Source organism: Dipteris shenzhenensis, chromosome 27, assembly GCF_047967505.1.
Source record: "Dipteris shenzhenensis isolate YYH24624 ecotype China chromosome 27, Dip_SZ_1.0, whole genome shotgun sequence".
NCBI lineage: Eukaryota > Viridiplantae > Streptophyta > Polypodiopsida > Gleicheniales > Dipteridaceae > Dipteris > Dipteris shenzhenensis.
In genome coordinates this window covers 47,314,053-47,439,520 of record NC_141622.1, presented here as the reverse complement: position 1 = coordinate 47,439,520, position 125,468 = coordinate 47,314,053, and the positions used below count along the sequence as shown (strand labels likewise).

The 125,468-nt window shown below is 42.2% G+C and overlaps 2 protein-coding genes across 2 annotated transcripts; one reads left to right on the top strand and one right to left on the bottom strand.

Moving 5' to 3' along the window:
• The first annotated feature begins 25,878 nt into the window (after window positions 1-25,878).
• Window positions 25,879-30,277, top strand: LOC147884402 (pentatricopeptide repeat-containing protein At2g33680-like). Its single transcript, XM_087398059.1, has 2 exons — window positions 25,879-26,459; window positions 26,541-30,277. The coding sequence occupies exon 2, from the start codon at window positions 26,795-26,797 to the stop codon at window positions 30,041-30,043; it is 3,249 nt and encodes a 1,082-aa protein (XP_087254185.1). The 5' UTR covers window positions 25,879-26,459; window positions 26,541-26,794; the 3' UTR covers window positions 30,044-30,277.
• Window positions 30,278-41,296: 11,019 nt separating this feature from the next.
• LOC147884401 (uncharacterized) lies at window positions 41,297-42,946 on the bottom strand. Its single transcript, XM_087398192.1, has one exon. It carries the CDS (start codon window positions 42,944-42,946, stop codon window positions 41,297-41,299), a length of 1,650 nt encoding a protein of 549 aa, XP_087254318.1.
• Window positions 42,947-125,468: the final 82,522 nt, after the last annotated feature.

Below are 125,468 nucleotides of genomic sequence, written 5' to 3'. Positions count from 1 at the left end.
TCGCGCTTCACCACATCATCCAGTCTTGATGGCATGTCACCACATCTTCCAAGCTTGATGCGGCCTCAGCCTCGTGCCACCTTTGAAGCTGCTCCAAGCCTCCACATTACTCTGAACCTCCACATACCTCCTTCCAAACCTCCACTTGAGTGCCACGATGGATTGGTTGCCACATGTCAGCCTCGCGTGAAGTTCTCCCTCCTTAATATATAGTATAGAAGCATATTTTGGGCACAACTCATAGCCAATATTTTATGCAATCCTACTAGGGAAGGGGTTTTGACATTTTGTGATAATTTTTTTGCGAGTTTGTGAGTTTTTCAAGTACTTTTGTGTGAATTTTATAGCTAGTGGCTAGTTATAATTCTTGCATATCACCATGCAAGTATAAATCATAGTAAAACTAGGCAATATAGTTCTTAAACATAGGAAACACTCAATGGAAACCACAGAGCTAGTTCTATTAGAGGACAAGATCTCATAAAAAATATCTTGAATCAATATCTCACCATTAAACTACAAAGCCAAGCAAGCAAGCATTAGCCAAGCATCATTGCATTAGTGCATTCATTGAGCCAAGCATAAATAGCTTGAAACAATAGCTCGCCAACAAGCTACAAAGACAAGGTGCCAAAAACCATTTTCCCAGATGGCATTTTGGGGTTTCATGTAAAGGTACCCATGTTTGCAGTTGTTTTCAAAGTTTTTGGGTCTTCTAAGCTCAATTCTGGTGTTAAAGAGGTCAAATTGTACATGTATCAAAAAGTTTTGTTTTGTTTTGTTCTAAGGAATTTATACCCCTCTGGCAACATAGTTCAAGTTTCGTTTTGTTCCAAGGAATTTGTACCAATGGAGCAGAGTAACGATGGTCATCCGTAGGTCAAATATTTGAATATCAGTTTTTTCTAGTTTTGTGGGAGGTGTCTGTTTGTATTGGGTCTTCTGTATGTAAGAATACAAGTTGTGCATATAACATTATTTTAAATTTATCCCATGCTAAATGCATAGTTATGCTTAAATTTTTCCATTTAAAAGAAAAACAATGGTTGAGTTAAATCAATCCTTGTAGCTAGAGATCAAGGTGGTTGTAAGAGTTCTACACCATACAATCTTTAATGGCATGCCATGAGCTATAGGAAAAATTCAATAAAACCTCGCAAAACTCACGAAATGCCAAGCCTCCCCCAGTAAGCATCACATAGTCAGACCCTGGAACAAATCTCTTAGGTGATTTAGACACTCTAGCTGATCTTCTCATGGGCATTTTAGCTTGTTGTCCCGCCTGCATATCAGCCACATTTGGTTCAACATTTCCAGCAATAGATGATCCATCATCTGCCCTTGATTATGTACCTATGGGAGTACCTGATGGTACCATTTCTTACATATGCAATGCATGGACAGCTTGTTGTCTATTAGCATATGCGGGTGCATTCACATCCTAGAAAGTGATTCTTCTCATTTCCACATCCCTCATGGATGTCTTATGCATCTTCTTCTCATTGAAGACCAGATCATGGCCTTGTATGATCTTCTTTGCTTCTGGATCCCATAGACAATAGCCCATCTCTCCTCTTTCACCATAACCTAGAAAGATGCATTTTGTAGACTTAAGACCTAGCTTCTTTTGAAGCTCTTTTGGCACATGTGCATATGCCTCACACCCAAATATACGCAAATGAGAGTAAGAGGGCTTCTTGCCACTCCATGCCTCTTCCTGAATACCACCATCCAAAATTTTACTAAGTGATATGTTGATCACATGCACTCCAGTCTCCATTGCCTCAGCCCAAAAACCACCAAAAAGACTTGCATTGGAAAGCATACATTGCAACATTTCTTGAATGGTGCAGTTCATCTGTTCTACAATTGGATTTTGCTCTGGAGTACGAGGAGATGTGCACTCCCTCTTGATCCCATGTGTATCGCATAAATGTTGAAAGTCATGAGAGATATACTCTCCACCATTGTTAGTCCATAGGCATTTAAGCATTCTACCTAACTGATTTTCAACCAAAGCCAGCCATTTCTGACATACTTGGAACACATTCTCTTTCAAGTTATATATAGCATAAGCCCACACTTTCCTAGTTGCATCGTCAATGAATGTCACGTAGTATTTAGCCTTGCCTAATGACCATGTAGGCATGGGACCACATACGTTTGAATGCACTAAATCAAGCTTTTCAAGCTCTTTCTTTCCCCTTTTTTTATGGGCTGATTTAGTCTGCTTCCCATAGAGACAGTGCTCATAGAATTCAAAATAAAAAAAACTCAATTGTGATACATCACCCAAATGGCATAAGAGTTTCATTCCATTCTGGCTGATGTGCCCCATCGGCAATGCCACAGAAGTACTTGGCTGCTCAGTTATTGCAACAACATGATCAGATACCCCTGATACATGTAAGGGATACAGAGTCCCACACTTGGCACCTCTCGCCAAAACCATAGAACCCTTCTGAATTTTCCAACTCTGAAAGCCAAAGGTGGTCTGAAAACCAACATCATGTAGTTGACCCGCTAAAATGAGACTCTTGGTCAGCTTAGGCACATGTCTCAAAAAATTTTCAAAACAAAAGCATACCCATTTGCAAAAGAAAACTTTATGTCACCTACCCCCACTATGTCACATGCATAGTTATTTCCAAGATGCACACAACATGTCTTTCCATTGTCATAAGTGGAGAACCATTCCCTATGGGGAGTAACATGGAATGAAGCACCAAAATCCAAAATCCAATCCTGGGAATACGTATCATTTGAAGTGGCAAGCAACTGTGCAGGTAGACTAGACATGAAGAGAATGTCATTGTCACTATCATCAATGACTGCATTGATCTCGTTGATCTTCACTTTTCCGTTGTCCTCCCTTGGACTCTCTTCCTTCTTATTTGCACCCCAATTTGCATTCTTTTTCTTATACTTTTGCTCTCTTTTCATCTTGTAGCAAACTTTTTTCATGTGGCCCTTCTCACCATAATGATAACACTCAATGTTCTATGCCATGGATTTGCTACGAGACTTTCCCATGAATTGTGATCTGCCCCTTTGCACATTTAAGGCTGCATCCTGCTTGTTGCCTTCCATAGACTTCTGTTGAATCTCCTCAGCCAACAAGCTACCCACAACATAATTAAACTTCACTACTCCACCAGGTGTAGAGTTACTCAGAGTTGTATGGAAGGTATCCCACGAGGATGACAATGAGCACAAGAGAAATATTGCCTTAGTCTCCGCATCAAAATTCAGCTTCTGAGCCTAAAGCTGGCTGAAAATAATATTGAATTCATTCAAGTGAGAAGCAATGGAAACCCCTTTCTTCATCTACAGCTCAAACGACCTCTTCACGAGGTAACTTTATTAGAGGTAGCTTCTTTCTCATAAGTGGCACATAATTTCTTCCACAATCTACTCATTTACTACTATAAAATAAGTTGACTCTACAAGATGAAGTCTAACAGTAGACGTTGCTATTGCATCCAACTCATTCCAATAATCCTCAGACATAGCTGCAATCCCTTCCAAGGGTTTAATCTGCTTATTTTGAATAAGCACATCCTTATCTATTCTTTCCATAGAGAAATGTTTGTCCCATCAAACTTTTTAATGCTGAAAAACTCCTTTTCAGACATGGAAGAGGATGCCATGATGCAAATAAAGCAAAATCCCAAAACTAGTGCCTTCAAGAAAATCACACCACCAAATACCAAGTGCACCCAAATATGTATGCCACAATGGAAGGTAATATCACCAAACCTCAGAGCTCAAAGCATCAAAAAATGCATTTGACTTGTGTGCATATACTATGCATCCATATGAGCAAATCTGGCCCAAAAGAAAATGCCAACTTGCAATCATGAAACAATGGCAAACTCAATGCCAATAAGAGCCAAATGCCTCAAGCATAAACACCATCCATGGGCATAAGCATCAACAATGTCACATCCAAGAGAGCATAGCACTATTAGTGTATTAACTGCAATGTGTCAAAGCTATCCCTCAGCATAAAATAGCATATGTGTGCTAAACGTCCATCAATAAAGCATTCCACAAGGCAATCTAGGCCTATCAGTGCATCCAACAAGGATTGCAATGCATCCAAATGGCAACTCACGAATGGTCTACTCATTTACTACTATAAAATAAATTGACTCTACAAGATGAAGTCTAATAGTAGACATTGCTATTGCATCCAACTCACTCCTTTTCAGACATGGAAGAGGATGCCATGATGCAAATAAAGAAAAATCCCAAAACTAGTGCCTTCAAGAAAGAATCACACCACCAAATACCAAGTGCACCCAAATATGTATGCCACAATGGAAGGTAATATCACCAAACCTCAAAGCTCAAAGCATCAAAAAATGCATCTGACTCGTGTGCATATACTATGCATCCATACGAGTAAATCTAGCCCAAAAGAAAATGCCAACTTGCAATGATGAAACAATGGCAAACTCATTGCCAAATAAGAGCCAAATGCCTCAAGCATAAACACCATCCATGGGCATAAGCATCAACAATGTCCCATCCAAGAGAGCATAGCACTATTAGTGTATTAACTGCAATGTGTCAAAGCTATCCCTCAGCATAAAATAGCATATGTGTGCTAAACATCCATCAATAAAGCATTCCACAAGGCAATCTAGGCCTATCAGCGCATCCAACAAGGATTGCAATGCATCTAAATGGCAACTCACAAATGGTCTACTCATTTAATACTATAAAATAAATTGACTCTACAAGATGAAGCCTAACAGTAGATGTTGCTATTGCATCCAACTCATTCCAATAATCCTCAAACATAGCTGCAGGCTTAGGTGCAATCCCTTCCAAGGGTTTAATTTGCTTATTTTGAATAAGCACATCCTTATTTGTTCTTTCCATAGAGAATTGTTTGTCCCATCAAACTTTTTACTGCTGAAAAACTCCTTTTCAGACATGGAAGAGGATGCCATAATGCAAATAAAGAAAAATCCCAAAACTGGTGCCTTCAAGAAAGAATCACACCACCAAATACCAAGTGCACCCAAATATGTATGCCACAATAGAAGGTAATATCACTAAACCTCAAAGCTCAAAGCCTTAAAAAATGCATCTAACTCGTGTGCATATACTATGCATCCATATGAGCAAATCTGGCCCAAAAGAAAATGCCAACTTGCAATCATGAAACAATGGCAAACTCAATGCCAAATAAGAGCCAAATGCCTCAAGCATAAACACCATCCATGGGCATAAGCATCAACAATGTCTCATCCAAGAGAGCATAGCACTATTAGTGTATTAATTGCAATGTGTCAAAGCTGTCCCTCAGCATAAGATAGCATATATGTGCTAAACATCCATCAATAAAGCATTCCACAAGGCAATCTGGGCCTATCAACGCATCCAACAAGGATTGCAATGCATCCAAATGGCAACTCACAAATGGTCTACTCATTTACTACTATAAAATAAATTGACTCTACAAGATGAAGTCTAACAGTAGACGTTGCTATTGCATCCAAATCATTCCAATAATCCTCAAACATAGCTGCAGGCTTAGGTACAATCCCTTCCAAGGGTTTAATTTGCTTATTTTGAATAAGCACATCTTTATCTATTCTTTCCATAGAGAATTGTTTGTCCCATCAAACTTTTTACTGCTGAAAAACTCCTTTTCAGACATGGAAGAGGATGCCATAATGCAAATAAAGCAAAATCCCAAAACTAGTGCCTTCAAGAAAGAATCACACCACCAAATACCAAGTGCACCCAAATATGTATGCCACAATGGAAGGTAATATCACCAAACCTCAAAGCTCAAAGCATCAAAAAATGCATCTGACTCGTGTGCATATACTATGCATCCATATGAGCAAACCTGGCCCAAAAGAAAATGCCAACTTGCAATGATGAAACAATGGCAAACTCAATGCCAATAAGAGCCAAATGCCTCAAGCATAAACACCATCCATGGGCATAAGCATCAACAATGTCTCATCCAAGAGAGCATAGCACTATTAGTGTATTAACTGCAATGTGTCAAAGCTGTCCCTCAGCATAAAATAGCATACGTGTGCTAAACGTCCATCAATAAAGCATTCCACAAGGCAATTTGGGCCTATCAGTGCATCCAACAAGGATTGCAATGCATCCAAATGGCAACTCACGAATGCAATCCAATACAACTCAATGCACACACAAATGAGTGCACATGGCTCAAATTGCAACTAGAGTAATCTGCATAAGGTATCTCCCAAAAGATCATGAACCCACGATAATGACCGCAACTGAAAATAGGACCTGAGATGCCTCAAAACATGGGTATCACTGCATAATTAGACTTAGCAAGACAATTTGTAAATATCTCTCTTCCATTGGAACTCCAAAATCCTAAACAATGAATGGAAACAAGGAGTCAACTCTTGCAATTGACTTATACATGAAACCTTAGAAGCCTAAGTTTGAATAAAAATGCCACATGTCAAAAAATCAAAGGTTTGAATCTTTGAATGGATTTTTGAAAAAGAAACAGACGATTCGACATCTCAGAGAGACGGAACTTCTCTAAATCTCCACGGAATCATGCAAAAGTTGACAATTAGGGTTTTTCAGGCCAATAGAGCAGATAGTTTTGGAAACCATGGTCCTAATTACCGGGTCCAACACATGGATTGAAAAACATTTTAGCAAACCGATATGTTTGCAAACACATCAGAGTGCAAATGATGAGCAACACAGAAGTTTTAGGACCTACTGAGTCCACCAAAACTGATAGATCTGCGAATGGTAGCTTCAAACTTGAGTTCTAACACATTGGTAGAAAAACGTTGAAGCAAGGACAATGAGATAGAAATCCAACAAAATGATCCCAAATTCAAGAATGAAGGGGTTTTTGAACTCCCAAAGTGTAATGGACACCTAAAGCAGGCAATGGTTGCCTTTGCAAGTCATTCTGGACTCTTAGTCTCATCGAAAGGAATAGTGGAATCGTCAAAAAATGTCTTTTTGCTCCAAAACCACTTGCAAGCATGCAAAAACCACTCAGGAAAACCAAAACAACTTTTTCAAAAGGTTCCTTCTAGGTCTTTGCACACTAGGATCTAGGTGAAGTCACCCACAGAGCTTCCCATAGAGCTGCGACAACAACAACAAACTTTGGGCTTGAGGCATGCACACGATCTCAGCTAGACCACCCACAAGCATCAAATAGACCACCCGAGCTCTGATACCAGTTGAGAGTGCTCTCAATGGAAGTGGAACGGAAGAGAGAGAGAGAGAGAGAGAGAGAGAGAGAGAGGTTTTAGTGGGTGCAAAACACCTTAATCTTCTATGTCATCCATATATTTGTATATATGTATGTGAGAGTATTGTATGTAATCGGAGTTAAGGCACATTGGCCTTTAACCCCCACAATTAGAAGAGCCTATGTACAACTTTGCATCCCAAATGAGGGTTCTCACCAATCAACTAACCACCCTGCATATAAAATGACACTTCAATTGTGGTTGTTGAGAGGCCTTGCTAACAATGGAGGAGAGTTTACAAATATTAAAACCCCTAATGCAATAAGAATATACAATGAACTATTGCAAAAAGCAATTGCAATTGAGAAGGGGATCATCAGTGGGTCCATAAGGAAGTACAGTCGATTCTAAAAAAAGAGCAAGAAGATGTAGAACTGACTATTAAAAAGAGTCAGCAAAGATGGATAGGGAGGAGGTGAATAAACTTCTCAAAGAGATTGGAATAGGAGGAGCTCCAAGAAAAGGAGAAGTATGGTGCAAATACTTCAAAGTGCAAAGTTGATGGCCTTTCATTTCATTGTCACTATCTTGCCCTTCTCATATTTGTTTCCTTGTTCAACTACATTTTGGCTCTTCTATGCTTTGATTTATTGCTTGACTACATTTTAACTCTTCACTTAGTTCCACTAATGGCTCTTTTTGCTCTAATGCCTTGGTTATTTCAGTGGCCAATTCTTTTCTTATTTCCAATGAATCCTTGGCTCTTTGTTCAAGATCTTTCATGTCAAACTTTGCAAATAAGTCTTGCTTTAACTTCTTGATGAAGCGATCATTGCTTTCAGTCATAAAATTAGATCATCTACGTAAAAAGTGCAATAGTGATGTCTTCCCCTTGAACTTTGTAGTAGAGAGTATGATCTGCATTGGATTTCATGTATCCCAGATTAGCAAAATACTTGTCAATTATGTTGTACCAACTTTTGAGTGCTTGCTTAAGCCGCCATAGAGACTTTTCTTGAGATGGCAAACCTGATTCTCTTTTCATAAACTGCTAGTTGTTTCATGTAGACTTCCTCATCTAGATAATCATTGAGAAAGGCATTCTTGACATTGAGTTGGTACACATTCCATCTGCTAAGTGTCGCTAGTGATTTCAAGAACCATATGGAATCCTTCTTTGCTATTGGAGCATAAGTCTCATCATAATCTTGACCATATTGCTATGCAAATCCTTTTGCAACTAGTCTGTCTTTGCATCTTTCAATGCTTCCATCTAGATTGTACTTCACTTTGTATAACCATTTGTTTGCTATGGCATTCTTTCCTAGTGGAAGGTCGCATAATTCCCAAGTATTATTCTTGTACAAAAATTCCATTTCTTCATTCATAGTAGTTTGCCATTTTGGCTTGTCAATTGCATCTTCAAAGTACACTGGCTCTTCTATAGCCATGATGGTAGTCATAAGAGCATAGTTGGTGGTTTCAACTTGAATTGCTTTGCCTTTTTGAGCATATGTCCATCTAGCTGGTGGTTTGCTTCCCTAGTAGACCATTGGATAGACAAAAGCAGTAGAGCCTAATCTGCCTTCACACCCACCCTCATCCACGTTTAAAGCAAGTGAACAACACAATCACAAGGTAAAAAATTTCATTGAAACTCCTTGACTCTACACACCTCTAGATACAGACTCATACTTTGGCCACATTTTCTCCGGAAGCCTAGTAACCTTAGAAAGAACCCAAAGAACTACACTGCCCAAGACAAGTGGTCTTTAGTGTTGAACTCTCCTCAATAACCCACAAAGCATTCAGATTCATAAAGCATTCAATCCCACAACTCACCGGACAACCACCCGCAAAGTGACCACGGTCATAAATCTTTTTATATCTTTCTCAAAGTCATCAATCAAGCACTAAAAATGATGCAGCCCATCTCCTTCACATGATCATCTAAGCACTGCAATTTCCCTTCTAGTCACACACCACTGCCCATAAGGACTCACATACCTTCTCTTAACATCCCACTGCCTTAGAGAATTATCTCTTCTTAGACCACCTTGGTCGCATTTTGTATCCCTTTCTCTTATTCTTGCCGTCATCTACAATGGAACCATGACTGTGTATACAAGACACAAGTGCTTGTTGCAACTCACAAGCTTACTATTTTCGTGTAGAACCACATCTGGTTCATTTGCAACGAAAATACCCCCTTAGCTTGCTACAGCCAGCTGACCTCCTTCTCCCTGTATATTCTTGGTCTCTCGCTAGAGCCATGCATCCCCTCTCCTTTCCGTGATGATCTCCTTTCTCCTCTCAAAAGTTCACCATACCTGTTACCTTTTTCCTAGGCATGTTGCCCTTCTTGCTGTCAATTCACATATCTGCCAACTCATGCTTTTGCTTCACCACCTTTATCGCCCGACTTAGGCCCTCCCATTGCATTAGCCTCCTGTTAACCGAATTCTCGTCCCTATCTCCGATCTCCACCCTTTCCTCACGTACTGAGACGTCCAGCCCCATAGCTCACATTCATAGCCTCGAGATCATCGCCACGTCCTCCTTTACAAGTTCTTTGACCTTCACCTTCTCCAGCAAGCTCACGGCTCTCTTTCGTCACCCTGCTCCTTTCAGAAATCTACAGCTAGCTCGTGATCGATTTCCTTCATCTTCCTGCAAGCCCACGCTCCCTATGCATTCGTGATCCCTTCCTGTCTTGTGCTGTCACTATGCGCCTCTCTTGTCGATGATAAGCTTCGAAATAATGCCCTCTTCTTTCCCAATCCTTCTCTCCTCTGCCACTCCCACCTAGCTTCTCTACTGCTCATGGTTGTGCCCACTGTCTCCCAGCTCCTCTACAACTTCGTCCAGTAGCCGTGTACTCTCTTGAGATCTCCACTCTTTAGAAACCTCCCCTCTGCTTCTTTTTTTGAGCTCATAAATGGTTTAGCCACTCCATCAACCGCGCAACTCTCTAAGCTCACCTCTCTCCCCCATTCAGAACTTTCAGATCACCACGCCTCCTTCTGCAACTCCTTCCTCATGCTTTCCACTGACCTTATCGTCTTCTTTTAGCATCCGTCCACGAGTCGCATCTCCACGTTCTCCCTCCTTCATCTAGAAGCTCCTCTGTCCTTCTCACGTAGCCACCACTCATGCATGCTTTTTATTATAGCCACGTCATCATGTGAAATTCACCACTCTCCATAAAAAAAGTGCAAATACCCCCCAAGGCACATTTTGGACTTTTTGGTCACTCAATTCTCACACACATTAGCATGCATATTAAGACTTGTATGCACGCTCGTACATGCTCATGAAAAGCCCCTTGGCATGGACATCAGAACATATCAAATTCCTGAAACATGCAAGACCACATTGACTCAGGAAAATGTAAAAAAACTCTCATGACTTGACTTTATATGACCCCAAAAACATTTCATTTGACCACACACTGGACACTCTTGCTTTGGAAGTCTAGTACAACCACATTGCTTTTCATCATCTCCCAAAAGTCCTTGTAGAAGTTTTTGCCATCTATACATCAGTGTAGACTTTTTATGGGAGTGTCCAAAACTCAAAACCACCTCCAACTAGCTATATACATAGCTATGTACCTACCCATCAGCATGCACCAAATAAAAAACATATTTTCATTTTTGTCCACACACCGTCTTCTTAGGGTGTCTTTGGCAATTATTCCTTTTCTTCATCAATCTTTTCTATAGTTGACTGAGTAATTGGTATGTCTATCTCCTATGTATTTGAGGTTCTCCATTCCGATTCCTTATCAAAGATTACATCTATGGAGATAATGACCTTTCGGTTGATGGGATCATACAACTTATATGCTTTGCTTTCTTCACTATAGCCAACCATGATGCATTTGTGTGACTTTGCATCCAATTTTCTACAATGATCATCATGTATGTGGCATATGCTATGCAACCAAATATGCAAAGATGCCCAATGTGTGGCTTGTGTCCTATGAATGCTTCATAAGGTGTCATACCCTTCTCGCGGAGCATTGATTGTTTGCTAAAGTGCCATTCTTTCTTTCAGCTCTTGCTTTCTGCTGAGGAGTATTTGCACAAGTGAATTGTCTTCGAATGCCATTATTTTTGCAAAAGTTCATGAATGTTGAAGACGTGTATTCACCTCCTCTGTCTGATCTCATGACTTTGATCTTTCTGCCTGTTTGATTTTCTACCATGGCTTTGAATTCGTCAAATTTGGAAAAGACTTCAGAATTCTCTTTTAGAAAGTAGATCGAAAATATCTGCTGTAGCCAACGATGAAAGTCAAGTAGTAAAGTGAACCATTGATGCTGCAGGTTTAGGCGCATAACCCCATACATCTTTGTGTATCAAATCAAGAATATCTCTTGCCCGAGAGGTGCTTCTACCAAAATTGGTTCGCTTTTGTTTGCCAAAGCAGCATGCTTCGCAAAATTTTCCAAGAAATTGTAGCTTAGGAATTCCAATTGCCATATTCTGAGTTTTGATCTCTATCAAGCTTTTGAAATTGACATGTCCATATCTCTTGTGCCATTTTGCAGAAAGTGGCATCTGTTGTGGTTGAGCTGACATGGCATGCAAATCTGGTACTGAAACTAGCATTTTGAACAAGCATCCTTCCTTGACTACTTTTCCTACTAGGCTGATATCCTCTAGATTTTTCTCTGATCCTGCATTCATCTCCATCAAAGATGACTCGGTGGTTGTGTTCCATCATTTGATCAACTATCTAACAAGAGGTACTTGCTGAGTTTCGGAACGTAGAGTCCATCTTTCACCAATCCTTTTGTACCAGTGAAATTGTTCATAGGGACAATGCCTCTCCCTTGAACTGGATTTGGTGTATTATCTGCAGTGTAGATAACGTTCTTGTGAGATCACTATCTGAATCAACTGCAATACACTGACTATATCAAGTGAAATCTGAATTGTCGATGAAGGTAGAACTTCAATATATAATCAAATTTGTTACAAGACTTGTGGCAAATGATGCCGAGAATAGCCAAGAGGATTTACAAGGCTTGAATAAAGTACACAATGCCGGAATATAGCCAAATAGGCTTTACAATGATGGCATGTGTGTGAAAAATCAAATCATGTGCTATCTGCCCCCACTGATCAGTCATTCAATGTCTCTAAACACTCTGAAGTCTGCTCACTGAATTGTAAAATGTCAGGTTTCACGTAATGTGATGATGTGAAACCGCATGTGAGCGAAGGGCTTGACTTTGAGAAGGAACTATTTATGAATTTTTTGGCATGGATTTGACTGATTGCTTTGGAGTTCTCTTTGCTATGGATGATCTAATCTAGTCTGAACTAGATCTAGACCAACCATTGAGTGATGAAAAAGCAACAAATAATTCCTTTTCTTTGTTCATTTTAAGCGCTGGGTCAGATGCATCGATGTAGAGGCTAATGTGTGTGCAAGAAGTGGATTTGTCACCGAGGCTCAAAAGTGTGTGATACTTGTGCAAAATGTACACATGATGTGACAAATGCATAGAGCACAAAAGATCGAGCGTTTTTCCTTTTTGGAGTGCCCTCAAATTCTTCCTGGATCAAGAGATACGGCTTAATCTAGGTGGAGGGGCAAAAAGGGTACAAAATGATGATGTTGCCACTGTGAAGCCCTGTGCTGAGGTGGCAGGAGTGGTCACATACAAGAAGCACAAGGTGCTAGTGAAGGTGCAACTGTGCCTGAGTGCCACATGGTAGATGAGGTGGTACTTTGACTTTGACTTGATGATGTGTCACTGTGGATAGGGCTATTGATGTGGTAGCTGATGTGCACAGCTGACTGGGCATGCCTATGTGGCATGATGATGTGGCATTTGGGTTGCTGACTTGGTAGATAATAATGACATGGACCTATAGATAAGGGTGCCATGTATGCAGTCGGGCCAGATGATGTGGCAGTTGACAGGCTGATGATGTGGTAGTTTCTATTCGGGGTGCTACAAGGAGGTAGGATTTGTAGCGGTATGGATGAGCCGTTAGCCGAGAGTTGCACGTAGGAGGTGGCTAGACGTGTTGGAGTCATTTCTACTATGAGTTACCCATTTGCTGGAGGTGCTCTGCATGTGCTTGTTATAGAAAGGCTGTTCGGTGTAGCGCATGGCATTCTGTGATGGAGGCAATTGATGGAGCAATTGCCTGGAGAGGTCTAGTGAGGCACGTTTGATGCAGGTCGTTGGACGCAGGTAAGGCTAAGCCGATGAGCCGTTGAGGCTAGGCTGCAACTACTAGCTTGGCAAAAGGTCTGCTAGTTAGCTCTAGATAGAGAGGCCTGGAAGGTAGCTAATGCGTAGGTGATGAAGAGCTCGAGGGCTGTCATTGGAGGCACTGGTTGTAGGAGTTGCTTGAAGTCATTTGTGGAGAGTTGCAAGTCGTGTAGTCCTACTGGAAGCTTAGTTTCATCCACCTCCAAGGGTGGCTTTCCCTCAAGTACCTCTGTCTCTTTAATCTCACTCACAATAGATCAATGGATTTCTTTCACAATAGATCTCTCAATGAACCTAATCTCTCTCACCCCTCAAGAAGGTCTCTCTCGTTCTTTCTCACACAAGAACAATCAAAATGAACGGAAACCTATGAACAAAAATTCTCTCAAATGAATTGACGAAAATGCTCTTTCAAGAAAGCGGAAGTTCTCTCATCAAAAGAGAACACTCAAGAATCTCTCAATCTCTTACACTATCGCAATGATCGCGATGCCTCAACAGAAGGCAAGGGAGCTCTGGTACCATGACAAAATATGAAGAGGGGAGAGGAGAAGAGTGGAGATGAGGAGAGAGGGCATAGCTAGAGAGCACATCACAAATGACTAATTGTACACTAGATTTAGTTGAAATTGTAGAATATATACAAACCCTTTTAGGGTTAGGCTTAGGGCATCTAACCCTTTCCTTTACAGCACTCTATTGGGTTAGTGCTATGACATATGATCACATGATGTTGAGCTTGGTTTCTTAAGAACGGAGAGGAGGGCTTCTTTTATAGAGATTTTGTCACCCTCCTTCACCCATTTACAATTGCCGCCTTTGTAGATTCCTTTCTCCATCAATCACATAAGCCCATATGTCACCATCCATGTCCTTTTTGGCTACTCTTGACATGTGTCCCATCAAAAGATGTTAAAGACTCTTAAAATATTGAGATAGTGAAGAGTCTCCCTATATGGAGCCCATAGGGACCCTCTCTTTTCCAAATGTCCACATCCTCCTTATTCCACATAGGAATTCTAGAAGGATTCCTCTTGACTACAGACTCTTCCACACTCCTCCACATGCCTTCCACATGCTTGGCATGTGATCTCTCTTACATTATTGGAACACATGGACATGAAACTCACTCTTTATATAACTCACTCTTCCTATTTTCTAAAAACCCCATAATATTCCCACACAAATAACTCTCACCCCATACCAAGGTATTTATCATTCATACACATGGTATTTACAATGGTCCATTCCACTCAGCCTCTCAATCCCATACAATATCTTAGAAAATGGAAATAAGTGAGAGCCACTAGGCTATCACTTAATACTCACACTCTTATAAAACATAGAGAAAAGCAACACCAATGACAAATGAAAGATATCAATTTTATGGCGTCACACTAGTATGCAAATGAAGGCATTTGATTGCCTCACTATTCTTGCAAAGGATAACTAGTATTTTGAATTTGAAGTAGTGAATCAAATGATGACTTCACGATCAAATGATGACTTCACAAGGGGGTGAAAATCCGTAAATTGAAGGAGTATTAGAAGTTGCTTTTTGCACTAATATATTTTGTGAAAACTCCACACATGAGACTCAGGGCGGTCAACTTCTGAGCATTGAAATACATATCTTGTGGGGGCTAAAGAATATCTATGACTACATCCCCAATTGCATCCATGGGGCATAATTGCATGACCATTAAGTGGGCATATCTATAACACTAGCACCAGTAGGAAGTATAGTATATGGAGGAGCAATAACATGTGAATGAGGACCTGTATCTATGCTTATAACCTCTGCATTGCAAGTGTCATCCTTAAACATCTCATGTGGTAGATGCACAATAAGAAAATCCACAGTAGGAAAAAGCACTCTTGGCTACACAGAGGGGGATCCCTGATCTACCATATCATAAGCTCAGTACTTGAAAAGATTGGCTAGGAGGGACTTTTGAGTGGAGATAGGCCTCCTCTCAACTTTCTTCCATTGCTTCTTCGTAACCTAAAATGGTGATTTCTCTACCAAACCTATGGTAGGTAATGTAGTTTGCTATGGAGGAGGAGGAGGAGCTCAATTTCCTTGTTAATAGCGCTATAGAGTAATAGAGGAATACCATATGGAAAAGGCATGTCTAGACAAGCAAGGGTGGGCACCTACATATTCCAAATAATACACACCCTAACATAACATCTCTGCCTTGGGGGACGAGAAAAGTTGGTTGGGCAACATGAAGAACCCGCCAAGGCAAAGCTACAAGAGAGTGAATATGGGGAAAGAAATGGAAAAGAAGAGACTTCAACATAACCATATCGGGCCATAAGACACATATTCTTTATCTCGGGTCCCATGGCATAACATGAGCCAGAAGCCCCCAGATTTCGCCTTCACTAGCTAAATAATAGAGGATATTTGGCAAAGCATACTGAGCATAATACATGAAATAGGAAAGAGAGCCAACACCAATAACTTCTTTAACGAAAGCCTCAAGTTGGGATTCGGTGAGAATTCTGACCATGACATATATGCATAAGCCCAACTGCTATTGGGATTCTTGCTAATTGAAGAACATAATCCTTACATAGATCACAGTGGAGAGTGGAGGAAGAGGTAAATTTCTACAACAATGATTCATTGCATAAAGCACAAAGGGTGTCCAACTACAAGGATGAATAAGGGAAGCTAAAACAAACATGTTTTAGAGTCTTCTCGTGGTTGAGCCAGTCATTGCATTTTGTTTAAGAATATACAACCTAGGAAGTAAATGGAAAAAATGTTCTCTCATGGAGAATAACCTTAGGAAAACCTTCAATTGCATAGGACTAAAGACCTCAGAAAGGTCATAAGTCAAGACAGAAGTGTAAACAATGTGTGAAGCATCAGTTTTGACCTAGCATTAGATTCAACTAGGTTGCTTGCTTGAGTACAGTGTGGTTTGACTTGGGAAGACCCACTATATATTTATCTTGGCTATGTTCCTTTCATTGACTATCCATCATATCCAATAATGACTCCTTATTTTATTTGTATTGCCAAATTTTGAGAATCTCGATCATGGCAAATCACCAATTTGTCTTGAATAGCTATGTCGTCTGCACAAACACAAGAAGCAAGTACTTATGCTACTCAACTCGCACATCCATGAGAATAGTGTGTGAATACAAGTTCTATCCAACCCGAACAACCAGGAGTGTTTCATGCACTGATAGCTGCTTCCACAAAAAAAATAAACCTTGCTCGTACTAGATATGGAGCAGCAACTTGTAAACAAATTGCCACATCAGATAGTAAATGATGCACCCTGATTCACTAACATGGTTGCCTCATCTCTAACATCAACAATTGTCCAAAAGATTCTCTCTCCTATGAGCCACATTGGAATTGTGTTAGAAGGGCTTCGTTGTCTTTGAAATTGCATGTAGTAGTAGTGCCCTTGCTAGTTGATTGCTCCTCTCTCTCTCTCTCACACACACACACACACACACACACACACACACACACACACACACACACACACACACACACACTTACTATCCCTTCCTCCATTGGTTTGGTCACTTGCTCATTATTTCCCCCCTGACAAACCCCCCTTTCAATTTCTCTCCCTAATATTTCCCTCTTTTCACCCACTCTCCATTCATTTCCCCCGCATTTCCCACACACTTCCTACACTTTCCTCTCTTTTGGTTAGACCTTGGCCCCCTTGTCTCTCTCTCTCTCTCTCTCTCTCTCTCTCTCTCTCTCTCTCTCTCTCTCTCTTTCATGTTTTTTCTTATATCTTCCTTAATTTCTCTTTAATTTTTTAGTTTCCTTTATTTTCCCTACTTCGCTTTGGTTTCCCTAATTTTCCTTATGTATTCTCCCTTCTTCTAACATTTTTAATCCAATTTTTTCTATTTTTTCAAATTTTTTTACTAGCCTCAATTTTTAAAAATTTTGTTATTTTTTTGCTTTCTCCCCTCACTTTCCTTGTTTACTAACTTTTTCCTAAACCCTTATTTCCTTTTTTGTTTACTGTTCAAATTTATTTTTTATTTTTTATTATTACCTTCCTATTTAATTCCCTCCTTTCCAAATTTCCCATTCCTCCTATTTTTCCTATTGTTTTTCTAATTTTGTTTATTTTTCTTCCTAAATTCCTTAGATTTTTTTTTTCTAAATATTTCCTTTTCCTTTGATTTTATTTTAGTCTAAATTCTTGTTTCTCATTTAATTTCTTTACTAATTTCCTCTACTTTTTTCTAAGACTTTGCCAATTTTTCGTAAAGTTTTTCCTTTTAGTTCCTATTTCTCCCTAATTATTTGCAATTTTTTAATAATTTCTTTCCTAAATGATTCCCCTAATTTTTTCCTAATCTTTTCCTTTTTCTCCCTAATTTTTTCTAATGTTTTCTTTAATCTACTCCTAACGCCTTTAACTAAAACTACGCCTAAACCCCCTTTTTTCTTTACCCAAAACCCCTTTAATAAAAACCCATAATCCTATCTACTACCAAAACTACCCGCTAACCTGTAATCTAAGTCCTACAACTTCACGCCACGGCTTTTTATAAAAACTGACCTAACAAAAACCACACCTCCCCAAGTGTCACGTCCTCGAACTCCGGACTCTTCATTTCATCATTTGACCTTTGATCTCCTCGACGTACCTGAAGCTATTTAAACCCTTTACCATTTATGAACCCCTCAATGCCCTCACAATCCTCTCAAGCTTCCTAATACCGACTGCCCTTCTCTCTGCACTGCGACTGCTGCCCCCTCTATTGCTGTGCCATGCACTCACTGTCCCTCGCACACCTCTGACTCTATCATCGCCTCCCGTGCATCGCCACGTAGTCCACTACCTTCCTTAATTGCCTCGGACTTGTTTTCGATGCGCTGCCTCATGTTACTTACTACACACTGTCATGACGGTATTTTTAGCATGGACTCTCAGGTCTTCTTTGCCCCCTCTTCTCTAATTATTTAAGTTAAACCCCCCAGCTCCCCCACCCCCCCTTGGGTCCCCTGTCTAAAGTCTCTTAGTTTAAAGTTAAACCCCCTCCCCTCCTAATCTCTCCCTCCTTTGTATTCATACATTCTCTCCCCTCAAATTCTCTTCCTAGTTTTTATTGCCCCCCTTTCTTTTTCCCTCCCTCTTCTCTACCTATACCTATATCATGTACCCTTTATAGTCCTTTCCAATTAAATTTACCCTTATATTTTCCCCCCGTCTAAACTGCCCTTATAATCCTTTTTTTCCTCCTATTTTTTCCCTTGCCACCCAATTTCGTTATTACCCTTCCTTTGTCTCAACATTCCCCCTTATGTATAGCTACAACAAGTCCCCTCTTTTCAATAATTATAATCTTAAGTTCCCCCTTATTTCCCTCCTTTCTTAACCCCTGTCAAACCACCTGTATTTCATTAAATTTATTTTAATTAAACCCCTTCTCTCTCACACTTATCTCAATTTGTATTAGCCCCCCTTTTTTAATACAAAGGTGCATTATTCTTACTTCTTAAACTTTAGACCGAAAGTGCTAAACATTGCTCTGTATTAAACCAAAACTTTTCTTACAAAGGTTCATTATCTTCGCTACTTGAGCTTGATGAGTGTGTGGCTTAAGCATCTATTCTTTATTGTGACTCCAATAACAAGGGAGGGGTGTTGATGACACCTGCCTTCCCAACCAAAGTTAAAACTGGTTCTCACTATTTTGCTTGTTGGATGGTGGCAGGTAGGTAGACTCCCCTCTTCAATAAAAATGATGCTTGCCAGGACTTATCCAAGCAACTTCCATACAGTTTCCACAAAGTCTTTTCTACAAAAGTGCCCATTGCTAGTTCCTTTATAAATCAGGGTTTCACCGACTTGTACAAACTTTTCCATTAATTAGTCCTATTTCATTGTCTAGCTTCGCTCTTTTGTCTTTTCACTATACAAATGGGTGTTGTAAAGTCTTCCACACACACACACACACACACACACACACACACACACACACACACACACACACACACATGCATGCATGCGTGCGTTCGCACACACTTATTACTCTTCCTCTCCCTCTTCACAATGGCCTTTTCCACTATGTATTACATGTACCACTCTATTTCTTCCTTGTCACACTTACCTTGCTTCATGTGGCTAACACTCTTCTCCTTTCCTCCATCCTTTTCACTAATTTGTCCTTTCCACCTCCATTCTTTCTCGCATTATCCATATGAACCTCTCCTAAAACATTCATCGAGACCCTTAATGACCTTTCAACCTTAACCTCTTATATTTTTCAATTATTTATCCTACTTTAATGTTCCATGAACTTGTCTCTTTGCCGTTTTCCACTGCTACTCCATTTTCCATCAACTGCCTTCTCTCCCTATTTAAGCTTCTTCCTATCCAATACTTCAACACAAGCAATGTCCTTTCCTTTGTAACACTTCCATCAGCTGGTCCTTTGGCCAAAACTATCCCCTACGTAATTCTTGACAATTACATCTCCGAACCTTCATACACAACTTTCCTTGCATTTGTCACACTCATTTGATTGCACCTACTACTGAACTACTCCAACAATATGAAGCCTCAATATCCTTTTGCAACATCAGAGCATCTCTCTACATGGATTTTCAGGTCACTCATGACCTCCTTTGCTTCTCACACGACTTGTCTTCCTCAACGTTGAACTCTCTTTATGTGCATGTTGAACCCTTTTCCTTCCTCCTTCCTTCCTCCTACTCCCTTCATTCTACTCCCCCTTTGTTCTTTTTCCTTCTTTCTCCACCTCTCTTCCTTTCTCCCCCTTGTTCTTTCAACATTCCTTCTCCTACTTCTTACTTTCTCCTTCCTTCGTCCACCCCCTTCCTCCTACTCCTTTCATTGTACTCCCTTCCTCCTACTTCTTACTTACTCCTTCCTTCTTCCTTCCTTCTACTTGTTTCCTACTTCTTACTTCCTCTTCCTTGCTCTCACTCCTCTCTACTCCTCTCTTACCTCCAGTCCCTTTTCATTACTTTGCAAACATAATAAATTAATTCTCAAAAGTGATTATTATTTTCCTTTCCTTGCAATTTCTTCTCTCATTCAAAAATGCCTTATGCTCATTATGGGAACGTAAACCTCCTTTTATTCTAAGACCTTTACTCATGATTAATTCGTTGGTTAATTTTAAGTACCTTGCAAAACTTACATAAGTAAAATCTTATTCACATAATAGTTCATTTTGTTGATTCAACCTCCATTTAGCTCTTAAAAGAATTACATTGCGGAAAAGATTATTATGCAAAACGTCTATAGTTTGTAGGAATAAATATAGAATCTACTTTGCATACTATTTTTCTTTTAGTTTGTATATTTTAAAATTTGACTAAATTTCACTTAAGCTTCTTTAAGCATATAGTTTTGATTAATTTTTCGTTGGGAAATTGATAACAAGTTTTGGGGGGGGCGGGGAGGGGGGTTTATGACACATATCTTTCCAATTAAGTTAAAACATGTTCTCACCCATGTTTTCTTTTTGGATGGTGGTAAGTACTTAGAAATCCCCATAAATTTAAAAGTTTGTGAAAGCTGGTTGCTTTGAAGCTCTCTTGAACAACATTCATGGTTCCTATTTCACTAACATATCATTGTTGTTCCTATTGGAGTAAAGTATCATCGGTTTTCCACTTTTCATTCAAACTCATTTTCAAAGTGGCTTTGAAATATAACTTCTCTCTTCAAGTCTTGTCATTGGACTATGCGAAAGGGGTTTTCATTAACTTTTGTATACACACACACACACACACACACACACACACACACACACACACACACATGTATATGTATACCCTAGTACAAAAGTGGCTTTAGATAATGCGCGAGAGAGGAATCAGAACCCTAGTCCTAATTTGGGATCATAGCCAAGCAAATGATGAGAATTGATAAGGAAAGATCAAAAGAGAAGCAAAGAACAATGGGATAGTTTTTTGAGACGAAAAGGTCATCCAACTTTGGAGAGACTTTAGATAATAATTATGGTCAAATTACACCCTTGGTCCTACATTGAATATTTTCATCTTTTTGTGTGTAGAGATATGCACATCTACATTTATTATTATTATTATTTTCTTATGTATTTATATAGTATACATATATTAAGTGCATGCAATATATTTATATTTATCTTTAAGTTTAAGTGTATATTTAATATAATATTGTGTAGATATATCTTATTATTATTATTTGTCTTTATTTTCACAACATTGTAGCAAGGTACAATTTTTGTCGGTAATTTTTTCCTCTAAAATTGGTTTAATAAAAATTGTCTAGGTAAAATTTCTTTTCATTCTTTCCCTTTAATTATATATGTGTGTGTGTATGTGTGTACATACATACATACATACATATATATATATATATATATATATAGAGAGAGAGAGAGAGAGAGAGAGAGAGAGATTTATATATGTGGTTAGGTGCAGTAATCTAATTTTAGTTATGCTCATGTATTTTTATTCCTATCGAGTTAGTGATTTATAATTTTTGACTTTTTGCTTCTCTTTCTATACCTTTTATATATGTATATAGGAGAAAGTGTATCTGATGAGAATAGAGCTTAAATTTCTTCTCTTGTCAGTTGGCCGTCTTCTTTTCTAAGGAGTGTTAGAGTTTTATCTATGCATCTATATACATATATATAAATATAAATATATATTTATCTAAATTAAAAAAAAAATATATATATATAGTTATAGTTTTGTATATATGAGTATCATGACGTGTCTCCGAAGGGTTAGGGACCTTATGTAGATGGATATAGATGGGTCATTTTTTCTTATTGCCCTTTTTGTTTTTCACCCACGGAAGCTATGACCTCACACACATAATCTTTCCTCCCCCATATGCTAAACTAATAAGAATTAAAATTTCTCAAGACAAGAATCTATTTGGCCAAGAATTGATGCCATTGTAGTAGTAGCTCCCATTTGCCAGAGTGGAGAGAAGAATGTCCCATCTCTGTTGGGGCATGCCTATGTTGAAATTGGCACGAAAAGTCCAACGACTTCCTATGGGGAGTCTCCTGGCGATGGCATTTCTTGTCAAATATGCCTCTTTTTCCATGTACCTTTGACAGATTTCTTGTCTCTTCTTTCATCTATATTGTTTTGATTAGCCATGCAATGCTCATCTTCATTGATCCACACATCCACAGAGTTAGTTCTCTCTCCAACACAACCTTAATAGATTAATCGATGAAGCTCCAAAGCATCCCTAAACTCACATCATGTTTGAGATGTCAGCAATGATCCTTAGCTTTTTTGTGAATAGTAGTCTCATCATGGAGTTAGGACTCTCAAGCATGAGATGATACAATAGAAGTTAATAGTAACTATTTTAAAGCTTTAAATTGACCTCTTGGTGGACAGCATGGATCTAGTCACCCATCACATAAGCTCCGCATGCTTTGATAGTGAAAAACTCTAGATTTGCAAGGAGAAACATAGCCAAATTTGAAGCACATAAGCTTCACATGCTTTGATCTTTCAACAATTCTACATTTTGTATGTATACTCCATCCAATTTCACTGCAAGGAATCATCTTTCAAATCTATACTCTCCTCAAGTCGAGAAGAGAGAGAAATTCATTCCAAAATGATGCATTCTCGCTTAGGTATACGTCCGCACCATTATCATTCACTCTTCATCCACTCGGCCTGCTTCCTTTAACTTGTTTTCTCCAATATCCAGCAACGCTTCTGTAATTCTCCTTGATGTGATCAACTTTTTCAAGCGGCCTCCCCCCCTCTCCTTGCCAAAGTCCTCCATGTTTATGTTTTCGTAGATGATATCCACCTGCATGGTTTTGGTTTATTGCTGATGGGTTCATTTAACTTCGTTTGTTCCACATAGCTCACCACTTCTATTACCTCGGTCTTTCAACCTCTCTATCCCACTATTGGAAAAACATCCACATTCTCGTCAATTGGGTCTCTCATCGTTCAATTGATTGCCTCCCAATTGTGCTATGATTTATGATCTTTCTTGCAATAGCTCTCTGCTTTTGTCTCTTATCCATTCCAATGGTTCCATGCAAATGACATGATTGCCCAGCGGCTTGCTCCGCCCTCCCTAGTGCACGCCACATCTGATGTCTTCCTGCATCTCTCCCAACATCCTTTTCATTCATTCTTGCTATGGTAATCTCACTGCAAAAATAGATAAAGGCTATCGATCACTACTGGCGGCAGCCATTGCAAATGAACATCCTAGTTAGGAAGAGTAGTAGTAGTTGAACATAGACGACGGTTTCCATTACTCACGATTAATCATTGGACTCTAATGGCTACGTCACAAATGGATTTCTAGTCTAGGATGAAATAGAAAGATAAGGCCCTCTCCAGCTAAGGTGTGTCTTGCTATCCTTCCTAGAAACCAAGAGATCCCATCAAATTCCATCATTTGTTTTTGATAGTATCTGCATCCATGAGTGCATCTGTAGGACTTTTGACAATTTCACTGAATATCTCTTCGGTCTCTCTGAGGCGCCGAATCGTCTGTTTCTCTGTCAAAAATCCATTCAAAGGTTCAAACCTTTGATTTTTGGACTATAAGCCAAATGCAAGGGTTGACTCCCCATTTCCCATTCATTGGTTGGGATTTTGGAGTTCCAGCACAGAACAGAGATATTTGTAGATTGTTTTGCTGAGTCCGATTATGCAGTGACACCCATGTTTTGAGGCATCTCAGGTTCTATTTTCACTAGCGATCATTGCCATGGGGCGTGATTTTTGGATATACCTTATGCAAATCACTCTAGTTGCAGTCTGAGCCGTGTGTGCTCATTCATGGTTTGCATTGGGTTGCAGTGGATGCTTTACATGCCATTTGGATTTTTTGCGATCCTTGTTGGATGCGCTGATAAGCCTAGATTGCCTTGTGGGATGCTTTATTGATGGATGTTTAGCACACACATGCTATTTTATGTCGAGGGACAGCTTTGACATATTGCAGTGGATGCACAGGTTGTGATATGATCTCTTAGATGAGACTTTATTGATGCATATGCTCATGGACAACATTTATGCTTGAGGCATTTTGGCACTTATTGGCATTGGGATTGCCATTGTTTTGCCATTGCGGTTGGCATTTTCTTTTGGGCCAGATTTGCTCATATGGATGCATAGTATATGCACATGAGTCAGATGCATTTTGATGCTTTGAGCCTTTGAGGTTTGGTGATATTACCTTCCATTTTGGCATACACATTTTGGTGCACTTGGTATTTGGTGTGATTTCTCTCTTACAGGTATTAGCATTTGGGATTTTGTTTGCATCATGGCATCCTCTTCCATGTTTGAAAAGGAGTTTTTCACCATTAAAAAGTTTGATGGGACAAACTTTTCTTTGTGGAAAGAACAGATAAGGGATGTGCCTATTCAACAGAAGTAGATTAAACCCTTGGTAGGGATTGGAGCTAAGCCTGCAGATATGTCTGAGGAGAATGAGTTGGATGCGTGAAACACTTTCACCTTCCATCACATTGGTCGACCAATCTGCGAAAACCCTCTGAATCGTCATAAATGTCCCTTTCACATCAGCCAAAGCCGTCATGGGAACTCGTTACTGCCATGCTATCTCCAGTATTGCAATGTTGAGATTTGAGCTTTGGGAGCTGCATGGGAGGAGGTCCTCTAAGTACACTTGTGCTAACTACAGTGTGGCACTTCCTATGTCTCACATAAACTCTTTTCAATCACGTCATTGCTAATGGAGAGAGAGAGAGAGAGAGAGAGAGAGAGAGAGAGAGAGAGCTATGTTCATGTACTGTATATGGATAATGGAAGATACTCAACAACAAAGTTGCTCAGACTTAATAGTATCTTTGTTAGCACGGTCTTGCAAGGGCAGTGCTTTATTGAGAGTTTTGCAAAAAAGTGTCCTCCCAATAGTTTTTGGACACCTCATGCCTTGGTTAACTACTTTCTATTCTACTCTCTCTCTCTCCTCCCCTCTCTCTCTCGCTCTGTCCACTTCCCCAATCAACACACACACACTCTCTCTCTCTCTCTCTCCCCCCCTCCCTCTCTCCCTCTCTCTCCCCTCCTCCCAAATCAACTCATCAACATTATCTTTACCTATTAACCATGGACATGAGAAAAAAAGAGAGAGGACACGTGGTAGCTTGGAGAAGAAGAGCTTGCCACATGTCACAAAGAAAGAGCTCTTGGATGGAGGGTTGGAGGGGGGAGGAGGTGGAAACACAAGATTAGGTAGCTTTAGGGAGAAGGAGGAGATGGAAGCTCAACTTTGGGAGGAAAGAGGGAAGGTTAATAGGAGATGGAAGGTCTCTTTGGGTTAAGCCACAGCCAAAATTTCAAAAGCCAATCCAAGTATGCAAGGTGAATTGATTAGCAATTTAAGAATCAATCATTATGGTTTTTGCTTCACGCGAAAAGCACTATAGGAGACGACAACCCTTCCCGTCTGTGTGGAAGGTCCCGACTGGTTATCGATTCTCGTTACAACGAAACGAGTGGATTACAGACGCATAACATGGACTTAGTCTCCCACAAGTGGTGATGAATCGGGGGCTAAATCTTTTGAAGCTGGTTTTACTTTGTCAAAGAGCGATTTCGAAAGGATCAAAAGGGCAAAAGAGATAAAAAACCAGAAGGAAGAGGATTGAAAAAGTGATTCCACAGGTACCATATGAGAAGCTCGCAATGACAAGTGAAGCTCCAGATATTTTCGGGATGAAATTCACACGACAAGGATGAAGATGATGAAACGGAAAGAAAAGAAAGGGAGTGAGAGCTTTTAGGTACCTTGTAATAAAAGTTGGTGGCTCCAGCGGGCTCAAATTTTCACGTGATGGCACACTAAACATGTGAACAGAGGTCAAGAATTCACCACCTCCTTATCCGTTTGGATCCAATCAAAAGCGATGCAAATGATGCTAGAGGAAGCATGGAAGGGTGCTGCGACATAGCACGGCTGCAAATGCAGGGGACAGCAGCAATGGTGAGTTTACGAGAGAGAGAGAGAGAAAAGCTACTCATGAAGCTTGAGTAATCTAGGATTTGATATGAAATTGATATGTAGGAAAGAGCGAGAAGCAAGCCTGGATTATCCCGGCCGGCTCCACAGTATGCTCGATGATCTTTCCGCTACGACTGGGTTTGTAAACGACTGCATCTTGATCTCTCTCTGTTTGGCGCAAAACTTGTGGCGTGACGTCCTGTTTGTTTTTGCCTTTTGCCCCAGTTAGCCGTAGGAGTTTGTAAGTTCTTGAGATCCAGTGTCTAGTTCAGAGTTTCAGCCTTGGTGGAAGTTCGTTTCTTTAAAACACATAACCTATGGCGCTGTTCCTCTGCTATATTTCTTCTTGTTTATCATCCGTATCGGACATGACTGATCTTGCGACTGAACCGCTATCCTGGGAGACAAAGCAATTGCCCACGGGTGCTCGGTTTAGGGATGTAAAAATCGACTTTGGTAGGCTGAATGGCAACGTCGTGGGGTCGTTTGCTGAAGAGGGGTTAAGCGACGAAGGAACTAGCAAGGTGTGTCATACACTGGTCTTAGATGGGCACCATCAGGGGAATGAAGACTGCGGTCCTAAAAGCTTGAATCCGGACATCCTTGGTCATCTGTGTCCAGAGACAGATAATGCAACCTATGCCTGGCTTTTGAGGCGTTGCACGAGTGCACAGGCCCTATGTGAGGGCAAACTTGTGCACGAACACATGAGCAGGCGTGGATATGCTGGCAATAGATTTCTGAGTAACCTTCTCATCCAAATGTATAGCAAATGTGGGAACCTGGAGTATGCCTGTGCTGTGTTCGATAAAATAGTCGATCGTAACACCCACTCTTATAATATAATGATCGCAGCGTTGGCCCAAAACGGGCACCTGGATGATGCTAGGGCACTGTTTACAGAGATGCCACAGCGGGATGTGGTTTCCTGGAACTCCATGATCGCTGCGTGTGCCCAGAATGCGCATGGCAAGGAGGCTCTGGACTTGTTCCGTCAAATGCATGCCGAAGGCTTTGCGCCCAACACGATCACTTTCATCTGCATCGTGGATGTGTGTGCCATTGTTGTAGCCCTAGAAGAGGGTCGAGCGATCCATGCCAGTGTTGCTGGCAACAGATGGGAGTCAGATGTTGTTCTGGGGACAACCCTCATCAATATGTATGGTAAGTGTGGGAGCCTGGATGATGCTTGGGCAGTCTTTGCCGAGATGCCACAGCCAAATGTGGTCTCTTGGAATGCCATGATCGCTGTGTCCGCCCAGAATGATCATGGAGAGGAGGCGCTGCAAGTGTTTGGTCAAATGCTGGCTGAAGGCTTTGAGCCAGACAATATCACTCTCATCTGCATTGTGGATGCGTGTGCAAGTGTGGCAGCACTACAAGAGGGTCTAGTGATCCATGCTGTTGTTGTAGGCAACAGATGGGAGTCTGATGGGGCTATGGGGACAGCTCTTGTCGATATGTATGGCAAGTGCAGGAGCCTAGATGATGCCAGAGCGGTGTTTGTAGGGATGCCACAGCAGAATGTGACCTCCTGGACTGCCATGATAGCTGCGTGTTCTCAGAATGGGCATGGCAAGGAGGCCCTGCAACTCTTTGGTCAAATGTGGGAATATGGTTTTGAGCCAAACAAGATCACGTTTATCTGCGTCGTGGATGCATGTGCCAGTGTGGCAGCCCTAGAAGAAGGTCTAGTGATCCATGCAACTGTTGCTGGCACTGGATGGGAATTGGATGTTGTTGTGGGCACAGCCCTCGTCAATATGTATGGCAATTGCAGGAGCCTAGATGATGCAAGGGCAGTATTTGCAGAGGTGCCATGCAAGGATATTGTCTCCTGGAATGCCATAATCACTGCATGTGCTCAGAATGGGCACGGCAAGGAGGCCCTTCAACTGCTTGGTCAAATGCCAGCTGAAGGATTTGAGCCAAATAAGGCAACCTTTACTGTTGTTGTAGATGTGTGTGCCGGTGTGGGAGTCCTAGAAGAAGGTCGATTGATCCATGCCACTGTTACTGGCAATGGGTGGGAGTCAAATATTGTGGTGGCGACAGCCCTCATCAATATGCATGGCAAGTGTGGGAGACTAGATGATGCAAGAGCAGTGTTTGCAGAGATGCCACAGCTGAATGTGCTCTCCTGGAATGCCATGATAGCTGTGTGTGCTCAGCGTGGTAATGGCAAGGAGGCCCTGCAACTGTTTGATCGAATGCTTGCAATCACATGCTTCAAGCCAAACAAGAACACTTTCATCGGGATCGTGCATGCATGTGCCAGTGTGGCAGCCCTAGAAGAGGGTCGATCAATCCATGCTACCGTTGCTGGCATTGGATGGGAGTACGATGTTGTTGTGGGGACAGGCCTCATCAATATATATGGCAAGAGTGGGAGCCTAGATGATGCGAGAGCGGTATTTGCAAAGATGTCACAGCGGAATGTGGTTTCCTGGAATGCCTTGATCACTGCATGTGCCCAGAATGGGCATTGCAAGGAGGCCCTGCAACTGTTTGGTCAAATGCAGGCCGAAGGCTTTGAGCCAAGCATGATCACCTTCATCTGCATTGTGGATGCATGTGCCAGTATGGGAGCCCTAGAAGAGGGCCAAATGGTCCATGCTACCGTTGTGGGCAGTGAAATGGAGTCAGACGTTGTTGCAGGGACTGCCCTTGTCAACATGTATGGCAAGTGTGGGAGCATAGATGATGTGAGGGCAGTGTCAGCAGAGATGCCACAGCATGATGTGGTCTCCTGGAATGCCATGATTTCTTCTTGTGCCCAGAATGGGCATGTCAACCAGGCCCTACAACTGCTTGGTCGAATGTATGCTGAGGGCTTTGAGCCAAACAAGGTGACCTTCATCTGCATCGTAGATGCATGTGCCAGTCTGCCAGCCCTAGAAGACGGTCGAGTGATCCATTGTACTGTTGCTGGAAACGGATGTGAATTGGATGTTGATGTGGGAAATGCCCTTCTCAATATGTATGGCAAGTGTGGGGATATAGATGATGCAAAGGCAGTGTTCGCAGCGATGCCACAGCGGGATTCAGTCTCCTGGAATGCTATGATGGCTGCATGTGCCCAAAATGGGCATGGCAAGGAGGCCCTGCAACTATTTGGTCAAATGCAGGCTGAAGGTTACAAACCAGATAAGGTCACCTTCATCTGCATTCTCAATGCATGTAGTCACTCAGGTCTGATTGCTGATGGGAGGTGGTACTTTGCTTCTATGAACAGAGACCATGGTATAACCCCCTTGGTGGAGCATTATGTCTGCATGATTGATCTTCTCGGGCGAAGAGGTCTACTGGATGAGGCAGAGGACCTGATCACCAGTATGCCATTTGAACATGTCCCTTTAGCATGGTTGAGCTTGCTTGCATCATGCAGATCTCACAATGATACGGAGCGGGCTGTTCGTGCTGCAAAGTTTGTTTTTGAGTTGGATCCAGGGAATGCTTCACCATATGTTTTGCTTGTTGGAGTCCAGGGTGACCTCGGTGAGGGACAGACTTGCAACCACCTGCCAAGGGTCACATCAAGCACAAAAACGTTTGAAGTGTCTTGAAATGTGCTTGACCCTTGTGCTAGCATTGATTGCCACACAGGCAGGTGGGCTCTGTAATATGCCATATGTGCACAGGTTCAACTATATGGGCTCAAGGCCCAGCACCTCTCTCAGCCCTTTGGTGATCGAGGGAGAGTGAGGGGCTAGCGGCCATTTGGGCCTCTGCTTGGACAGTATCGGCCATGTGGGGAAGAGGGGGTAGTAGTCCGTGGGCTTCTTGCTTGCCATGTAAGGGGCTAGGCTTTTTGTATATGGCATGTACAGTGCCATAATGCAATGCTTGATATACACCGGTCTCTCAATCCTCTCTGGCCTGTCTGGTTTTTGAGGGGATTGAGAGTTGAATGACTACACAAACAATTGTGATATATGTGTCCTGTGTCACCACTTGATAGGTTGTGTCTCCTGTTAGTCCGGTGAGTAAGAGAGATGATTTGAGAGACTAAGAGCTGAGAGATGGAGCTGAGAAATTGAGAGAAGAGTTGAGTGTAAGTGAGGAGATGAGAGAAACTGAAAGAGCTGCTGAAACAGGACACCCAAACATCAACCGCTTGTTGCTGTCCAAATTCCTGGCTGTTGTTGTGTGTGAAGGCTGCTTGAAATCGTGATCTGGAAGAGGGTGATTCGCTGCTATTTTTGCACTGCATGGATGCTGCAAGGAGCTAGTACCAGGGCTAGAGCAAGGATGGAATTGCACTGAGGCTGGAGGGAGCTGAATGGTGAACGAAGGGGGCAAGGGCCCCTTATATTGACTAGCCAGCCAGATTGGCTGACCAGCAGGTTGGTTGGTTGGCTGGCTGGTAGGGCCTGCTAAAAGCAACCCTACTGGCCAACTTGGGGAGTGGTTGAGGCTGCCTTTTAATTATGCCTTTTCCAACCCTCCACTAGGCCATCGGTGAGTCTTTGGGGTCCCTTTCAGGCTATGACCTAGATGTAGAAGGAAACACTAACCTATTAAGTTCTCTAGTCGGTACCAATGAACAAGGATTGAGAAACTGATCTACATAGCTCGTGCCTGAGTGTCCCTTGAATAGGGCTCACAAAGGGGTCACGACATACGACAAGATCACCTATAAGGGGTATCCACTAAGTAGTGGATATAGCCAATGTGTCCGAATGCAGGGTTGCATGTGTCCCTCCTCCTAAACTTGGTGGTAACTGCATCGCTTCCAAGTGGTCTGCCAAAACTTGTGGGAACTCCGAGAAAAAGCTCTTGTCTAACCAAAATTCCTGATGGATGCCTCAATCTTGAAACTTGGTGTAGAATGCTCGGATGCATCATCCAAACCCCATGCATCCACTTATGGAGAAGAATCTGTTCTGGCTTTATAATTTCTGCGTCGTCGATTATGTCAGGCTGTGGTCTCATCTGAGATGTTGCTGAGTTTTGGTCCGATGTAAGGCTTAAACCACGATACATGAAAGACATTGTACATAGTCCAACTATTTGGTAGACATCATCCTCAATATAATGATAATATGATCATCTATACAATAAATGATAATGTGACCATCTACTGATTTGGACGCGCTCTCATTTCAATAGTTGCTAGTATGCTCTTTGCGGAGTGGCATGTCCTTTTAGACTATACTCAATGAGCCTTAGATTGATTGCAACCATAAGATGGGAATACATGTTTGCCTCATAGTCATCTAATACTAGCGAAACTCGATGTAACCATCATGCCTTTATACCTATTGGAATTAGCAATCATGATATGAGCATCAAATGGCATCCCATGTCCATCCACAACGTCCTCATGGAGCACATTCGTTGTCATAGACCATCTAAATAAATAGTGCTCCGCATGCTCCTTATTCTCCTCAAGATCAATCATAACAAACACATAACCTATGGCCAACAAAATTTGCCACATGGTCATTATCCCTTTTAGCTATACTATGTGAGCAGAAGCCCTCCTTTGCTCCTCGATTCTCTGAGACCGCCTTGGTCCATTTTCCTGCTACTCAACAGACAAAGGCATCTGGTTATCATGGTTGTAGAGCTGCCTTACCCATCGTGGCAATGGCTTTTTCGGTGGTGTAACAACAGGTTAGTGACTTATACCTTCATCATCTGATATTTCCTCCTCCTTTATAGCTCCTGAGACAGGTCCATAGTGAATTACCTCTTCGCTTGATGATAAAGTAGAAGAGCTCTTCTCTGCCTCTATTGCATGTGGCTGCTCCCTTAACATCACATCGCGGCTCGCTATGATCTTTTTTGCCTCTCGGTCATACAACTTATAGGCTTTCTTCTCATCATAATAGCCTAAGAAGATACATTTGGTGCTTTTTGGTTGTAGCTTGTTTCTCTCTTTGTCTGGTACCATGCGCATAGCATTCACACCCAAACGTTCTGAAGTGGGAGACAGATGGCTTCTTATCGTTGTAAGCCTCTTGTGGTGTTTTATCTTTGAGTGCCTTTGTATAGCTGCGATTAAGGATGTAAACCACAATATTGATAGCCTTAGCCCAAAAGTGGTTTGGTAGTCCAACACCTTTCAACATATACCTCCCCATCTCCACGGTGGTCCGCATTCGGCGTTCAACAACCGAATTTTATTGAGGCGTATGTGGTGTCGTCGTTTGTCGCTTGATCCCTTTGCTCTTGCAAAAATCACCAAGCTCTGTAGAAACATACCACCACCATCTGATTTGATTTTCTTCACTTTTCTCCCTGTTTCATTTTTAACAAGCTGTAGCCATTCTTTCAATTTACCAAAAGCTTGAGCCTTTTCGCGAAGAAAGTACACCCATATCTTCCCACTATAGTCGTCGACAATTAATAAAAAATAGGAAGATCCCCCCAAGGCCTTTGTAGGCATCTTACCGCACAAGTCAACATGCACCAACTTTAGAGGAGCGTTTACTCTATTCTTGCTTTCTTGTGGGAATGCCTTTCTCTGTTGCTTGCCCATCATGCAAGCTTCACACGGTTCTTTGATTTCTGCTACTACAGGTAAGTGAGCAACCATACCTTGCTTCTGCATCTCCTTCAGCACTGCAAATCCGATGTGTTCGAATCTTTCGTGCCAAAGTCTGCTTGTGCCCACTCCAGCGGTGGCTGTAAGAGCACTTAGCTCATACAGGTTGTTCCTCCTTACTCCTGTGCCAACAAGATTGCCTGCACTATCCAGAATTTTTGCTCCTGTCTTGTTGAACCTCACCTCATGGTCAAGGTCAATTATGGAAGCAACTGATAGCAAATTTCTCTTGATTTGTGGAACATACAACACATTAGATAGTTGCTTAACATCTCCATTTACAGAAACAAATGAAATCGTACCTGTACCCTCAACAAGGCATTTTGCATTATTACCAACCATCACGGTGATGGGTTCCTGTAGAGGCTGCATGGAACAATATAGACCCTTCTTGCAGGTCATGTGACGGGAGGCACCACTATCCAACACCCATGAATCAGTGGTTGAAGCTTCTTGAACTGAGGAACACTCTTTCTCAATAGCCAGAAATAGATCGAACTCTGCTTCCGCTGTGTTAGCTGTCTCTTTCCCCTTATATGTCTTCTTCAAGGTACCATTCTTTTCATCTGCTTTCTTGACCCGGCAATCTGCCTTCTTGCAGTAGAAGCATTCTCCCTGAAACTTCTTCTTGCCGCCCTTCTTCTTTTTGTCACCACTAGTAGAGGACTCACCTTTGGTGGAGGAACCACCTTTGCCTTTCGCAGTGGCAGAGAACGCAGCATCCCCATTGCTACCTCCATCTCGAGCTTTAAGCCTCAATTCCTCCTCCATAAGTAAAGCACAGAACTCCTCAAATGACAATGGTTGGGGTCTCACGTGAGTGTTAAGCGCTGTTACCAGTCCATCAAACCTTGGTGGACATATCTGAAGACACCACTGAGCTAGCTCTTCGCTAGTCTTTTGTATCCCAGCACCAGCCATGTGGTCACGCAGGTTTTTGATTCGGGTTATGAACGCCTCTGTTGTCTCCTCTTCATTAAACTTCTTAGCTGTGAGCTGATTCTCTGGGTTTAGGATCCTTGTCTGATTTCGCGTCTCATACTGACTCTTCAATATGTTCCAGGCCACAGTTGCCTTAGATGTATGCTGAATCAGGGTCAAAATACTATCAGTAGTACTTGTAACCAGGGCACACAGAGCATCTACATTCCTATGTTTTCAAGCTCATAGAAGGTCAGCATTAGGAGATATCGTACTCCCCGGATTCGCTGGGTCGGGGATTCCTTGTGGTTCTAGGTTAGTCCCCAATATTGTCTCCAGAAGCTCATATGAATCCAGAATAGCAGTAATTTTAAACTTCCACAGAGTGTAGTTCGTACCATCTAGCTTGCCTTCAGTGAAGGCCGGTGGGCGAATCCTCAACGTCTGGATTGTGAAGCTGGTGCAGCTGCAACTGCTGAACTCGAGCCGCTTCTTGTTGCGATCACTCCGTATGCTGTTGAAGCCCTCGCCTCTCTTCTACTCTTTGATCCTTATGAACAAAATTTTCCTTCAATACTGATTTAGTACAGATGATGGCTCCGTCCACTCGTGCGCTTCCATAGTGGAGCTTAGATGGCGATCTAGAGAGATATTAGGTGAAGAGCTACTAGCTGGAAGATCTCTGCTAGAAGATCTGATCTGGTACAATGGATTGGGGAGGTCGCCTCTTTATAGCTATGAGGGCGGTAGTCGGATCAACGTAGTCGGTGGAACCGATCAGTCAACCTAGTCGGTGAAGGCGACCAGTCAACCTAGTCAGTGGAACTGACTAGTCGTCCATGGAATATTCAGGAAATATTTCCTATACTGTCACCTCGGGGGCTCTTGCCCCCGAACCCCCACCAAAGGGGCCGTTGGTCCCCTTCGGACCCCAACTGGGAGCCAGTTGGCCCCTAGACCCCAGCGAGAGCAAGGGACTCCCACACAATCACCTTTCTACCATCAACAGTCTCATTGATAGACCTCATCTAACATGCAAGTCAGGATTCATCTAGTGTCCCGGGCTCACACATGGCTTCTCCTCATATGGGGGCCTTACAACTTGAGCACCTCGGACCACTGGTGGTTACTAGGAGGGTGGGGCATTGAGCATATCTAACATACTCAAATAGGCATCCTGATTCTGATGATGAGCTACTAGGGCTCTTTGGATCAGAATGGTAGAAGAAAGCTTGGACATTCTTTCAATCTTCACACCTTGAGCAATGATACATGCGGGACTCTTGAGCTCTCTCACGGTACATCCATACATGTTGAAGACGACTTCCATATCACTCTTTTACAAGGTTTGTAGAAGTGGTGCGAAAACCGAATGCCAAAATAGTCAACTAGTGACTTTACAATGTGGCATGTGCGTGCAAAGGTGCAACTGTCTTGAATCAGGAACCCAAACTGCCAAGTGACTCAACAAGAGTGAATCTGCCTCTTGTCAAAGAATGGAACAGGTGTAGATATGTGTGAGATGAATGCCAATGATAGGTTCCATTGGGATTGACAACGTTTAGGAACTAATTATGAATTTTTGGGAAGAGCTTCAGATTGGCTTTTGTGGATTATCTCCTCTAAGGTAGCTAGTCCTATAGCTAGTCTACAAGTCGAACGATATGAAAAAGAAGCAAAATAGAATTTATCTTCATTTGGTTTGGCTTGGAGAGGATGCGAGCTCTGATCAGGAGTGGTACTGATGAAGAGGTTTCTGCAAATACTACAAACTAAAAATCCCAAATGTCAAAACTAATGTGACAAGTGTGTAGAGCGTGAGCTACCAAGCGATTTAGGTTTTTGGAGCATCTCCAAATTCTACCTGCATCAAAAGATAGAGCTCACGGAAGAATATGAGCTCAAGGGTGCTCAAAATGACTGATGATGTGACCTGTGGATGCATATGGTGAAGCACAGTGTTCTTGTGAAGGGATTACTATGCTTGAGTGGTCAAACCTGAGGTCAGTTTGGGCTAACCGAGGTTATGGTCTATTTGCCACGTGGAAAAAATTGACCAAGCCTCTGAACCATGGGTTAACTACACCTAACCTTGGTTAGATGCTATGTGCCACATGGCAAAAAGGGAGCAAGAGAGAGAATGGCTAGTGAGAGGGTTGTGAGAGAGCATATAGGTCTTTGTGTAGGAGGCGACGTCGATGGTAATGGCTCGTCATGGAGGCATAGGTGCTCATTGAAGGTCGGCTAGGGAGCTGTCGATGAAGCCAGAGATGGTAGTGTTGTGGAGCTCACTGCAGTCTGAGACTGTGGCATGGTGTAGCAAGACTATGGAGCCGCTATAGAGCCGCTTGCATGGAGACACTCATCAACGGTGGAGCTTTGCTTTGGGTTGATGGTGGCTCGGTGAAGCTTGGCGTAGTGTAGAGGGCTTGAGGTGCAGACTTGGAAAAAGTCATAGAGGCAGATTAGGTCACTCTCATTTGTTAAAGGTGCCAATGGAGCAGGTCATGCTATTGTGTCGTTGTGAGTCATATCTTGTAGAGAGTCGATGGATGTCTTTCACAGAGTCCGTCGATGGCCGAAAGCCACTATCCGTTGAGACTGCATTGAAGAAGCACTCGCAAGATTGAGGCGGCTTGTCATTGTTAGGATGCTGGATAGCCCTAGACGTTGCAGGATCTGCCTTGTGCTTGAGCTTTATGAAGCTACCTCAGGTCGGGAGTGGGCGGTTGGCTGATCGTTTGGAGGAGCCGATGCTTCTGCTAGAGTCGATGCTTAAGGCTTATAGGAGCTGCTGTTCTTGAATACGGCTATGGTTGTTTGGATGTAGCTAGGCTGTAAATCGTAGAAGTTAATGTCCGCATGCTTCTTTGGTCATTGAAGGTGTGGATAGTAGCACTGAAGCCGCGGTTGGAGAGGCGATGTGAACAGATGTTGTGAGCTTGCATTATGCTTATCAGCCGTGTTGCTAGCATCCCAATTGTTTGTGAGCATTTTCTTTGAGCCAAGGGTTTGTTTGCACTACGTTGATGCACGGTGGTCATTGAAGGATGGCACTGCAAAGTTTGTGGTTGCAGTCGGCAGCTGTCTGAGGCTAGCGCTATGAGGTCGATGCAACTTTACGGGTGACTGAGGTGGCCTTTTGTTGTGTTGATGTTGCTATTGCTGTAGGTAAGGCAAGCTCCAACCCCATGTTTCTTAGCCTTCACTAAAAACATAAACCTTACAAGTTTACAAAGACGTGAATCTCTAAGAACCTTACAAAGAGAATGCAACCTCACTAATCCCTTTCAATCACAAGGAGAGAAATCTCTCTCAAAACTAGAGGCAAGAATACGAAATGAACTCTCTCTCAAATGGATGGAAATCTCTCTCTCAAATTCTCAAGATCGAATGCCTCAACGAAGGGCTTATCGCCTTGACAACATGCAAGGGCTTATGAGCACCATTGGCTCTGATACCATGATAACAGAAATGAGAGAGGGATAGGTGCACACAAGATACTAACTGTACACTAATTGTATTCCAAGGAAAATAGGAATACATGGACCCCTTAGGGTTAGGGTTAGGGTTCCCATAACCCTTATGATGCAATTTACAGACACCATTCTCAACATTTTTCTCCAATATCGATAGTATGTAATAGCTGAGGCATCGTTATGGGCGTCTGTATATATCAAAGGGGGTTTTTTTTGGGGGGGGGGGTGGGGTTTTGCAGGGGGTTTGGGGGGGTTTATGAGATTTTGGGGAGCTTTAGGGGGGTTGAAGGGGGATTGAGGGGACTTAGGGGGGATTTAGGGGGGGTTTAGGCGATGTTGGGAGTTTAAAGAGGCTAAGGGGATTTAGGGTTTAGGGTTTGGGGGTTTTAGGGGGGTTTAGAGATTTAAGGGGTTTGGGGGGGTTTGAGGGGGTTAGAGGGGATTTAGGGGGGGTTTAAGGGGGTGCTGGGGGTTTAAGAGGGTTTTGGGCTTTGGAGGGGGTTTGGTACTTCTCTCAGAATCTCCTCCAAAACACCTCCAAATCCAGAGTTACTATTTTTTCTACTCTTACAATTTTTGACCACAAGCCCCTATTGGTTACTTGCAACTTTGGCTTAGGAAGAAGGTCCTCGTTCTGGTTTAAAGGTTGACCCCAACCTTTTTAAGCTAGGAACTATTCAAAGAAAAGTCAAAGAGCTGTGGACTACCCCCAGATGCACTAATGAAACAACTGTAGTTTTTTGGTTAAGGAAGGTTCTAGAAACGTAGGAAGTCTTAAAACATGCTAGAAAACTCAGAGATAAGGTTTGCCACAAGAGACTAGATGCTGTCAAAGAGAGATTTGATGAATTTGAGGCCCAAGCACGCAGTGGAGATCTTCAAGCACGGATTGAGATATGCCTTCTCAAGAATGAGCTAGCAAGACTTGAACACATAAATACTCATCAGCTAGATTGTATACCAGAAGATGGTGGGCAAGAAAATTGGATAGACCAACCAAAGAAAAGTTTGAGATCATTCACAAGAAAAGAGCTACTGAGGAAATCCCCTTTCTAGAAGTTAGTGAAAATGGATGGGCATTATCAAACATTGAAAACAATGGCTTTATTTGTAGCCATTTTAAGACTTGCTGTCCAGCACTATGCAATCAAATGACGAAGTGGTATGGGTGAGACAAATGCCAAGCTGCAAAAGACGAGTAGTCACTAGTCTAGATCTTTAGAGTTTGGATGCCTCTCTCTCTCTGAAGGAACTCAAGGAAGCTATGTTGGTCATCAAGGATGGCAAAACCTCGGGAGAAGACAATCTTCCTATTGATTTTACAAATCTTTTTTGGATGGGGTTGGTCCCTAACTCCTTGAGGTTTAGCCGAAAAGTTTATCTACCTCATCTCTTCCTGAACATATGAATAGTAGTATAATCAAACTGATTCCCAAAGAAGGCAAGAAGGGTGTGATTAAAAATTGGAGACCTCTCACCATGCTTAACTGCAGTGATGAAATCTTTGCCAAAGCTTTGGCCTTCAGGATTCAATACAAGATGGACAGATGGATCATGTAGGAGCAGAAGGGATTTATAAAATGAAGGCACCTCCTGGAGGCTATTGTCAAGATTTGGGAGGGCAGTGAGCATGCTAGGGAGTCAGGACAAGATATTTGCTTTATCAAAGTAGATTTTGATAAAGCCTATGACAGGCTTGATTAGGAATTACTAACCCAATCTATGAGAGACATGGCACTTGGTCCAAATTTCATTTCTTCTGTCAAACTCCTACTTTCAAATGTCTCAGCCAAGGTGTGCAGTAATGGTGAGATGTCTTCACCCTTCCCTTTGAAGAGATCTATTAGAAAAGGCTCCCCCATTGCCCCCCTCCTGTATGTTATTGCCGTCGCTGATGCTTTGGGTTGGTTGCTCATTGACAAAACGCGAGATAGCATGGTCAAAGGAATTGAATTGCCTTCTCGAAAGTAGCTTGTCATGCAACAATTTATAGACAACACTAATCTCACACCTAGGAACTCCCCTCGAGATGTTCGTGCAGTGATGGAGTGTCTGGAGACCTTTTGTACAACATCAGGTTCTCTTATCAACCATAGAAAAACAAGATACTGCACACTCAATGGAAGGTTACAAGAGGACCTCGAACACCTAGGATGCAAGGTGACTCCTAAAGGCACTATTTTGAGATTGTTAGGCATTCCCATGGGCTTCGACGTGTCCATGAAGGAGTAGTGGGATTTGAGACCCAACGGAGCGGGTCTCTAGCCCGTCACAGACGGATTAGGTTACTCGTTGTATTAGTGTGATATGCATACAAGTCTCTCATGCTTTGGGCTCTATGAAGGAAGTATACATGGCCTAATGGATGAGGTTTGCTCATCAAAGGATGGATTCATCACATCGATAGTCTCCTTTGAGATTGCATGTTTGCATTGAAGACATAACAATGATGTATATGAGTGCATTTATGGGTGCACATGCATACATTGCCGATATTTCTATGAGATGCAATACCATTAGCGCTATCACGCCTTTATCACACTCAAATCTAATCTAATTAATAGATTATTTTAATTTTCTTAGTTTGATTCATTGAATTATTTTAATTAATCTATTTAGTTTAATTTTAGATAGATTAGTTTGGTTTAGCTTGATTTGTTTAATTTGGTTAGGTTATGGAAATCTCCAGGATGGGATGGCCTCACTGTTGAATTCTTTCTTGGAAAAAGGGACTGGTAAAGCTCCTTCCTAAGAAGAAGATTTTTTATTTTATCATTGATTGGAGACCAATCACGCTCTTGCCAGTCATTTACAAGATCATAGCTAAAATGCTTGTTGACCGTATCAAAGGCTATCTGCATGATGGGCTGCATCCTTCTCAATATGCCTTTGTTCTTCGTAGGCATATCATGGACAATATTGCCAATGCTTATGTTGGGATTGAATATGCCAAGTACACGCAGGAGGATGGTCCATCTTCCTCTCATGCACCCATCTATTCTACCTTCACGCTTGCTCTTGAAAACATATTGCGCCCTATCAAGTGCTACTTGCAGCTGTAAAAATTCTCACATTTTTCACTACAACTAAACTACCACTCAACAGCATCCTTGCTTGCAATTAACTACTAACTTGCTCAAATACTCTCCCTTCACTATGCTTGGCTTATTCTCCATTGTCGAGAGTTGCTCCTTAATATGTTTTGTCGATATTGTCGAAACTATAATGAGAGATATTGTCGAAACTTTTGCATGAAGTACTTGCTAAAACTTTTGGCAGGATATCTTCGCAACTTCGGCTACTCTCCTTTATGGTTGCTTGGTGCACGTCTATTACTAGCTCCTTCAATCTCGAGGCTTACTACATCTCAGTCCACTTGACTCGGATTTCTAGCCATGGCTTAGTTTGTCCTTTGCCTTGGCCTTCACTTCATGTTGTGCTTTGTTGTTAAACACCTTTGCTTTGGGGGTTCATATTCATGTCACAATCCCAAGATATATGGCTTTGTAAAACCTAAAATTGCATATGGGACAAGTGTCTTACAAGACACACCATGTAAAAGCAATAACCACACGGTGTCATGCAAGCTATTGTGGAAGTTAGCACCTATACATGTGCTTATACTAGTAGTATATTATGGAGTTACTAAGTCATCAACGCTCATGCCATGATTAGGAATGGTAATGTATTTTTGTGATCGCAAACATCCTTACCCAAAACATTTGGCATAATTACATGATTTTCCAAGCATTATGGTATAAATTTGCAAGGCTGAATGTAAACAATAAAAATACCAGTGAAGTTTTGCTCAAAAAGGGACACATGAAAGTTAACGAGCAAAAGTTCTTGAATCTTAATCCAAAATATTAGGCATGGTTCGGACATATGGATGCTAGCATCATGTGGACAAGCATTAGTCCAACGAAATATTGATGTGGTTCTCCATTCCATGGCCATACATTGGCATTGGGAGCTCGACCATAATGCCAACCATCACTACAAGAATTATCAAAGTGGAAGGGAAAGGTGGAATCAAAAGCGTCAATGACGAGAAGCTCTCCAAGGCGTTGGAAACGCTCAATCATTGCCGTGTTGAAAACATCAATTTTGTGGGGATTGGATGGCTTGTAGCGAGTGTTTCCAGCAGGGGTATTAGATGTGAGTAGAACAATATCGCGGGGGGGCATCTCCCCGAACACAGACTGCCAGAATGTCACAGCATGCTCAATGGCATCAACAAAAGCACCCAATGACGCAAAGTGATTGGCATCATGGAGGCCGCTATCGAAGATGAAGGCATCGGGACGAGAGGAGGAGTCGTTGAACTCTCTACGGAGATGATCGCGATATCTGGGATCCAAGAGGGAGTCAAGGCCAAGGAAATTCGACTCAACTTGGTGATGGCCATTGTAGACCAGGGAAATATGAACGGCTTGGTCCGGGCGACGGGGATTGATGAACCATTGCTCGATCGAACGATCGAACCAGCAATTGCTCGTGCGTTGGAAGCCAAGTGCAAAGTCTACGAGGTTGCGAACGAAATCCTGCATGTTGGAGTCCCCCCAGAAGAAGATCCACCGATCGGCCAAGCAATCCCAAACCTCATCGCTCTCCCACATTCGAAATGCGCAGTGCGCAGAGTACACCCAGCCGTTGCTCTCTAAGAGAGCCACTCGCCCGCTGCACCACGGCTCGCTGCAATCTGCCTGTGAGGCATGCATGCATTCGTCAAACCTGCCCTCGGGGCCAGCCTTGCATGTTTGATTGTACCAGCTGCGAGTCCACCTTCCCTTCCAGTCCGGGTGGCGCATGTCTTGGCGCGTGCACTGCTGGAGCTGTGAGGAAATAACGCCTGCCTTGCTGCTGGCACCTATTAGTTGCAGCTCCAAGCTCTTGCTGATCTTTGACCATGGCTGCACCGCCCACTCGTCAGCATCGAGCTCCAGACCATGATAATTGTAGAACAGCAGATTGACGGTGAAATTATACGTTCCCGGAAAGGCTCCATCCACCAGAATGGACACGGTGTAGGAGCCATTGCCAAGATCTGTGATAGGAGGTCGCGACCTCCATTGATCTCCTGCCAGCTCCAACTCATAAAAGTCCCCCCCAGCGCAGCGCGCTGTCCCGTTTGCTGTCAGGGACACCAGCATAACGGTAATAGGAGTGTCTGTGTAAAGTGGAATCGGACCCTGCGTGCAGTTTTGGTCGTCGAATCCATTGAAACCCACTATTTTGAAGCTCACCGTCCTCAAGTGATGGCAAGGACTCGTGCCGTTCAATCTCAGCTCTTGCAAAATCTTCTCCGTTTTTCTTGGCGGCAACGGCCAACGAGCTTGCGAGGCCGATCTTGGTGTATACTGCTGACGCTCTGCTGAAAAAGATTTAGACAGCAGGTACAAGCCACTGGTTCCCAGCAAGAGCACAAACAAATACACAGCAACGAGCCTCATCCTTCCATTCACTAGCGTCTTGTTTGTCCGATGCAATTCCTTTCGTCGAGGGCTAAAAACCATAATATGTTGGTGCATTCCAACGTAAGTCCAGGCTGGATAGCAGAGTCACATTGTTTTACTCTCAGAAGGGTATCGAAAGTGAGCCGCGGGCTGGTCCCTTTTAAGAATAAACAAAACAAGATGAATGATGAAAACCATTCACAAGGCCTGCCCACGATCCAAACTAGGGAAATCAAGTGAATACATCCAAGAGGCCTGCCCTGGCAAGCTTAGAGAGACAGAGAGAGAAGAAGAAGCAGCTTAGAGAGAGAAGAAAAAGAAGAAAGAAGAAGAAGAGAGAGAGAGAAAGGGGGAGAAAATCATGGCCAAATTTTAGAAATTACTATAATCGGTTTGAGCTTCTTATAATAAAAATTCCCACTGCTAAGGCCTAGCCCAAGGGTAGGCAAAAAAAGATGAAATGGATGGGACTCGTGGAAAAGACATGGAAAGCTCAAAGAGTGAGAGAGAGAGTAGAGAAAAAGATGGAGGATTTCAAGGGACAAAAATAGCAAGTGGAACTTAGACCAATCATAAAAACAAAAAGAGAGAGTAGAGAAAAAGATGGAGGATAAAAATAGCAAGTGGAACTTGGACCAATCATAAAAGACAAAAATCAATGAATTTTTCCTTTGTGAAGGAAACGATCAATCTACTAAAGCCTAAAAATAGCAAGTGGAACTTGGAGCAATCATAAAAGATAAAAATTAATGAATTTTTCCTTTGTGAAAGAAACGATCAATCTACTAAAGCTTACCCTTACAGGGTAGGCCAAAAAACCTGTCACTAGCGGTTTGCATTCTCGTTCTTGCACGCATTACAACAACTGTGTGTTTAGGAGAATAATGCCAGCTTATATTAGTAGCCCAAAAGACTAAAATACAAAATCAAGGTGGACAAACAGCCCATGGCCTATGCTCCTTGTAGCAAACTATAACCTTCATGTCTGATAATTAAGAGAAGAGTTGTGACAAACTCCCCAGCACATTGTTAGTCCTTAAAATCATGAACATATCGACCAGTGAGGTCTCATCTGACACGAAAACTTGTTTACTCCTAGCTTGTTACGTCGAATCACGAGCGCAGGTACATTGAATCACCTCCCTGCCGATCTCAGTGGTTGTAAGCTCTCTCTTCTTTGTCTAATTCATTACGTGAAGCTCTTGCTTACTTAATTTCCACCAAGCCCCAAATTTCCCTAGATGGATCTAGTATGCCACATGTCTTCATTTTAGGGTCCTGCCTTAATGCATCATTTACCCCTCTCTTGGGATATCATTAAAACCATTTGCCCCTTGGCACATTTCATGCATTTAGGTCCCTTAGCCTTAGATCCACCTAGTCTAGTGCCATGTCACCCTCACCAAGGACCTTGACCTTGATTCCTTTTTTTATCATTTACATGAAGCCCAAACAAATATAATACAAACATTGATCCTTTAAAGGAAAATGTCAATTGACCCTTCCGAGGTCATGTTACCTCGACTTGAGCGTAACATTCCTTCCCTCTTCAGGCATCAGCGTCCTCGATGATAAAGTCTGGGAACACTCTCCGTAACTGGTATACGGATTCCCAGGTAGCTTCCGATAGAGGTAAACCATGCCATGCAACCAACACTGTGGGTATCTTCCGATTGCGTACTTGCATTGTTCCTCGATCCAGGATTCCTGTTGGTTTGCATCTTGCATTATCCTCTATCTCCTGAAACAAAACAACACCCTCGATTGGTGAGTTGCCTGTATGCAAAAATTTCTTTAAACGAGAAACATGAAACACTGGGTGCACCTTACAACCCTGTGGCAATTCTAATTTATAGGCTACCTTGCCTATTCTTTTTAGAATTAACCATGGCACACAATATCGAGGTGATAATTTAGCACACTCTCCTGCAGTCAAAGACTTAGAGTGCAAAGGAACTCTGAGAAAAACTTTTTCTCCTTCCTTAAATTCTCTAGCAGAGCGGTTTTCATCCGCATACGCCTTAGCTCTATCCATAACTTGGCAGATGTTAGCTCTCGCAAGTGCTAGCATCTCCCGCATTTGAACCACAAAGTTCGCGGCACTAGGCACTTTCGGAGGTATTCCAACTATAGTTGGATTCGCTGGTCTATAACCATAGTTCAGCTCAAACGGACTGAACCCTGTAGAGGAATGTTTTCTATCATTGTAGGCAAACTCTAACAATGGCAACCACTTGTCCCATGTGTGTTGCCTCAATGACACATATGCTCTAAGCATATTCTCTAGAATTTGGTTGATTCTTTCCGTCTAACCATCCGTTTCTGGATGATCCCCACTACTCATTCCCAACTCAGTCCTTCAATGTCTCAGACACCGCAGTCCAAAATTGAACAGTAAATTTGACATCTCTGTCTGACACGATGGATCGGGTAATCCATGCAAACGAACTATATGTCTAATAAACAAATATGCCACTTGCGGGGCACTAACAGACTCTCTAGTTGGAATGAAGTGAGCCATCTTGGTAAGACGATCAACCACCACAAGGATAGAATCATATCCACCTTGTGTCGTAGGTAGACCTACAACAAAGTCCATGGAAATGCTCTCCCACCTACCTAGTGGTATCTCCAAGGGCTGTAAAAGTCCGGGTGGCTTCACCCGTTCTGCCTTACTTACTTGGCATGATATACAACGTGTCACATATTCATGAATATGCTTTTTCATCTTTGGCCAAAAGAAATATCGTCTCACGAGATCATATGTCTTCTCGACTCCTGGATGTCCCGCACATGGGCTATCATGGCACTGTTGAATGACTCTCTGCTTGAGATCATTCTAATTAGGTACTACTACCTTGCCATTTCTTTTCAGCATACCATCCCTTATGGCATATCTTGCATAAGTTTGGCCTTTTCTGGATGCCAGGTCATCCTTTTCCCCGGGTTTGAATACGTGAGCCTTAGGCTAAAGGCTTTGGACGAACTCGTCCACATTTTGAGTTTCTCCAATCTCAGTCATTAGAGCACTCTCTAATACCGTGAAACTCATATTATGCATAATGCATGACAACGCATCAACAACTTTATTATCCTTCCCTCTTTGGTACTAAATCGTCAAGTTAAACTCCTGCATGAGTTCTAACCACCTAGCTTGGCGGCCTCTCAAGTCAGGTTGTTTACAAAAATATTTCAGAGTATCATGATCAACATCAACATAAAACTCTGATCCATACAAATAATGTCTCCATGATTTTAGAGCATGGACAACAGCATACAACTCTAATTCATGAGTTGGCCAATTTCGTTGAGAGGGAGAAAGCTTCTTGCTTTCAAAGGCTACTGGCCTTCCCTCTTGGAGGAGAACTGCTCCTACCGCAATGCCACTTGCATCGGTTTCAAGGAAAAATGGTTTCTGGGGATCAACTATTTTTAACACCGGTCCTGAGACCACAGCTTGTTTCATGGTGTTAAAACTTTCCTGTTGATTCAGTCCCCATATAAAAGGTACTTTATCTAAGGTCAGATCAGTCAATGGCGATACTATTTGGAATATCCTTTGATATGCCTTCGATAAAATTGGACAAATCCCACGAATGATTGCCGGTCAAACTCTGAGGGATTGGCCAAGTCAGTATCGCAGCCACTTTCTTTGGATCCATTTCTACCCCCTTAGGAGTAATTATGAATCCTAAATATTCAAGTCTTACCATACACAATATAGTTTTCTTTTTATTTACATAAAGACTGGCTTTCCTCAAAGTACTGAACACTATTCTTAAGTGTTCATGGTGCTCAGTAATACTTTTACTGAATACCAAAATATCGTCAATAAAGTGTACTACAAACTTTTTGATATATGGATGTAGTAAATCGTTCATAAGCATGACGAATGTAGCTGGAGCATTGGTAAGTCCAAAGGGCATTACCAAAAACTCATAATGCCCAAACCTACTTCTAAAAGCAGTTTTATGCACATCCTCGGCTCTAATACGGATCTAATGGTAGCCACATTTAAGATCTATCTTACTGAAAATTACGGCCCCATGTAATGCATCTAGCAAATCATCGATCTGAGCCATCAGATACCTGTGCTTAATAGTGATATTATTCAATGCTCTGTAATCTATACAGAGGTGAAAAGTATCATCTGTCTTCTTCTTTAATATCATTGGCGAAGCAAAAGGTGAGAAACTTGGTTGAATCTGCCCCAACTTGAGGTATTCTTCCAGTTGTCTTCGTACCTCCACCTCTTCGGTAAAACTCAACCTACAAGGAGGTCTATTTACAGATTCTGCCCCCGGGATTAGTTCAATCTTATGCTGAACATTCCGCTCTGGAGGTAACCCATAAGGTAGCTCATCCCTAAAACAATCAGAGAACTCCTCTGTTATTTGATCAGCCAGCTTGGCCATCTCTCCATTTTGAGCAACATCAGTGCTAGCTGAAGAATCCTCAATCGGCTCTACTGATGTTGTACAAAGAAACAAAAGCTCTTCTTGAGCTTTTTGAATTTCCATTACGGAAACCAACGGTCCTTGAGGTATATCTTTTTCACCTCGTAAGACATACAGTACATCATTCATCTTGAATTGATATATGTGCTTTTTTCAATCTATGGCTAGATTCTTCCTCGAAGGCGAGCCTTACCCAGGGCTATGTCTGCATGAGCAAGCTTAGTCATTTCAAAATCAAGCTTCTCAGCATAATCCTGAATTTGAAGCTCCAACTGGGTAACCCTTTGGTCCCATACTTCAGTTGAACTTCCATCTGCCATTCTGATTGTATATGCATAGTTAGATGGACTAGTCTTTAGTTTTAGCCTCTTTACAAGCTTGGAGTTAATTACATTGTGCGTTGATGCTGAGTCAAACAACACAATGACATCATGATTAGCTACTTGCCCTTTCATCTTAATTAACTCCATATCATTAAAGGCTCTATACCCGTTGCTGCGGGCTTTGACAGGATATTATCAGGTGCACTAGTTACTAACTTAGCAATAGACACACATAACAAAACAGGTACTGACCTTTGAGAAGATCTCGCTACTTGACTCTGCATTTGTTCTACTCTGGGACTTCCCTCCATTTCCACGTCGCACTCTGAGATCACCATCTCAGCCATTCGATGATCTTTGTTTCGTGGACAATCTTTCCACTGATGAGGCTGAAGGCATCCAAAGCACAAGCCTTCTCTCCTTGCTTTTTCCCTTTGCTCTGGGTTCAAAGAAGACTTCGGGCTGCCATTGGTGTTACTTTTCTTTTCATTCCAATGGTGGTACTTGATTTAGGAGTCTCAACTGGTTTCGCCTACTTAGCTTGACCACTAGGCTATGAGGCACTCCCTTTGCTAATCCACTTCTTCTTAAACCCAGTTTTCTTCGGGTACCCATACTGAGTCCCAACCTGCACAAACCCACTTGGTCTGTTCCCTTTTGCATCCTCATAGTTCACGGCTATGGCAATTGCTTCATCTAGTGTGTTCGCATACTTAGCTAGAACTTCCATCTTTATCCGATCATTCAATCCAAAGATAAAATCTTTTACTTGGATTGATTGAGGTAGAGGTTCATCAACCTTCATTACACTTTCTCTGAATTTATCAGTGTACTTCTCTGACGAAGGTTTCGATACTAATCCCAAGCTCGGGATGCCTCGTCAGGAGGTAGGAAGTGTTTTCTAAATTCCTTTTTAAACCCCTCCCAAGTAGTGGATGCCACTCCATCTTTTTGCTCTTTTATCCACCACCTATCCGCTGCCTCATTAAACATATGGGTGACCGCGGATTTTCTTCATATCATTCCTGATTTCACAAATGGCGAAGGCCTCGTCCCATTTGTGTAACCAGGTCTCAATGATATCGGAACTATGGTCAGACATCCGACCAAAATACTTTTTTGGTCTATAATTGGCAATATTAGGCACCTTAGCCCTCCTAGGCTCGACCGTATGAACACTGGACTCCGGTTCCATTGGAGATTTACCTTTCTCATCACGGGATGGCCTAGTAGACATACTATGTACCATTCTCCTGAGCTCAGATTGCCCTACATTTGCTTGTAACTGCTACGCTAAAATCTATTGCAAGGCATCCTCTAACATTGCAATTCTTCTAGATAGTGTATGACCTGCTGGGCGCGACACCTGCCGGATTGGCCGGACTCTCGACTCTACGGGATCCATCCTAGAAGCTTCTTCTTCTACTTCCATTTAGGTCGATGGGTGTTTTTTTTTTTTTTGGGAATAATAATAAAACACCGCTTGAAACTGTATTTACAAATCAAAAGCCCAACTTCCAAATTTACAGCTAACTAGACATATATCACACTGTAACTAAACCCACTTTGCAATTCGAAATAACTCAAACACGGAGACCAATAAACTTAGAAGGCATAGAAAACTCCTTGGTCATTCATGTAACATAGAGAGATCAAGTTGTTCCTGCTGTGGCTTAGCTACACCCTCGTTGGAGACCCAAAACACCACGGCTCTCACTTCAATAGTTATCTTTTGTTATCTGCATAATACTTGTTGATAACCGAACTCTCCAAATAATGAAATGTCACAAGTAAGTCTCGTGATCACCCAGTAACTCTCTGCAGATAGTCGTAACTCCAGTAATCTCGCCTTCAAATGAAGAGAGCCCTACGTATGAAGACAGCAACCAACCCAATTCAAAAATACGTAGCTTTTCCACATGGACTTCTTTTGCAATCGACCCATAGGCAGCAACCAAACGTGGCCACTACAATGAATGGGTGAAAAAGCTGCCCGTTTAGGAAACTTAAAAGAAACTTTCAAGGCTTTTCATCCATGGTTCGGCTTTGGTTCCTGTATGATCAACAGGGAGTATTGAAGCAGCTGCTGGACTCGTTTGGGAATAGAATTGCTTTGCGCATCTGCTCGTCAGTTTTAGAAATCTCCTGCCCAAAATGCTGGCTTTGCCTGCTGGCTTCTCCCCTTTACTTGTAAAAAACTGTTGGTTCCTCGGTTTTAAAGTGGCATTTTTCCATGTCTCAATTGTGTGTCAGGAGAAGTGGACCCCGAAATTCAAATATAGCGAATGATCCAATGATATTACCGATCACTATCTTCAGGTTCGTCTGCTCAACAGTCAACAAGTCGTGACCAGCGCGTGCACCACCTTGATGTTCGACATCCACTCAAACTAATGAATTGCCTGATGGCCCAAACCAGACGACGCAAACAATCTACCACCTTAGTTTTTTTTCTCTGATCCCGTAAGACAAAATCCTAGTTCCATATTGTCCGTCGCCAAATCCTTCGTCAATTCAACGTTAGCCTGTCAACTCGACAAGATCCCAAATCTGCGCTTTGATACCAAATCTGACATGAAAACTTGTTTACTCCTAGCTTGTTACATCGAATCACGGGCGCAGGCACATTGAATCACCTCCCAGCCGATCTCAGTGGTCGTAAGCTCTCTCTTCTTTGTCTAATTCGTTACGTGAAGCTCTTGCTTAATTTCCACCAAGCCCCAAATTTCCCTAGATGGATCTAGTATGCCACATGTCTTCATTTTAGGGTCCTTCCTTAATGCATCATTTACCCCTTTCTTGGGATGTCATTAAAACCATTTGCCCCTTGGCACATTTCATGCATTTAGGTCCCTTAGCCTTAGATCCACCTAGTCTAGGGCCATATCACCCTCACCAAGGACCTTGACCTTGATTCCTTTTTTATCATTTACATGAAGCCCAAACAAATATAATACAAACATTGATCCTTTAAAGGAAAATGTCAACCGACCCTTCCGAGGTCATGTTACGTCGACTTGAGCATAACATCTCATATCCATATCCAATCCAGTGCAAATATGTAGCCATTAGTGGTTAGGCTTCACGAGCTCTTAATCACTCCACGCACCAATTTTGTTGTTTATTTGTATCTTCTTTCACCATATATGCGAATACTTGCTGGTGTTGTATGCACTCAGCATTTCTAACATTGTTGTCTTTTGATGCAGTCCTTGCACTTCTTTTAGCGCTCGTCCTTTAGCAACTCTTCTCCCAATGGTTATGGTGAGCCCACATCACCCAATCTTCTGCTAATTCTCCACCTTGTTCTTGCTTATTACTCTCACCTTCCATCAAGAGCCATTGTTAGAATCTATAGTCCTCATACAATGCTTAACTGATTTGACAGAGTATCATGAGTAAGTGATGGGTATGTGAATATGTATGGTATCTTGAGTAAGTGATGGGTATGTGAGTATGTATGATTGAATTAGTTATCATATGATTTTTGTTTATAAATAGTATCTTGATAATTATTTACCAAATAATTTCATGATTGTTACTAATTAATATTAATGATTAATTAATTTTAAAGTACATAAATTAAATAACTTGTATACGATAATCCAACAGTTGTTCTTATCAACATAGAGGAGGTGTAAACTTTAAAGATTCCCCTTTTGTTAAAAATATGCATAAGATATCTCCTCTTATGACTCTGAATCTCTTTTAGAGTCATCAGTCTTTAGACTCTGTTTCAGCATTTTGAGATGTGACAAGTCTATCTAAATGATATTTAATATGAGTGCCACTATTGTCTGGGATTGTGATGACTTTCTCCACATCATACCCTTGCTTCTTGTTCAAACTTCGAGTTCTCGACTTCCAAGGACCAACACTAAACAATGCTACTCACCTCTACTTCACTCAAGCCCTCTTTGGTTGGAACCCATTCACGTTTCTTTGGAGACAACCCTCATAAAGTTGTTTCATTTTATACTTTTTTAGGAGACTTTTCAAAGGTTTGGTTCATACCACAAAGCTGTGAACAACTTGGGGATTCCCATTTCATCTCTTGCTATTTGAGAAACCTTTGTGACCCAAATTGTTCTCCCTTGGTCATCTAGTTTTGATTCTAGATCAGGTATCCAAACGGCAATGACCCAAATTGTTCTCCCCTGGTCATCTAGTTTTGATTCTAGATCAGGTATCCAAATGGCAATAAAAAGACCCTTTACGATTTCATTAGATGGTACAAACTCTAGCAAGGAATTGTGATAATTCATTCCACAAAATTTGTGAGGTAAAAGGCATTGCTCTGCATTTTCCATATCTTTAGTTATAGTATCTTTGAGAAACACAACAACACAAAGCATCCATAGATGCGCACATAGAAGCGTTTCCTTAACTTTAAAAAAAACTTATGGACGCGTCTATTAGTGCGTCTACAGACGTGTCTATATAACAGACAGATGCACATATAGACCGCTATTAGACTCTCTATAGAAAATTTAAAAAAAAAAGAAAGATGTGTTTATAGACGTTCTGTAGATTAAAACAAAAACAAAAAACAAAAATTTGTGTGGTTTAACAGAATGTTGTGTATGCTGTGTGGTTACAAGAATCCCATTTCCATAGTGTGCAATTCAATTATTACAGCTAACCGCATTTTAATTAGCACGGTTGGCATTTTAATTAGCATGATTCCAAGCACATCTATAGCCGACGATTACAATTCCGAATAAAACATTACAACTCCAAAACATTTAGCTCACAAGGCATTCATTGATAGAACATTGCACGAGGAAATTGAAAGCCAATTTAAAAAAATGAGTGTATATTAATTCATAGCCCAAAAAGTGTATATATGTACATATAGCACGGTTTATACAAGAGAGGCACGAAGCCAAGCCAATGGCTTCAAGTACAAAAAAGAGTAGCTAGCACTACTTCTATGACTATTCTAAGTCATTTGTGTCCTCGCTCCCTTCTTCATTGCCTTCTTTGTTGCCTTCTTCCTCCTCAGTATCCTCACCTTCTTCCTCTTGAATATCCCCAGGGGCCTGTTAATGAGGAACAACATGTATCAATGTATGAAAAATCAAATCTTCATTTATAATATTGACATTATTTAGGTACTTTTAAATACCTGGGGGGGCGCTCCAGTAGCTCGGATATACTGCTCCTCAGTAATCAACCCTTCATCATAGAAGTGCCTCCATGTATGTCCTCTGCGATGTCCACGATGGTAGGCTGTCTCGACAAGAGTAGGATACCTACCCATGATATCAAGCTGCAAGATGACACAATTTGCGGAGGGGTTAGTACAAAGAGACAACCTTCTAATAAACCACATAAACACAATATAATTTGAGATCGATACTTACAAATTGGGCCTCCCATGATTCAACACCCCATGCTCCAAAATGCACGTTTCCATATTGCTCCATTTGGATCCTTCGTGCCTCCACATGTTGCAGACTCCGCCTTCGTTGCCTTCATTGCTTTCTTCCACTCATGCTTATGAGTGATGTGGGGCTGGACCCTTGGTGGTTGACCTCCCTCTCTCCTGGCAATCTTGGCTAGTGCATGCTTCTTAAGCGAAGATCTTTTATCAGCAAGTATAACAACAATCTTGGACTTTGCCCATTTATTTGTGAACTGAACATTGGGGGGATTGGGATACCTAGAGCGTACAGCATTGATGGTCTCATTAGCCAACCTTTTTGGATGCTCTTTGTATGGGATAAAGCAATCTTTGTAGTTGTTAGCAACTACAGAGCGCATGAATGCCATGATGTCCTCCCCTCATGCATCCATCAAGATGCCTCCTCTTTGAGTGATGTCATAGAAGATCGTACCATCACCCTCTGGCACGTCTGCATCATCTGAATCATCCCTGCCCCCACCATTACCCCCCCAAAGCACTGTGCCATGCATCCCCTAGAGCTCTCCTCGCTACTATGTCTGCTGCCCTGTCGTGACGAGCTAGTATGCTGGCCACTCATCTCTAGAGAAGGGACTCTCGACTGCACAGGAATACGCTGGTGGCTCTGTGAGGCAGAAGGGCCTCTTGACTGTAGGGGGGGAAAAGGGATTCTAGACCATCGCAGGGGAGAAGGGAGTGCTGATGATTGGGGAGAAGGGACTCCATACGGCAGGGGAGAAGGGACTCCTGATGATTAGGCAGAAGGGACGCGGCTTTATAGCTTGGTGGCTTGTCTCGACTCCACAGGAGTAATCTCAGTTGGTGTGGTTTAGAGTCTGTACTGCCGACTCCTGGGGGGGTGTTTTGAGTACCCTTCATGTATGTGTATAACTCTTAAGGAGTGGGAGGGTGTCCCAAAATGTTATATGACTCCCAAAAGATGGCATCTCGAAGATCAGGCGAGGCCCCTGAAGAGCTTCCTGGCCACATGATGAACGATGGAAAAGAACAGAATAAGATTTCCATCTTGCATGCCCTCTTTCCATCATGCATGCAATCATTGGGGCAAAAGAAAAAATAGGAAAAGGTAAGAGAGAAAAAGATAGTCTAAAATTGAGCAAGCATTTATAGACTCCTGCATTCTTTGAATTAGAGTGATAGAAGTCTGTATATGCTTGCTCAATGTCAGGCTATTGAAGCTTCACATGGGTGGAAAAGAGATAAAGAAAGAGAGGAAAAGAGAGAAAAAGAGAGGAAAAAAGAGAGGAACAGAGAGGGGAAAAGAGAGGAAAAAAGAGGAAAAAAGAGGAGAAAAAAGAGAGAAAAAGAGAGGAGAAAAGAAAAAAGAGAAGGAAAGAGAGGAAAAGAGAGAAAAAGACAAGAAAATAGAGGAGAAAAGACAAAAAAAGAGGAAAAAAGAGAGGAAAGAGAGGATTTGCCCTCTTTCCATCATGCGTGCAATCCCGTGATTTCCATCATGCATGCCCTCTTTCTTTATCCCATCCTCATGCTGCAGTCCAATTTCCCTCATGCAATCACTTATTTCCATCATTCATGCAATCCCTTATTTCCTCACAAATGCTTAAGTCATTGAAAATTTGACTTAAACATGCATGCAAGGGAAAGGAGAACGGAAAGAGAAGGAAGAGGAAGGGTAAGGGGAAGGGGAAGGGGAAAGGCGAAGGAGAAGGGGAAGGGAAGGAAGGGAAATGCATGTTTGGAACTCTGTTGGAGCGCATCTATAAACGCGGCAAACAACGCATCGATAGGCACGGCTGCCTATTTTCCTAAAAGATTAGACGCGATGTTAAATGCATCTATAGATGCGCCCTGATAGACGCTTTTCTAGAAAAAGGTGAAAAGGACCTACGCCTGACCCTAAAAATAACAACACTAATACCGCAAACATCCTTTCCCTATATACGACAAAGGACGAATCCAAAGAGAACAATTTCCAATGAAGACCAATCACCAAGAGACTTACCTTGGATAGAGGTATGGAAGCTTCTTGTCTTTCTTCAAAGCTATCTCTCCTTCTTCTCTTCCTTGTTCACCCTCTTCTCTTGTATGCTTGGGGATGAGTGTGTATGCCTAGAGATGAATGTGGGCGCTTGGAGATGAGTGCAGATGCCTGGAGCTATGTGTGTTAAAAGGAAAGGAAGTGACGCGGCCCTAAAAGTATCAAAAGGAAAGCAAGCGAGCTAAAAGTAGGTTCAAAAACTAATTCACAGTCTGCGCATCTATCAGTGCATCTACACTATGTTTTAGATGCACCTATAGACGTGTTCCATAGTACATACGCGCTTATAGATGTGCTTTTAAACATGCAGAAGAGGTTTCATTGAAATACTCAAGGAAGAACACATTTTTTGGGTTATCTGTAGGATGTCTTCATCTTCAACAAGTAACTCCAGTGAGGATGAATCCCTCCATATACACCATCGCGAATGTGGTTGGAGCAAAAAATCAAATGTATATGTGATCGATGTCGAGGAAACATGTATCGTGCACGTAGAATTACACTCAATCACATCTCAAAGTATGGCAAATGGTGGGATGCGACCGTATCCCAGGTAGGTGTTAAAGCGTTGAGATTGATTGAGATACCTATGGGTGTTCATGTGATGATCCTTTTTTAATTTGATACAAGATGCAGTGCCACACCCATATATGTTATCCTATGCTCACCATGAGGAGGCAAAGCATCAGCGATATGAGGTGGGATCTTCAAGAGGGACCATTATGGATGCATGGAGTGATGGCGATAGTAGCCCTCCACCATTACCTCATAAGTCGTGGAGGAGGAGGTGTTTGATGGTATGGTGTTGGATTTAAATGTCCATCAGTCCTCAAGTAGGGAGGATGATAGCATGGAGTAGGATGATCTTTTTACTGCAGCATCGACTCCATTGTTTGAGGGATGCACATTCTCTATTCTATGTGCCTCTCTTGAGTTACTAAACTTGCAGACCATCTATGGATGGAGCAATGCAAGTTTGAATACATTACTCAAGTAAGCTTTAAAGTCTATCTTGCAAACATGGTGAATTATGCTAGTGGGCCAATTACTCGAATACTTTTTCTCATTTATGGTCTTCACGTGCATGCTATTGCGTAAAATGCTTCCAAGGGAGAATAAATTACCGACCTTAAGAGATATGGCAAGGCAACATGTGACCTCTCTTAGAGGATTGGATTACAAGTGCATCCATGCATGCGTCAATGATTGCATTCTGTTTCGTGGACCACATAAGGAGGAAAGAGAGTGTCCTACTTGTGGAGAGGCAAGATATAGAGCAGATCTCAAAACTTTGGATGTGCCTCGTAAGGTTCTGTGACATTTTTCCATAATCTCTCACATCCAACATATGTTCAAGTACAAATCCATTGTAGAGCTCATGTCATGGCATTCCTCCCATCGATTAACTGATGGTAAGTGGAGAACTCCCACAGACACTCCTACATGGAAGCATATTGAAGACACATGGCCAAGCTTCAAGGAAGAACCTAGGAACTTGAGACCTGGATTGGGTATGGATGGTGTGAACCCATTTGGTCTCAAAAGCACCTCTTACAGTGTATGGCCAGTGATATTGGTGAATTATAATCTTCCGCCCACTATGGAGATTAAGAAAGGACATGTTATGTTATCCCTTCTAATTCTAGGGAAACATAAAGTCAAAAATCCTTATGTTTATCTGGAGCCTTTGATTGATGAGCTAGAGATACTTTGGAGAGGTATCGAGGTGCATGACGTGAGCATGCCTCCCTCATCTCATGAGACTTCAAATGCAAAAAAGAAGTCTTGATGTGGACGATGCATGACTTTCCAGGCTATGACGAGTGTTCAGGTAAGCATTGAAATTTTAATTATGAGTAGGCAATCGATGTGGCACCCTAAACCTGAGAGTGCTCTCAACGAAAGCAAGAACGGAAGAAGGAGAGAGAGAAACAGAGAGCCACACAAGTTTTGGTGGGTGTAGAACCACCCTAATCTTCTTTTTCATTCATTTATATATGTGTTTGAGTATTGCACATAACTGGGGTAAAGGCACAGTGACCTTTAACCCCCACAACCTCCCACTTAAAGGACAATGTGCCTTTAAGGGAGAACAACAAGTGAGCATACTATCCAATGCCCATCAATTCATGACAATACTCAAACCGCTGACTAGGTAGACTCTTCGTCAGCATATCTGTAGGGTTATCATCTGTATGAACCTTGACAAGCTCTATGCGCTTGTCCTCAAGTACCTCCCTGATGAAATGGTACCTGACCTCAATGTGTTTGGTCTTTGCATGAAAGACGGGATTCCGTGCTAGCTGAATAGCACTCATGGAATCACTATGCAATGTCGGTACACCTGCATGAATCCCCAAATCTCCCATTAGCCGATCAAGCCATATAGCCTCCTTGTAACCCTCTGTGGCTGCAACATATTCAGCCTCTGTGGTAGACAAAGCAATGCACTTCTGTGCGCGAGACATCCACGACACTGCACCACCTGCAAAGGTGAACACATAACCAGAAGTGGATCTCCTACTATCCACATGCCCTGCGTAGTCTGAATCTGTGTATCCAAGTACACACATGTCTCCTTTACCAAAGTAGATGCACATCTCCTTGGTACCCTTCATGTACCTCATGATGCACTTAACTGCCTCCCAATGCTTCTTTCCTGGATTAGCCATATACCGGCTAACAACTCCCACTGCAAATGCAATGTCTGGTCTAGTAGCTATCATAGCATACATAAGACTCCCAACCGCTGATGCATAAGGAACCTTGGCCATCATGGCCCTCTCCTGTTCTGATTTGGACTATTCGTATGACTCAGTTTCACATATGGAGGCAATGGAGTACTCATTGCCTTCCCCCCCTCCATATTGAAACGCTGCAATACTTTTGTAACATACTCCTTCTGTGAAAGCCAAAGGTGTTTTCTACTCTGATCACGCGTGATGCGCATACCAAGAATATGACCTGCAAGTCCCAAATCCTTCATATCAAAGGCCTCATGCAACTTGGCCTTTAATGCATCTAGCTCATAAGTATTCTTGCTAGCCAATAGCATATCATCCACATATAGTGCCAAGATTATCAGGCTATTATCCTTAGCCCTTTTAGTGTAGAGGCAGTGATCAATTTCACTCCTTCTAAAACCCTGGGACCGAATGAAAGCATCAAACTTCTGATACCATTCTCTAGGTGCTTGCTTAAGACCATAGAGACTCTTCTTCAGCTTGTAAACTAAATTCTCCTTGCCCTTTTCTTCAAATCCTTCCGGCTGCACCATGTAAATTTCCTCATGCAAATCCCCATGCAAGAAAGCTGTCTTGACATCCATTTGCATAAGCTCCATATCCTCTAATGCCACTAGTTCAAGCATGCATCTAAGTGTGGTCATCTTCACAACCGGAGAGAATATCTCATCAAAGTCCACACCCTTCTCTTGCTTGAACCCTTTAGCGACCAAACGAGCCTTGTACCTAGGTACATCATCACGTGTGACCTTCATTTTGTAGACCCATTTACATGGCAATGCTTTCTTTCCATGTGGCAAAGAAACCAAGTCCCAAGTCTTATTCTTCATAAGTGAACTCATCTCTGATTGCATAGCATACTCCCACTTGCGTTGATCCTCGCGCATCATAGCCTCTCTATAGCAAGAAGGCTCCCTACAATCAGTAAGCATCACATAGTCTACCCCTGGAACAAACCTATCAGGTGGCCTAGACACTCTAGATGATCTTCTCAAGGGCATTTTAGCTTGCTGTCCCACCTACATATCAGCCACATTTGGCTCATCATTTCCACCGATAGATGATCCATCATCTACCCTTGATTGTATACCTGTGGGAGTACTTGGTGGTACCATTTCTTGCACATTTGGTGCATGGACAGCTTGCTGTCTATCAACATATGCAGGTGGATTCACATCCTGAAAGTGATTCTCCTCATTTCCACATCCCTCATGGGTGCCTTATGCATCTTCTTCTCATTGAAGACTACATCATGGCTGCGTATGATCTTCTTTGCTTCTGGATCCTAGAGACGATAGCCCATCTCTCCACTTTCACCATAACCCAGAAAGATGCATTTCCTAGACTTAGGATCTAGCGTCTTTTGAAGCTCTTTTGGCACATGTGCGTATGACTCACACCCAAATATATGCAAATGAGAGTAAGAGGGCTTCTTGCCACTCCATGCCTCTTCAGGAATACCACCATTCAAACTCTTACTAGGTGATCTATTGATCACATGCACTGTAGTCTTCATTGCCTCAGCCCAAAGACCACCAGAAAGACTTGCATTGGAAAGCATGCATTGCAACCTTTCTTGAATGGTACGGTTCATCTGCAACTGGATTTTGCTCTAGAGTACGAGGGGATGTGAGCTCCCTCTTAATCCCATGTGTATCACAGAAATGCTGAAAGTCATGAGAGAGATACTCTCCACCATTGTCAGTCCGTAGGCATTTAAGCGTTCTACCTGACTGATTCTCAACCAAGGCCAGCCATTTCTGAAATTCCTGGAACACATCACTCTTCCGAGCTATAGCATAAGCCCACACTTTCCTTGTTGCATCATCAATGAAGTTCACATAGTATTCAGCCCTGCCTAATGACCGTGTAGGCATGGGACCACATATGTCTAAATGCACCAAGTCAAGCTTTTCAAACTCTTTCTTTCCCCTTCTTTTATGGGCTGATTTAGTCTGCTTCCCATAGAGACAGTGCTCACAAAATTCAAAATCAGAGAAACTCAAATGCGGTACATAACCCAAACGGCATAAGAGATTCATTCCATTCTAGCTCATGTGCCCCAACCTGCAATGCCACAAAGAAGTGCTTGGCTGCTCGGTTATTGCAACAACATGATCAAATACCCCTGATACATGTAAGAGATACAAAGTCCCACACTTGGCACCCCTGGCCAAAAGCATAGAGCCCTTCTGAATTTTCTAACTCTGAAAGCCAAAAGTGGTGTGAAAACCAGCATCATCTAGCTGACCCACTGAAATAAGACTCTTGGTCAACTTAGGCACATGTCTCACATGTTTCAAAATGAATGCAGACCCATTTGCAAAAGAAAACCTTATGTCACCTACTCCCACTATGTCACATGCATAGTCATTTCCAAGATGCACACAACCTGTCTTTCCACTGTCATAAGTGAAGAACCATTCCCTATGGGGAGTAACATGGAATGAAGCACCAGAATCCAAAATCCAATCCTGGGAATATGCATCATCTGAAGTGGTAAGCAACTCTGCAGATAAACTAGACATGAAGAGAATGTCATTGTCACTATCATGTGTGACTGCATTGATCTCCTCGATCTTCACTTTTCCTTTGTCCTCCCTTGGACTCTCTTCCTTTTGATTTGCACCCCAATTTGCATTCTTTTTCTTATCCTTTCACTCTCTTTTCAGCTTGTAGCAATCCTTTTTCATATGGCCCTTCTTGCCACAATGGTAACACTCAATGTTCCGTGCCGTGGATTTGTTACGAGACTTCCCTCTTTCTTGGGACTTCCCCCTAAACTGTGATCTACCCCTTTGCACATTTAAGGCTGCATCCTGCTTGTTGCCATCCATAGACTTCCGTCTAATCTCCTTGGCCAACAAGCTACCCACAACATCATTAAATTTCAGTACTCCACCAGGTGCAGAGTTACTAACAGCTGTAGGGAAGGTATCCCATGAGGATGGCAATGAACATAAGAGAAATATTGCCTTGGCCTCCGCATCAAAATTCATTTTCTGAGCCTGAAGCTGGCTGAAAATAATATTGAATTCATTCAAGTGAGAAGCAATGGAGACCCCTTCCTTCATCTGCAGCTCAAACAACCTCTTCATGAGGTAAACTTTATTAGGGCAGTTTCCTTCTCATAAGTGGCACACAATTTCTTCCACAAATCTTCCGTAGTTTGCTCATTTACTACTGTGAAATAAACTGACTGTGCAAGATGAAGTCTAATAGTAGACTTTGCTAATGCATCCAACTCATTCCAATCATCCTCAGACATATTTGCAGGCTTAGCTTCAATCCCTGCCAAGGGTTTAATCTACTTCTTTTCAATAAGCACATCCCTTATTTGTTCTTTCCACAAAGAAAAGTTTGTCCCATCAAACTTTTTAATGTTGAAAAACTCCTTTTCAGACATGGAAGAGGATACCATAATGCAAATAAAGCAAAATCCCAAATGCTAGTGCTTACAAGAGAGAATCACACCAAATACCAGGTGCACCCAAATGTGTATGCCACAATGGAGTGAAATATCACCAAAACTCAAAGCATCAAAAGATGCATCTGACTCATGTGCATATACTATGCATCCATATGAGCAAATCTGGCCCAAAAGAAAATGCCAAGTGCAATGGCAATCCAAAATGCCAATAAGTGCCAAATGACTCAAGCATAAACACCATCCACTGGCATATGCATTAATAATATCTCATCCAAGAGAGCATAGCACTATCAGTGCATCACCTGCAATGTGTCAAAGCTGCCCCTCAGCATAAAATAGCATCCATGTGCAAAGCGTCCATAAAAAATAGCATCCCATAAGGTAATTTGGGCCTATCAGCGCATCCAATAAGGACCGCAATGCATCCAAATGGCCTATAAATCATCCACTGCAACCCAATGCACACCATGAATGAGCGCACACTGCTCAAACTACAACCAAAGTGATCTGCATAAGGTATGCTCAAGAAATCATAGTCCCACGGTAATGACCGCTATTGAAAATAGAACCTGAGATGCCTCAAAACATGGGCGCCATTGCATAATCGGACTCAACAAGAAAATCTGCAAATATCTCTCTTCTATCGGAACTCCAAAATCCCAACCGATGAGTGAGAAATGGGAGTCAACACTTGTCCACTGCCATGTGGCATAAATCTAAGGTTTCAAAACCTTAGAATGAAAAATGCATAACAGAGAGACGAAATCGAATACACAGAGATCTATAACTCTAAAAATCCTCCACCGAATCATGCAAGAACTGACAGGTAGGGGTTTTTGGCATCCGGAATGCAATGGGATAGACGGTTTTGGAAACCGTTGTCTCAATCACTGGGTCCAACACACAGACTAAAAAACGTTTTTGGAAACAGAGCTGTTTGTAAACTCCACCGGAGTGCGAATGATGAGCAAATAGAAGTTTTAGGACCTCTTGAGTCCACCAAAACTGATAGATCTACAAATGGTTGCTCCAAACTTGAGTTCCAACACCCGGGCAAAAAACACAGAAACTGACACAGTGAGTCAGAAATCCAATGAAATGATCCTAGATTCAAGAATGAAGGTGTTTCCAAGCTCTTGAAGTAAAGTGGACACCAAAAGCAAGCAATAGTTGCCTCTACAAGTCAATACAGAGTCTCTGTCATCGAACGGAATAGGGAAAAGCTCAAAAAATGACTTTTTCTTTGAAAACACTTAACAGGCTCTCAAAACCACTTCGCAAAGCCAAAGTGACTTTTCCAAAGGTTCCTCCAAGGTCTCTGCACACTCGGATGCAAGTAAAGTCACCCACAAAGCTTCCCACAGAGCTTCTCCTTCCTCCCACAGAGCTACTGAGCTTCAAGCATTCACGCACGCTCAACTAGATCACCCGGGCTCTGATACCATTTGAGAGTGCTCTCAACGGAAGCAAGAACGGAAGAAGGAGAGAGAGAAACAAAGAGCCACGCAAGTTTTGGTGGGTGCAGAACCACCCTAATCTTCTTTTTCATTCATTTATATATGTGTTTGAGTATTGTACATAACTGGGGTAAAGGCACAGTGACCTTTAACCCCCACAAAACCCACCTTACTTACGCAATTGCATCTATTGTTTAGGTCTCACTACATCGGGTTACGATGCATGTCTTTTTTATGGTCCTTCGCTAGTTGCTTCACGGGAAGACGCATTGAATAAGGTCATCTATGAGAATCACCATCAATTTCTCCCACCTAATCATCCTGGATATGTCACCCCTTGGAATAAAGTCCCCCCATAGTCACTCACTGTAGGAGATTGGATGAGAATTTGGAACGGTTCCATGACTCCTCCACCACTTGGCATGAGCCGGTAAGGGTTTGTAACTATTGTGTGATATATTGAATGGAAATAAAGATTACACGCTAACATCATCTTTTGTTTAGATACTTGATCTTTTATCGACTACCATATTGGTCTCACCTCAAGATCAATCACTTGCTTGATCCCATGCATATCTTTAAGAATGTGGCATCTATCATTTGGGAACATTTTAAATGGGACACGAGATTTTATAGGCATAAGGGAGGATCTATGCACCGCAGGGAGGATGCATGAAGCTTGGCCACAAGAGAGGTCAAATGGGTGTGTCTTTTTACCTCGTGCACCATGGAGGTTATCAAAGCTAGAGATGGTGGCAGTGAAGGGGAGCTATCACTACAATTCATACTCCCACTGGATGCATGAGGTGTTTGAAGGGGGCCTTCACAAAGAGCAAGAAAAGAGGTGTAGAGCAATTATATGGCTTTAAATATTATGATTAGCACAAGATGCTCCAAGTAAGTATGACTTAGCATAATATATTTTTCCTTCCAAATTTGTGAGTGTAGAAGCAACTAGTCAACCATCGCTCATGTGTTCAATTCATACTACCTACTAGCATTTCTCGTAGTGAATTAAAGGACATGAAGGATTGTATTTATAAGATGGGTGAGCTTATGAGGTACTTTACAGGATACAAAATATGAAGCGTATCAATGCTCCATGCAAGGTTTTCATATTGCTAATATGGTGCACTTTTTTCTTTCTAAGTATGTGAGCTCAAAGGAAATAGATCCCACCATGCTTGAGGATGCTCAAGTTATGTCAGTGGAGGTGGTTTGTTTAGTGGAGGAGACCTTTCCATGTTCTATTCTCACAAGCCAACTACATCTCATAGTGCACTTGGTGGATGAGATTGCTATACACAGCACTGTACATGCACGATGGTTGTTCTTCCTAGAGTGCTTCATGAATACATTGAAGGGTTTCGTGAGGCAAAATGCAAGGCCTGAAGGTAGCATGGCTGAGGGTTGGTTGGTACAAGAGATACTTGTATAGATTTATGAGTTTCTTGTTGATGGGGATAGCTCTCTCCCACAACTATGGAGAGATGATGAAGACCTAAGGATGACCTGTATTGTGCCTCAAGGGAAAGGACGGAGCAAAGTAATGGACACGGAGTTGCTTAATAATATCAACCTCTATTGCATGCTTAATAGTGATGTGATGAAAAGATGGGTGACAAGATACGAGGATGCAAAGGCAAGAAGACAAGGAGAAAGGGCCCTTTTTCGTACACACCACGGATCTCGTGTGCCATACCCTTAGCATCTAAGAGCACTTCCAAAGGATATTCATGTGGATTGGCTACTTGACGAAATGGAGAGAGAAGAGAGAGATGAGGGGATGCATATCACAATGGAAGAATGGGAGTATGCTAGAGGATCCATGAGCAAGGTTGGTATATAGAATGTTATGCATAAGTTAGGAGCTTTCAACAGTTTAGATTGCTTATTCAATTGATTTTGTCTTGGTGTAGTGTACTATGTTCAATGCTATATGGTGTGAGGGCAAGCATTTTTGGACACAATGGATTGATGATAAGAGAAACATGCAAGATTGCGGTGTCATTGCTAGCTTTGAGGGAGCCAATGGAGCTAGGGATGATGATTCTGGCATAATCCAAGATATTATTAAGCTTGACTTTCAACGCTTCTTTGTGTATGTTTTGGATGTCAAGTGGTTTAAGGACATGGTGGAAAGAGGCCCTAATGCAACAATCAAATGCCATGCAAGTGGCTTTGTAACTATTGACTCCACAAAGTTTTGGCAAAGCAAGAAGGACACACTAGTACTATCGCAACAATGTGAACAAAAACTATACACATATATGAAAATACTCACTTTTAAATATTTGATACCTTCGATGCAAGGAAAATAACATGATTGCATTTGTGTTGGAATTAGGTTGTCTATTAACCAATGGTGGACAATAATAGGTGGTGGCATGTCATACCTATTACACCATGTTCCAAAGTGATGTATAGTATATTTACTAATATGGAGCGTATGGAAGATGATCATGGCCATGAAGGTGATGATGATCGTGATACGAGAGAGGAGGATGATCATGAGATAGGAGATACAGATATTCAAGCCATTACCCATGAGGATGAGCCTACCATTGGTGATGTTGATTTCGATGAGCATATTAGTAGCACAAGTAGTAGTGGGCTGAATGTATTTGTAGATCTCAACATTGGTTTGGATTTTGAAGTAGATAGTTTGGCAAGGGTTGATCTCATAGAGGATGAGATCGAACCGTAGCCCATCATTGATATTGGCAAAACTATTTTACATATTGTCTCATTCTCCTCACCTCACTTAATTTTTGTATATGTGGGTTTGCCAAAAAGCATTGATATTTTTATTAAAATTATGTGCTTTGGTAATCATGGGCAATGTTTGGAAAGCAGTGATGCACATTTATCAGCCTATAGCAAAATATTACTCTCTGTATTCTCTATTGCGTCTTTATAAAGGCATCTAAATATGTGTCTAAAAGATAGTGTAGACACTGTTGAGAGTTCACGCTCAACATCATGTGATCATGTGTGCATAGCACCATCACGTGATCATATGTGCATAGCACTAACCTTATAGAGTGCTATAAAGGAAAGGGTTAGATCCCCTAACCCTAACCCTAAAAGGGTTTGTATATATTCTATTTTTTCAACTAATTCTAGTGTACAGTTAGTCATTTGTGGTGTGCTCTCTAGCTGTGCCCTCTCTCCTCATCTCCACTCTTCTCCTCTCCCCTCTTCATATTTTGTCATGGTATCAGAGCTCCCTTGTCTTCCGCTGAGACATTGAGATTCTTGAGAGTGTGAGAGAGATTGTGAGATTGAGAGTTCTCTTGAGTGATTGTGAGATCCTTCCCTTCACTTCCGTTGAGAGAAATTTCCGTCCATTTGAGAGAAACTTCCGTTGAGTGAGCATTCCTTCGTTCCGTTGATGATACATTGAGATTCTTCTTTGTTTTGCAATAGATTTGTTGAGAGACTTAGTGAGTTCTTTGAGAGCTTCTTATGAGAGAGAGAGAGATCTAGATCTTAGTCTTTGAGAGAGAGGTTTTGAGAGATCTGTGAGAAAGAGAAAGAAGCTAAGCCTTTCCAACAAAGCTCCTTCGACGGCCGTCCCTATCAAAAATCACCTATCTTGTTGCAAGTGCTTGCAGCATGGAGTTAGAGCTTCTACAATGACGGCTCTACATAGCTTCCTAGCTCGTCATCGATCCGCCAAAGCAGCTCTTCATCAACAGAGAGCCTGCACGCGGGCTAGCGAAGCCTGCTCCCTGGCAGAGACCTCCACGTCTCTCTTCTCCAGAGCGGCCTGAGCCTCGCTTATCTTGGCCTCTAAGGCCTTCTCCTTGGCGTTGTACTCTTCCAGAGTCTTGCGCAGACTCTTCTCGATCTCCTGGTGCAAGATCCGGCAGGTTCATCACCTCCTCAACTTGCCATGCCTCGCCGGCAGTTCCCCGTTTGACAGGAACTACACATCCATTGTGAGGAGCAGTCGTAGACATTGAAGGCCTTTTCCTTGCCTCCTTGAACTCGCTTGCCCCAGGAAGAGCTAACGGGATCATTGGTGAGATTACGCCCTTTGACCTTTCAGACACCTGTACAGCCGACTCGGTGCCAGGAAATCGCGAGCGAGGCTCCTCAGATTTTCCCATGGAGGATATTTACGGGGTCTTGCTGACAAATAGCAGCGTTGAGAGCGATTCGAACTCCAGTGGCGAGGAACCTTTGATGGCTAGAAGCGAGGGTGTTGGGCAAATGTAAGGACACATCACAATCCCGGCAAAGCAAGGCGCGATCCTCCAAACAAAAGATGAAAGCGGTCTTTTCCTGGCAAATGTCGCATTGCGGGAGTTTGGAGGAGTGGTGATTGTTGAGCAGGTGGAGGCGCTGGTGTTTGCTGGCGAGCTTATTGGTAGCGTAGTCACAAAGCGTGCTTCCTCTTCGACAAGGTCGCCTCCGTCGACTCTTTCTCTGAGAGAGAAACTGCCACGTGGCAGATAAGGCCACGTGGCACTCTTCAAACCACACCCACCTTGGGTTCAGATTAACCCAGGTGCAGTTAGGAAAGGATAGGGTTGATCCACGTGGCATCTTATCTTGCCACGTCAGCAGACTCCAGCATCTGCCACGTCACCATCTTATCATCTGCCACGTCATCAGCCAATCCTATCTGCCACGTCAACAGTGCCACGTAAGTAGGCCACATCATCACCGACTGCCACGTTAGCACCGACTGCCACGTCACTTATGCCACGTCATCTGTGCCATGTCATCTGCCACGTCACTTGTGCCATGTCATCTGGCCACGTCATCTGGCCACGTCATCAGTGCCACGTCATCAATGCCACGTCATCAGTGACACCTCAGCATTGCCACCTCAGCACAGAGCTTCACTGGCACACCTCTTGCTAAGCACAGTGCCACATCATCACTGCATGTGACTCACAGTGACACATCATCATTGAGCACCATTTGCACTCCTTTTGCCCCTCCACCTAGATCAAGTCATATCTCTTGATCCAGGAAGAATTTGAGGGTGCTCCAAAAAGGAAAGTCGCTCGATTTTTTGTGCTCTACGCGCTCGTTACATCACGCGCACATTTCGGCGCAAGTTACACTCACATTTGAGCCTCGCCGACAAAACCACTTCCTTCACGCACATTTGCCTCTACATCGACGCATCTGACCCAGCACTTAAAAAGAACAAAGGAAAAGGAATTATTTGCTGCTCTTTCATCGATCGACGGTTGGTTTAGATCTAGATCAGAGTAGACTAGATCGCCATAGAGGGGACGCTTTGAATTCCCCAAGTTGCCAATCTAAGCCATGCCCGAAATTCCCGACTAGTACCTACTCGGAGTCAGTCCATACGCTCACATCCGATTTCACATCATTACATTACCTGAAACCTTACGTTCATCAGTTCAGTGAGCAGACTTCAGAGTTCAGAGGCATTGCAGATTGATTAAGTGGGCAGATAGCACTTGATTTCACACACACATGCCACCATTGTAAAGCCTATTTGGCTATCTCACGGCATCGTGCACATCATTTTTCAGCCTTGTAAAGCCTCTTGGCTATTCCCGGCATCATTGCCACAAGCCTTGTAACACAGGTCAGATCTTATTTACTGCAGTTCTATCTTCACCGACAGTACAGAGATTTCACTTGGCATCTTCAGTGTATTTGCAGTTAATTCATACAGAGTTTTCCAGGACACTTTTTTTGAGTACATTGTTTGCACCATGTCGACTAGCAACCTCAATCTGGAGGCATCTGCTAAGTTAGACAACTCCAATTACGGTACATGGAAATACCGAATGGAGACCATTCTTGTGCTTCAGGACAAATGGGAGTATGTCGATGGATCCATACCTAGACCATTGGCCGATCCAGCCACCAGTAGCTCTACTCCATCTGATGTCACAGCACCAGCAACGGGATCTACATCGGGATCTACATCTACACAAACAGTTTCCGCATCAGTAGCAGATCCTGCCATTGCCCGAGCTCAAGCAGAATGGGATAAGAAAGACAAGTATGCCTATCACCTGATCAAGCAGAATGTGCAAGATGTCATGCTAGGACAGCTCAACACAGTCAAGACATCAAAAGAAGCATGGGATATGTTCGCAGCTCTCTACGAGTCCAAGAACACATCCAGGATTCTCACCTTGAGAAACCAGATCAACCAGAGTTTCCGCAATAGCAATGAAACCGGTCATGCTTATGTACTCCGCATCAAAGACAACAACAATCAACTTGCAGCAGCAGGAGAGACTATGAATCCCGCAGAAATGGTTCAAGTAATCCTGAATGGACTAGGAGAAGGATATGAGAATCTGGTCCAGAGTATTGCCATCCAACGGCAAATTCCAACACTTGAAGAACTTCAGTCAGTTCTACTTGGTGAAGAACTCAGGACTCAGGCCATTCAAGCACATAAAGGTCATTCTAATGATCAAGCATTCACCGCTTCAGACAGAAGCAGAGGCAAAGGCAGAAACAGAGGTAGATCATATCAGAAAAGTGGTCATCATCATCAACAAAATCAAAGTCAGAATCAGCATCAGCATCAGCAACATCAAAATCAGCAAAGAGGAAATCATTCCAACCGAGGAAGATTCCAAGGACGAGGGAATGCATCCACCAATGTGTCAAACATTCAATGCAACTATTGTCACAAGTTTGGACACTATGAAAGAGATTGCCGCAAGAAGCAGTATGACCAAGGCGGTCAATCCAGCAGTAATCGAGGGAATTCCCGAGGAAGAGGAAATCATCGTGGTGGACATTCTAGTCACAGTCATTTTGCAAATGAACATGGAAATATGTTTCTTGCAAGTGAGGAATTGCATCAGACTGATACAATGCACCTAGACACTGATTTCAATCCCAAAGAAGATTTCAGTTATCAAGTCGACCAAGTGGAACAGGATCCTTGGTACATCGACAGTGGTGCATCATCTCATATGACAAATCATCAGGAATGGTTCACAGAAATGAAGCCATTAGAAGGTCAAAAGAATGTCATCTATACAGCAGACAATACACCGAATCCGGTTCAAGGGACAGGTGTTATCCCTATGAACAATTTCACTGGTACAAAAGGATTAGTCAAAGATGTGCTCTATGTTCCGAAGCTCAGCAAGAACCTTTTGTCAGTAGGTCAAATGACGGAACACAACTACAAAGTCATCTTCGACGGTGATGAATGCACTATCAGAGACAAATCCAAAAGAGGTCAGCTAGTAGCAAAAGGTGTCAAGGAAGGACGCTTATACAGGATGCTAGCTACAGTACCAGATAAACATGCCATGTCAGCTCAAATGCAACAGATGCCACTATCTGCAAAATGGCATAAGAGATATGGTCATGTCAACTTCAAGTACTTGTTAGATCTCAGGAATCAAAATATGGCAATTGGGATTCCGAAGCTACAGTTTCTTGGAAAGGTTTGTGAAGCATGCTGCTTCGGCAAACAAAAGCGAACCAACTTTGTCAGAAGTACCTCTCGCGCACGAGATATTCTTGATTTAATTCATACAGATGTATGGGGTTATGCCTAGACCCGCAGCATCAATGGTTCACTTTATTACTTGACCTTCATCGACGACTACAGCAGATATTGTTGGGTCTACTTTCTGAAAGAGAAATCTGAAGTGTTTGCCAGATTTCAAGAATTCAAAACCATGGTAGAAAACCAAACAGGCAGAAAGATCAAGGTCATGAGATCAGATAGAGGAGGTGAATACATGTCTTTAGCATTCATGAACTTTTGCAAAACTCACGGCATTCAAAGACAATTCACATGTGCAGATACTCCTCAGCAAAATGCAATAGCTGAAAGGAAGAATGGGACTTTAGCAGACAGTGCTAGAGCAATGCTTAGTGAAAAGCATCTTCCGAATCAGTATTGGGCAGAAGCAATAGCTACAGCTAACTACTTGCTTAATCGGCTTCCTACCGAACCAATACAAGGTATGACTCCTTATGAAGCATTCACTGGACACAAGCCACGCATTGGGCATCTCCGCATATTTGGTTGCATAGCATATGCCCACATACATGATGATCATCGCAGAAAATTGGATGCGAAGTCACGCAAATGCATCATGGTTGGCTACAGTGAAGAAAGTAAAGCATACAAATTGTATGATCCCATCAACCGCAAAGTCATTATCTCCAGAGATGTAATCTTCGATGAGGAATCAGAATGGAAAACCTCACCTACACAGGAGATAGAAGCATCGACTTCACAGTCATCTACAGAACAGGTTGATGAAGAAGAGCAAGAATTGCCAGCAACACCCCAATCAGCGTCACAGCAGCTCAGACGGTCTACTAGGGAAAGCAGACCACCAGCCAGATTGACATATGCTCAGAAAGGCAAAGCAATTCAGGTGGAAACCACCAACTATGCTCTTATGACTACCATCATGGCTACAGAAGAGCCAGTGTACTTCGAAGACGCAGTAGATAAGCCAGAATGGCAAACTGCAATGAATGAAGAAATGGATGCTTTGTATAAAAATAACACTTGGGTATTATGCGACCTTCCACCAGGAAAGAAGGCCATAGCCAACAAATGGGTATACAAAGTGAAGTACAATCCAGATGGCAGTATTCAGAGATACAAAGTCAGATTAGTTGCAAAAGGATTTGCACAACAATATGGCCAAGATTATGATGAGACTTATGCTCCAGTAGCAAAGATGGATTCCATACGGTTCTTGATATCACTAGCGACACTCAGTAAATGGAATGTGTATCAGCTCGATGTCAAGAATGCATTTCTCAATGGTTATCTAGACGAGGATGTCTACATGCAACAACCAGCCGGTTATGTTGAACCAGGACAGGAGAACAAGGTTTGCCATCTCAAGAAAAGTCTCTATGGCTTAAAGCAAGCACCCAGAAGTTGGTACAGCAGAATTGACAAGTATTTTGCTGATCTGGGATACATGAAATCCAATGCAGATCATACTCTCTACTACAAAGTTCAAGGGGAAGATATTACTATTGCACTTTTGTACGTAGATGATCTGATTGTGACAGGAAGCAAGGATAGCTTCATCAGAAAACTAAAACAAGACTTATCTGCAGAGTTCGACATGAAAGATCTTGGACTTATGCACTATTGTCTTGGAATTGAGTTCTGGAGAGATTCAGATAGCACATTCATGAGTCAGCTCAAATATGTTGACAGTCTCCTGAAGAAGTTTCATATGGCAGATTGCAAGATTGCAGCCACTCCCATGGAACAGAGTTTGAAACTTACTAAAGATTCAGAAAAGCCTACAGTCAATGACAGATACTACAGGCAACTCATTGGATCTCTTATATATCTGACAATCACACGGCCAGATATTTGTTATGCAGTAAGCTCACTAGCACAGTTTATGGCAAATCCAAAACAGTCTCACTGGAATGCAGCCAAAAGAGTCTTGAGATACATCAGAGGTACAAGACAATTTGGGATAGAATACAGAGGAAGTCATCCACGGTTGCATGGATACTGTGATAGTGACTATGCTGGAGATCATGAGACCAGGAGATCGACACAGGGATATGCATTTTTCCTTGGTCAAGGTGCTATATCATGGTTGTCAAACAAACAGCCAACTGTTTCTTTGTCTTCGACTGAAGCAGAATATAGAGCACTCACTACAGGTGCATGTGAGGCTATATGGCTCAGAAGACTATTGTCAGAAACAGATTACTTTGATGAGTCAAAGCCAACAACAATATACTGTGATAATCAATCGGCTCAAGCATTGGCCAAAAATCCAGTATATCACTCCAGAACAAAGCACATTGATGTCAGAGAGCACTTCATCAGAGAAAGAGTGTTACTTGGTGACATCATACTGCAGCATTGTGATAGCAAAGAAAATGTTGCAGACATCTTTACCAAACCACTCGGTAAAGAGCTATTCGAGAAACACCGACTAGCTCTTGGTTTGATGCAGAGGAAGGACATTCCCATTAAAGGGGTGTGATGGAATGTAATGCTCAGTCCTTCTTCGATTCCCCAGAATCATCATCTTGAGGGAAGGCCTACTTCATGATGTTGATCTTGAGGGAAGGTGTTGAGAGTTCACGCTCAACATCATGTGATCATGTGTGCATAGCACCATCACGTGATCATATGTGCATAGCACTAACCTTATAGAGTGCTATAAAGGAAAGGGTTAGATCCCCTAACCCTAACCCTAAAAGGGTTTGTATATATTCTATTTTTTCAACTAATTCTAGTGTACAGTTAGTCATTTGTGGTGTGCTCTCTAGCTGTGCCCTCTCTCCTCATCTCCACTCTTCTCCTCTCCCCTCTTCATATTTTGTCAGACACGCTATTAGACGCATTAATAACCACGCTATAAGACGCGCTCATAGACGTGCCCATATTTTCACTATTCTATCTGCACCTATAGATGTGCTCGCTATTTTGCATGGCTATCAGGCACATCTATAGTTGCTTTGTCTTGTTGTGAAATTCAGATCTTCTCAACTCATCTGTTGTGGCCAAAATAAATTTAGTATTCTATGCTCAATACTAAATTTTCTTATCTGTTCAGATATTTGACAAGAGCTTCATTTGAATTAATAATCTTAGTATTTTTATTTGACTGGTTTGGGTATTTTTGCATCATACTTCTAACATGAAAAATGAATGCCTGCAATCCTTTCATTTCATCCATGTCGCGTGCTTTATTTTTTCCAAAAAAAGAAAAAATCTATTTTCTTCCAGCAGTGTTATCTTTTTTAATAAAGCATATGGCTGACTCCATAAGTCATCCCCATCTTCTGACTCCATCTATACTGAGTAGTGCTTTCATTGCATCATTGAAGTGTTGTTATGCATGGTAAACCTGCAGCAATCTGGATTTGTATAACGTATTAGTGCATCATATGTTTCCTTTTTTCAAATGTGGCTCATTAAATGTCCTCTAGCCTACCATCCTATGTAAGATAGCTACTTTTGATTCCTCCTTTCGAGAGCCACCATTTTTTCCAATTTGAGCTAGCATGTCATCTCCATCTACCCGCTCCATCTACTGAGTAGTGCTTTCATTGCATCATTGAAGTGTTATGCATGGTAAACCTGTAGTAATCTCGATTTGTAGAACCTATTAGTGCATCATATGTTTCATTTTTTTAACAGTGGCTCATTAAATGTCCTCCAGCCTACCATCTTGTGTAAGATAGCTACTTTTGATTCCTCCCTTCGAGAACCACCATTTTTCCCAATTTGAGCTAGCATCTCCTCCCGTCAAAACATCCCTTAACTTCAACTCTCCTTATATAATGCTAAAGACCTATTCCCACTTCTTCAAATATTGTCAAAGCAACCAACATGGAGCATAACCCAAATATGTATCTATTCAAGTGTTTTCTCTCCAAGAATTATTAGCTTGTATCTACAAAATACAAGGTAAACATTCATTAGCATCCTTAACCTTCAGGGATTTGCGGCGGTATTAAAACGTCAGTTTTAAAATGATGTATTAAAACGTTTAAAATGTTTTTAAAGTTTCTATGGGGTGTTTTAAAACACCCTAGTAGCGATTTTTATCCGTAATCGGCTCCAACCGTTTCTCGACCGGTATACCTATACACTGGTTGGTATACCGGTTTAGAATATACCAACCGGTTTTTCTCTACACCGATCGATGTTTCTCTACACTGACTAATATAATCAGCAACACCGGCCAGTGTCGTTAATGTTATATATACCTGCGCCGCACTTATACTATTCACAAAATCTGAGATTCCTAGAATACTGTGGAGTCTTGGAAAGACAAGAAGCATAAGAAAGAGGATAAACAAAGCTACAAAGAAATTTGTAAGTTTTGTTAGTCCTTCAAGTATGAAAAAGTATCTAGTGCCGGTGGTGGGCTCGCTTTTGCCGATCAGAATCCACTCGCACTTAGATACTAATTGGAAAATTAGCAATTGCATTACACATACTATTAGGTGAAGAGTAAGTTAGTTGCATGTGACATTGTACTTAGCTTTGAAAAAATAGATGATTTTGATTTTATGCATGAAGTATATAAGTTGTTACTTGTCTAGGTTGTAAACTGTTTGGAATGACTTGTAACTTAGGACTAGGTAGTTGCATGGCATGAAATTTTAGTTTAGTTTCATAACTTATAGGTGAAGAGTAAGTTAGTTGCATGTGACATTGTACTTAGCTTTGAAAAAATAGATGATTTTGATTTTATGCATGAAGTATAGAAGTTGTTACTTGTCTAGATTGTAAACTCTTTGGAATGACTTGTCACTTAGGACTAGGTAGTTGCATGGCTTGGAATTTTAGTTTAGTTTCATAACTTATGATTTCATTCTAGATGCATGAAAAACAGTACATAGATACTAGCAAAATTTAGGAAAATGGTAGAGTAGACATTAGTGCATGAAATGATTTACTTTTGGAATAGTTTATGTTTGTATGTATGATTTTCTTACTTTTAGCATATGCATTTATTTATAAGCATGTAATGATAGCTTGTAACTATACCTAAAGAAAAAGTCAATGGGCCGATTAGAGGTTCGCTTAAGCCGACCTGTAACAACTCATTCGTTGATGAATAATATTATTCCACGTGCTGAATGGAGGTTCGCTTATGTCGACCTGGAACATCTCGTATGTGGTTAAAATTCATATTATATATTATTGAAAGTCTACAAACTAGTATTTAAGAGTGATGAGGAAATATCTGACTTTGAGCCGATTGTAGGCTCGCTTATGCTGACCATTTGCATCTCGCTCGAAGTCTAGCCAGTTGTGGAGCTCGCAATTGCCGGCTCATAGCAACTCGCAAAATTATGTTGCGTATGTGTGGAAAGATAGTGGTATACATAGGTTCACTATCCTTATGTTTTATAGATTATTAGGTGAAACCAATCAGATATGAATATATTACATCCGTTTTAATTTGTAGCTTTTATTAGAACTGAAACACCATAGTACATATATACATAGAAAAAAACAATATTGAGGATTGAGGATATTAGGATATTAGGTTAACAATTTCTCCTAGCTTAGAAAGTAGTAGTAAAACAATTTCTCATAGCTTAGAAAGTAGTGGTAAAATTATTTATAAGTACTTGTGTAAGTGATGCTAGCTATTGCACCAATGTGTGTAAAATACCGACATCTGTCAATAGAGCATGATGTTGCAGATGATCATGGTGCAGATAGATGCTTACTTGAGAGAGAGTGGAACATGGGAAAATCAAATTTGTCGTCCCACGCCTATTTCAAGAGGTAGATTACCACGTTCACAATCATCCAATTATGTCAAGAGGGGACAAGATAGTTGGATGATTTCTCTCTCTCAAGGTCTAGCAAGCTTGCATGGAGTATTCTAAGTTAGTGTTCCAAATAGCTGTTAGATATCAATGCTTCACTCTCGTGTAACTACGCGGGAACCAGCTAACTCTACTTGTAAGCCCCCCATATGAGGAGAAGGCATTTGAGTAGCTCGGTTATCCAGTAGGTCCTGGTTTGGACACCAGATGGGGGCCATGTGTGGCCTGATGGTTGGTCGAAGTTGGCACACTGCCAACTAGGCTACATGCAAGTCCGGGAAGGCATCCCATGACTGACCGCATTGAGGGTAGATGGAGCATTTCCTTGGGCAGCCCACTCTCGGGTTGCGGGGCCCGTTTGGAGCCCTAGATGATCTCGGATGGCTCTGGGCCGAACAGACACCATAGGTAAGTTGCTCTATTTTGCACACCAGTTCTGTCGTGTGGTCGGTGGCCTATTTCGGGACCGACCCCCAGTCGGCCGTTTTGGGTGGACTAGGTCAGTCACCCAATTGGTTCTAACTGACTACGACTGGTGGCTATATAAGAACAAGCCCGTGAAGCCCATTTCATCACTGGCTATAGCAACCCTGATTCCTTAGCATCCAGCCTCCGTCCTCTACTATTTCTAGATCACCATCGAAGCTTCTCTCATAGGAGCGCACGACTGGGAGGCAGCGCCATCTATTGTATCAGTTCTATAGTAATCAAATTTTTGATTCTCCATACTATCTGCTTTTCTCTCTTGCGTACGAGATCCTATTATCTATTAAGCACAGACGTTGTATTGTTTTCTTACATGGTATCAGAGCCTGGACTCTAGCAAGAAGATTTGGTAGTGTGTTTCTGTTTGTGAGTAGATTGTGAGAGATGGCCCAACCCGCAAGACTGTGAATCCCACCGTTTGGCGAAAGCGAAAAGTTGGACGGCACTAACTATCCACTCTGGAAGTTCAAAATGAATACCATCCTAAGCGCATACGAGCTTTGGGATACTGCTACTGGGGTGGACCTGAAGCCGCCAAATCTGACCAATGCAGCACAACAGATAGTACCAACTGCAGATGAGATTCTCGCATGGACAAGAAGAAATGCAGATGCGATGTGTTCTATTGTTTGTAGTGTAAGTGATTCCGTCATGGCATTAATTCAACATGTCACCATAGCAGAGGAGCCATGGACGGTCTTGAAAAATCAGTACAAGACCACGAATCAGACGCGGATTCAGAATCTGGAGACTCAACTCGTGAACGAGAAACTGTCTAAGTCTAAAGCGGCAGAGAAGTTCATCACCAGGGTGAAGAATCTGCGCGATCAGATGACTGCGATCACCATCACCAGCGAGAATCTAGCATGAAGGTGCATACGGATTCTCCCACCAAAGTATAATGGTCTTGTTACAGCACTGAATACACAAAATAGAAATCCGTCCCTCAACTTTGAGGATTTTAGTGCGATGCTTCTGGAGGAGGAGATGCATCAAAAGACGAGCACTGGAGAAGATTCGGCTTTCTATGCTGGATCAAAGAAAGGTAAGGGTAAGGACTCTGGTAACCCATCTTCTTCTGATGATAAAAAGAGAAAGAAGAAGATCAAGTGCTTCTATTGCAACAAGGCAGGGCACAAGCAGAATGAGTGCCAAAAGAAGATTGCAGATGAGAAGAACGGAGTAAAGAAAGAGTCCAGCAACAGCGCGTAGGCAGTACTAGTAGAGCTGTTCGTAGCAATTGAGGAGATTTGCACGAAGGCAGTTCATGTACCTGCGGATGAACCTTGGATTATTGATAGTGGTGCATGGTGCCACATGACCAGTCGAAAGGATTGGTATACCTCTCTACAACCGGTAGGGAATGACATCCTGGTGGCAGTCGGCAATGATGCAAAATGTCCAGCAAAAGGAAAAGGTATGATTGCTCTCAAGTCAGATGGAGTTGTAAAATAGTTGTTTGATGTTCTTTATGTGCCAGATATCAAGAGCAAGTTGTTGTCCGTTTTTGCGATCACGGATCGGGACCTCAAAGTTCACTTCGATAAGAATGGCGCACAGATTTTGGATCTTCAAGGGAAGGTCATTGGTAAAGGTACACGGTGCAACAACATTTACGAACTCTCAGCTTTTAGTGCTCGAGCCGATGTAAAGAACACTAAGTTGTGGCATGAGAGGTTTGGTCATCTAAACCTTAGTTCTTTGAAGGAGATGCATAAAAGTGGAATGATTGCAGACCTATGAGAAATTTCAGATCTACCCAATGTATGTGAAGCTTGCATGATGGGCAAGCAGCATCGGCAACCCTTTCCTAAAGAGGCCAGCAGGGCAAAGGCTCCTTTAGAGCTCATTCACACGGACCTCTGTGGAAAGATGGAGATGGAAGCTTTGGGTGGTTCCTACTACTTCATGATGCTGATCGACGACTACAGTAGAAGGATATGGATATACTTCCTGAAGACTAAAGACGAGGCTTTTAGTAAGTTCAAGAAATGGCATGTAATGGTCGAGAAAGAAACGGGAGGAACGTGAAGAAATTGAGATCAGACAGAGGTGGAGAGTTCACATCAATTGAATTCGAAAGTTACTGCAAAAGTCACAGGATCAAGAGGCAGAAACCCCCGCCACATACATCACAGCAAAATGGAGTAGCAGAACGCAAGATGCGCATCATCTGCGAAATGGGCAGGAGTATGATGAAAGGGAAAGATTTGCCAAAGACTTTCTGGGCTGAAGCATGTAACACGGCAGTTTACATTCTAAATCATAGCTACGGGAAGGCTGTGAACGGGATGACTCCACTGCAGGCCTTTTCTGGTAAGAAACCTTCAGCTACACATTTCAGAGTTTTTGGATGTGACTATTTTGTGCATGTCCCTAATGCTAACAGGACCAAATGGGAACTGAAGAGCTGGAAGTGTATTTTCTTAGGCTACAGTGAAGAGGCGAAGGGTTACCATCTCTATAACCCTGTTACCAAGAAGGTAATAGTAAGTCGTGATGTGGTCTTCTCAAAATAGCCACATCAATTGGAGGAGGATGCTTCCTTCCCAGACAACCAGGACCTGGATATCCATCTAGTACAACCACCAACAGCAGACCGAACTCCCCCAATGGTGCTTGGGAGGATTCAAGATAAAGAAGAGGAAGAAGAGCCTGTAGAACCACAATGGCAATGGCCATTCCTGAAGTGGGTAAAGTAGCTTTTGGATGGCAGAGAACCTCTAGCCATTGAGGAGGAACCATCCGAACACCGCCGGTCCAAGAGATTAGAGGAGCAAAGAAGGGTGGAGGAACACTTGGTCGACTATGCTTTGATGACAGAGGTGATCCGTGCTGATGAACCCAAGTGTCTTGAAGAGGCACAGGGTGATGATAGGTGGATGGAGGCTATGCAGTCGGAGTATGGCTCCATAATGAGGAACAACACTTGGGACCTTGTGGACCGACCACCAAAACACAAGGTAATCGGCACCAAGTGGGTGTACAAGACCAAGTACAAGTCCGACGGCACGTTGGATAAGTACAAGGCTCGGCTCATGGCAAAAGGATTCGCATAGGTACATAGTTTTGATTATCAAGATACTTTTGCTCCCACAGCTTGACTAACCACAATTCACAGTGTTTTGGCTTTAGCAGCCCAGGGAAGTTGGCCCGTGTTTCAGATGGATGTAAAATCCGCCTTTCTAAATGGAGATCTCAAGGAGGAGGTATACGTGGAAGAACCACCAGGTTTTGTGATCCCGGGTTCAAAAGGTAAAGTCTATAAATTGAAGAAGGCACTTTACGGGCTGAAATAGGCCCCACGAGCATGGTACTAGCAAATTGATGCCTACTTTATGCAAAACGGGTTCAAGAGGAGCCCATCTGATGCAAATTTGTATATCTTTAGAGAAGGAGGCAGGTGTATGATCGTGGTCCTTTATGTGGACGACCTTGTCATAACAGGAAACCATGAAGAGAAGATCTCGCAGACAAAGCATTTGCTAGGAAGAGAGTTTGAAATGACAGACCTCGGACTGATGCATTTCTGTTTGGGGATTGAAGTTTGGCAAGAGCCAAAACAAATCTTCATCTCACAGCTGAAGTATGCTTGGGAGATACTGAAGGCATTTGGCATGGCTGAGTGTAAGACAGGAGTGCAAGATAGTTGGTACCCCTATGGAGGTTGACATGAAGCTCTCAAATGAGGATTCATCACCACTGGTGGACGAAGCGAAGTACAGAAGGCTTGTAGGCAGTTTGATTTACTTGTGCAACACACGATCGGACATCAGCTTTGTGACTGGTATACTAAGCAGGTTTTCCAATAAGCCTCGGGAGAACCATTGGAGGACAGGGATGCGGGTGCTGAAATACATCAAAGGCACACTTGATTATGGCATCACCTATACCAAGGGCAATATCTTGACCGGATTCTATGACTCGGATTGGGCAGGAGACGTGGATAGTAGGAGATCAGTGACAGGTTACTGTTTCTCACTTAGATTTGGAGCTGTGTCATGGGCCAGCAAGAAGCAACCCACAGTTGCTCTTTCTTCTACCGAGGCTGAGTACAAGTCAGCATGCTTTGCTTCTTGCGAGGCAGTATGGTTGAGGAGGATTTTAGGGGACATGGGTGCAATGCAGAACAAGCCTACGCAGTTATCATGTGACAATCAGAGTTGCATGGCGATTGCAAAGAACCCTGTGTTCCACGCTCGCACAAAACACATTGAGATTCAATATAAATTTGTATGCGAGCTCATCATGGATGGAGAGGTCGACTTGGTGTACTGTTCGACTACAGAGAATGCTACGAACATCTTCACGAAGGCTCTTGGAAGAGACTTGCTGGAGAGGCATCTTCATCGACTTGGCATTGGGCCGAAAAAGTAAGTTCACTTGCAGGTGGACATTGAGGGGGGGTGTTAGATATCAATGCTCCACTCTCGTGTAACTACGTGGGAACCAGCTAACTCTACTTGTAAGCCCCCCATATGAGGAGAAGGCATTTGAGTAGCTCGGTTATCCGGTAGGTCCTAGTTTGGACACCAGATGGGGGCCATGTGTGGCCTGATGGCTGGACGGAGTTGGCACACTACCAACTAGGCTACATGCAAGTGTGGGAAGGCATCCCATGACTGACCGCATTGAGGGTAGACGGAGCATTTCTCGGGGCAGCCCACTCTCACGTTGCGGGGCCCGTTTGGAGCCCCAAATGATCTCGGATGGCTCTGGGCCAAACGATAACCGTAGGTGAGTTGCTCTATTTTGCGCACCGGCTTTGTCGTGTGGTCGGTGACCTATTTTGGGACCGACCCCTAGTCGACCGTTTTGGGCAGACTGGGTCGATCACCCAATTGGGTCTAATTGACTACGACTGGTGGCTATATAAGAGCAAGCCCGTGAAGCCCATTTCATCACTAGCTACAGCAACCCTGATTCCTTAGCATCCAGCCTCCGTCCTCTATTGTTTTTAGATTGCCATCGAAGCTTCTCTCACAGAAGAGTGCACAGTTGGGAGGCAGCACCATCTATTGTATCAGTTCTACAGTAATCAAATTTTTGATTCTCCATACTATCTGCTTTTCTCTCTTGCGTACGAGATCCTGTTATCTATTGAGCACAAACGTTGTATTCTTTTCTTACAATGGCCACATTGAGTTTGGATGTAGAACTGCAAATGATTCAAGATAATGTGATGTGTCATAGATCCTAAATGATATGGTAGTATCCAGAACATGATTACTAATGTGAAGCTTCATAGAACTTATATAAGTTTTTGTATGTTTCTCTTACAGCATTTATTGGAAGTATGGCTCCAGAAAAACGAGGAAGGAATCCAACAAAAGCTTGCGATTACGTTACGATGTTGCCTAACAAGAAGTGGAAATGCAACTTTTGTCATGAAGAGTACTCAGGCTCTGGCAGAAGAATACAAAAGCACTTCTTGGGTGATAGCAACAAACAGATTGAAAAATGCAAGGGGCCAAGAGTTGAGAGAGTTATAGCTACTCTAGGTGGCCAAATGCCTAAAATTACGGATAACCAGGTAGATGATATAGTCTCATGTCACCAATCCCAGCCTCAAGAACATATGCCTGATGATTTGCTCACACCTCCAGCTAGTCAGTCTGTAGATGTGCCACCTCAAATTAGTGGTGTGGCCTCATTCACACAGACAAAAAGCTGCTCTATGAAGTATATGGATAGTGGACAATGTAGTGACATTTCTCACTCGCAATCATGTGCACATCCGCATCAAAGATCTTTGGAAGAGTCATTTAGACAACAACATATAGAGAAAGCACAACAAGATGTTTTTGAGGTCATTTGTCGCACTTTTTACCCACTAAGCATGGTTTAAAACCCACATTGGAAGAGAGCTATGGCATCTATAGCAAAGGTGGGTCCAGGCTTTACATTGCCCAATTACAATGTTGTCTGCAACAACTACCTGGATGCATACTATGAGAGGATGAAACTAGAAATGGAGCAAGTAGTATATGATGGTATTGAGAGAACGAGACGTACCATTGTTAGTGATGGATGGAAAAATGTCACCAAGAGGCCTCTTATCAATATCATGGTAGTGACATTTAAGGGGAAGGCTTTTCGTCAATCCATCGACACAAGTGGGACATCTAAGATAGGCGAATACATTGCTGAACAATTGGAGGCTGCAATCCTAGATGTTGGGGAGCATATCATTGTTCAAATAATCACCGACAATGCGAAGAACTGTAGGAAAGTTGGAAAAATTATAAATCGAGAATATCCTACCATTTGGGCAATGCCGTGCTCTTGCCATTGCCTTGACCTTGTGCTTGAGGATTGGTATAAATCAGCGGAGACTATGTGGTTCAAAGACATTGTAGATGAAGGAAAAAGATTGGTGTTATACTTCCTCAACCACGAGAGATTATTGGGCATATTCAGAATCCACCAACTTGCAGAACATCCACTAGAGTTTTTGAAACCTGGCGAAACACGTTTCAGAACCATATAATGTTGGACCATTTGCTCAAGCTACAAGGAGTTGTAACGGAGACATTATTCAGTGTAGAAGCTAGCAAGTGGATAGCTGAGTCAACTGCACAAAACGCTCGCACTGAATTCACAGAGATGAAGCAAATGGCTCACACTGCTAGCTTTTGGAAGAGAATAGCTGATGTGGCTGATGCAATGAGGCCGGTATGGTTTGCCATTCGGAAATTAGACATGAAAGGTCCAAGTTTGGGCAAAGCTTACATGGCATGGTGGACTGTCGACGAGACCTCTTAAAGGAAAATAGAAGATCCATAGGTGACAACGTTGGCTACAGCTCCGTGCGTCGTGCCACTTTGCAAAAGATGTTTTAGAAGCGATGGAATAATGCTCACAATGACCTCCACTATGCCGGCCATATTCTAGATCCCCAATGGTGGGAGTATCATTCGAAAACATTGGAACATGTAATGCAGCCTTGGCATAATCTCTTGGGATGATTTTTTGAGGATGGATCTGAATATGCTGCTGCTACTAAGGAATTATCCACTTTTTGAAATAGGGAAGGTTTTTTTGCATATGCAAGAATATGAGACCTTGCAAAGGAGAAGCCTACATGGAGATGGTGGGAAGAGTGTGGAGCTTTGATACCTCATTTGCAAATGTTGGCATTGAAAGTGCTATCCCAGCCTTGTAGCAATTCGTCGAGTGAACAAAATTGGAGTAATTACAAGTTTGTTCATTCAGTCACAAGAAATCGCTTGAAGACAGAAAGAGCAGAGAAATTGGTATATGTTTATGCAAATGGTAGAGTTTTGGATGATGTTAAGGGAGAAAGCAATGATGGAGATTTAGCCAAGTGGGTACATTGTGATCTCCCAGGTCCGTTGCATGATCCACCCAATGTTGGACAATTGCAAGTCACAGCAGCAGCCAAAGCAAGCTCTAGCAGATGAGGAGGATGAGGAAGAGGAAACTTTGTGATCACTCATGAGCAATAATTCCCAGGCTTGAAATACTATATACACTGTTGATCATGCTTACATTTCGACTTATTAAATATTGTGCTAATTGATTGACATCATAACAATTTGGTTGATTGATGTCATACCTATTGGAATTTATGCTAAAGCATTTTTTTGTTTGACATCCACATCAATTTTGTTAATTGACGTCATATCAATTGAAAATTATGCTATAGCATTTAGATGGTATTACAATCATGCTCACGTTTTGTCAAAATAAAATTGATGTACATTGACGTCATCAATTTTGTTGATGGATATCATACCAATTTGAAGTACTCCTATAGTATTTAGATGGTATTACAATTGTTTTACTTTAATGTTCAAACTTGGAACATATTATCCAATTGTTTGCAAGCTTGATGTACTCGTGTAAGTGATGCTAGTAGCTGCTGCACTAGTGTGTGTACAATACCAACATCCGTCAATAGAGCATGCTGTTGCAGATGATCATAGTGCAGATAGAATGCTTACTCAAGAGAGAGAAGGACATGGGAAAAGGCGACTTGCCATCCCATGTCTATTTTAACAGGTATATTACCACGTTTATAATCATCAAACCATGTTGGGAGGGGGCAAGACAATTTGATGATTTCTCTCTCTCGAGGTCTAGCAAGCTTGCATGGAGTACTCACATGTTGGAAGTTTGGTTAAAAATTCATTTCAAAGGGATAAATTATTTTTGATGATTATGAAAGCAATTGAATTAACTGAACTCCTTAATTTGACAATACTCAATGGCTCCAGAGAGGAATGGAGGCTCAACATCAGCACACAACTACGTTACAGTGATAGCAAGAAATCATTGAAGATGTGATATCTGCCATCAAGAATTTTGAGGCTCACCAGCGAGGATGTTATGGCACTTCATGAGAGATGTTAATAAGACAATGCCACGGTGCAGAGATGATGGAGCACAAAGAGTGGCTGCCATCTTACAGGGCCACCTACTAGTATTGACGTTGACATAACAACGTAGTCTACAGATTCGAGTAAAGTTGTTGCAAATGTGGAGAATAATGTTACGATGCTAGATGGTGGACGGTGGAGATGTAATATCTGTCATCGGACATACATTGGCTCTCGCTTAAGGAGGAGGTTGCATTTCTTGAGTGATGTGTATGGAAGAATTTCAAAATGCAAGGGACTAAGAGATTAGGGCCTTGCAAACTCTTGTTGCTACCATTTTGGGACTTGCTGTCCAACATTACTATTTTGAGGCATTGTAAATCACCTTTTTAATTTTAAATTGACGTATGGTAAAATTGATTTTGCAAAGGGTGAATATGGTGAAACTAACATTGAATTTTTATTTCACTTCAAATTATGCTATAATAATTACTTCAGCAATTGCATCCTAGTTTTGCAAGTTGATTGAAGGATGTTACAAAATTATCATTTGCAAACTGTGATCTCTTATTAAAGTTCCTCAAGTGGACCCTATTTAAGTGGTGTAGACGTTGCATTATTTACAATTCCACTTCAAAGTATGACAATAACAATGCATCCACATTAATTACTTCAATAATTTTTCAATAATCAATGCATCCACGTCAATTAATTCAACAATTTTAAACAAACAAAGCATTTTTAACAATTCAACGTGGAGCACTTTAGCCTTTTCACAATAATAATTTGACTTGGAGATTGCGTGTTTGCCATTTGAAAATATTATTGTTACAAAAAATGGGCTAGCAATATGGAAATGAGCCCATTAAAAAAATAGGCCATAACATGGAAATATTTATATAATATCGAGTATATGCAGCCCCTGGTGATATAGCACTACGAAACAGTTGCAAACAATCGTTATCTCGAGCACCATGCTAGTGATAAGCATGAGTATAGCGAGGATGATCGCCATGGAGATGATCGACTACTTTTAACCAACCAGTAAATCCTAACACTAGACGCGGTATTTTTGAGAAAATACTGGTCGGTGTTGGGATTTACCAGTCGGTCAACCGGTGCATGTTGACTGATTGTAAATAATGTGTTTTTTGCGTTTTGAACGTCCACGTGCATTTTTAATTCAAAAAACACGTTCTTTTCTTTAAAAAAACATACCCAAAAAATCCCAGTTGGCCTTTCATATTGCCTTCATGATAGATTTTGCCACTTGATTATTGCCGTGTACATTCAAATTATCAATCCATACATCACAGAAGAGTCGGCATCCATGTACTACTACTCTATATAAGTGAGTTTTTAGTCCACATTAAAGGTGGGGTCCATCGGTACCTTGGCAAAGTAGTTGTATTTTGATCCATTTCATCAATGGTAATACACATGGACTTATTCATGTTTGAAATCGCTTCCTCCCTCTAATGTTTGAAATCGCTTCCTCTTCTAATAAGCATACAACTTTCTAGCATCGTGCACATGATGTAAATGTATTTTGACATCTGTTGCTTTGATGGTGTTTTTATGTTGTAAAATTGACCATGCCAAATTTTGTATAAAGTAGAACTAGAAATTTTTCTTCCTTCTGTATCTTGCAAAGTTTTTTTAACACAACCTTCTTTGTTATTCCAAGAGGAAGATGAGTCCCATGGATGTTTTTATTGAAACTATACTTATATATTAATATAAAATCCTAGCAAAAGTTTACCAAGCTAGCTTTCTTAGTTTCACAATATTGATAGAATATAGTGGACTTTTATATATTTTCTTTTGAAATTTAAAGTAAAATGTTGAAAATGCTATAAATCGTGGTGAAACTTTAATTTTTTTCTCATAAAATTTTCAAATCCTGGCGAATATTTCAAATATTTATTTTTATTAGGGCATATAAACTATCGACACCAATATAAAAATTTTGCTTCTTAATGAAACTAACATGAAAAAATGCATTGTCTTCAAAGATTTGATTAAAAGTTGCAAACGCATTCAAGGTGCTTCTTTGTCCTTCTAACTTGCATGTATTTCCATGACTGATATCCTCTATTATAAATGACCATCCCATTAGCTATCGACACTCCATCAACATCAGCCGAGGTTTTCATAGTATTGTCTTTAAGTTCTCTTCAAATTGTCAAAGAAAGCAAGAAAACTCCTAAAGAAGATAATTATGTCTATTTAGCCCTGTCTTGCTCCAAATATCTACATGTATAGCTTCACAATCTTCCTTTGTAACTCTTCTAAGGCAAAGTTTCTGACAACAAACTTGGATTATAGTTTCTTGTATATTCCGTTCGGATAGCATTACATGCTTCTTAGGTTCTGGAATCGGTGCCATGATCCATCGCCTCTTAATACTTACATACTTTCTTTTTGTTCTTGGTAGCTTTCTTTTTCCATTAGTGACAACATTGTTCATTGATCGTATTTCTCTTGCATCTTTGTCTGTGAAGTCAAACATAGAGAACTATTTGATTCTTTATTATATCTTAAACATGGCATTTTTTTAAACAAGTTCATTGAACTCATTAGTTTCCCAAAAGCATTTCGCTGAGTATGTTGTTGCATCCAATTCATTTTGGCACGAGCATGAAGACCATTATCACACAAAGGTGTTGGGTCATTTATACCCTCATGACCAATGTCGCTAAAGTCATCAATTCTCCTAGAAATGGCATCTATGTTCTCCACCCCAGTAAGAACTTCATGGCTAATCTCTTGAGATTATTATTGATCCTAGTTATTGCATTACTTATCCCACAAACTGCATCAATATCTTTGATTCTAGTAAGTACTTCATCGCCAATATCACTAAGTTTACCATTGATCCCTCTTATTGTATCACTTATCCCACAAACTACATCAATATCTTCAATTCCAATAGTTTTTTCATGGCCAATACCACAAATTTAATCATTGATCCATGTTATTGCATCACTGTATCCCACAAACAGCATCAATGTCCTCAATGCCAGTAAGTCCTTCATGATCAATACCACTATCCATCCAATATTTTTGCATCGCTTATCTTAAAAATGCAATCAATATCTTCAATTCTAGTAAGTACTTCATGGCCAAGATCTCTAGATTTATCACATCGATTTCTACTACCAAATCGCTATTCCACCAACCCCTTGTCTTTGTGTTCTTGAATTTTCAATACGAGTATCCTTTCCTTGTCTCCCATGATTTTGTAGTACCTTCTTGTGTCGTCCATCACATTAAAAGAAACTTTTTCCACCAAATGGTATTTCAAGAAAGCTATCCCCAAGTGATAGTATTATGCACTTGTAAATGTGAACTACTATCCATTGCACTCTCAATGATGCCTTCACATGTCAAACTTAATGATCTTGATCATGCAAAGCTTGGATGATTTTTTTCCTCTTAGTTTCGTTAAGAAGTGAAACTTTTATATTGGAGTCGAAGCTTGTATGCCCTAATAAAATAAAGGATTAAAACATTCGCCAAGAGTTGAAACTTTTATGGGAAAATTTTTAAGTTTTGCCATGATTTACAACTCTTTCCTCAAATTCCAAAAGAAAAAATATAAAATTGTAATATGTTCTATTGATATTATGAAACTTGAAAAACTAGCTTGATGAGCTTTTGCCAAGATATTATATCAATATATAAGTACAGCTTCAATAAAAACATCCCTGATGCAAATTATATTACGAACATTATAGCTAATAAATTTGCCAACTTCTAATACTTCTCCAGAGCAAGACAAAATGTCCACCTTTTCTCCCTCAAGATAAGTTTGTGTAATATCAAGAAGTAAAGCCTTTGGAATGATCTCGTCATGATCCCAAAGAATTCCATGTGCTTGCATGTCAATAATTTCACCTTGTAAACATCACCAAGTATTTTAAAATCTCCATGAGTATATTTTAATTCTACTAGAGGGCAAATCACGTTGGTGATTATCTTTTGTCATCACAATGTTGAAAATGACACAAGCTCATGGGATTATGACTAGATATCTGCCTAAAGGCAACCTCTTCATTTCTCAAGTACAGCACCACATCTTTATCACCCATGAAATGTTTTCTTATCCTCAAGGCAGATCATGTGAACACTTGGTCGCAAATGTTGCAGATCCACTTTTGACAACCTAACATTGTAACAAAATCCTATGGTTTCGTAAGATTTTGCCCTTGTCCATGAGCCTCGTTCTGTGGGGTTGATGTTGTCCTACCCTATCTTCTCTCTCCACCTTGATTTTTGTCCATGTAAAAGAGATAAACAATCTTAGATCATTAATATGTTTTCAACAATTCAAGACCATGTCATTAATATGTCATCAAAAAATAATGTAAGTGTGCTAGATCTCGAGACAGAGCAACCATCCAATCATCTTGCCCCCTCCTGATATAATTGGATGGTTATAGTTGTGGTAATTTGCCTATGGAAATAGGCATGAGATGGCAAGTTGCATTTTCCCACATCTCTCTCTCTCCCGTATAAGCATCTATTTGTCCTATCATCATTTGCGACATCATGCTCTGCACACAAATTTCACACACACTAGCACAGTAGCTAGTGATGCTTACATGTGCACTTACCAAGATTCTTTGTTTGGATCTACAGATAAAAGTACATCTAGCTAATTTAGACGTGTCTAACATAAGTTTAGACATGGCTAAAATAAGTTTAGTTAATTATTATGAAAGTAAAGTATTACAAATTATAATGTACATAATGCATGTTATAATATGCCACAAATTGAGTCTTGCTAGTAACTAAACAAGTGTGGTTCATAACGATCTCTACAGTGTAATTTAGAGGTAATTTACGAGTTGATACAAGCTGGCAATTGCGAGCTACACAATCGGCTATACTTTCAATGGGTTGTTATCATCTAGCAAAAGCGAGCCACAACCAGCCAAAGTTAAGTATTTCTCTTTTCCTAATAAATAACTATAAGCTATAATTATTATCTAATATATTACATCCATGTGCGAGTAGTTATGAGTGGGCATATGTTGACCCCCCACTGGCACATGTGACATAGATATTTTGTATCCATATGTGAGTAGTTACGAGTTGGCATACGTGGACTCTCCACTTCAAAAACATCAAACTGTTTTACTACTTTTAATACGTATATAGTTTATGACTACCAAACATGAGATTTTTTTACATATAGCTTATGACTACCAAAAAAAAAACTTTTCTTTATGAAATCAATCCTTTCAAATCTCAAACGATACATTGTAAACTAAGAGCTTTGCATTCATCCATTTTGCATCCTAGTGTGCATAGATATCAGCTAGCCTAAGTGAGCCCACCACCGACACTGGACACTTTTTAAAAGGATACAAAAACTTATTAAAAAGTTTGAAAGCTTTGTTTAACCTTTTTGCTTGTCCTTCTTTGTTTTTTTTGAGACTCAAAGTAGAGTTGGAATCACGAGAATGCAAACAGTACGAGACGGATACCTAGTATATGGTACCACACAATAGAATTAACCATACTACGTAGTAATTAACTAAAACCCACATAGTACATAAGCCTTACTAGGCGGTATCTATTGTACCACACAGTATGCTCTTATGCCGTGCGATGTTGTCACCTAGCTACCACACGGTGTGTCATTTCACCACATGGTAACCTACTGGAGCTGGTGCTGGTAAAAGTTGTGAGTAGACGGGTTTAAATCGCTCCAAGGAGCCAAAAACCATTTGAAATGTATAAATTTTCCGATTTAAAATAGCCATTTTATATCCCTCCCCAATCCCTGATGCTATATGTTCTATTGTCCTCAATTGATTTTGAATTTCACTACTAGGGATCTCACCCATAATGACTACGCAAGCGAAAAAAACCTACATAAAATGTTTTTGAAATCAGAGTGGTTACCACAGTTGTATTGGACCAGTCTAGAAGTGACTCCTAGAACGACTCAAATTGAGTCATTAAATAACCTTAAACATTTAAAAAACATTTGGGTCTTAAACAACTCAAATTCCATTTAACTCGTTTAACAACTCAATTCCTAGAAACTATTAATAAAGCTGCCCCTACATACATAAATAGGTTGTTTCAGCCCCCCACCATTTGCAAGTCCATACCAAATCAATATACTAACAAATCAAATTACCACTCAAATCAATGCTCTACAACTATGCATTCTCACTTGCATACAAATTTATAATGTGTTCAACATGGACTTCATAATTGTTAGGCTACTATGTCATTCCAATTCTCCTTCCAACTAGCAGTGGCATCACTTTCACATCCATTGACTTACTACTATTACATAGATCTTTCAACCTTCAATGTCAATCATGTGGATTGTGTCCCTCTATATTACTAGTGCTATATTTGATCATTTTCAATTTATCATTATCAGATTTTAAAACAAAACCAAGCTTGATGAGACAATTAGTAATGTGATTGCCTCTCTTCCTTATCACTACATGAGAGTTACAATGTTGTCTACCTGGTGGGACTTAAGGGAATGTCTACCTCCAACAACAAATGAATTTTGATTCCATTTAGTCCTTCTCACATTACATTTTTTATGGAAGTCATCGTTTTTGGCCCTTGAGAAGTCCACTAAGAAATATGTAAGATAGTGTGTGCATTCAGAAGATGATAGGGAGTTATAGAAATTATACATACGTAAGGGATTTTTTAATTCACGAGAGTATACATAAGGTGAGTTTTTATCCCTAACCCCAAATAGGCATAGTTAGTAGAATTCTAACCATTATTTGGAGAATCTGATGAAGTTATAATGAAACCAAATATAATTGTTTTGATAGTGTGACCAAGAACCTTATCAAGTTTGTCTCATTTAGACCTTTGTGCATTGAACTTTTAATGGAAGTCAAAATTTTCTAATCTTAACCTCACCTAGGCACCAAAATAGGTTGCATCACTGGCATGGTACATCAATGGACTAAACTTGATAGGACTCTAGGGTGTAAGGTACCAAACTAGGGTACATCATTGGCATGTTGCACATGTAACAAACATTTGTATGACTCTAGGGAATAGCATGGACCATAATGTTACCAAATTTGGTACTATTCAGACCTTTATTGCATTCTCTTCATCAGCATATCTACAAGGTAATCAACTGTATAAACCTTGATAAGCTCTAGGCGCTTGTCCTCAAGTACCTCCCTGATAAAATGGTACTTGGCCTTAATGTGTTTGGTCTTTCATGAAAGATCGGATTCTATGCTAGCTGAATAACACTCATGGAATCACTATGCAATGTCTATACACCTGTATGAACCCCCAAATCTCCCACTAGCCAATCAAGCCATATAGCCTCCTTGCAACCCTCTGCAAAGATGAACACATATCTAGAAGTGGATCTCCTGCTATCCACATGCCTTGCATAATTTGAATATGTGTACCCAAGTACACGCATCTCTCCTCTGCCAAAGTAGATGCACATCTCCTTGGTACCACCTCATGATGCACTTAATTGCCTCCCAATGACTGTTTCCTAGATTAGCCATATACCAGCTAACAACTCCCACCGCAAATGCAATGTTTAGTCTAGTAGCTATCATAGCATACATAAGACTCCCAACCGTTAATGCATAAGGAACCTTGGCCATCATAGCCCTCTCCTCATCTGATTTGGTACTATCTTTCTGACTCAGTTTCACATATGGAGGAAATGGAGTACTTACTGCCTTCCCCGCCTCCATATTGAAATGCTGAAACACTTTTGTAACATACTCCTTTTGTGAAAGCCAAAGCAGTTTCCTACTCCGGTCACGCGTGATTCGCATACCAAGTATATGACTTGTAGGTCCCAAATCCTTCATGTCAAAGGCCTCATGCAACTTGGTCTTCCATGCATCTAGTTGTACTTGTTCGTCCTTTTTTGTTCTTTTTTTAACATAATGTCATCGAAAAGTAGCCATTGTTTGGAGTTTATTTTCAGTGAGGTTCCCATAGTATGTCTTGTTTGATAGGTAATTTTGTTTGGTTTGCTGGAGAGAATGGACATTTCTAGTTTTTATATAATGTTCCATGTCATTGCCAAGATCACATTTTATAGCGGATGCGAGTGCCCGCTCGTCGCTACTGATTGTCATGTAGCTGTTATCGTTGCTTGTTGTTGTTCTAGGGTATGTGGCATCTGCTTGAAAATGTGCTTGTTTGCAAGTCGATGTTGTCTTTGTTTTCTTTGTACATGTCCTTCCAAGGTTAGGGTTGTTTCATCCAAAGTGTGTTCGTGAGTATAGAATAGAAGGTAGAGGAGGCAAAGTTCCTCGGGCTCTTTAATTTTGTTGTAATTATTGAAGCATATTATTCTCTCTTTTCTTCTTTTTTTCACACATCCTTGCTTTATATTGTATGCACTTGCGAATGTGACCAACAAAATATGATGCAATTTTTTGTGTCTCTTTAAATACTTGGTTACAATGTCATCAAAGAAGATGTATGTGCTATCCGAATGAAGTAACTCTAGTTGAGCACGTCTTTTTAACAACAACGCCCTGTCATCAGGTGCACTTGTGTTTATGTATGTGAACTCCCCTGATGTGCTTGTTACAGGCAACGAAAGGCATAGGTACATTGCCTGTTGCACACTGATGTGTTGCATATTCAATATAGCATTGCCTACCTTGCGGACACGTTCATCGACCGTTGCATTGTCTCGGAAGCTTTGAATGATTGCGTTCTTAACTACATTGTTGGTCTGTTTATCAACTTTTGTTATGTAAGATGTGCAATGCCGTGTGGGGGTTATGAATTGTATGTCAGTGTTGGCACCCCCCAGTTTGCTCAACGTCGGGTTGAAAGTATTTGTAAAAATATCTTTTGGATCTCTTTCAATGAATATTTTTGGTTGAGTGATGCTGCTTCATAGTGCCATTTCGTATACATGCTCAAAGAGACTGGTCTTCTCTAGGAATGAATCAAAAGTGAACATGGTGGTCTTGTAGCACTTCTTTGACTTTTCCCCAAAAAAATTGGTATGTATTATTAGTATCCTCATCAAGCAAAGATCTCAGAATTTTTTGTGATGCATCGGGGCCTTCGGGAATCCAAAGCGATAGTGCATACGTTTTTTCTTTCTCGTTTGTCTGTGGTTGTGCGTTTGTATGTCATTGAGTGTGGGGCCAAGTTATGCACTGTCCGTAGTTATGTATTTGTCAACAAATCTTTCTATGGCCTCATCATCAACGTCATTGTTGTTGGGTGCTTTGTCAACCCAGAGAAGGCCATGATCGTGCTGGATCCCTCTGTCTTGGAATTCGGTAACAAAGAAGAAGTCCGATATTGTTCCCAAAATCCTGTTGCAACAATGTTTTGAGGGCTTTGAACCTGTGGACATAATATTGTGCAGTTGTCACCGAGTCTGCTCTGATCTTGTGCTGGATGTTGCCATTTGCTTGCTCCAGATGTTCATTGCTCGTTTTTTTGGTTGGTTCATGCAAAGAGTGCACCAGTGGCTCCCATCGTTTCTCGGCAATGGATAATGTGATGAAGAATGCCGAAGGACCAAGCTGTTTGTTATGATTTGGGTAAGAAGTACTCGAATATATTTTGTTAAGTTTTAGGCTATAAAAATTTCTTTGAAAATTAATTCCTTTAATTTCCTTCCTATCTTCATCAACAAAATGCGTGTGACTTTACATTGGATTGCAATGGTCGATAATGTGCATTTATGAATATAATGCATTATTTTTCCAAAGCTTAGAAGATGTGATCAAGGAAACGTTGCAATCTCTAAATCTAGAAGTTTGTAAGTGCGAAAGTTATTCTTCTAAAGTAGTACTTACAAATGCATTGGAAAGGTGGCTCCACTTCGAAAGCAAAACAACTAAATTTACTATGGTTGTCTAATTTCATTAATTGAAATCTCATTGCAAAGTTTACGCAAAAAAAAACTAAGCGTTGCAATGGTATCAAATCATAACAAAGGAAAGAACTAAATTTTAAATGTAAATCCTATATATTGTTGCCAACATTTCAAACCGCAACAAAATAGTACATTATTAATTAACAGCATGATAAAAGCATGGGAGAGAAAGCAACAAATGGAAAAAAAATTTAAACAAACTGATTGCACTTTGGAACACTACTGATCCTTTCTTACATGTCTTTGCAGCATTACTGTGGTCTCAAAACAAAAGATGAAGTTTTCATCGAGACATTTCAATGTGCGTAGCAGTGCATCATTTACACAAAAGAAAGTTGGAGTTCTCAAAGTCGTATCTGTGTCCCTCCTAAAAGAGACAATGGCACCATTATTGGATCTCATAATAAATTGGGCAAGCACACAAGAAATGTTTATCTCACCCAACCTCAATAATTTGCAAATTTGTTTCTTTATAGGTGTATTTGTGGCTCTCCCTACCTCAATCCTCAACAAATGGGGCAAGATATGTATATGTCTGCTGCCAATCACTAGGGCATGTGAGACTATTTGGGTGAAAGCATGCTACGATGTATGTGAAAAGTACTCTTTTTGGCAAAAAATGGTGGAGTTCTAAGAAGCCATATAGTACTAAATACTATAGTACGAGGCCCTCCTTCCTTGCGCATCAAGGATTCTATGATCTCCAATCAAATGTTCCCCTGCACAATGAGGATTTTTAATTTCTTGATGTCCCTCTAGTAGTCTCTCTCTCTCTCTCTCTCTATGATATTTATTTAGTAATATACTTAGTAAGGCATTTACTCTAGACTTATATAAATAATGCACTACCAAGTTATTGACATTAATGGTTTATAACTTTATTTCATAGAATTTATTCATAAAAATTTTATTTACATAAGAATAAATTTTAATTTACTCACATAAGAAATAACTTTATTTCATAAAATTCATTCACGTAAACTTTCTTCACATAGCAAATAAACTAGTATTTATTCACATAAGAGAATCACAATTACAACCCAAACAATTTGCTTATATATTTTTTCACAAAAGAAAGAACACAAACAATTACATTTCACACAAATAACTTCAACTAATATAAATAAATACACAATTTACACAAGAGATGAAGATCTCAAACAAGAGATCCTAAGAACTCTAACAAATAAAAACACAAAAATAATTTACACAAGTGGTTCTAAGAAATTTAACAAACAAAAACACAAAAGCAATTTACATGAGAGATCTTAAGAAATAAAAAACAAGAGATTCTAAGGACTCTAACAAACAAAAGCACAAAAATAATTTACACAAGAGATCCTAAGAACTCTAATAAACAAAAACATAAAAACAATACACACAAGAGATCTTAAGAACTCAAAAAAGAGATCCTAAGAACTCTAACAAACAAAAACACAAAAAAATATCCAAGAAGAGATCCTATGAACTCTAACAAACAAAAACCCAAAAACCATTCACACAAGAGATCTTAAGAGCTTTAAAAAAAGCTCCTAAGAACTCACACATACAAAAACAAAAATTCCATCTTATTTTAGACCTTAGAGATTGCTTAAGCAATCTAAGAGGCCTTCCTTGTTTTCTTTTCCTTCTTTGATCTCTATTGCTCAGCTAGAGAACCAAGCATGAGATGAGCAAAGTACAAACAACTGTTGGCCTATATAGGAGAAATTATTCGTACTATTAGCTGTATTCATACAAATAAGCTATTCTTACTAATACCTATTCGTACGAATACTTTTTATTCGTACGAATGTTGATGGATGATGTAGTGAATTGTGAAAAAAACGTGACGTGGTAGCGAATTTTTGCTCGTTTTTTTTTCCAAACGAATTATTCGTCTGAATTTCCTGAATTTTTCGAATCACAAATTGGAAATTTTCTACTTAGAGCATATGCACTATGGTTTATATGGATATCCAGAAATTCTTTTCAATTCAATGATGAGGTCATGCATGCTGAATAGCTCTTTGTTAATTGGTACGAATGCTATGTTCTTACTAACTGATCACTATCTGCTGTGGTTCAGGCTAAGTTTCTTTTGGACCAAGAATATCATAACTACAATGACCAAGTATCTCAACTTTAAGCAGAACTGGAAGAGCACATCTAAGAGGCAAGGAGATGCTCCAACTCAGGGGTGGACATGCAGGCTCAACTCCTCCCTTCACTCTTTCCAGTCAAATCAGAACCTGCAGACTAGAGTACCTCCAATGGCTACTGTTTCCATGCTACTGATCTTCTGTGCACATGCCCATTACACTAGTGATTGCTGTTGCTATGATGGATGCCAAAACAACAACTCTGTTTTGGAACATGCAGTTAATTGCAGCACACTGTCTCTTTCTTGGATAGTCAAGGATGTAGCTTAGTATGTGGCATAGCCTGCCTTCAACAAGCACATCAACTCTTGAGTATATTTTATTGGTTTTGCTTTTTCCCACTACCAAACAATGGTTTTCTTGTATGAGGTTATTCCTCTCTAGAGGGGAACATTTTGTCAAGTTTTGACACCATTGTACAAATCATATGATTAGAATATAATCAAATTTTCTTTGCCCAAAAAAAGAAGAAGTTAGGAAGCACAGTACCAACACAAGCTCCCGTAGTCATGGACCGCTTCAGGTGGGTGGCTTCCAGAGAATTTCCACAAAGGAAAGTTATGGACAAACATACCCAAACAAATACGAAAACCATGCGGATGATCAGAGTTTTTCTATATTAATGTGCTTAGATACCTCTTGTTGGGTCCGTTTTCCCGTGTTTTCTTCTCGCGTCTCTCTTTTTGTCTCCAACCTTTTGTGAGAAGATCTCAGCAAGCATGTTGCAACCAGAGAACGATGTTTACCAAGTCGATTTGGAAAGATCTGGAGAGAGTTTATGGACACTAGTAGCGGGGAATTTTAACGAGGTCCCATTTTTTCTACATTTCTTTCAAACTTCCGTTCAAAATTTTGACTTCTTTTTCAAGAACTTATGTTCGCGATCGCTCTGTGTAGGAATGATGAATATGGCAGAATCAGGGAACCCTTCCAGACAAAAAGCACATTTGGTTCATCGAGGTAAATACTGACTCCCTCTATCCTGGACCCGCCAATCCCTTTGCCCCTACTGCAAGAGTCTCTCCTCAATGGAATAACTGAATAGAACTTGTATACGTAGCTTTGGCATATCGCATTTGCTTCCAAACTTCGTCGTCTCCGTGCCTGCCTGTTGCGATCATACACTCAATTTCCATTCCTTCTGAATCAAAATATGGCCTTGCATCTAAAAATTCAGTAAGCCTGTCTGAGCTGTCAGCGCTATCTCCATCCGCATCCATTTTCATTCGCGTCGAAATATTATCGTCATGGAAATTGTTGTTGCTCTTGTTTGCGTTGCATCTTTTACGCTCTTCATAAAGCCTTAGTTGGATTTCAAAGTTGGCCAGTCTTTTGTCGTGCCACCTTACGTTGCTTTTGTATGATTACTATGCCGTTTTTTTGGGGTCTTTACATGGAGTAGCAACTAGTGATGCTTGCTGTATACCATCTTTTTCTGCTGCAGCGCCTCGGTGGTTCTTTGACAATTGCCTCTGATGACACTCTCCCTTGCCACACACAAACTTTGCTTACATTCTACAACGGGTTCCCCTTGCTGCGTTTCTCTACAGACTCTATTCTCTTATTCACCTAACTATTTCCCCCCGACCTTTCTTTCATCTCTGGCCGCGTGCAATATTTAACATATTTTTCCTTTGCTGCCTTCCAATACACAGTCTATTCTGTTATTGCTCTTAATATTGCCAAAGCCAAATCAAGCGTACACTTTATGTTCATCTCTGTTTTTTTCTCTTTTTTGTTCCACTGTAGAAATCATTGACCAATGTGAAGTACAAAGTCTTCTATCCGAACCAGAGAATGACAAAGTTTGCTCACCCAAGTCCACCTCTAGACACGTAGTTCACATCCTTTATCTCGAGCGATTTGACGAGCTAGAAAGGGGACGCAAAATAAGAATGGATTGAACATCTTAAGAATGAGTAATTCTTGGAAGGGACAAAGAGAATCGTACCTTTAGACACCCCTTCTTGGCTGCCGCAAGGAATGCAGTCTTCAATGTCTTCTTGGAATTTTTCTTTATGCCACCGTCTTTGGATGGAGCTAGATCCAATGGGAAGGTCTTTGTGGTTTGGGGACCAAGAGTGGAAGTTTTAATGAGAGGACTCCTTGCTGCGCGAGAGCTAGTATCGCCTCCCTCATTGGTGCAGCGAGACTTTTTTTGAAAGGACTAACAAATTAAAAACAACAAAGTGGGGGATAATGAAGTTGATGTGTTGGTAATGCACCACGAGCCTACCTTTTGTTGGATGAAAGTTTTCCGGTCGAGCCTTGCTACTCGTGACATGTCTTTCTGACACACCGGTGTCTATGAGGACGCCTAAAGTAAAGAGGATAAGTTAACAAAATAGCGATTTCAAAACAATCAGCTATCATTATCTAATATATAGCATGTTATTATCCATTAAATGGGTTGATTTTAAGGAAGAGACTTTCCATGCTAGGAGACCTTTGATATGACCTATGTGATCTTTAATACCAACTCAACTTTTGCTTCGAGTATGAAAGCATTTTGTGTCAACCAAATATGCCACAAACATGTCCATTTAAAGAAATGAAAGAAGACCACAAAGTCTAGGCAGTCCATCCCAAGTGGAATCTTGCCGAAAATCTAGGCTTAATTGAGATGTACCTATTCATCAATAGAGTTCGTATGCGATAAAGAAAGTCCCACCCCTTCTTTGCCATATGGCATGTTCAAAATGAAAAGATGCAAACAAGCTTCCAAGCATGTGATATAAAAAACACAAGGACTAGAAGCAACCCTTTGCTTTCCCACACCTTCTTCACCATATGGCATGAAATGAAAAGATGCAAACAAGCTTCCAAGCATGTAATATAAAAAACACAAGGACTAGAAGCAATCCTTTGCTTTCCCAAGGCCAAGGCTCCCACTAGCATGTGCTAGATAAAAACCTTCACTTGAAATGGGATCTGAGAGACCCAACCTTGCAAAAGTGCATCCTTTAACCAGGCATTGTCTTCCATGTGTACTAGAGCCAATCACCAGTTTGAGTGAGCCAGCGCTTCTCTTTCACCATCATATGATGCACTTGATTTGTTGTATGCTAGATGATATCCTGAGGGTTTATAAATACCCAATCCAACCAAGGCTGATGAAACTCCACCTACGGAATGTCATCAAACAATATAAGGGAACCCCTCACGTGCTCCCATAACTGTACATAGCCACAAGGAATCCAAACAGTTTATCAAAGTTTTTGAAATGACAATAAATGGCCTCTATGGGTAAATAATGCACCCTAGACTCGCATTAAAACCAACAAAGAAATTCAATTAAATTTGGGCCTTTCAACTGATTTGTTAGGCCACTGCAAATTTGGGAAATAGCCAGCACCTCACCTACTAAAGAATTCAACTGCAATTGTTGATTAGAGGCTTCTAGTTAGTATGTTGCCAACACCACCTTCCATGGGATCATTAAATGAGAAACAAGAGATGTGAAGCCACCACTCAAACCCATTGAGCACCTTTCAGTATTACCCCCACCAGGTTCCATTAATCTTGGTTTTACCATGCAAATTTTTGACTGCCTTTATAAGTGCTTTAGCCATCACCCATGGCTCTAGGACACATATCTTGGAATAAAGGCCAACTCCTAGCATCCATATACAATCAAAAATATAGTAAGGCTGCCCCCTTTCTCCTCTTGAGAGTAGTAACATGGTCCCAAGAAATCCATGTCTACCTGAGCTTATTGCTTGCTTTTTTTAATAGCATAAATCTAATGGGATGTAGTGGGATGTTGTATTCTCTCTCTCTCTCTCTCTCTCTCTCTCTCTCTCTCTCTCTCTCTCCTATTAACTCCTTCAATTTCATACCATTCTTGATTTTTTAATGGACGTCTCAACCTTAAAATTAAGAGAGGGACCTTTTCTGTGATCCTAACTCCCCTCGTGGCATGTGCAATCAATACAAAGGGGAGAGCCTTGAGGCTAATCTCATAGGCAATTGTGAGCATTGGTGGACCTTGGATATAAATAATGGTAGAACCCCTCCCCTTTACCCCGGATAGCCCCTTTTGGATGAAGGGGGGGGGCATTGCATGTCTATGAGGCAAGGCTTGGGACCCCCACACCCAATGCACTTAATGACAACACATGGTGATTGTTGTTCGAGAATATTATTTTGGAAGCTCCTTAAAATTACACATGCACCAAAATTTATAGCCTTTTGAACATTTGGCAATTGTTGTTAGAGATTATTCTTTTGGAAGATCCTTAAAAATACACATGCATCAAAAGTTGTAGCCTTTTGAGCTTTGTGTAGCTAAGAAAAAGAGTTCCTTTAGTATTTCATACGAAGAGCTTTTCTTTTCTAGAATTTAAAATATATTTCATGTGCATAAGGTTCCTAGTTTGAGCCCCACATATGGGGACCTTTTTATTTTTTAAAAAATTGTTGTATGGAAAGAGAGAGAGAGAGAGAGAGAGAGAGAGAGAGAGAGAGAGAGAGAGAGGGATTACACTCATAATTTTTTATTGTGCTAGCTTGAAAATTCTTACCATAAAAATCCCCCTCCTTGAATAGCTAGATTTGTTTTTAGCAAACTATTTGACAAGTCTACTATTGTCATTACCCTTTTCCATTTAATGTCATTACTTGAGAAAATTTGGAAACTTGATGTCATTTCCAATATAGTCACTGTTCACACGAGGCTTGGCTGTTCATTTTGTAGATATGGTTGGTAAATTTCTATGGCAAACCATTTTATATCCTTAGTAAGATGATTATCTTTGAGTGAAAAGTATTGGTGGAGGTTATTTGGTTTTTGCAACTATGGCACCTAAACATATTTGTATTCTGCTTATTTCTATTGTTTAGTAAAAGTATGGACACTCTAGACATTTATTTTGTGTCTTATTTAAGCTTCTATTCTTTAGTAAAACAATATGGACATCCCAAAATTTTATTTCATATGTAATTTATGCTACTTTATGCTAATGTGTCTATTTGATTTTCAGTGCAATAGTGTAGATGTTCTAAAAATGTATTACATGTGTGGTTTAATGTAGCATGTACATTGTCAACATTCTAAACTTCATCATGATTTCAAATTTTTAGCCTTGTTTTGCTACTCTTAAATATTTGAATTTCATCCTATAAATGGCACATTTGCTCATATTCAAGGCCAATCCTTCCATGCACCCATGGACCTTTTAATTGTATACTACTTTAGGAATTTTAATGTACATTGATATTGCCAGTAAGAGTATGCGCTTGTAGTAAGAGTATATGCTTGTGTGAAATTTTCAAAAAAGAAAAGAAGACAAAAATTACATCACAACCTGATCAATCATAGGTAAGGTATATTATCATGTCTACTAGTAAATAGGGAACCATCAAAATCAAAAATAGCTCGGTACTACAAATTCAAAACAAATGCAACTGTGGTTTTGGTAGATGTGAGATACAAAAATGAAAGTTAACAAAGCCACTATTTGAAAGTTGTAGATGCTGCAACTAATGTTCACTATTCAATCATAAGTTGATCCATTACATCAAGGTTGAGATGAAGAATACACATTTGCATTTCAGTACAATAGTAAGGCATTAAAAAAGAATAAAAAGTTGCATATAGTTAGATGCACACAATTTCACAAGCATCGGGACCTAGAAAACCATTACAGAGAGCAACATGTAGAGAAAAAGACTTTGCATTTTCTTGTGGGCTTTGATTGATGTATAGTCCAACAACATCTTATTCCCTTTATAACCAGATAATGGAACTTCCTTCTAAGCTCCACTTACAAAAGCACCACTAAATCTAGTGAAAAATCCAATGCAAATAAAGGAGCATCATTCATTCGTTAAATCAAACATGTCTTTGAAGGTTTCAAGAACAAGATGCCTCTTTAGATCAACTTTTATGTTGGAGGTACTAATCAATGATCAAATAGAGGCTACCCTCAATCTTCCCTCAATCTTTGATTTTAAGAAGTGGATTAGATGATGAAGCTTCATTCTTTCATGTTTCTCACCAAGGACCAACAGAAACACCTTCTCCACCACCCAAAACAACATGAGAAAACGCAAATGTAGCTCTGCTTGCACAATCTCCTATGGTAGTCTAGTGCAAACTAAGAATAGATTCCTCTTGGGTAGCCTCTGCCAAGAGGGATATCTTTCTTGGGTTGTGTGGGTTTGATACTGGGCACTTTGGACTCTATGGAAGGACCCAAACCATAGAGTATTTGGTGAGCCACCTCTAGCAAAATGTCATTTCTTCTCGATTTCTGAGACAATCGTTCTTAGATCGTCTCTCTACCCATGATGTAGACCACCTTGCATACTTGTCATACATTGCTATCTTTACCTTGTACTTGTCATACATTGCTATCTTTTGACATTGTAGATGTATGCCCTCCATTTGAGGGCTGCCTTCTCTAATAAAAATGCAAGTAGATTCCTAGAAAAAAAAATAGAAATGCTTCTCGGCCTGTCTGCTGCCCTTGATTTGCCTTTGCACTGGTCAGCTTCAGACTCTATGCAAGGCCCAGAAGACCTTGCCATAGCTCCATACTACAAGCACTTCTCCTGATGCCATCTGTTGTAGCCCGTACAGCTTGCTGACATCACCTCCATGTTCATACCTCTCCTCCAGCCACTCAACCTTGTGCATACCTGCTCATGCCTGAGCTGTACTGCCACGTGGAGATCTTGGCTTGTTGCAGTCCTCCAAGGCACCCAGTGTGCTCTAGGTATCTCTATACTTGTGCTGCCCACATGACAGTCTTGATGCTATCCAAGTGGCACCCCCCAAACCCTAGGTTCACCCCCTCCCCCCCAAAATGGTGTCCTCATACGGGGGCTTACGTGATGGAGGGGCTCTCTTCTTCTCAATGTCTATAGTAGGATTGAGGTGGCATATTCAACCTCTTCCTTGGTTTCTTTCCAAAAATTTTTAAGGTTCTCTATTGACCGGTTTTGGGTGGCATTTTTGTTCATGCCATGCATGATATATTTCCACTACTAAGCTAGCTCTTGCACCTTCTTCTCATACTTAATAGAGCCTTTCTCTTTGGAGGGGAAAAAACTAATGCAAACAAAGGAGCATCGTTGATCGTGAAAGCAAACATGTCTATGAAGTTGTTAGGAATGTGATCCCTCCTCATATCGATTTTTATGTTTGAGGTAATATCAAGGATCAAATAGACATTACCCTCTCTTTGAAACTCAAAGATGCCTATGGAGTGTGCTCATTGGGTTGGTGTACTTCATGGACATGACACTCTAGCATGGCTTTTGTAATTGGGTAGGCAACAAATTGACAAGAATGTTACAGCGAAAGATTTTGCAACGATTCTCTGAAGGAAAGTGGCTACGTTCAACAATGAAGACACATGATTGGTTTCTAGGAAAGTGGTGTAGTTCAACAATGAAGACACATGACTGGTTCCTAGAAAATGATGATATTTGTGGATCTGCATCAAGCGAGAGGATTATTGGGAGATCACCTTTTCATGTTGTTTATGGGGACAACTTTGATAGGTCCATCACTAATCATCTTACTCTTTGTGAAGTAGAAGATGGCATTGCTTGCTTCCATGGTGCTAACACCGTTTTCTTGAGCTTGAGCTTTAATGTAGGAGGAGGTGCATGGGGGGTGAATACAAGCACTATGAATTTGGCTAGCATAGTATCTCAAGCGATGGTGGCAAACATTCAAGTCTTTTGATATAGATTACAAGGTTGTGGATTACACGAATGTCACTTCTTGATGTTAAATCACTCCATGCACGTTTTCCAACCTAGCATTATTATTTGTATGTAGTTTATCATCCTTGATTTGGAAGACAATTCAACCTACTATTGAAGCTTAGAAGTAGCCCGGCATAAGCCCAGAAAGTCTACCCACAATGTATAATTGAGGATGAGAGCTAGGAATACTTTCACAATGTGTTTGAAATTTAGTTCTGAGTTAGTTCGTTCTTTTGGACTGGAATAAAAACATAGTATAGCAATAGAGCATATGATTTGTAAATCAGAGCCTCTAACAAGTTGCAAGCATATGATCTATAAGTCAGAGCCTCGATTATGTGCAAACTTGCTTCGACAAGTTATATTTGGTGCAGGGAATGCTTGATCAAATCTGAGAGAGCTAAGGCATACCACCCAACTTGACCAACTTCACCACATCTATTTCTCATGCAATAGGGTGAAAAACAACCATCACCTACGAGACTACCAACTAAGACCTTTGTCGGATCTGTTTAGTGACCTAAACCAGAAATGGGGGCTTCGTAAATCCTCGGGTTGGTGGCGGACATGGTGTAAGGAGATATGGAAAGGTTGCCGCACAGGGACGTGGTGCTTCCTCTTGTGGAAGCTGATGCATCATTGGTTGCCCTTGAGGGCTAAGTTAGCTAATCAGTTCAATGTCAATTCCTTATGCCCACTCTGTGGTAGGATTGTTGAGATGACAAGGCACCTCTGGTGGATGACTAGAGGGACTTGGAAGCTACAGTCCGCAAGTTGGACCTGATGGCTGGTAATTGGAAGTTGATCGTGCTCGGGATGTTCTTGTTGGGCTTCCCTCGACTCTTCCTATGTGTGGCCATATGTTCGCATGGTTGTTAACGAGAACTGTTTGGAATGTGCGCAATCAACTTGTGTTTGGATTTGGAGTTTCAATGGGTTTACCCTGGTAGGACAATCCTTGGTACATATCTCATCTTCCTTGATGGTGTTTAGAGAGTGCACTTTTCTTTTTGGGTGTTTTATCCTTGCTGCTTGCAACAACCAAAAACAAAAAACAAAACAAAGAACCAAAAAAAAAAAGATTTAATGGGGATCGAATTATAAAAGTTTTTAAAAATTATACTATTCTCGAGATTTATAGCTAAAATGTGTTAATTCTATCCCTCAAAATTAAAGGCAACCTTCAATTGTAAACTAAGATTTTCAACTATGCTCAACTAGGTTTTGTGAACATTGGTCCAAGCCCCATCACCGTTAGCCTGTTTCCCCGCAACCCAAATGCGCACATAAATTTAGTTCATGCAAAGATTTGTGAATGGGTGGCCGGCAAAGCATATGGGTGCAAATTTGAATCGACCCATTTTTGTCAAGGTCGCCACATGTCTACAATACCGGCTAAAATACGCCATGATATAACCGGCAGCCTGTCGCAATCACCGTGCTACGTCCCATGACGACCGAGAAGGCCCATTAGTCGATGGCCGCTTCCCTATCAAGTCAAGTCAAGCTCATCTCTGCAACCATATGGGTGCATATTTGAATCGACCCATCTTTGTCAAGGTCGCTGCAGGCTAAAATACGTGATGATATAACCGACAGCCTGTTGCAATCACCGTGCAGCATCCCATGACGACCGGGAAGGCCGGGGCAGGCTTTCGAGTGCAGCCTCCGGTTCCCTATCGAGTCAAGTCAAAGCTCATCTCTGCAACCAAGTGCCTAGCCAATCAGGCCAGCCTCCGGCCACTTACTGTTTTGGGGTGCTTTGCATGGGCCTTTAAGAACATAAAGGACGTTACGTCGCGTCTCCATCGCCGTCGCCGTCGAGCTCGAGCTTCAGCTCCACCTCCACCTCTCACATGCTCGTAACTCCCCCCGTTACTCTTCGCCAATCGCCCTCCTCGACATCCTGCATGCCTTATCCGCTTTGTGGACTCCTTCCTCCTCATTCGCAGCGAGAGTCCCCCACCCCACATTATCACATGTATAGTGGATTTCTTGTTCCTCAGGACGTAAGAAATATGGTTGATGAATGCGCGCAAAGGATGTGACTAGACTGAGAAGCACAAATCTCGTCCGTCCTTATAGCGGACTGCAGCGTGTGTCCAAAAGCGATAATTTTGCAGTAAATCCAGAAACCAGGGGGCTAATACGTGATCCAAGGAAAACATGCAATCTCCCCCGCTCGAGCATTGCTTTCATTGCTGCCCATCGGTCGCACAGGAAACTGCATCAATACCGGCACAATATAATCTATTAGAAATTTTCAGCTCAATCCATCAAAGCGTCCTTTTCAAGTTGAAGAGAGACAGCGAGACAAGAAATGGCAAACGAACAGCCTGCAAACACTGCGAGTGTGCAGCCTCGATTGCTCGAAATAACTCCAACCTGGGCCGTCGCGATCGTTATCACGGTTTTAGTCGTGATCTCTCTCATCGTGGAGCGCGCCATCCACTATTGCAGTCATGTACGTTCCTGCGATTGCTAATCGGTTGTTGCATAGACATTGTGTTTACCTCTTAATGGAAGCGTCTCAGTTGAAATTCGAAGCTGTTTGCTCAATTTGTGTTGACGTCACCACGGCATAATACTATTGTGACGCTTGTCTTGAATGTCTAAAAAGCTGAAAGTATGTCCCAAGATGTTGGAAAAATGGAAATTCTTAATTTCTTGTGGGGAAAAGAAAGGGGTGAAAAGGAAAAGGGCAAGGCCATGATTAAACTAAGGATAAAGGGGGTCAGGGAGGAGTTCCAATCAAAGAATAATGAAGGGTAGGGGCATTAAAGAGGGAGCCACTTGACATTGGGGAGGAGGGGAGGGACCACTTATGAAGGGGATATTCAAGAGGAAGGGACATGCGAAAGTGGGACCGTGAGGGACCATTTATAACATTATAGTTATCTTTAAAGATGTTATACTACTCTATAGCTTAGGGGTAGAGCTCCCGTGTGTGAAATACAAGATTATGGGTTTGGATTTTAAATATAATGTGCACCCCTCTTAGGCATAGGCTTAAAAGATTAATCTATGCATAAATAAATCAACCCATGGACAAACATAGGTTAATTCGTCTCCATGGGCCAAAACAAATAGGAATGAATAAAGTTGAGTTGAGCGAGTATGTTGAAATTATGTGACTTTTTGGCCTGAAACTTACAAGCAAAAAATAAAAGTACAAACTAGGCTGAGCTAAACTATGTCAGTCTCTCCTACATAAGACCGCATGCATAATGCCATAGGCTTGCTCCTTCATCTTCCAAGCATCTAGTATCTCAAAACCTCCTCCTTCACTGCCTCAACCTGCAGGTCAGCTCCTTTGCTTCTACTAACCTTCTCATTTCTAAACCTCCAAATCCACTTAATTACCACCGCTCTGCACACTTAATGAAATGCATCATTGGTCCCTTTCCTGTCTTCCAGTAGAGTGTGTTTCCAACCAATGTGGAATCCTCTCAGAGCCTTATTCAGCCACTGCTTCACCTGCTTCCATAGCTGTTTGATCCCTGGGGCAGTCCCCAAAAATGTGGTGGTGATACTCCACCCTAGTTAAGCATAGCGGGTACATAGGAGTTACATTGGACCAATTAGAGAGCTGTTCTCTTACCAGGTATACACAGTGAATAACTTTCCAAAGTGTGATGTTAAGACTTGCTGCAGGAGTAGCTTTCCATACTTTTTTGTATCTATGCTTGCAGACGCTCTTGTTATCAAGAGGTGCAGTTGCTCTCCACTTCTTCTTGATCTTTCCAACCCACTTTTCTCGAGCTTTTCTAGAGGGGTCTATTTCCATGCAGTTGGCTTGAGCGATTGCAACAGCTTACCTTTTTGGTTGAGCCACCCTTTGAATCCTTGCACAGTACTTTTGAGCATTGGGAGGGAGCTCTTGCATTGGAGCTCAGCCAAGCTTTCCTTGGTAGGTAGAAGAGTGGTTGCAAACCAGATTTTGCTTGCTACTATGTGTACATAACCTGTTGCTAGACCTTTTTTAGGTCTTGCATCAGTCAGGTGAAGCGACTTGTTAGGAACTTCATCTGGTTGGAAGGTGGTGGCCGCCCAACTAGGGTGTAAAAGAGTCTCAAAGGCACTGCATTTGCTAGCATAGGAGGTTTGGAGGAGAGCTTTGACAATGGTCTTTGTTGGGATTTAGGACGAGATGGTGGTGACTTGAGGAGCGGTTGCTTGGGTTACAAACAAAGAACCTGTTTGCTGGTCTGAGGACATGCAGGAGAGTTCGTTCTTCAGCTTAGTAGGGCAAGAGTTCATACTCGGAACCTCATGGAGACAGTGTGGACGCCTTGAAATTGTCATAAATGGGAGTTGATAGCAAGCATCATTGGCTGGTAGATATGGCCAGCTAGGTGTAGGCATGCCACACAGTAGCAGACACATTAGCATCGGAGACGCTGGCCAGCATTTGGCTAGATATCATTCAAGGTAGATGGGATAGATTCTGGGGAGATTCCGATCGTGCTAGGTGCATGAGGGAGGCATTAATCTGTACATGGGAGCCAGGCCCTTTCCTTCAGTTCACAGATGGTATAATATGGACAACTGGACTGGCTATTTGTTCAGCCCTTTGTACAAGATAATCCCCATAAAGTGGCCAGCCAGGGGGGTATCCTTGTGTTTTTCTGTTGTACCCTTACTTGGGGAGTTGTACTTTCCTTGGCATCCATGACAGACTACAGTAAGGAGCTTATTGATAGAAGTTCTTTTCTCTGATTTTTATTTTGGGCCTTTTATATCACATAGTCCTGCAATCGCTAGGCTTGTTGGTTTTCTCAAGTTTAACTTTTAGAGACTGTTGGCATATTTACCCATCCCCTTGCCTCCTCTTGACCTCTCCTTTTCATTAACCGATAATTTTTTATTTTTAAATTTGGGGACCTATTAAACGATGGAAAAAGAGAAATAAAGGCCCACACTCGGCCCTAGACAGGCAACCCTGGTTGTATGCTGACCTGGCCCTATGTAGCCCTTGACCGTCATGAGAATCCAGCCCTCGGTTCGGTTCCTTTCTGGGACCCTTCTGATCCTATAAAGCCTCTAGATGCCCACCTAATTGCAAGCTTTACCAAAGAAAGTTGGCATTGGTTAAGTAGAACAAGTCTCATTTTTTATTTGCTTTGCATTGGTTAAGGTGTACTGTGGGACGCCCACAAGGGACTAGGGTTAATCCAGCTTGCTCCCTTGCAAGCCACTTTGTACTCAGTTACTCTATTGAAATAAAGACCATGGGGGGGGAAGGGCAGCCTTATTTCCGTCTTCTAGTGCAGTATCTCGCTTCTCTTTTCCCCTTATTCCTCTTGCATTTCCTATTCCAGCTTCGGAGTTCCCCTCTACTGTCTTAGAGATTCCAGCCACCAGTCGAAGCAGTTATCCAATTGTGATTCACTCTGCAGTGCTGGGATTTGATCTCTACAGCTGTGATTTGGTTTCCGGCCATGTGGTGAATTGTGAAGTACGAACCAACTAGGAAGTCTACAATTTGATTATTGACGTCAAATTTGAAGTTCAATTCAGGTTTCAGTTGTATCAGAGTGCAACCTAGTCAATTTCCTTGGTGACTATGGTCGGAAGCCCCCCAATGATTGTGGGAATCTGTTGCGAATTTGGGAGAAAGTGCCCATCTTCGAAGCAAAGGAGGAGGTTTCAGCCACCAACGAATTCAGAGACGAACAGCCTAGTCAATCGCAACCTGTAGGAGACTGTTGTTCAGCCCAAATCAGAACCTCCAATCCTCTCATTCAGCCAGGTGATCAAGCTTATTTTAAACTATGATCATGGTTCATCCCTGTTTGCTGCCCCAAAACAGTAAATAATTTGGATGATTTCCTGCAAGAAGCATTGAGGTCTTGATGTAGTCTTGATTGTGAATCAAACTGGTTACTTCTCTCAACCATCTAGTGTTATTTCGGCTCACCCAAGCTTAAAAACAGTTCGGACCTGATTTATTTCGACTCTTGACCTTATCATGGCCCCAGAGCATGGTAGCTCTGCTATCAGACAGGCCAGCAAAAGGCCTCCCATAGGACAAGATGATGATCTTGATGACGAGTTTGTCAAATCTGGGAATCCCTATCGATAGAGTATCCCCTTCCGCAGGTGTAGGGGTTCTTTCTCCTATGAATTTTCCTCCCCTTGGCGGGAGGGAGACTCCCTAGGAGAGGTTTGTTTCAGCTACCAGGTCGGGTAAGGTCTTCCATGTGATTGGGGGATGTAAAAATGGCTTTCTCAACCTTTATGACCCCAACAACAGAGCGGATCGTGTCCTTATGTGGAAGGAGCTTCTCTCTTGGGTCCCCATTGCAGATTCATGGGTTAGTGGAGGTGACTTCAACATGGTTGAGTTACCTTCAAATAAGAAATGGGGTAGAGAGGGAGGCATTCACCCCTTGGAGAGAGCAGACTGGGATGCCTTCTTGTTTTGTTTCAGTGGGAGAGATACTTGGTTTGATGATGCTTTCCACACTCAGCCTCAGTCTCTCATGTTTTTGTTGTCGACCAGGAGACCACAGATGCCTACACATTTACGGATTGACAGATTTTATGTGGATGATTGGGCTTTGGACAGAGTTGGGTCTGTATGCATTGCCATTGGGATTTCCGCATCAAATCACTTTCTTGTCATATTGATGATCTCTGAATCTCATTTGAGAGACGCTCTGCCAGTATTAGGATAATAGATGCTTTTTATGCAGAGGAGGACCTCACAAAGGCAAATTTGCAGATATGGGTGTCACATATGTAGGTTGGAGGGCCGTCTCCTTCACTTTTGGCTACAGTCTTACTGGTTATAGTGACTTTTGTCTTTCGATCGCTAGTACCAGGAGACGGGAAATTCTCAGACGTGAGATTGGTATTCGCCAACAATTAGCAAGCCTATAGAGGGAATAGCAGAATTGGCATACAGATGCTTGGATTCAAGAGCGCCTTTCAGAAGCAAGGGCTCAACATCATATATTGCTTGATCAGAAAGCAAAGTATGCCTTTCATGCATGTGAGTCATTCCGGAATTAGATAGGGGGTAGAGTCAATAAACACTTTGCTACTCTTGGCCCGAGACATAGTATAGAGAGTGTCTCGCAGCTTATTGACTCAGATAGAGTTTGGCAGAAAGATATGGATGCCATCTTGCACATAGCTACATACTTTTATGCTTCCCTCCTGTCAGCAAATCTTGACACACATGCTAGATAGGCTATTGGGTAGAGCATTCCTATGTTGGTGAAACCAGGCATTTGAGTCACATTGGATGCACCATTCACATGCACAAAGTTCATGACTACACTTCATAAGCACAGAGTTCACGACTGCATTTCACCAGCACAGAGTTCATGACTACACTTTTAGCCCTTCACAAGGGCAAGTGCCTAGGTTCACAGATGGGCTTTCTTCCTCCTTTCTTTATTGCTTTTGGGGATATGATTGGGGATCACATTACCTCAGCCTTGCAGGGCGTTTGGGGCTCGGGTGAGATGCTTGACTCACTTACCAATGGTCTCATTCATCTCATCTCAAAGGTAGGATGCAGAAATTTAGTGTCCTAGTGGAGTCTTATCACTCTCTTGGGCATCTGTTACAAAATTCTGGCCAAAGCAATAAGCTTGCATTTGCAGCCCATATTTCCAGATCTTATTCATGATACATAGACTGGTTTTGTGCATACCAAAGGAATTTTTTATAATATCTTTTTATTCTAGGTAGTTTCAGAGTGGGGGCTATGCAAAGCGGCCAGAGTATCTACATTAGATCTCAAGCTGATATTTTTGGACTGAGGTTCCCATCGAGACGGGAAGAGGAGCTTCTGGGTAGTGAGTTAACAGATCATACTGCTGTTTTTTTGGATGCCACTCCACAGACGCTCACATCTTTTAGGAATTCTTTGGATTTATTTTGCACTGCTATGGGAACACACATCAATTGGCACAAATCCAATGGCTTTTGGATCAGTGATGATGAGGAGGACACTTTGAATTAGGGGAATGACATAGGATTCACTTGGATTCACGGGGGTGTTCCTGTCAAGTATTTGGGATGCCAGGTCGGTTTGGGCATCTCTCTAACACAACAATTTACTCTGGTGTTGGAGAGCATAATGAGAAAGCTTATTTTTTGGAGCTCTGTCAAGCTTGACCTTGCCTCAAGAGTAGTGGTGGTCAACCAGGTCCTGTACAGCTTAGTTTGTTTGCTCTTGCTGGTGCTGTTCCAAAGATTGTATCAGTCAGCTTAAGAGACTAGTAAGGAACTTTGTATGAAGTGGTCTTGATGGCACAGAAGATGTTATAGCCATGATGGCTTGAGAGACTTGATTCTTCCCACTTAGGAAGGGGGTCTTAATATAATAGATCCAGATTTACAATGCAAGGCCTTGCTCTAGAAGATGGTTGTGAGGGGACTTATGCCTGGATAGGAGCCATGGAAGGATTTTTTTATTCGCAGCATACAGTCTTGCATACCTTCGTCAGGAGGAGACTGGATGGATAGTACCAGATGGATTTTTACTTCAACCCATCTCAGATCTCCTTCTTCCCTCCTTATGGCTGCTATCCTGAAAGCTTGGTCCAACGTCAGGAGTACTCTTTGGAGGGTTCTCCCTTTCTCTCGCAAAGAGATTGATAGGCAGCCCGTCATGTGGAACGATAGTATTTTGAATGAGCAAGGCAGACCACTTGGATTGGGTGGAGATAGATGGCATGCCTATTACTTGTTCCACTTGGATGTCTATGTTCATGAGTATGGGCATTCCTCTTCAGGTTATTGTAGTTCGAGATGCGCATGAGGATGCTTTGGTTTGTGATGTGCATTCGGGAGGTAGGTTGCCCAAATCCACATATGACATCTTGCTAAAGAGAGCATTTCAGCTTGTCAGGATTATGGGTTTTGTGGAGTTTGACTGTGACTTACAGTGATACCTGGATTCAAAACCTCTTCTCATTTCCCTGGGATCATGGAGATTATGGCTTTACGGAGGTATCCCCATAAAGTTCTTGCAGTGGGACCCAAGGGAGTGGGAGTGGATTGACGAAGGGCATCGAGAAAAGAGCCTCCCCTTCTTTCATTATACTGTCAGTAATGCCAGGAGATTTCAGCTCAGCTGTAGAGAGGACGCCTTCCAGCTCCTCATTGGGATTTTTCATGTTTCTGTTGATCTACAGAAAAACTTTTGGAGGAGCCTCTGAAAATCCCACAGGTGGAGTGCCCTTCCCTTCACATATGGCAGCAGTCCTCTCTGATATTAGTGATTGGTACCATCTGATTGCTGGTACCAGGAGACATGAGATTCTTAGACGAGAGATTGGCGTTCTCCAGCAGCTGGCAGCCTTGTAGAGGGAAGAGAAGAAGAGGTCCCTTGATGCTTGGATTCAAGAGCTTCTTGCTGTAGCAAAGACTCATGAGCAGATTTTGTTGGATCAAAGAGCAGAATTTGCCTTTCATGCACGAGAATCCTTCTGGATCCGGATGGATGGTAGAGTCAATAAGCATTTTTTCTCTACTCATGGGCCTAGGCATAGTAGAGAGAGTGTTTCTCAGCTCATTGACTTAGATGGAGTTTCGCAGTAAGACCTGGATGCTGTCTTGCGCATAGTTACAGATTTTTATGCCTCCCTTCTCTCAGTAGATCCTCGTAGCGAGGCCACAGATTATGCTAGACAGGTCATATGGCAATGTATTCCTATGTTGCTGAAACCAGATATGAGAGTCTCTCTTGACGCACCTTTCACCAACATAGAGTTCAAGTATGCGCTTCTTACCCTTCATAAGGGAAAGTGTCCAAGTTTAGATAGGCTTACACCCTCTTTTTTCTTGACCTTTTGGGATATGATTGGGGATCACATCACCTCAGCCCTTTCACCAACATAGATTTCAAGTCTGCGCTTCTTACCCTTCATAAGGGAAAGTGTCCTTACACCCTCTTTTTTCTTGACCTTCTGGGATATGATTGGGGATCACACCACCACAAGCATAATGGAAATGAAATGGAAAGAAAATGAAAGCAATGGACAAGTACTCACATGATACGAAAGTGCTTGATGTTGACTGATGTGATAGACAATAGACAAGTACAACACTATATAGTGTGCCACTAGACTCTAGAAAGTCACAATGTCTATGGGATATCTTCCAATATGACACGTGGCATGTCTAGGACTCACTAGACTATAAAACCACATCTAGACCACCTAGAACACTCATTTTAGACTCACTTTGGCTTCATATTCCAACACCCCCCCATGAAGGCAAGGTGAGAGACTACTGGAATGGAACCAAGGACACAGAACATGAAAATGGCGGTGTGTGGATAAAAATGTAAAAAGGTTTTTCACTTGGTGCATGCTGATGGGCAGGTGCATAGCTATATACATAGCTCATGGGTGGTGGCTTTGAGTTATGGACACCCTCATAAAGGACTCTACACTGATTTATAGATTGTAGATACTTCTACAGGGACTTCTGGGAGATGATGAGAAGCAGTGTGGGTGCATCAGGCACTCCAAAGCAATTGGTGTGGGATGACATACGCCTTTCATGGTTGTCTCAAGTCCTTTTTGTATGAGGGCATGAGCATTTTTTTGTCGTGGTTGTCTTGTAAATCCATTGTGTCAGGATGGTGTTCACCATATGTGGTAGTATGGGCAATATGGCACTAAATGCTGGTGGCATGAATTTGTGTGCACATAGTCAATGATTTGAGCATTAAGAGCCTTGGTATACAGTTTGAAGGAAGAGTGGTGGAAAATAAGGTGATGACATGGCTATAATGAAAAAGGCATGCATGAATTGTGGCTAGGTGAGGTTGAAGGAGAAGCTTTTGAAGGGGAGGTGGCGGCTAGGAGCTGGGAAACGTGATGGTTGCTGAAAGGGGAGGTCCATGGTTGCTTCTGGAGAGGGGAGGATTTGATGCGACTCGATAAGAGGGGCAGGAGGCCCCTGGGTGGGGGGCCGTCGCCAATACACGAGTTGGAGGACCTTGGAAGCTTAGGGAGAGGGGGATCACGACTATGGCTTGGTGGAGAACCGTGAGCTAGGCGACGGTAGAAGGGAGCTCTAGGACCAAGAGAGGAGGCAGTATCCGACGGGCTGGCTGGGAGACTAAAGCCTTGGACGTGGGCTTCCCTTGCTGGCGCTTCTCTATGGTGGAGTGTTGCTGTGGAGAGCTCTCGGGTTCAGAGGTCACTACTGCAGGCCTAGAGGTGCTTCGGAAGGCTAGTTCTCTGAGGGAAGCTTGGTTGGAGAGGATAGAGAAGCTTGGCAATCACACGAGGACACAGTTGACAGGAGGGGGAGAACCATAAGCGGGGGAGCTCATGGAGGGATTCTAGGCTGGCAGGAGGCATCACGACTGCAGACTGGAGGTGAAGGGGGGCTTCGTGAGCTCTGGAGCAAGGGAGAGCTGCTGTGAAGAAGAAGACGACGGTGGTGACAGGAGCTTGGAGGGTCTTGGCTGTAGCATGACTAATGTGTGATGGACAGCAGGCTCAGGAGATCGCGATTGAGGCTGGGGAATGAGTTCGTGGACACGAGGGAGGATTACGAAAAGGAGGAGAGGCCTTTGGCTGTGGGGGTGCACGACAGAGGGGCGATCTCTACTAAGGAGGAGAGGAGGTGGATTCCGGCTGGGAGGTCGACTATTGCTTGGAGGCTAGGAATGCCTTGAACTAGAAGGTGTGCGGTGAGCTGGGTATTGCATGAAGGAGGAAGGTGTCGGGAGTGTTGTGAAGAGAGCAAGGGCTTGTGCATGGCTGCATAGAAGTAGCCATTAAGTGTTGCAACTGATCATGAGGGGTCTCCTACCCATTCCTTTCATGGACAAGCCAAGGATGGTGATCTATGATGCTAATTCTTTCTCCCTTCAGCTTTCAAGAATTGACGGGAGCTTGAGGGTGGCTGGTTGTAGCGAGAAAGGTGCTCATGGTTGAACAAGGGAAGAGGCCTTGGATGAGGTAATAGGACTATGGACTACAGAGTGGAGAAGGAATTTTGATGCGTTGATAGAGGAAGCTGTAATGCATCAGAGAAAGGCAGACGGTGTCTTTCCCTTACATTGAGTTTATGGTAATTCTCTAAGGTAGTGGGATGCTAACAGAAGGTATCTGAGTCCTTATGGGCAGTGGTGTGTGACTAGAAGGAAATTGCAGTGCTTGATTGATGACCTTGGGAAAGATATAATAATACTTCTCGTAGTCACTTTGTGGGTGGTTGTCTGGTGAGTTGTGGGATTGGATGCATTATGAATCTGAATGCTTTCTGAGTTGTTGAGGGAAGAAGTCCACTTGTCTTGAGTTGTGTAATCCACTGGGTTCTTTTTGAGATTTTTTAGTTTTCAGTGGAAATGTGGTCAATGTATGAATTGAGTGTAAAGGGGTATAGAGACAAGGATGTCGTATAAATGCCCTTTACCTTCTGATAGTGTTATTCAGTTGTTTTAAATGTGGATGAGGGTGGCTGTGAAGGCAAATTAGGCTCTACTCCTTTTGTCCATCTAGCGGGCATCAAACTGTGCACCCTATGTAACTCAGAGGCTAAAGTATGAGCGTGCTTAGAGGTTTTGATCCAAGCATTCTCATGGCTTGAGACTCAACATGCTCAGAGGCTCACGTTATAGCATGGCTACATGACCAGCTCATAGGTCTAGGAATACACCAGCATCCTGGAACTCGGCTAGGCCTGATAACGAGACCTATCAAAGCCAATACATATGGCTCCCACAGTACATCCCCCTTGGCTTCATAACAGGACATATTAAGAAGCCACCCACCAAAATAGGAAAACCAATACATCTTTTTAGGAGGACTATCCAAGGCAGAGGACCTTTAGACTCAATGAAAACAAAACACTCAATACATATCATTTTAGGGGGACGACCCAGGGCAGAGAACCCCAAAATACATCAAGCTGTAGGAATAATAAAAATAGATCAGAAACAAAGTGCCGATCATCAGGTATATAGACCTCTGAATAGAGAGAGAGATCTCTAATGTCAGCAGTAAGAGCATGAGTCAGTGTCAAAACATCATCTTCTTCTTCGTCTTCACTTGTTGCAGCCCCAACCAAGTTAACATGATCCTTGTGTTGTTGCTTGGCAAGCTTCTGAAAGTAGCAATCCTCGGTGTGACCAAGCTTAGTGATTGCGTTTGAGAGACTTGAATTTTCCTTTGCCTTTGCCTTGGAGTACAGTACAGTGGAGTCCGGAGTGTCTGCATACCGTCTTTCATGATCAATGAGCATAGCAGCCATATCATGATAACCCATTTGTGTCACACGCAATGCTGGTATGATCTCCCGGTACTTAGAATTTTCCTCAATGCTCGAGAGGAGCACAACAACTTGATCATCTTCCCCTACAGGGGCCTTCAGACTAGCAAGTTGAGTGACAAGGGATTCCATATGATTTAAGTGAGCAAGAAGAGAGTTTTTATGCTTCATTTGCAGCTTGAAGAATTCCTGTCCGAGGAATATCTTTGAATTGATGATTTTGTTGCCGAACAATTCTTCAAACTTAGCCCATAAGTCGTGAGCAGTGGAGTCAAAATCAAAATGATGAATAACATCATCACCCAACCCCAAACCCACGAGAGAAAGAGCTTTGTCATTCAGATTCTCCCAATGTGCAATTTTCTTTTCATCTGATTGTGGCTTTTTCTCCTTGCCACACACAACATTCCACACTCCATCTTTCATAAGTACAAGACACATCTTTGTTTGCCATGTAGAAAAATTCTTACCATTAAACTTCTCGAACGAAATGGGAGTTGATTTGGAAGACTCCATGGCTGGAAAAGAGTGGAAATGCAAGTGTAACTATGGAAAGATCACCTTTATAAGTTCTTCATGAGCTGGAGCAAGTCTGGAACTTCTTCATGGCAGATAGAAGTAGAAGGACAGCAACTCCAAGAGAATGACGGGCAAAATACGGGCACCAACTTGCGGGCAACAGCTCCAAGAGAATGTCGGGCAGAAGGAGCAAATGGCGGCGGGCTGAAGCAGAGGTCAACAATGAAGAGGATGGAAAGCTCCACATTGAGTTGGCTGCATCATGCTTGGGCAGTAGGTCATGATTGAATGACAGTATACTTGATGAGCATGGCAGGTAGCTTGGTTTGTCTCATTATATGTAGTGGTCCAGGTGGGAGAGAGATCCTGCCGCCTCGATAGTTTCTTGGAAAGCCTTCAAGAGGCTTCCAGAAGATCCTCAATATCAATTGGTCAGTCACCTCAGAGGAAGTACAGGGAGGATACTTCAGATAGATGCAGCCTTACTCCATGATTAGATGAATACAGATGACAGACTTGTAGTTTGTTCACAGTGGATGGGTACTTTCTCAAGGACAGGTATTCCTCTTCAAGTCATTGCTTTCCTGGGAGAACAGGAGGATGCCTTGGACTTTGATGTACAGTTAGGTGGCATGCTTTCTATTTCTTTAGAGGATATTCTTTTGGGCATGCCTTTGTAGGTCAGGATGATAGGCTACGTGGAATAGGGCAAGGACTCTGCTTGGCATATAGATCTGAGCCCTCGTCTATCTATCTCGGGTTCATGGAGGTTGAGGCACTATGGAGGAGTCCCCATAAAGTATCTTCAGTGGGACCCTGGAGAGTGGGAATGGATTGTTGCAAGGAACCAAAAGAGAAGTCTCCCCTTCTTTGGTTGCACGATCAATAATGCCAGGACATTCTAGATTAGTTATAGAGGTTGGAGACTCTTGCAGATATTCAAGTTCAAGCATTCAAATTCAAGCGGAGCTAACCAGGTGACAACTATGTCAAGGAGCTGTCTAGATGACAACCATGTCACCGGTCCGACCAAGCGACAACTATGTCAGGGAGTTGTCTAGATGACAACCATGTCCCCGGGTGACAACTATGTCAGACAGCTGACCAGGGTGACAACTATATCAAGGAGCTGTCCAGATGACAACCATGTCACCAGTACGACCAGGTGACAACTATGTCAGGGTGCTGTCCAGATGACAACCATGTCACCAGGTGACAACTATGTCAGACAGCTGACCAGGGTGACAACTATGTCAGACGGCTGACCAGATGACAACCATGTCACCAAACTGGCCAAGTAACGACTATGTCAGCAAGCTGGCCAGATGACAACTATGTCGGTGAGCGAACAAGGTGATTGCAATGTCACCATGTCAAGCAGGTGACAACTATGTCAACTAGAGATAGAGATAACCATGGTCACTTGTGTACTCCGGCGAGATCTCTCGTGAGCCCACCTGTCAGAACTATGTCAATGGTGGTGCAATGGTGGTGCAAGGGCAGCCAGCCCAAGAGCTCACATGGAGAAGATAAATGCACACCAACAGTCAGTCAGTCAGAGGGCTAAGCAGTGCACAGAGAGGTGCACATGGGGTACTAGAGAGGTGCACATGGGGTAATCATATCACCAACTGAGAGGAGGCTGGCAATTCAGAAGTGGTTGAAGCCATGAAGAATCCTAGGGGTGGAATGGCTAAGAGACCGAGAGCCACCACCAATGGGATGGAGGAAATGAGATTTTCATTGGGAGAGAGGGACCCTCCACGAGAGCGGAGGGGATGAAGGGGATGGGGAAAGTAGGGAGGGGGGGGCATTCTATGATTGTGAGGGGAATAGGAGAGTGACACGGAGGTCTTGGGTGAGCTCTCCTAGTGTAACGTTATGGTGTCCAACTGATGTACTTCTCTTCTACTCTGAATACTATGCTTCTCCCCCTCTCTGTTTGCAACTGTAGCTTCCCTTCATCCCGTGTACCCCTTCACTTGGTATAACGGTCCCTGTGTTATGTGGCTTGAGTTCTCTTGTGTTCATGTTGAGGGATGGCTCTTGTAACTTTGTTTCGCTACTCTTGCACCTCTTGCACCCACTCGCACCTTCGGCAACACCATTGTTTTCATGCGTTTCATCGTTGACAACATCGTTCTGCATGCACCGTCGTCATTGACAATATCATTCTACATACACCCTCGGTGACACTAGTGGCCCTCGCTTACTTGCTTCTCACACTAGTGGCCCTAGGCCTCTGGTAACACTTCCGAAAGTGTTAGGAACCCCCCCCTCAGATAGTTTATGGCGATCACGGTGGGACACTGCTGGTGTTGAGTAGCACAAGTGAAGTGGTGCTCTAGGGTCCTAGAGAGAGGTCTTATGCTGAGTAGTTCAGAAACATTTGAAGGAGCTAGTAAGGGAACTAGGAGGTACTTGAGGAGAGTGGAGAAAAGACTTCCGGCAGACCAAACTTGGTACAAGAAGCATTACGTGCGATGGAAATTCGTAAAGTCCTCAACACGAGCACAAAGTGAGCCCATTGGAGCAGTAGCCAGAGCAAGTAACTTCATCGACACTCTCATTGACTTGGATCAACAGGAACCCGGGTAGTCGGCGGATCCGGACTCCGAAGAAGAAGAAGTGCAAAGCGGAGAACAAGTGAAAGAAGAGGGTACGAAGGACGAGGGCTCCTCAAGGACTCATAAAGGTCAAGGCAGCCCCGCTCCTCCTCTTGCAACGATGTCTGCATCAACCACCACTTCTTTCGGAGTGGTGACTCCCTCTGCTTCCAACTCGACCTCTGTTGGACAAGCTGCTACCTCATTTGTTATGCATAGCTCCGGGTTCCTAGCTAATCCTTTCTCCACATCTATCCCAGTCGGGGATACTTTTACTCCGGCCATGCCTTTACCTACCATGAAGGTTTCATCTCCCTTCCCATCCACATCGGTGCTGCCTTTTCCACCACGTCCTTCCTTCCCTACTGCCTACTCATCCATGACTTCAACTCCGTCCCTCTCTTTCCCAGATGCTCTCCCATCCTCCTTAACGCCCACATCTTCTATGTTCCCACCCTTTTCCTCCGCAACACCGAGGCCCTCTGCGTATGCAATACCACCTGTGTACACTCCCTCTATGGCTACATCAGTAGCGACTTCCCCATTGTGGTCCTCCATAGGAGGAGTTGTCGGTGTGGTCTCTTCTGGAGCACCCACAATCATTACGGCTCCGTCGGACTCCCTCCAACTCTTGTCTGCTTCAGTCTCTCGGGTGGGGATGGCAGTCCTCAGTCCTACAGACAGAGCTAGACTTCTCGAGCTACTCAACAAGGTCCACGTTGATAGGATAACCTGTATCAAGTTTTTGAGCACTGTATATAGCTATGGGTAGGCACATAGTTGTACACATCTATGGTAGGTGTGGGCTTTTGGCATTTGTGGATTTTTCTTTCACAAGCATGATGGACTGATGTATAGTTTTTTTGAGACAATAAAGTATGTTTTGTAGGGACTTCATGGGGAATGATGAAATGCAATGTGGTTGTACCAAACTTCCAGAGCAAGGGTGTCCAGTGTGTGGTCAAGCGAAATGTTTTCCTGAGTCAATGTGCACTTGCATGTTACAGGAATTTGATATGTTATGGTGTCCATGTCAAAGGGCTTTTCATGTGTGTGTGCGGGTTTGCATGCAAGCTTTAATGTGCATGCTAATGTGTGTGGGGATTGTGTGACTAAAGGTCCAAAATATGCATTTAATGTGATTTGGGGGAAATATCTTGAGAGTGGTAAAATGTCACTGATGAGGTGGAAAATTAGGCTGAGGTGGCTGGACTGATTGGGAAGGCATCCTGCTCATGCAAAGGTGGCTACGTGATGGATGAAGGGGAGCTTCTAGGCTGTGAGCTAGAGCTACGTGGAGATGGCGGTTGGGAGCTGATTCGGTTTTACGCTGGAAGGTTCTACGATGCAAGGGGGGCTCCGAGAAGAGAAGGCTGAACGACGAAAAATGGAGGGAGTCTCTCGTAGAGATTACGAGCTGTTATTCGTTGGCTGAGCATAGCTACTACATAGGTAGGACAGTCATTGTTTGCACATGAGCTGATGCAGAGAATCGTGGTCTGGCTGAGATCATATGGAAGGGCTCTGTTTTTTTTCTGATTGAGGAAGCTACGTGGCTGTGCGGGTGATGCTATAAATGTGAGCTAATCTCTCCGTGAGAAATGAAGGCAGTAGGGCTATTTCTAGAAGTGTCTTCCGTTGGGTTTGTGCGTAGTTGGTGATGATCTATGGATTAGCACAGCTTAAGGCATAGCTGTGTATCGTTGTCTGCTAGCTGAAGGATTTTGGGCGGCAGAGACTCCATGAACTCTGTATGCAAAGAGATAGAGGGACCAAGGAATCGTAGGCTAAGGCGCAATGGGAAAAAGGGAAGAGACACTCAAGAGAGAGAACCTAAAGTGACCTTCATTACCAATAGAGTGAGACTCCACTCTAATGCAACTCAAAATACTACAAACACAAGGGAGAAGAAGAGGTTTCATACGTACAAGAGGGAGCAGAAGCTCCAAGACTACCAATGCCTCAGAGGAAGAGACTCTCTATGCAAAAACGAGACTTCTATTAAGTAAGAAAGAAACTCGCTAGAGCAAGCTTTGTGCGGAAATACCACATGCTAAGCATGTAATAAAAAACACCTCAAAGGAATGAGGTAGAAAGAAACCAAGGCTGAGGCTGAAAATGCCAACTCGACCCTGTAGAAGTCTCAGCAAAGAAGGGAGAGTCTCTCCAATCTCTAAGAAAAGTAACTCTCCTAGAGGAGGCTACTCGAGATGATCCCTGCATGGTCACCCAAATGGCCATTAGAGTGTGTACCATATCTGTCTAAGTACTGGCCAAGATCTGAGAAGGGTGAACCTGAGAACCCTCCAAAGTGCATCTAGCTCTCCAAATGTGCCATGCTGCAATGCTAGCTAAGACCTCCCATGGAGAGTCGACCGAGGAATGAGTAGCCCTGAAGAGAGTGTCCGGAACATCCTCTAGAGGGTACGACTCCACAAGGTGTCGTCGGACATGTAGAGCCGAAGAGGAGTCAAGTCTCTCAAAAAAGACCTGGGGCCCTGAAAGAGTAAGCCAAGCCATTGATCCCCAGGTCATATAGAAAGGTAGGCGAACAAAAGTGCTGAAAAGTTTTGCAATCCCCTTCCATATGATTCTCGCCTGTCTGCAATCCCAAAGGTAGTGCTTTATTGTCTCCAAAGCAGAAAGGCAACGAGGGCAAGAAGGGTCAGCTCCGAACCTGGATCTCCATTGGTTTACTGCTATCCCACCATGAATAGAAAGCCAAAAGAAGAGAGTGATTTTTCTATTCCGATGATTCTGGAGTCTCTCACTTGATACTGAAACTCTTATTAAACATAGAGAAAAATAATACCAATGCCAAATAAAAAATATCAAATTTTGGTGTCACACTTCTCATCCCTTTCTTCAGCTCTTCCTTCCCATGCCATCAGCCTCCCTCCATCTCCTACGCAGCTCCTACGCCCTCAGCCTCCCTCCATCTCCTAAGCAGCCCCTACGCCCTCAGCCCCCCTCCATCTCCTACGCAGCTCCTTCCCTCCCTTATCTCCCCTACGTAGCCTCTCCCCTATACAGCCCCCCTTCTCTCTCAACTTCCTCCCTCCCTCGCCTCTCCAACAGCACACTCCCTCGCCTCTCCAATAGCTCCCTCTCCCTCTCTCCATCGCACCCCCTCCATCCCTCTCCTCTCCATCGCAACCCCCCCTCCCTCCCTCCCTCTCCATTGCACCTCCCTCCCTCCCTCTCCTCTTCATCGCAAACCCCCCCTCCCTCCCTCTCCATCGCACCTCCCTCTCCTCTTCATCGCAATCCCCCCTCCATCGCCACCCCTCCCTCCCTCACCTCTCCATCCCCCTCTCTCGCCTCTCCCGCACCGCCCTTCCTCCCTCTCCTCTCCATCGCTACCTCCCTCTCACCTCTCCATCGCACCTCCCCTCCCTCCCTAACCTCTCCATCGCGCCCCTCCTCCCCTCGCCTCTCCACCAGACAGCCCCCTCCCTCCATCACCTCTCCATCGAATATCCCCCCTCTCTCACCTCTCCATCGACAGACAACCCCCTCTCTCGCCTCTTCATCGACAGCCTCACCTTCCTTCCCCTGGTTCTCTGGTGCATCATGGAGCAGTTTCCGCCCTGGCAGGTTCATGCCACAATCACGTCCTAAGTACAAGCCTCGCCTACCGAAGGAAACTCTCTTCACTCCCTTCTACACCACGATGAGCTCCAAGGCTCCTTTGGATCCCACCCCCCGGTCTTCTCCTCTTCCCACTTCTCCCCTTCCCAGGGCACGGCTTCTAGGAACTCCCCTGAAGGCATTCCATGTCTGAAACGCCCTCGACCAAACATCACAGTGATTTCGGATGAGGATCATGCCCATCCCTCACAGCGCGCTTCACCCACCTCCTCTCACAGTGCTTCAACATCTAGTTCTGATCACAGTGGTTCGGACTACTCTCCTCCAGCAAGATCTCAGGCCTCGACCCCACCTCCCCTTCTCGTCCCACATCAACTCATTCCAAGATGAAGGTGGTATACAAACGTACTTTTGGCATCAGTAAAGTGCAGGGTGCCCTTTCCCTCCGACACGGCTTCTTCCTTCACCTCCAACCTCTACATCTCCGACAGCTATTGCCACTCCCACTCCCTCATCTTGTTCACTTACTATTCCTTCCACCTCTTCAATTTCCCCCACTATTCCATCTTACTTCCCTACTCTGCATCCTACCTCTGCCCCGCCCCCTCCCTCCCGTCCTCCATCGGCTCACCATCTCTTCCCTTCGACAACCCCCACTTCTTCCACTACTGGGGTGTCTCAGCAGTAGGTGATCGATGTTCCAAAGAGGAATCAGGGGGCCAGGTGCTACCCGTACTTTCCACGGACACAGGATCAGGAACCGAGGCAACTGTACTACCATTGTGCATTCCTTATCCTATATGTACAGTCAGTGATCCCATCATCACCACCTCCATCCATGATGATTCTGCAGTTCCCATGGTCCATGATGGTTCTGCAGCTCCCATGGCCTCCGAGGACTAGTTCGTTC

Coding starts and splice junctions, on each gene's coding strand:
- LOC147884402 (XM_087398059.1), top strand. CDS start 26,795: ATGGCGCTGTTCCTCTGCTATATTTCTTCTTGTTTATCATCCGTATCG.
- LOC147884401 (XM_087398192.1), bottom strand. CDS start 42,946: ATGGTTTTTAGCCCTCGACGAAAGGAATTGCATCGGACAAACAAGACG.